At 36.4% G+C, this 126,473-nt stretch overlaps 3 protein-coding genes, 4 long non-coding RNA genes and 3 pseudogenes across 9 annotated transcripts; 8 read left to right on the top strand and 2 right to left on the bottom strand.

Annotated features, from left to right (window-relative positions):
• The first annotated feature begins 15,574 nt into the window (after positions 1-15,574).
• LOC147521849 (putative carboxylesterase 13 pseudogene) lies at positions 15,575-16,937 on the top strand (annotated as a pseudogene). The gene has a single exon (XR_015194594.1). The product of XR_015194594.1 is annotated as a putative carboxylesterase 13 pseudogene (transcript).
• Positions 16,938-22,167: 5,230 nt separating this feature from the next.
• On the top strand, positions 22,168-25,043 carry LOC147521848 (uncharacterized). Its single transcript, XR_015194591.1, has 7 exons — positions 22,168-22,621; positions 22,702-22,953; positions 23,170-23,388; positions 23,493-23,573; positions 24,090-24,167; positions 24,370-24,697; positions 24,778-25,043. It is a non-coding gene; the product is annotated as an uncharacterized LOC147521848 (long non-coding RNA).
• Positions 25,044-37,878: 12,835 nt separating this feature from the next.
• Positions 37,879-39,565, top strand: LOC147521847 (uncharacterized). The gene is made up of 3 exons (XM_086588902.1): positions 37,879-38,351; positions 38,472-38,554; positions 39,180-39,565. Exons 1-3 carry the CDS (start codon positions 38,057-38,059, stop codon positions 39,459-39,461), a joined length of 660 nt encoding a protein of 219 aa, XP_086445028.1. The 5' UTR covers positions 37,879-38,056; the 3' UTR covers positions 39,462-39,565.
• Positions 39,566-40,909: 1,344 nt separating this feature from the next.
• On the top strand, positions 40,910-76,668 carry LOC147521843 (nucleolar-like protein). Of its 2 annotated transcripts, none has more exons than XM_086588879.1 (15): positions 40,910-41,188; positions 41,256-41,390; positions 41,452-41,578; positions 42,648-42,721; positions 42,867-42,926; positions 43,018-43,233; positions 43,588-43,716; positions 43,994-44,686; positions 45,043-45,235; positions 45,331-45,524; positions 45,639-45,743; positions 45,911-46,050; positions 46,916-47,194; positions 47,309-47,628; positions 76,599-76,668. In XM_086588879.1, exons 1-14 carry the CDS (start codon positions 40,958-40,960, stop codon positions 47,571-47,573), a joined length of 2,841 nt encoding a protein of 946 aa, XP_086445005.1. In that variant the 5' UTR covers positions 40,910-40,957; the 3' UTR covers positions 47,574-47,628; positions 76,599-76,668. The 2 variants fall into 2 exon arrangements, with proteins under 2 accessions (XP_086445005.1, XP_086444999.1); XM_086588873.1 differs by lacking the exon at positions 76,599-76,668 and adding an exon at positions 48,063-48,496.
• On the top strand, positions 60,890-61,270 carry LOC147521846 (secreted RxLR effector protein 161 pseudogene; annotated as a pseudogene).
• On the bottom strand, positions 62,644-65,285 carry LOC147521845 (uncharacterized). The gene is made up of 2 exons (XR_015210979.1): positions 65,163-65,285; positions 62,644-62,857 (listed from the first exon to the last, which is right to left on the bottom strand). It is a non-coding gene; the product is annotated as an uncharacterized LOC147521845 (long non-coding RNA).
• LOC147521844 (transcription factor IIIA-like) lies at positions 67,736-70,272 on the top strand. The gene is made up of 6 exons (XM_086588885.1): positions 67,736-67,952; positions 68,051-68,188; positions 68,574-68,865; positions 69,018-69,262; positions 69,626-69,769; positions 69,875-70,272. Exons 1-6 carry the CDS (start codon positions 67,818-67,820, stop codon positions 70,052-70,054), a joined length of 1,134 nt encoding a protein of 377 aa, XP_086445011.1. The 5' UTR covers positions 67,736-67,817; the 3' UTR covers positions 70,055-70,272.
• Positions 76,669-77,867: 1,199 nt separating the features above from the next.
• Positions 77,868-84,397, bottom strand: LOC147521842 (zinc finger A20 and AN1 domain-containing stress-associated protein 10-like; annotated as a pseudogene).
• Positions 84,398-111,977: 27,580 nt separating this feature from the next.
• Positions 111,978-114,657, top strand: LOC147521841 (uncharacterized). Its single transcript, XR_015194587.1, has 6 exons — positions 111,978-112,401; positions 112,487-112,587; positions 112,909-112,976; positions 113,075-113,158; positions 114,316-114,444; positions 114,565-114,657. It is a non-coding gene; the product is annotated as an uncharacterized LOC147521841 (long non-coding RNA).
• A 560-nt stretch (positions 114,658-115,217) lies between these two features.
• On the top strand, positions 115,218-115,928 carry LOC147521840 (uncharacterized). The gene is made up of 2 exons (XR_015194583.1): positions 115,218-115,356; positions 115,453-115,928. It is a non-coding gene; the product is annotated as an uncharacterized LOC147521840 (long non-coding RNA).
• Positions 115,929-126,473: the final 10,545 nt, after the last annotated feature.

The raw sequence follows: 126,473 nt of genomic DNA, 5'->3' as shown, positions 1-126,473 counted from the left end.
TGGAAATAGCTTGAGTAAATCCCTTTCTCAAATAGATATTTTTATCCCTTGCAGAAAGATCTTTCTTTGGTGAAAAGTTTTCTATTTTTTTTTTAATGATCGGCCCTAGATTTGCTTGCTTGGATTCGATGGAGGGATTTGGCTTTTGTGGGCTAGTGGGTGGACATCCTTGTAGCGTTTAGTCAGGCTATGAATGCAATCGTTCGCTTGCACCCAAATAAAATATGGTGAGTGAGGGTATGTTTAACAGTCGTTTGGGCCTTTAACATTCATTCCTCGGAAAAAGAATATCCATACCTACTATGTTTAACAAATTCAAAAGAATATCCGGATACTAGTAACAAATAACGGATACAACTAACTCAATTTAATTGAAAGTTAAAAATTCACCAATAAAACTTAAATTTCACCCAGAATTTAGCTTCAATATAACTCAGTAACTCTATATGTTTCTCGCGTCGCCTGAATTCTTAGGTAATTGATTGGTTTCAAATGTGCTTGGGACGCCATAGAAATGTGGAAATCAACCATGTATACATCAATCGTTTGCTGAGCCAATCATGTGCCATTTTCGACGTCTCCCTTGTCAACTACACCTTAAATGTCCAAGCCATGAGTGTGGAAAAGCTCCCTTTTGTTCTCCCTGATGTATTTATTATAGCCCCAGGGTGGGTCGACAACCCTGAGAGCTACCAAACCCGTTTTATATTTCCTCTTCTCCCACCTTAAGCCTCCAGGGTGATATTTGGCACCAAGGTATAAAATTCAAAATTGAAGAATTTTAGTTCATTCGTTATTACTGCTTATTGAATGTTGCTAGTGGCTATAGTGATTCCATAACAAATGAATAAATGTAATTATGTTTTTTATTGTTAAGTCTCAATTTGAGTTGTCTTGCTTATGAATGCTTTTGTTCCCCCAATGATATGCCTTAAAGAAAATATCAAATGGAGTTTGGTCAAATAATGCAACTTGAGCATAAACTTGCAACAGGCAATGCAACGAAAACTACGTACTTGATTGGTAAGCACTTTTTTTATGTTCTTTTTTCATGTATTTATCTTTCTTCGTCTTGGGATTCCTTTGAATAGCTTCTTTCGTTTGACAAGGAAGGAAACGACACATACATTGGAATATGCTTCTGAATAGCTTATTTCAAATCGCCTCATGGTAATCTCTCTAATTTCATTTTCCTAACCAGTTTGATTTCTAAATGTCAGAGTTTTGTATTAGTTGTAAAATAAAATGTAATGTGGGGTGGAACCAATATCAATTTTTAAGTCTTTGTACTGATTTGGGGTGTCCCGATTTAGTCAAAAATAGTGACAATGATTAGATAGTTCTACTAAGTGAAAAAATCAAGTTGTATGCTAACTATTAGGAGGTAAAACATTAGTTTATGATTTTGAGTTCTAAATCTATGTCTTGGTGTTGAAGTAGGCTTCCGTGACTTTGTTTGAATAGATACTGATTACGGGATACTCAATTTTGATAAATCATGTTTAGTATTTAGTTCAGTTTTTAGGCTGGCAGAAGTCTAGCAAGCATTTCATCAACCATATAGGCTAAGTCCAATGGTGCGGCAAAACATCAAATATGACAGAAATTGTAATCCAATGGTACGTCAAAATGCTAACTCGCCAAAGCTATCGGTATAAGTTTACCTATCTATACCGCCAGTTTTAACGATATAGCGTATGGTCTGCACGCTAGTAGAAACGGTGGCTAGAAAATTTGTTTGAGCAAATTTATTTTTAAAATCTTTAGCTCTGGTAAATTATGTTTGTATCCTTATTATTTTATTTGTATACTTAAGAAAAAATGGCAAAATGGAAAAGAAGGAAAAAAAAAATCCATACGCCATTGGGAGTGGCGGTTAGAGTTTTTTTTTTTTTACACGCCATTGTCAAAGGCGGCTAGGGAGGTATTTTTGTTTTTTTTTTTTTTTGTAAAAACCATTGGGTCTTAAAACGCTATCCCACTAACGTTATGAACTATTCTATTGTGGTTTGGTGAGATGACGCCCCAAACAATTGGACTTAGCCTTAATACGAAGTTCCTTGATTAGTTGATGGAGATTGCATTGGTGGTATTACGATGTGCAAGTTGTTAAGGAATTTCAGTGTTTAGGAGATAGATTTACTATTAAGACAGAGAATTGGTGCATCTACATGGCCAGTTATGTGATTCTACTAGTTAGCATTGGATCGGAGTTCTCTAAAGCAACCTCATTGAATTTCAGTCTCCTTTACATGTTTTTGTTTTTTTTGTTTTTTTTATTGGCAAGCCTGTTTTAAATAAGATCAATAACTCTTTGATGCTGTCCCAGACCTCTGGTATCATCACCCAAAGGTTTTACCGACTTTGCTAGTCGGCACCTACATGTAATTGTTTCCTAAGTTTATGACGACCCATTATTTATGCTTAAATATCATATGGGTGGTATTACGATATGCAGTTGTTAAGGAAGTTCAATGTTTAGGAAATAGATTCATTGTTAGTGCTTCTACATGCCAAATATGTAATTCCATCAGTTAGCAGTCGAGTTCTCCGGCTAAAGCAACCTCATTCATAGGCAAACCTAAGAGAGGGCTAACAAGGGCTATATCTTATAACCCCCCCTAACTTCCCAACAAAAAAAAAAGGGGTTAACGAGTATTACCCCCTAACTTCCTAGCAAAAATAATAATAGGGTTAACGAGTATAAATAGGGTGAATTTATACTACGAAACTAAATATATTAATTTAACTTATACTTATTTAATTAAAGCAATTGAATATGACTTGAATAAAATATGGAGAAGAATAGAGAGAGATTGAAATCCACTTTAATTAATACTTAACATGCTAGCATAGAGTTTGTTGCGAAACCCTAATCTTTACATTCAAACACAAGGTTCAAACATAAAGATTAGACCTTTAATGATCCCTAATCAATTATGGTATCTCTAGTCACAACTAATTAGAATGATAGAAAGTTTGTTTTCCATTCTCATGGCAAAACTCACTATTCTCTAGTTTAGATTAAACTCTTCTTATTTCTAAGTCAAGAAAAACCTAAACTTGAAGTTCTAACCAACAATTATATACTAACAATCAAGTCCTCATAAAAGCTTCATTCAAACCCTCTCTAATGGAGGTTTAACTTTAATTCATGGAACTATTATAAATAAAAGAATGAGAAGAAGACATAATAGAAAGAGAAATAATTGAATTGAATAATAATAATAACTTGAAGGTATTTTAATGGAGGTTTTATAGAGGCTACAATTATAAACCCTAATTACTTAAACTATACTAAACTAAAGAAATGGAAGAGAGATAGCTAAATTATTCTAACTAATGGGAGGGAGAGAGAATAGAATTTTGCCTTAATCCTCTTTATATAGGAAATGGTTAGGTTTACAATTTCGTGCATGGGCTTTGGAGTTGTGTTTTGGGCCACTAAATCAAGCCCAAAACCTAATTATTTAAGTCCAAAAAGGGTTTTTTTTATGAAATTTACTGTAACACCCTTTTTGTCCACTTTTACTACTCTGATTGGGTTAAGGCTAAGACTATTAGAAAGCTCTTTTCGAGCCGGTCGTTTTTATATATAAGAGGCCCAATTCTGAGGTCTAAGTCCAAAGATACGGCCTGCGGAAGTTCTGTTGACTTTTTTATTCTTTTTCTGCCCGCGTTGACTTTGACTTTTGAGTTTTTACTAGACTTTTTCTCTTTGAAACTTGGGCTTTAACCATAGAACTTCTCTAGCAAGCAATTTGACTCTTTTTTCTTGCAAAAGTGAGGTATTTCTTCACATAATTGATTCCAAGACCTGAAATACACAAAAACACGTAAACATTACCAACTCTTATTTATTATAAACATAATTGTCCTAAATGTAATACTATTAAAAGGCTGAAACTACAGTTTTGGTTTTTTACCAGTTTCTCTCTTTTTTATCACCGTACAAGAATCACGTGGTGACTGCCACGTGCCAGTGTACTAGTATGCATTAAAGGCCTTCTTTATACCATGTAATATCGACATTCTCTTTTTGTAAAAAATAAGATAAGAAGTTTGTGATGTACATGATTCAAGCTAAACAAATCAAAATGTGTGTAGCAAGTCTATGATGTATCATCTAAGTAGTTAATATCAGTTTTCGAAACTAATCGGTTAGAGGGCAAGATGTGATTAATCGGTGATTTAATTGCTATTAATCATATGTATATAACTACATAATTATTTATATATTGATATAGCAAAAAACAATAGAGAATTTATTTACTTATTTTAAAAACTAATAAAAGAAATTGACTATGTCTTGAGCCCAATTCCTATAAGCTTGAGCCTATATGGTTAAGCCCATGATAGTTCTTCGAGGCATAATTTGATAAATTTAAGGGGTTTTTTTACTTAACACCCCAAAAGTAGAGCCCCTTTTGAGATAACCCCCCATTTTGAGAATCATTACTGATTGCCCCCCCACTCCATCTATTTTGTGAGTACGGGACGTTGGTATTTTCCATATTGACAATTTTTCCCCTACTTCAAATTTGTAAAATCCCCCTATTTTTAACATACGTCTTTGACTATTAACCAACCTTCTCATAAAATCAGAAAATTAGGAAAAAAAATCAAAAGTTGATGAATCCACCTGTTGCCAAAATGGATCTAGTTCGTGCCGCCATAACCCACCAGAGTTAACATTTGCAGCTCATCTCTCTTAAACCCAAAAAGCACCATTAAAGCACAAGAACAAAATCCAAATGTCCATCCTCTAACCAGCACCATTAACACCATTACAATCTCTCTTTTCCAATCTCTTTCTAACACCATTAAGAAGCCCAACCCCATTTCTCCATACCCCTCAAAATCCTTCCCCAACTTCAAAACAACCAAGAAAATTGACACTGCAATCATTACCAACAAGCCTGATATCCATAATTTGCTCATTCTTCTTCCTTTTCATCCTTCAAACCCACCGGCCTCTTCCTCTAAAATGTCTCTACAAATCAAAATTTTAAAAAGAAAAGGGAAAAAAAAATTGCAGCCCATCGACGCACTATTTATAGAATAGAAAGCCAAATTAATGTGCATACTGCAAAATTGAAAGAAATTAATGATCAATTAATGAAAGTGAATGAGAAATTGAAGATGGGTTTAAGTGAATTGGGTAAATTGGAAATGGTTACAAGTGCTTCAGTAGCTATGAATGTTTGGCAACCTGATATTGTTAGGGGTAAATAGAAAAGAGTAGTGGAACAATGGCGGCACGAACTGGATCCATGTTGGCAACAGGTGGATTCACCTACTTCCAATCTTGTAAAATATGTTCTAAGATTGTTTCCATTTGTTCAATTTTGGGGGTTTTACATAAAATCTGTTTTATGTTTTATGTTTTAATGTTGGGAGAAACCCAAAATATTCCCACTCTACAATAGGGGTAAAGTGGCAAATATGCAAAATAGCAACTGACGGTACTCACAAAACAAACGGAGTAGGGGGCAATCAATAATGATTCTCAAAATGGGGGGGTCTACTTTTGGGGTGTTAAGTAGAAAAACCCCTAAATTTAATGACACATGTAGTTCCTAATAAAATAGCTAAAATTGCTCTCTATTTTGTCCTTACTCATCTCTCTCTTGTAGAAATAACTAGAGACTTTTTGAACTTATTCCATCTGTTAGCTTGTCTTCATTCTTTAAAATAAGAATCATTCATTATTCTATTCCCAGTTTTCGACTTCTCTCCCCACTCTCTCATGATCTCACGGATCTCGGACCATTCCCTAGCCTATGAGGAAGAAGCTGCAAACAACAGAAAGAAGGGGGTTAATATAATATAAAGAAGCTGCAAACACAAATAGCATGTCAAAGATATCATCAAAAAATTGAAAAGGGACGGGTTCTAGGGACATATTTTATCTTGACACGTAAACAAATTCAAAATCGTTAGGGCGTTTATAAGTTTTGGATTAGGCTAATATTTTATAGATATGATCTCATAACTATTCTAAACATTGTCACAAATAATCAAAAAAATCAAAAATTTCTAAACTTGTCAAATATAGTATCAAAAATGGTGAAAATGAACGGTCTACAATTAGCCTAATTTTGTAAATTGTTAACTACATTTGGCAAGTTTGTAATTTTTTGATTTTTTTGATTATTTGTGACAATGTTTAGAATAGTTAGGAGATCATATCTACAAAATATTAGTCTAATCTGAAACTTATAACTGCCCTACTGAACTCGGTGATAATAGAGTCCAATGCACCGCTCTATGGGTTCAACGAAGATCGTACAGATGTCATTGGAGACGTAATCCTACCAGTCTCCATTGGCAAAAAAGAGGACATGGTCAAAACTTCAACACGCTTCAGTGTGATCGATGTCAGGTTGTCCTACCAGTCTCCATTGGCGAAAAAGAGGACATGGTCAAAACTTCAACACGCTTCAGTGTGATCGATGTCAGGTTGTCCTACACTGCCATTCTAGGACGCCGTTGGATTCACAAAATCCAAGCAATTCCATCAACCCTACATCAGGTCCTACGATATCCTGGTCCCAGAGGCATCATGGAGCTCAAAAGCAACCAACTAGAATCTCACCGATGCAATCAGGTTAGCACTACGACCTCACCCAAGCCTCAGGTCGTCGAAGCGAAGGACGTCCCAAAGAGGCAGGATCTTCAAACATCTAGCCCTCTAGCAACGGCATCAGAAAAGCTCAAAGAAAAACAGGCTCAAATAGAACCAGGAGAAAAAGTCAATTTGGGCACAACTGATGATCCAAAATTTGTTTATGTAGGGGTTGACTTAGATCCCAAGCTCAAGGAGCAGCTTGTCAAATTTCTATCTCTCAATAAAGATATTTTTGTTTGGTCGTATATCAATATGCCAGGAATTAACCCTCAGGTCGCTTGCCACAAGTTAAATGTAGATCCAACCATCAAGCCTATCAAACAACGACCTAGGAAGCTACCACTCAAGTTTCAGAAAAGCCATCAACGAAGAGATTGAAAAGCTCAAAAATGTGGGATTCATCAGAGAAGTCGAGTACCCGACCTGGTTTGCCAACATAGTAGCCGTTCCAAAGAAGAACAGTCAGGTACGACTCTGCATAGATTTCACCAACGTCAACAAACACTGCTCAAAAGACAGCTTCCCCCTACCAAGATTCGACATACTGGTAGACCAAACCTGCGGCTATGAGCTTTTGTCATTCATGGACGCATATAATGGGTACAACCAAATACCACTTGTAGAAGAAGATCAGGAAAAGACGTCCTTCATAACCGAGCAAGGTACGTTCTGCTATAACGTCCTACCTTTCGGCTTGAAGAACGCAGGAGTGACCTACCAAAGACTTGTCACCAAAATGTTCAAAGACTTGCTAGGAGACACTATGGAGGTTTACATAGACGAGATGGTGGTCAAAAGCGAAAAGGCGGGTGATCACATCTCCCACCTACAAGAAGCCTTTGAACGACTCCGCCAAAACAAGATGAAGCTCAACCCAGCCAAATGCGTATTTGGAGGAGCCTCAGGGAAATTCTTAGGTTACCTTGTCTCACAAAGACGCTATTGAGGCAAACCCAGAACAGATACGAGCTCTACTTAAAATGCCAGAACCAACCACAAAGCAACAAATCTATAAGTTATCTGGCATGGTTTCAGCCCTCAACAGGTTCATCTCAAGAGCATCTAACAAATGCAGACCATTCCTGCAAATACTAAAAAAGGGAGCAACTTTCACTTGGACAAACGAGTGCCACAAAGTCTTCACCGACCTAAAACCCTATTTATCAACTCCACCCGTCCTGTCCAAACCAGAAGAAGGAGAAACACTAGGGCTGTACCTTACAACTACCGACTTCGCAATCAGCTCAGTTCTCTTTCGCAAACACGATGGAATCGAAAAGCCGGTCTACTTCACCAGCAAGACGTTGGCAAATGCAGAAAAGCACTACTCTCCGATGGAGAAAACAATGCTTTCTTTACTCTACTCAGCTCGGAAGTTCCGACCTTACTTCCAATCTCACAGCATCAAGGTCATCACTGATGTACCCATCAAATAGGTATTAAGTTCAAACAACAAGACAACCCGCATGGCCAAATGGGCTGAAGAACTTGGAGAACATCACATCGAGTTCGTTCCCAGAATGTCTCACAAAGGCCAGGTCGTTGCTGATTTCTTGGCAGATTTCCCAGTCGAAGACGTCAACTGGGAACCCGAGCCAATCGCTTCACTCCATCAACAAGCCACCCCAGACACATGGCACCTCCACATAGATGGCGCATGCAATAGCAGTGGTAGTGGACTAGGGGTTGTATTAACTTCACCAGATCGAGGGAGCCCAGCTACAGAAATCAATCTAAATCGATTTCACAACGTCCAACAATGAAGCAGAATACGAAGCATTGATCACAGGCCTCCGAATGGCAAAACAACTACAAGTCTCAAAGCTTAAATCTTACAGCGATTCCTAGCTAATCGTCAAGCAGATCACCAAAGAATATATCACGAACGGAGCAAACTTGGCAAAGTATGCTCAAGTCGTTTATGACATAATCAGCTCGTTCAAAACATTCTCCTTAGACTATATTCCTCGAGAGGACAACAGACATGCAGACATCTTGGCTTTCCTAGCCTCCAAAACACAAGAGGCATGTCCGACCACAGTCTACATTGACATTCTGGAACGACCTACTTACCAAAAAGAAAATATCAATAGCCTCACAGATTTCCAACCCTCATCCGAAGAAGAGATCAATCAATCTTGGATGGGCCCATTCCTCAAGTTCATCTTACATGGTGAGATCCCATCAGAAATAAACCATGCTCGTGCAATACAACTCCGAGCCCTAAGATACACAGTGATCAAAGGAAGACTGTTATGCAAATCAGCAGGAGGACCCCTCTTAAGGTGCATAACTCCAAGGGAGGGACAACTCATTTTCGACAAAATCTACAAAGGCGAATGTGGCAACCACGCAGGAGCAAGATCACTGACACACAAAGCAATCGCCCAAGGGTATTATTGGCCAGGCATGCATATTGAGGCAAAAAGGTACGTTCTTAAATGCCTCCAATGTCAAACTTTTGGCCACAATCACCTAAATCCAGCAAGGGAATTGATCAACATAGCCAACCCATGGTCGTTCCACATGTGGGGGATAGACATCATGGCACCGTTCATCCCGCAAAAGAAATCAGGGCTCAAATATGTCCTAGCAGCTACAGATTACTTCACCGAGTGGGTTGAAGCAATCCCACTAATGCAAGTCAAGGAAGTCAATGTAATCAACTTCATCTGGACTAATATCATCACTAGATTTAGTTTACCACACACACTAGTCATGGACAATGGAACACAATTTTTTGGCACACAAGTCAAGGATTTTCTACAAAAATGGAGCATCACTCAAGCATTTTCTACACCTAGATATGCACAAAGCAATGGCCAAGTAGGGGCCACCAACAAGGCCATCAAAGAAAACCTCTAAAAGAAATTAGAGAGCAAGAAAAACCAATGGCCAGAGCAACTCGAAAACATTCTATGGGCATACAAAACAACAGCTAGATCCAGTACAAATGAATCTCTTTTCACACTTTGCTTCGGAACGGAAGCAGTGATACCATCAGAACTCACAATCACAACTACACGTTCTGACATTGTTGAATCAGGAGTCAATGACAACATCTTGGCAAAAGAAGTTGATCTCCTAGAATAACGTAGAGAAACTGCCGCAATATCCCTAGCTCGGTATCACCAAACAATCCAACGTTCTTACAATAAAAAGGTCGTCCCAAGATCTTTCCAAGCTGGCGACCTAGTCCTCAAAAATACTTTAGCACCAGCCAAGCTCGACCCAACATGGGAGGGCCCCTACATTGTTGATAAAGTTGTTGGAAAAGACGCATATTGGATCAAAACCCAGATCGGTGATAGGCTTCCCCGACCTTGGAATACAGCTCTCTCCAAGCGCTTTTATCAATAAGTTTTTCTCCAAATACATAAGTCAATATGAATGAAATCTCATCAATATTTTGAGTGCAGCTATCATTTTTGCATTACATGAGCACCTTGCATTTCACACTATGCAGCCCGACCTAAGACATCACAATGTCAGGTCGGATATCAAACTACGCAAATACATTAGGTCGTACTCAAACGCTCTACGACCTGTAACTTAAAGACGACCTAGCAAAGTCAAGCAGTTCATCAGGACTAGCACTATGCAGCACAGGTCGTCAAACAACAAATCAGTAGCAACAAAAGCAATCACATACATACTTCAAACCAACTTCAACAAGTAAGTAATTTAAATATTTCTACTTCAATACAAAACCGGTTAAAACTGAGGTCCCCAGGTTATCCCGGGAAAACGACCTCAGTATCCCTATAAAAAATAATATTGTATCAGTATCAAGAGCAAATAGCTGTTTAAATATTGTTCAACGACTTACCAAGATCAAACACAAGACATTCAAAGTCAATTCACACAAGGAAGATTCTTCACATTCAAAGGGTCCAGATCACTGCCCTCTACAACACCAGAACCGGCAACTTGATCAACAACAACTTCAGAAACATCCAAATCAGAAATAATAGAAGGAACAGCTGGAGCAACCAGTGGCACAACGACTTGGTTAGATGACAGATCAGATAGGCTACTAGCATCTACACCAGTATGTTCAGCAGACACTGTTGCTGCCCCACTTTCAATAGACATCTTAAGGCGATCATACTTATCCAATGCATCAACATAATCATCCAACAGCACGTACACATTGCCACTCTCCACCGTGTCCTCCAAGTCGTTATATGCAGTCTCAGCTCGTTCAGCAACAGAGCGCAACCTCTTGCACCCATCGACCCATTGCTGAACCTTCAGCTTTGCAGAATCTAGAGTGGGTTGCAACAGAGCCACTTTGCCACCAAGCTGTTGCACTTGATCCCTCAGTCCTGCAACCTCAGTTCTCTCCACTTGCTGTTCAGCCACCAGTCTTCTACAAGTTTGCTTGTTGACATCCAGCACCTTCTTGTAACGGTCGGAGATAGACGCCAATCCTTCAGATTCCGATACATCGCCAGAACCTAGCAAACAAGATAACAAATATAGACATTAAAATGGATCAAAATCAACAAGACCAAAAAGGAGCAAGCTCAGAACGGAAGAATACTCACAAAGCACAACAACTGTTCTATCTCCACAAAGTTCACGTCCAGACCCTTACCATCCAGCTTGTGTCTATCCCCGGCAAGCACAATACTCTCAAACAACGCCCCACCAACCAAAGGGGACTTGAAGCTACAGTCACCATTCATAACAAACTTCGGCAACAAACTGTAGGGGTCCTCATACGTAACCATTCTATCAAGGACATCACTCTCACTATTCTTACTTGGGTCCGTACTTTTTGACCCCTTGCCTCGCTTTCGGCCGTGCTCGGCCTCACCAACTTTCTTCTTTCCCGGGCCTCGGCCACCCCCCAGCCCGGATCAATCGGGTTCATCCTCTTGGAGGAACCCGACTGAAGACGAGCGACCTTCAACGATTACTAGGTCGGTCTTGGGCTTCGGTCTGCAGGCCTTCTTAGCCCCCTCGACTCAACCACCCGGAACGCCTTTTCAGATTTAGGCTTCGAGCGAAGTGGGAGCATCACCCTCCCCCACCAAAGCGCCACTGCAGCACCACTCAAAGACTTTCAAGAATCGCATCTCCGAGGAGGAGAAGCAATTGGATGCAGAACGATCTGCATCACTAGAGGAGAAGCGGTTGGATGCAGAGCGTGCCACATCCAAATTTCGAGCGTTGGGGCCTTAAGTGACTTGCGTCACCATTTCGAACGTTCGCGATGACAGCCGATTTGCGTCACCCAACTCAGGACGTCTAGAAGGCGCCACCCCTCCAACTGTCCTCACCACACCAGAACGGTGTTCAGCGACCCCACCAGACGTCCTAGCTCCACCAGAACAGCTTTCACCATCACCTTCACTCCTTTTCACTCTAGAAACAAGTGCTTTCTTGTGACTCTCTCTCTCCATGGCAGATTCCGAGCTAGAATCAGAAAGTTCAACCACTACCTTGTGAGCCCTAGCCTTTTGCTCCAGCCTCTTACGGTTGATTTTCTTCCCTCCACGCCTTTTAAAGTAATGCGCAACCTCCCCCAACAAAGCCTGCTTATTCTCCAAACTCAAACAAGCAAACCTTTCAATAACACCGTTCTTCGTACGATCATGGATTGTAACCTCTGCAAAAACAAGCCAAATAAATCAGATCGCCCAAATTACAATTTAAAACACACACATTACGACCTACAACCAACGACCTACCACGAGGTTGTACAACACGTTTATCAATCTCCAAACCAGGAGGACAATATCTACCCACAGCCAACAACGACCTACGACTCCAGTCCTTCTTGCTCACCCCCACAATAACAGAAGACTTCCCCTTATAAACATGAAAACTAAAGTTCACAGCACCCGACTTCCTCAAAACAAAGTGCTCCGTCACATCGTTTAAACAGATGTTGTAGCCCCTGTCATTCAACAAGTCCAACACATGGAGAATCTTCCAACTGTTCCATACGATCTGACAGGGGGCTTTCCCCAAAAAGTTCAACACCTCCACAGTAAGACGGGAAAGGGCAGCCTTATCCCAGCCTTCAACTGCCCATAACAAACAACTACTCCTCCACCCCAAGGAACGTAGTCGTTAGTATACAAATTCTTCTCCCCAGCCAGATCGTACATAACCAGGTCGGATTTCACCCAACCAAACTCCTTCCTCAAAACGGCATAACAATTCACCGACTTAGGCTTCCTCTCATCCAATCGTCTCCAGGAGGAAGGCGAAAGCCTCATCACCACTACTGAACCCCTCTCCTCACTTTCTTCACTTACAGTTCTCTCTCTCCATTCGTTAACTTCAACCTCACCACTCAAACTATCACTAGTCATAGACATTGCACAATCAAAGAAAGAAAGAAAGCTCAAATTTTTAAAAGTTGAAAGATGAACCTGATTTAAGAAGGACGAGAAGTTTTTTTTTTCTTCTTCTTCTTTCTTTCTCTTTTTCTTTTTTTCTTTCACTCTGGATTATTTTTCCTTTGGTTGGAAAGTGAACAAACAAAAAACTTCTACAAGTAAAAAAACCCCTTAACTGCCCAAACTCTTCGAGACAATCAAAACGTTTCGTGTTCCCAAAACTTAAATCATTATTCGCCCACAAATCGCCGTAACTCCGGGCCCACGAATCCAGCCCAACAGTTTCCGCACATTCTCCAAAACCTAAATTCAAAACAAACCAGCTGTCAGACACGTGCTTTCAAAATTTACTTTTTAAACCGTTCTTGTTCCACGCAACAGCTATCTAAATAACAAATAAAAAGTAAAGGGGGCTGTGTAAGTACCCTCCGTTCTACACTACAGAGCCCGTGTCCACAAGACAGGACGTCTTACTTCAGCTCGTCCCACAACATCAGATCGTACCAACGACCCAACACCCGTTACCGAAGCGATTCTGATCATTCATGGAAAGATATCAACTAGCGCAATCTTAGAGCTCAATCAACGCAACAATCAAGGAAACATTTACTTTGTAACATCAGAGTAATGACGAATCATCAAGATAACATATAAGGTGGATCTGCAATCCATAACGGTTTAGACACACATCTATAAATAGAGAGAGATGAATTACGTAAGGCTTTATTTAAGTTTATCCCGAAAAACTTGATACGTAGGCAACTCTTATCCCAAGAAGAGTGCAGCCATTTCCTATCTAACCAATCATCAGGTCGTAGTCCGAAAATAACTAACATCTACAGACGTCTAATATCTTAATCCTAAAACTTTTAGAGCAACTAGGTATTCTCCAATCCACAAAGGAATCTCCCCAGAAAGTGCATTCTCACCAAAGTCAAGAATGCCCAACAGTAGGCAGTTTCGCAAGGTTGAAGGAAGCATACGACGCCCTAGAGTAATTGACATGTACGTTCTACTCACTCAATTCTGATATACTCTTAGGCCTGTTTGAACAATCGTCACATTGCCAGTGAGTAATTATGTGGAACTGAAGAATTAAATATTTGACATGTTTTAAGAAAAATTATATATAAGCTGCTATTTCAGAATGAGGATCTGACCCGTGAGAGGGGTAGACCGTAGACCATTCCCCTTACCTGTTGACGTATTCTACATGTCTACGTATTTGAAGCCCTCCTCGTTTTTCTACGTATTTGTCTTTTCTTCTTCTACTATTTTTCTCCTCTCTCATCCAACCGCCACCACTGCCTGTTCTAGATATATTTCAACCCCAATTGAACCAATTCCCCTCTATCACCAGTTCACCACTTAACAATGTGGATATAATTATTATATTAAAAAATAAGTCCCAATAGTAACAGTTGTAACTATTTTAAATGTATGATATTAGATGGAGTCATGGAGAGAACCCAATGACAAAAAATCGAATATTAAATTTGCAGAAATTCGTTTTTACAAAAAGTGACATTTAGAGAACCAACGGATCTTAGACTATAATCAATGGGGTGGAGAAGTGGAAAATAATGAGTTATTTCCCGAGTTGTTAAAATGTTATTGTTAAAGACTTTACCTGTTCTACCATTCTGTGGTCGAATGTTCTTGTCTTTTAAGTTTTAACTCTCTCAAGTGTCAGGACACTAGCAATCTTTGAGAATATCAAAGGTGAAGTTATTTGACCAAAAGAAAGTGAATTCATGGATACAGGAAATAAGGTGTTTTAATCTCTGTTTCTTCTATCTACACATACGTACCAGATCAGGATGAAATTAAAAAATCAATAGTAATAGTTGATCATCCACACATTTAGGATAGGAAGGTTGTAGTATGTTCGCCCGATTTGCAATAGGAAGGTTAGCAATTTGCAGTTTGTAGCATATGTTAGTTGGAGATTTGCAATAGACGCCATTCACAAGCACTAATTAATTATGAAGCGATTTTTTTTTATCTGTCTACGAGCTACCTAGTACCAAGGTCATACTAATTTTTGGATTTATCAAGTTCATGAGGTCCATAGTACAGTCAGGCAAGTATTCAATTTAAAGTTGTATTCAAACTAGGAACCATTCTCACCGGTATTTTTTTTATAATGGAGTGTTTTATATCCCATCTTACCTGGTTCTTGAACAAAAAATTTCCAGTCTACGGTAAACGCTCAGGTGATAGTCTTCTGAATAATTTTTTATTCAATTAGACACCTGAGGACTGAGGTGCAGGAAGAATGACAAATCCTAGCTTTTAAAGGAGTAGCTGACCTGGAGATTTCAGAGTAGTGCCAAAGAGTATTCTGTCTTTATTTTTAGGTAAAGCGAAAAGTATTTTGTTAGAGATCAACAGGACGGCGGTGTTTGCATCTCTAGGAAGACTCGAGCAATCACAAGTGTGAGTTATGTTAACAAAAATGGATAACACGTGTGGAATAAAAATGAGCCATGTTGGACTATACGAAGGAGCCGGGCACATGCCCGGGTCCAAAATCCAAATTGCTAAGTTATTATGAATAATTCTACGGCGCTTTAGATTCTACGGTAGCTTAAGACATTGACATACAATTCCTATCCACTCACCTTAAAAAAAATTATATAAACCAAGATCCTCATAATATTTTTTCCTCACACCCTCTCAAGTCTCAACTCTGAAGTATCAACCAATTTATTTTCATCTTCTTCTACTACAATGGCTTCAACACCAGTTGATGTTCTATGGGAATATGATCCATTTATTCGAGTTTACAAAGATAACCGTAGACTAAGAATTAGACCCGATGTATTTGTTCGACCAACATGTGTTTCCTCAAAAGATGTTATAATCACACCAAAAACTAATGTTTATATAGAAAATGTCCAAGTATACAACCAAGAAAGTGTGCTATCAGCAAGATTGTATCTACCCAAAGGAGCAAACCCACACTCTAAACTACCCCTTCTCATTTACTTCCATGGTGGTGGTTTTTGTATAGAATCTGCTTTCTGTCCAACATACCACAATTATCTGAATTTACTAGTTGAAAAAGCTAATGTTATCGCAGTTTCAGTTAATTATAGAAGAGCATCAGAATACCCTTTACCTATTGCTTATGAAGATTCATGGGCTGCAGTTCAATGGGTATTTTCACAACAACCTAAAGAATTCTCTCCACCTCAAGAAGAATGGTTGAAAGACTACGCCAACTTCAACCAAGTATTCATGGCAGGTGATAGTGCAGGAGCTAATATCGCACATAATATGGGGATTCGAGCGGCAGATCCTAAATTCAATGGCAAGTTTAGTGGGATTGTTGTTGTCCATCCTTATTTCCTTGGTGTTCAGCCAATTGAATCTGAAGGAGACATGGAGGATTTAGGGAAGCTATGGTTTGCTATTCAAACTACGAAAAGCGAGCACGATGACCCAAGTCTCGATGACCCATATCTCAATCCGCTTAAAGATCCAAACTTTTCGCAGTTGGCATGCAAAAGGGTGTTGGTGTGTGTTGCTGAGAAAGATGCTTTGGTACACAGGGGGAAACTATACTATGAGAACCTAAAGAATAGTAAGTGGGCGCAAGAGGGTGGAGTGGTGGAAATTATGGAATCCAAAGGTGAGGGCCATGTGTTCCACACTTCTCGTCTTACTGGTGGAAAGTCTGATGAATTGATGAAAATGGTGGTTGCTTTCATAAACGCAAAAGAACCTGCAAAAGATTGAGCATTCTCCAGCATAATGTTGTCATATGAATAAAGTTATTAAGTGTTTTTTAAGAAAAATAAAGTAAAAAAAAAATATGGGTTTAGGAGGATTGGTTATGCTATTCAAAAGGGGCTTGCGTCACAATTTGTAGCATGTTTGACCTCAAAATTCTTTGTATAATTTATTTTAAATATCAAATAAAATACATTCTTTCTATGAAAAAATGTTGGTTTATGGCTTCAAAATAAAAACATGCCCTCTTAGGTTAAAATAATTTATCCCTATGATCCTCTAGATCTTGTACCTCTGAAAAAAATTATAAAAGAATGGGTAAATGATAGATTTAGTAAGTTCAATAAGTTTGCCAACCTGCCTTCAATTGAGACTATACTGGTGAGTTATCTTGCTTAACACATAAAGTTCAGCCCTCTCATAGATATATTTTGGCCGGACATTCTCTCTCCATCTAGCAGAAATCCCCTTCCCGATAGCGAAATAGACTAACTATGGATCCGTTCAATGCCCTTGCCTTCGAGCTTGGCACAGGACTTCTAATTCTATTAGAACAATGGAAACAGCTTGAGCAAATCCCTTTCTCAAATAGATATTTTTATCCCCCGCAGAAAGATCTTTCTTTGGTGAAAAGTTTTCTATTTTTTTTTAATGATCGGTCGTAGATCCGCTTGCTTGGATTCGATGGAGGGATTTGGCTTTTGTGGCCTAGTGGGTGGACATCCCTATAGCGTTTAGTCAGGCTATGAATGCAATCGTTCGCATGCATTGCACCCAAATAAAATATGGTGAGGGTATGTTTAACACTGCTTTAACATTCAAAAATAATATCCATACCTACTAGTAACTAATAACGAAGACAACTAACTCAATTTAATTGAAAGTTAAAAATTAACCAATAAAACATAAATTTCACACAGAATTCAGCTTCAATATAATTCAGTAACTCAATATGTTTCTCGCGTCGCCTGAATTCTTAGGTAATTGATTGGTTTTAGATGTGCTTGGAACGCCATAGAAATGTGGAAATCAACCATATATGCATCAATCATTTGCTGAGCCAATCATGTGCTATTTTCAACGTCTCTCCTGTTAACTGCACCTTAAATGTCCAAGCCATGAGTGTGGAAAAGCTCCCTTTTGTTCTCCCTGATGTATTTACTATAGCCCTAGGGTCGACAACCCTGAGTGCTACCAGACCCGTTTTATATTTCCTCTTCGATCTCCCACCTTAAGCCTCCAAGGTGATATTTGGCACCAAGGTATAAAATTCAAACTTGAAGAATTTCAGTTCATTCGTTATTACTGTTTATTGAATGTTGCTAGTGGCTATAGTGATTCCATAACAAATGAATAAATGTAATTAAGTTTTTGATTGTTAAATCTCAATTTGAGTTGTCTTGCTTATGAATGCTTTTGTTCCCCCAATGATATGCCTTAAAGAAAATATCAAATGGAGTTTGGTCAAATAATGCAGCTTGAGCATAAACTTGCAACAGACAATGCAACGAAAACTACTTGATTGGTAAGCACTTTTCTTTATGTTCTTTTTTCATGTATTTATCTTTCATCGTTTTGGGATTCCTCTAAATAGCTTCTTTCGTTTGACACGGAAGGAAACGACACATACATTGGAATATGCTTCCTCCGAATAGCTTATTTCAAATCGCCTTATGGTAATCTCTCTAATTTCATTTTCCTGGCCAATTTGATTTCTAAATGTCAGAGTCTTTTATTAGTTGTAAAATAAAATTTAATGTGGGGATGGGTGGAACCAATATCAATTTTTAAGTCTTTGTACTGATTTGGGGTGTCCCGATTTAGTCAAAAATAGTGACAATGATTAGATAGTTCGACTAAGTGAAAAATTCAAGTTGTGTACTAACTATTAGGAGGTAAAACATTAGTTTATGATTCTGAGTTCTAAATCTATGTCTTGGTGTTGAAGTAGGCTTCCATGACTTTGTTTGAATAGATACTGATTAGGGGATACTCAATTTTGATAAATCATGTTTAGTATTTAGTTCAGTTTTTAGGTTGGCAAAAGTCTAGCAAGCATTTCATCAACCATTTAGGCCAAGTCCAATGGTGTGGCAAAACATCAAATATGACAGAAATTGTAATCCAATTGTACGTCAAAACGCTAACCCGCCAACGCTATCGGTATAAGTTTACCTATCTATACCTCCAGTTTTAACGATATAATGTATGGTCTGCACACCAGTAGAAACGGCGGCTAGACAATTTGTTTGACCAAATTTATTTTTAAAATCTTTAGCTCTGGTAAATTACGTTTGTGTCCTTATTATTTTATTTGTATACTTAAGAAAAAAAGGGCAAAATGGGAAATAAGGAAAAAAAATTCCATACGCCATTGGGAGTGGAGGTTAGAGAGTTTTTTTTTTGGTTTGTTTACACGCCATTGTCAAAGGCGGCTAGGGAGGTGTGTTTGTTTTTTTTTTCTTTGTAAAAACCATTGGGTCTTAAAACGCTATCCTACTAACGTTATGAACTATTCTATTGTGGTTTGGTGCGATGGCGCCCCAAACCATTGGACTTGGCCTTAATACGAAGTTCCTTGATTGGTTGATGGACGTCGCATTGGTGGTATTACAATCGATGTGCAAGTTATTAAGGAATTTCAATGTTTAGGAGATAGATTTACTGTTAAGACAGAGAATTGGTGCATCTACATGGCTAGTTATGTGATTCCGCTAGTTAGCAATGGATCAGAGTTCTCTAAAGCAACCTCATTGAATTTCAATCTCCTTTACATGTAATTGTTTCCTAAGTTTATGACGACCCATTATTTATACTTAAATATTATATGGGTGGTATTACGATATGCAGTTGTTAAGGAAGTTCAATGTTCGGGAAATAGATTCTTTGTTAGTGATTCTACATGCCAATTATGTAATTCCATTAGTTAGCATTGGAGTTCTCCAAAACAACCTCATTCATAGGCGAATCTAAGAGAGGGCTAACAGGGGCTATAGCCTATAACGCCCCCTAACTTCCCAACCAAAAAACAAAAAACAAAAAGGTTAACGAGTAACACCCCCCCCCCCCTACCACTACAAGAAAATGGGCCTTTAGCCACGGATGACCCGAAATATTTGCCACGGCTCCAAGCTGTAGAATCATTGCCTACGGTTGGTAGCTGTTGGGATACTTATAATAGTTGTAGAATGGTGTGACACTATTTTGCTACCTTTCTATACGGTCATAGCCATTGGTATTCCCACGGTTTAGACCGTTGGATCATATCTTGATAGTATGTGATAGGTGTGGATTTTAACCCATGGAAATAATTTGATGGGATAGCTGGAAAATTGGTCCAAAATTTGGGCGTGGAGCTCCAAATTTTCCCATAAATATCAGATAAGGCAAAAAATAATAATAATGAGAAACTAAACAAACCTCTTCCACTGCCTTTCTCACCATCTCTCTTATCGGCTTCTCTAACAATTCGTCCACCAGCACCACCACCTCTCTAACAGCTCATCACCATCACCTCTCTCTCAATCTCTCTCTCATCAAAGGTAATGTTAAAAGTTTTATTTTTTAAGTTTTTGTTTTATTAAAGGTCGGTGCTTTTTTTGTTGTTTCAGAATTGTAGGAGTGAAGTTAGATCCCACAGTAGCTGAAGAGGTTAGTTCAGTTGCTAAAATAAAAGAGGTAAACTTTAACGTAACATATTGTTGTTCCTTTTTGGTATAGTGGACGGCATGCTCTAAGATCTGGACTCTTGGAGGTATTATTATTCTTATACTTTCTCCATTGACAATTTTTTAGGTTCCTTAATTTCTCCAATTTTGTGTTTTTTAATTTGTTTTCCAGCTTGGTTATGAATTAGATGGCAAGGATCTTGATGACGTCTTTTGGCGTTTCAAAGCAATGGCTGAGAAGAAAAAAGTGAGTAGATGTCTTGGCACTTGTGGGTTGGCACTACCGTTACTGGACATTACTATCCTAAGAAAAGTTTGTTTTTGCAGCATCTTTCTGATGGCGACATATGTAGGTATTCCACCATATCTGGAGCTAGGAATTCGGAGTTAATAATCTGGACCTAGCTATTTATAGCTAATAGCCTAGTAGTTTTCTTTTCTTGAGTGTTTTTTTTTTTTTTTTTTCTAGTTCATCATTTTAGAGTAGAATTTCTTTAGTTTAATCTGGAGTTGAAGATAAAATTTCGACTTTGAGGTTTTTCTAATGAAGTTCTTCGTGTTCTTCGTCTTTAGCCTATTTTTCCCCTCTTTCGATCTTGAGTAAAAATTTCTTTTCACCAAAAGTTGGTTTTTTTTCTCAAATCACCTGTTTTCAATCCAAAAATCACAGTTGTCAATTCCAGATCAAGTTTATCATCATCATTCATCAACAATCAATCAAGATCATCAATCAATCAATCTACAATCAAGTATGAGACAACATTCAAAACAAGGTGACATATTTCTTTTCTCTTTTATTTCATTTAGCATTGCATATTAGGTTTTTTTTTTGTTTTATTATAGCATATAGTTATTAGTTTTTAAATAATTTAGTGAAGATCATCCAACTTGTTAGATTAATTTTTCAAGCTTTCTTCGTTCGCCTATCTTTATACATTACACCTCAATAGAAGTAAGGCTGGTTTTACCAGGCGAGTGTGGGTGCCTAACACCTTCCCACATCGTACCTTGATATCAGATGAAATTTTCCAGCCACAGGGCCATTTGGTCTCTGGGTGATATGCAGGTATTCCACTTTGTTTTACTGTCTTTCTAGTTCCTGCTTCTTTCTAGATAGCCTTCGTAAGCTTTTTTACATCTAATACTCACGAGTCACAACACAGGTTACATGTGGGACTCTTGGTCTTTCTACAACAACTCTGAAACTTATTGGTATAGATGGAGTGGAGCATATTGCTTGTTCAGTTGGAACAGGTCCAGTCGATGCAGCTTACAAAGCCATAGATCAGATTGTCAAGGTTTGTGTAATTTTGAAAAAATAAAAGATTTCTTTTAATCCATTTTTATATTAGTCCAGAGTAGTTACTCATAGTAAATAACATTAATATATTAGTCGAGAGTAGTCACTCGTAGTAAATACAAGCAGGACAAGTCCACTGTGCATTCATATGAATATTATATCGAAGATGATAGAAAAAATACACGCACACACACAGAAAAGAGAAAAAGGAAACTGAAAATTGTATTAACTACTTCTCCAAAGCTTTTGACGAGTTTAGGGGACTCCATTTTCTGCATTTTTATATTAAATCTACTATGCTTTACAAACTTTTTCTTTACAAATAATATATACTACCATTAAAAAGCGAGTTTTTCATTTTCATTTGTTGTGCAAAAAGGATGTCGTTCTATCATATCCTTACGCTACCATTAATGCCAGCATATAACTGTCATTATGTTATACTAGATGGCTACCCTACACTAATGAAAAATTCTCAAATACTTGATCTGAAGCCTAGTCTAATACAATTACATTTAGCTTTGCCAGAGGCTATACTTGAAGAATTTTCTATTGCCTTAGTGAAGTTATTCATCAGGAATGGTTGTATTTGAAAAGTGAACACCCATTTAGATAGAGCATTTTCATGGGGTTAAGTTAGGGCTGTTGAGAACTTTTCTGTTTTAGTTGGTTTGTTCAGCCTTCTTGGCTCCTTTTCTTTTGGCAAATTTTATTTTGGCTCTTACCAGTTGTGTAGCTTGTCTGAATTTAGCAATCAAATACACGTTGTTCCCCTTGTAGGTATCGGTGTCTCTTCTGGAGTACCCCATGAACTCAGAGTCACGGAAGGCATTGATGCAATAGCCTCCACAAGAGTTGTAATTGTTGGAGAGAATAGCCATACATCTACTCATGCTATTACTGGACAAACCCTTAGTCGGACGTTCAGGTGCGGAATATTAATGTCTTTCTCTTTTTTTATTGTTTATGTTAAGGTAATAGCATTTTCCTCCCATTACAAAGGGGCAGGGGAAAGTATGTCACTCATGGCGATCTTCATTCTGGAAGAGGGTTTCCTCGAGGCGCTAGGGGATCTTGGGTCAGGCCAGCACCTCATAGCTTCCCTGGTCGTGGTTTAAGAGGCGTTGGTGGCCATTTGGCGCTTAACCATGGCCGTGGATTTAAGGGACCTTTTGGATTTAGAGAGATGTCCTATTATGGCTGTACCAGAGAGAGTCAGACCCATGCTGCCCCCTATGACGACTTACAGCAGGAAACCTGGTAAATCTTCGAGCCTAATAGTCTCCTTTAATATGATATTTATTTTTTTAAGGTGGTTTGTAGTTAATTCTACTCTTCCATTTGGGCAGTTCCTTCTTATCCTAGGGGTAGTACTTATTGTTGGTTTACATAATTGCCTACACTAAGGTTTAGAAGAGGAATTCCTTAACAATGTTTTGTATCTATCTGTCATTTAACTTCTTTTCATGGTTTCAGGTAGTATTGTGGATGAGGGTTGATTCATTACATACGGTCACTTCTTTTATTGACGAGTCTTCTAAACACCGAGTTGATGGGTAGTATTGCGGATGAGGGTTGATTAATTTCGGTTACTTCTTTTATTGAATCTCAATGTTTCTTAAGCTTGATCATTTACGCGAATTTGGCATTCATAGAAGTTGGAGATCTTGGAGTCGGAAAAAGGGGAAGCTATTGGTAAATTTGTTTAGCACTCTTTCTTGATATTTTTCTTCTGTTTTATGTCTAAATTATTTTTGGTGATGTGCACACTTTGGTCAAATTATATTTGGGGTGTCCAGATGAGATATTGAAGTTAAATCCAAGTTATAAGGCTCCACCTAATTACAAACTGCTGGCGAGAGGCCAAAGTTCCTGTTCCTGTAAGTCTATTGGCATTGTTTTCTCTTCTTTCCACATCAGAGCTTACTGTTTTTCTTATAATGTGAAATTGCAAATAGTTTTTCTGTATTTACTATGATACTCTCAGTGTTTTGTTATATCATATATCTCATCGGAAGGTTATTAATGTTTACGGCTTGAGTACAAGTGCAAAACTAGTGACTTACTTGAAGGGGTTTCCGAGGTACCCTTTATACTGTAACCTCTATGTCAATCATAGAAGTTCAACCGAAATATTATGAAGATAGGTAGAAGCTTAGCATTAAAATGTCTGTGTTTAAATTGAGTAGTGTATAGAAGCGAGGATGCTCTGTGATTGTAACATAAAAGCTTATCAGACGAAAAGCAAGTTACCAGTTTAGTTCACTACTTACTTTTTTTTTTCCCTCTCGTTCAGTGGATGAAAATTTTATTAAAAATCAAGATTGAATTGTTGTGGGGAACATGTCAAATCAATTATGCTACCTACGAAATTTTTATCCTCCTCTCTTTTGCAGGTTAAGCTTTATCTTGGATTGAACTTTGTTCGTCTAATATTGGAGCTTGAAAGCAATACTCAAAAATTTCTTGAAGTGGTAAGCTGGCTAAGAGTCATATGTTATTTGTTTTTGTATTTATTCTATTCTCAATGATTGCTCGAATCGATCTGTTTGGTATATTGTAACTGTTCTGCTATCGTTACCTTATCTCCTTAAAGTAATTGAGACTGGTCGCATGAAGGGTTTAGTGTAGAATATTTTCTCTTTATCCTGATTCCTTTAACTTCTCATGGCTTAGGAAACTAGAGCTAAAGTACGAATCCAAGGCACTAAAGTAGGTTCAACAGAGAGGTAGTAGTACTAATTTGTTGTTTAAGATATGAATTTTTATTATCCTCTTTACTTTTTGATGATCCTCTTGGTGCAGTAGTTAGCAGAGATGGTTTGGCCAAGACAATATACTCACACTTGTTTGACTAGTAAGGTTATGGTGTCATTGGGAAATGATTGGTTAGATCTCCTCTCCTTCCTCTTATATTGACATTTGTGAAAGTACTAAATTAAGGTGCACACATGATGTTAAGGTCAACAGCACAAAAGAGAAGCTTCAACAACACTTCAACCAGGTTTGTAAGAACATGCATCGCCTCTTGAACATTAGCTAGAATTCTACTCTAAAGCCTAACGTATGGATTATATTGTTCAGCATGTTGAAAGGAGATTCAGCTATGCACCGAGTAAAGAAGATACCGAGAATGCCATACTTGGAGACCATAGATATAGTCATAAGTCCTGACCCATTTTATTAAAGTTTCGGTGGATGCTCATGAAAAGGTTAAGGCTAGAGTTCTGAAAAGCTAGGACTTCAAATCATTTTCGAAAGTATTCGATTGCATGGCAATGATAAAATTTAACGGAGAAACATGCACGAGGTGAATTTTTTTTGGGAAATATTTGAAAATTTATATTTGTATTGAGTTTGGATAGTAAATGCTTTTTTTTTTTTTTTTAAAACTTGTATGAATATTAATCTCTTTATCTTCTGTGTTTTGGTAAAGGAATAGTGATTGAGAATATGTGCCTTCTTTATGGTATTGTTATTAGGATGGATGAATTATTAGTTGAATTGAAAGGCAAAAGTGGACCTAGGATAAAACAATAATTATATATAATTATATAATTTTTTTCTTTTTTTTAATCTAAAATGTTTTAGCCACAGCTCATGTCCGTCGCTATAGTACAAAAAAAGTTTGTTGCAAAACCACTTTTGCTACGGCTTTTCTCCCTCAAATTAAATGCTACAACTTTTGCCACGGTCATCCTCAGTGGGATGTTGCTACGGCTTGAGCTGTCGCGTGGACCGTCGCATTTACCCACGGACTTATGCTGTAGCGAAACTTTTAGCGACAGGTCAAAACCCCACGGTCTTGCGACAGTCGATATCCGTGGCTAAAGGCCTTTACCCACAGATTTAGGTCGTGGCTAAAAGTCTGCTTTCTTGTAGTGTACACACACACAAAACACGATCAACCCAATTTTACTTTTTTTTTTGTCTGTATTTGAGGGGGGAGGGGTGTAATACTCGGTAACCCAAAAAAAAATATATTGCTATATATGTAGTTCTAAACTTTGAAAATGTAGGTTTACATCCATATTAAGATGTTAGCCTGTAGCCCTGTACAAACCCAATCAAACATGCATCCTTGATCTAGTCATATAAGCCCACACTAGATATATTAATATATTTGTAAGTTATCATGTATTATGATTATTTTCAATATGCATGACCCTTTATTAATTATATTATATCAAGCTAGAATAATAATGCAACAAGACTTTAGTAGCGGATTCAACAAAAATATCATATCTAGCCATAAAAGTTTTCATTTGTCTTGATCAATACGTACTACTTGGGGTCAAAAATATCATATCAAAAACTACAACCAATTTTCTTAAATAAATACTTTTGGGTACATGCATCGGAACCTTCCTAACTTGCTATTGACAATTCTATAGAAAAATGTGTTACGTGTATGTAGTTATCCCAATGGTCGGGTTACTTATGAAGTGTGTATGTTGTGACCTCCATATCTTGAAAGTTAAAAATTTCCTTATACTGGTTGTTAACTCTAGCTGTTTCATATGGTAGGAGCTTCAGTGGTTATGTGATGATAATGTGTTGATGAAACTCAAAGGAACCTCAAGGTTCAAGGACCATTTCACAGAAGAAACACATAAAGAATATTAGAAACTTGCGGGAGTATAAGGTATTCCATAATTCATGTTATTGGCAATATTGGTTGGCTTGATACAGACATGATCGAACACCATTTGTGACAGGAAGAAACGACTCAAGGATTCATTCATTTAGATGTAATCTTTTAATTTTTCTTTTATTTTCTTATTTAAACAATCATGGTACCAATTGATAGAAATGCTGAACACGCTGGGGCAATCATTTTTGCATTCAAAAACAAATTGGCGTGAGATGCTACTTCTAAACTTTGGAAATTAAACATTTCGAACTTGAGATGGTTGTGTGCTGCTCATTTGAATGTACTTCTGTCAATTTACTAGGACATGAGGAGAACAGATTGTCCAATTAGACAAGATCGAGTTGGATCCTCTAAAGTTTACGAATTAGGTTTTCTACATTATATTGCATCTCTAAGCATTATCTTTTATATTTATATTAATACCTCTAATATCAATAGATTGAGTTCAGCCTCTTCACCATACAAGCATACTAATTTTAAAAGTCTTTTTAACTCGCTGTCTACAATAATTTATATGCCTCTTAATACATAAAAGTAGAGTTTCTTTATTTAAGTCCTGTGGTAGTGACTTTATCTTACTACCATAAAGAGAATGTTTTGGTGAACAGTAACTTTTTCCAATTGTACCTCCCTCTATATGGGTTCAATTATGGTCAAAAAGGTATTATATAATAACATAGGTGAGAGAGGGGTAAAATTGTCAATTTTTATAGTGAAATTCAGACGTTTCTCCCCCGATTTATCGCATTGTCTTCAATTTTACAAACAATTACGATATTGCCACTACCCGAAATTTGGCTTTTTGTGCTGCCCTGTCCAAACCACTAACCGCATTGCCCTCGATTTTACATACAATTGCGAGATTGCCACTAGGCTTTAGGTGTACGTGATTTTTGATATACGTAAAAACACAATATTATATTTCTCTAACTTATTCTTACGTTATCAATTATTTATTTTCTACTCCCACATATATATTCATGTAATATATAGAGTACGAAATCGTTCAACTCTTAACTCTCTAGACTTAAACGAATTCAACTAATCAAACACAATGAAACAGTGGTAAGAGCAATATTTATGGATGTGAATTTATACTACGAAACTAAATATATTAATTTAACTTATACTAATTTAATTAAAGCAATTGAATATGACTTGAATAAAATATAGAGAAGAATATAGAGATTGAAATCCATTTTAATTAATACTTAACATGCTAGCATAGAGTTTGTTGCGAAACCCTAATCTTTATATTTAAACACAAGGTTCAAACATAACGATTAGACATTTAATGATCCCTAATCAATTATGGTATCTCTAGTCATAACTAATTAGCATTATAAAAAGTTTGTTTTCCATTCTCATAGAAAAATTCACTATTCTCTAGTTTAGATTAAACTCTTCTTATTCCTAAGTCAAGAAAAAACTAAACTTGAAGTTCTAATCAACAATTTTATACTAACAAATCAAGTCCTCATCAAAGTTTCATTCAAACTCTCTCTAATGGAGGTTTAGCTTTGATTCATGAGACTATTATGAATAAAAGAATGAGAAAAAGACATAATAGAAAGATAAGCAATTGAATTGAATAATAATAATAATTTGAAGGTATTTTAATGGAGATTTTATAGAGGCTACAATTATAAACTCTAATTACTTAAACTATACTAAACTAAAGAAATGGGAGAGAGAGAGAGAGAGAGAGAGCTAAATTATTCTAACTAATGGGAGGGGGAGAAAATAGAATTTTACCTTAATCTTCTTTATATAAGAGAATATTAGGTTTACAATTTCATGCATGGGTTTTGGAGCTGTGTTTTGGACCACTAAATCAAGCCCAAAACCTAATTACTTGAGTCCAAAAAGGGTTTTCTTGATAGAATTTATTATAATACCTTTTTCATCTACTTTTACTACTCTGATTGGGTTAAATCTTATACTATTAGAAAGTTTTTTCCGAGCCAGTCGTTTTGACATATAAGAGGCCCAATTCCGAGGTCTAAGTCCAAAGATACGGCCTGCGGAAGTTCTGTTGACTTTTATGTTCTTTTTTCTGTTTGCGTTGACTTTGACTTTTCAGTTTTGATTAGGCTTTAAAATTTCTCTTTGAAACTTGGGCTTTAACCATAGAACTTCTCTAGCAAGCAATTTGACTCATTTATCTTGCAAAAGTGACGTATTTCTTCACATAATTGATTCCAACACTTGAAATACACAAAAACGCGTAAATATTACCAACTCTTATTTATTATAAACATAATTAGCCTAAATGTAATACTTTTAAGGGGTTCAAAATACAATTTTTGGCTCTTATAAGTTTACCTCTTTTTGTTCACCTTACAAAAATCACGTGGCGACTGCCACGTGCCAGCGTACTAGTATGCATTAAAGGCTTTCTTCATACCATGTGATATCGACATTCTCTTTTTGTAAAAAATAAGATAACAAGTTTGTGATGTACATGATTTAGGCTTAAACAAATCAAAATGTGTGTAACAAGCCTATGATGTATCATCTAAGCAGTTAATATCGATTTTCGAAACTAATCGGTCAAAGGGCGAGATGTGATTAATCGGCGATTTAATCGCTATTAATCATATATATATAACTACATAATTATTTTTATATTGATAGAGCAAAAAACAATAGAGAATTTATTTACTTATTTTAAAAACTAATAAAAGAAATTGACTATGTCTTGAGCCCAATTCATATAAGCTTTAGCCCATATGGTTAAGTCCAGGATAGCTCTTCGAGGCATAATTTGATAAATTTAATGACACATGTAGTTCTTAATAAAATAGCTAAAATTGCTCTCTATTTGTCCTTTAGAATTAACTAGAGACTTTTGAACTTATTCCATCGGTTGGCTTGTTTTCATTCTTTAAAATAAGAATCATTCATTCTATTTCCAGTTTTCGGCTTCCTCTCTCTCTCATGATCTCACGGATCTCGGACCATCCCTACTCCCTAGCCTATGAGGAAGAAGATGCAAACAACAGAAAGAAGGGGGCTAATATAATATAATGTTATCCGGTCGATCTATTTGACTCCGATGTTGTCACATCTTTCTCTTTAAAAAACAAATCTCATTTCTTTTTCTTTTTTCTTACGAAGCATATTGACGTAGGTGTAATTACAATGCTGCAATTTGATTATTTTAAGCAGAAAGATGATATGATAGTTGCAACTTGTTTTGAATATGTTTCCCAAATTTGTGAAAAATGCTCAAACAATTGTTAGGTTGTTGTTTTCTTTTCTTTTTTGTGTTTGGGCACTGATAATTTCGGCGATTAATTTTGAATGGTTAGGGTGAGAAAACGGTTGTCTCGGTCGAAATCACCGAATTAATCGGTTACTGAGAACAAGCCAAAATAATATGAAACTTTTTATCGCTCTAATCCTGATATGTGATTAATCGCCGATTTAATCCAATATTAATTGCTTAGTGCGTGTATCATCAACTATTAATATAGCGGACTTTTCTATGGAAATCAAATACGTGTATTATCTATGTTTTAAAATAAAAAAATTGTTGATCATTAACTATCAATGTAGCAGGCACGGCCATTGGCCGAGCTTAAAGGCTTGTGCATATAAGGCTTACGCGTGCAATGCTCCACGTTGATTGAGAGTGTGTGAACAAGAAACAAGAGAAAAAGTAATTAGGTGAACATCTGTGATACTCATGAGTCACGATTCTAACAATTATGATAAATGTATGGCATACTCATGCAGCATTACCCTCGATCACACTTTTTAATTTTCTCTTATCTATCTAACAAAACATAACAGTGTGGGGCCGAAAGGCCCCATCCGGCGGCTACAAATCTTCTTAAAAAATTATGACATGGTAGATCCCATGTATTCCAGGCTTTGAGTTGTTTACTCTTCATTGTGTGTGATCCACTCAATCAATTGTGGTGGGTCACTGTTATCTTAGTCAACAATAGTTGTTGGTCTATTGGCTGGGCTTTTAACTATTTAGGACCTCAAGTCACAACAAACAATGGACCAAGTGCGGCACCTACTAGGCTCTTAGTGTTATGTTGCGTTTACGGTAGCACCGAAGGCGCCGATGAGTTAATCAGTGTCGGACGTACGTTAAAATATCGAGCTTCGGGGTAGCATCGTCACAAGCGCAGGGCGTAGGTAGGCACGGGCATACCCTAGTTATTAACAAATGGGTTTTTTAGACATTGGTCCTAGTCTTACTATAGTAATTAGATTTTGGTCCAGAAATGCTGAAATATTAGGTTTTAGTTCTACTTCTGCTACTTGACCGTTAATCAACTCAGTTGATTGTGGTCATACTGCTTGCTCTTTTGAAATGGCAAGAATGCCCCTGAGCATGCGTCTCACGCGCTGACCAATGTATTCATGTGAAATGTTGATTTGCCACGTGTTGGTCCGTAATCAGATCAATGTGATCTAACAACAACTCAATTTTGTCCCAATAACAGGACCGTGAGATTGAGTCCATCTAACGGCTAATAGATTGTCTTCTCCAATTGCTTATTTGCTTCACGATACCACCCCGTACCATTACACTGTCGCCTATACACCACTACCGCTACTTCCACCAGACCACCGCCAATGCCTCCACCGCACACCCCAAACAGATTAACCCCTAGTCCCATACAAATTTCTTATTAGCTATTAAATTTAAGGATCCACTAGGCCATCTCTTTGATGAATTCTTGCGCCACCCATTTCACCTTTTTTTTTTTTTTTTATCAAATCTAGTTGCTATCCTCAGCTCATCCTCTTTCAAAAATTCCCACTTCCAAATACCCCCACGTCCCACCCAAACCACATAAATGTTAATTGTGATATTGAAAAAAAAAAGTTTATGAGAAATGAATTGGGTGGTTTCTTGGTGGGGTTTAACAATCGGGGTTGGAATCTATAAATGGATTGGGTTGTTGCATGTTGGGGTTTAATATTTGGGTTGAGAAATTAGTTAGAGTTAATAAACCCCCCTTCAATTTCGATGTTTGATGTTTGATGTTTGATGTTTGATCTTATGCTTTAGAAGTTAATTTCGATTGTTTTTAGAGTTGAATGAAGAAGACAATCTATTAGCCGTTAGATGGATTCAATCTCACGGTCAAGAAATTGAGTCAAACTTGAGTCAAAAGAACCTGAGTTTTGGGGGGTACGGGTCGGTGTTTGGTCTATTTTTCAAGTCGGTTTTGGGTTTTGGGTCCAAATGAACACTCCGTATTATCTAGTAAACGTGTGAGAGTCACGTGCAGGGGTGTTATGGACATATCAAAAAACCAAGCAGTATGACCGCAGTCAACTCATCTGACTGACAGTCAAGTAGCATAAATAGGACTAAAACCTAATATTTTAGCATTTCTAGACCAAAGTCTAATTACTATATTAAGACTAGAACCAATGTCTAAAAAACCCTTAACAAATTCATTCTTACTAAGCAAATAAATAAACAGTAAAAAAAATTAAAAAAAAAAAAAAAAACAACAAAACAAAACAATAATAAAATAGAATGAAATGAAGCAATTCTTTACTTGACTGGATTAGGTAGGCAACCGCAAGGTATAATCTCATCATTATCTCGATCGCTATTACGTTTCTCACTACTATTCTACATTATTAATCTTTTTCGCTATTATTTTGGGTTTTGATCATATTTGGTCATGGTTGAAACAGTAAACCAACGCTAATTCAACCGGCCACCTAATTAAAAGCAAGTACAAAGTACAAACCAAGATCCTCCTACTATATATAAGGACATAGGCATACCCTCAAAAACCAAAATAGTTCAATCTCTTTCTTTTTCTTCAATTAAATAATGTCTGGAATAACCTTCGAATATCCACATTTTATTCGAGTTTATGACAATGGTTGTAATTATAAACACTTAGAGACGATGTATTCGTTGCACCATCAGTTGATCCATCCGCTCGTGTTTCTTAGCTCAAAAAATATTAAAATCAAACCAGAAATTGGTGTTTCGTTTGAAGATGTTAAAACTCCCACCATAAGTGTATTATCCACAAGAATGTTAAACTCCTACTAGAAAGCTATAGGTCATTAGTCATTTCCGTATGTCATTTATGTATGTCGACGTAGCCTGCCTCTATATATTTCCATCTACAATGAATTGATCACGTGACCAACTGGCCACAGCCGTTGCCACTAGATCAATGGGGTGGGTTTTTTTTTCCCAGGGAATTAACAAAACACAACATTAAATATGTTTTCTTCTACTTACCATACTGTTGATTCAAGTTATGACCTTTCATGCTCATGTCACCGTTGAGACTTGAGATCCAGAAGGTAATGAGATATGCTAGATCGAACCAATATTATTGTGGTTGGGAGTTGGAACAACAACGTCGAATATGCAACTCGGATGAGTTACTAGAACTACTTGTCGTGCCTAAGAGCATCATCAACGCGTTGTTATTTTGCGTTGTGACACATCATCATTTTTGGGAGCGAAAAATTTCTAAAAGGAAGGGATGAAACAGTGCGGTTTGGGTAAATTTTGCTAAAAAAATTTGAACGGGTCAAGTTGTCCCGTGCAAATCCAAATTTTTTTAAAACGGGAGTAGTTGTCCCGTCCACCCTATTGACCCATTTTATTTAAAAACGCGCAGACAATGTTCCAGTAACATTTGCCCCGCAAGAACTCAGCAAACATAACTCAAAATCCAAACCTTCAATCACCCAATAAAAATTCGATTTTCAACCAAATTTGTTTCGGTTTTTTGCAATGGATCAACGTCGTCGAGCTGGACGTAAGAAGACTATTATGCGTGGCTCGGGGAGTTCAAATCCTCAGAAAAATGAGAGTGAACTCGTACCGGAAAATGATTTCAATTTTCCACGGAGATTGAGTATTGTTGATCATCTGACGTTGGCTCCCGATCCAGACAAGCATGTTTCATGTTTATATAACACTGACGGAGTAAGTATGAGTTTATGAACGTTATTCAATTGATTTTGATTGAAAATCGTGTTTAGAATTTAACGTATACTAACTGTTTGATTAAATGCCTCAACGTGTAGAAAATGAATTCGACGAGATGGAGATGTGCAATGCCGAGTATTAAAGACTTCTGGAGTCATCTAGTGGAAAGAGGGGAGGAAATGGAGCAAGTAAGAGCTCGAATTTTGGGAACACCTTTTGGTCCATTGATATCGTGTACGAGCATTCGGACTGATCGTCCACTGATATTTGCATTGGCGGAACGATGGTGGCACACCACGCACACTTTTCACCTTCCATGTGGTGAGATTGGTATCACACCACTTGACTTTACAATGCTAACGGGTTTAAGTGTGGGCAAGAAGAAGCTAGTTTTGTTTGATTCAAGTATCAAAGATGATTTTAAAAGGTTGAAGACTCTACTGCCTTTGTTGTTTGATTTTGAAGGTAGACTTGTTCCAGGGAATATGGATGGCAGATACATTTTGAACTTGCACATCAGAAAAAAATTCATGCACCGATTGGATATTGAATATTGTTTAAAACATGAAGTTGACGCCCTATATTTGGACCCAAACTCTGCAGAGGAGGATGAGTTTATCAGGATTTTTTTGTTATATTTTTTGGGCCAAGTTGGTTTTACAACAGGAAAATCTGGGGTTCGGGCTGGTTGGTTAGCGTATTTGGTAGACCTTGATAGCTTGGAAGATTTTGATTGGGGTGGTGCTTTCATGGCACATTTATATATAGGGCTTGATTTGTTTGTACAAACAAATCAAATGGGGAAGCAATGCAACGGAATTACTTGGATACTACAGATAATTCAACAGGATTTAACTTTTAAGATATAAGCTTTTTATTTTGTTAGTTAAATATTATATAATTTAAATTAATTAAGATACACTTTCATTTGATTATTTCAAGATCTTGGTGGTATGAGTATTTGGCTTGCTTAAACCCTATACTGAAAGAGGATTAGGATAAGGACTTATGGCCTCGCCCACAGGAATGGGCTATTTTTGGTCATGCTAGATTAAATGATGAGGTCCATAATGATCTTCAAGCTGCTAGGATCCAAATAGAGACGAAAAATATGAAATCTACTGTTTGGAGTCCGTGGCAAGGTTCTCAATTTGAGAATATGCATATCTGTCAGCATAGTACTCTAATGTCGTTAAAAAGATTCATATTGCAAGCCCCTGATATACGTGCTTGGTTCCTTGGAGATAGGGTGACTATGCAAACCATTGGATATATATATATTCCTGCTCCCCCACCCACATATATGCGTGCCATGGATGTTTCAAAGAATTTGATTGAACGGTATCGCGTTGAGAGTGTGTAGCCGTGTTTTACAGATTATGTTGATGTGAACTCCAGTCTTGATTATGAGACTTATTGGCAGAAAGTTTCTAAGGGAAGCCTATCTGCGGGTCCACTGTATAGAGGTGCAAACATGGATGTCGCGAACTAGTCGAGTTTTAGGCGAGGCGTCCAATTCCCAGAACCTGCAAGTTCCACAAGAACATCTGGAGTATATCATGGTTATACACCCCCACCTAGTGATCCATATGACCCATGGTCATACCGCGTTGTTAGTTCTCAGGGAATGGAGATCACATTGCACTTGGAGCGTTCGGTGCTTGTACTTGAGCGTCAACAGTTTAATGAGGTATATTTATATTTCATTATGTTAATTTAAACACACTATGTATATTTAACTTATATACAATATTGACACAATGCAGGAAACAGTGTATGCTCAATTATCAGATGAAAAGCAAATCAACCAGGGGTTTCGAGCTAGTTTAATTGAGCACACTCAACAGTATTATGACTATTTAGATGAAGAACAAACGCAAAGAGCAAACGGTGGGATGGGATGAATTTGAGATGACAAACGAATTGGAAGCCTTGGTAATTTTATTATATGTTTTATATTTTCATTTTTTTATATATATATTCAATTTTAGATTTTAATTGCATTGTGTTGATGTTTCAGAGAATTGCTACTGATATCATGCAACAAAACAGTGCTCCTAATAAGAGAGGGCGAAAACGAAGAGGGAGTGGCCAGAGTAGTCAGGGCAGTGCTCCATAGTGTTATATTGTACTATTTTGTAATAATTTAGTGATGTCATTGTTGTTGTTGTTGGTTGTTGGTTGTTGGTTGTTGTCGTTTTTTAGGGTTTGAACAGGTTTTTGAGAATCTTAACAGGTTTAGGTATATGAATTATGTTGATTAAACAAAGGAGGCTATGTCTAATTTTTTTTATGCATTAAATTAATTATTACATTACGTTAATTTAAATTCAAGACATTACGTTAATTATTACTTAGAATCTATACATGCTTTTTATTATGTAGACAAAGAAATTCTCATGTGAACAATCAAGCCCATGTGAACGTGACTAATAAGCCCATGGGCCTCAATTTATTATTCCTCCAATCAATTTATATCCGTTGGTATTATTCCTAAGGGGGATCAATTTATATCCGTTGGCATTATTCCCAAGGGGGATCAATTTATATCCGTTGGCATTATTCCCAAGGGGGGTCAATTTATATCCGTTGGCATTTATTCCCAACGGATATATTTCTATCCGTTGAAATTTATTTATAACGGATATATTTCTATCCGTTGGGCCTTTGCATATATATTCAAAGTCATTTTCATTCTCTAATCTTTCTCAACTTCAATTTCTATCTCAACTTCAACTACCAATATGGGGGGATCAAATATTGTCCATATTTTTACACCTGAGATTTGTTAGTGGTGTAAGGAAGTTGGTCATTACGCTACTTCATGTCCATACATTAACATCAAATGCACAAACCCTGAATGCAACGACATGATGATAGTGGTCATAGCTATCAATGATGATGGAACATTGGAAGACAAACTTCTAAAGTGTGATGTTGATGATTGTCCCTCAAATATCAACATCTATCATTCAAAAAAGGTTGACATACCTGTATGCCATTTTTGCAAGGAAGCAGTAGATTTCTGCCCTAAGTGTAGCTTGTGCGATCAATGCAATTCTTCAATGTGTGGTGGAGAAACAAGTCGTACATTTTATAATTTAAGTGTAGAATATGTAATATCTGTGTTTTGTTTAATTCCCTAGTGTATTGTCTTTAATTGTTTTGCATGTGTTTTTACTTCCGTAGAATTTTATAAGATGTTTTGTGTTTTTATTTCAAATTAAGTTGTAATGTTTTTCATTTCTAGTTGAATTGATTTGTTTTTAATTTCAACTTATAAACAAACACATTTTTTCAATAAAATATACTTTCATTAAAACAAAATACAATTTTATTTAAAGAAAAATATACACGTAAACAATGAAAACAGATTACAACATAAAATTTAAATAAATTAGTACGCTAAAACATAATCTAATACCACTCAAGTACATGTTCAGTCCCAACAGTACAAAAGCCCAACATTACAATTTTTGTAAATCTTCTAAAATCGTTGAGGCCCAACAGTGCAAAAGCCCAATGGTACAAAATCGAACCGTTTGAATTTTTTATTAAAAAAAACAAAACAATTCTGGACGGTTAAAGTAGTCCCGTCCCACTCTTGGACGGGTCAAATTGTCCCGTGCACACCATTTCTATTTTCTTAACCAATTTGGTTCAGTTTTGACAATTCTTATAATATAAACGATCATTTGAAAACGCGTTGGTGACGAAAATTGTTATAAATATTGTCAACTGTCACATTGAAAATAAAAAATAACAACACATTGATGATGCTCTAAGGTCTTGTTAAATTTTAATTTTTTCAATTTGAATTATTTGCCAATGTTTAATTTTTTCGACACCATATAACTTATCACATGGCATATGAAAATCATGAGGCGAGTTCTTTGTTACCTCCTAATCTATAGGACGGCTAAAGCTAACAAGATCGAATTAGTCAAAATTGTGCTCACAAGCAACCTAAATACCTAATTAAACTCCTAAACTACTTAATTGATTTCCCTTGGAGCCCAATTTGACATGATAACATTCACGTAACTTTAACTAGATCTGTGTATGTTGAGCACTTGAGCACCCTTGATTGGGAGTTGCTCGCAGTTCTGAGTTCTGGCTTCTGTCACCATTTTAGCTGATTAGCTCCCGCGGCTACTGATGTTTGACCTCGTTTTTTTATTATTATTATTATTATTATTTTATTTTTTTTTTTTGACCTCAATTAGAATCAGGTCACTAGAACTCAGAGAAGTCTGATTGGATACTGTGATGCGTAGTGATCAGTATAATAGAGTATATCGAGTTGCTATGCAAAATATGTGTTGAGACACTTGAATTTTATTTTTGATATTGTGTACAACAAGGTTTAGAATAGGGTCCCTTAGAATATTGTTATTAACTTTTATTCAAGTAGTTATCCATAATTCCACATCAATTTGTGAGATATGATAACCCAAGGTGACATTCGTGCACCATTGTTAGAAATATGGATAGCACGATGTGTCGATGTCCACGAGTTACAATTAGACTATAGTTGTACGGGCCTACAACTCTCATGGCCAACACGTTGTACAGCTCAAGAAGTACCTTGCAGTGGGAAATTGGGAGCAAAGAGAGAAGAAAAAAGACAAAATGCCAAAAAACATTCAAATAAGAAGTAGAAGTTGAGACCACGTTGATAAGAATATTAATTATGCGTGTCTACTTTTGTGTTCTTTTCTATAAATTTGGTTTCTCACTTACACACTCACCCATCTTAAGAGATGTGTCGAACTGGTTTGAGATCTCCAAGCATTAGACTACGTCGAGTTTCGAGTCACGTTCGAGTCCGGTTTCAGCCTGTGCAAGTTGAATCTACATTTGATTTCAGTAACATTATTGGTGATCAGACAAAGCAGCTTGATTATGGGGTGGAACCTGGGGAAGTTGTTGGAAGAAGAATTATGATTGTTGTTGATTCTAGCCTTGAAGCTAAATGTGCTCTACAGTGGGTTCTTTCTCATGGTGTGCAAAGCCAAGATACTATTATACTTCTCTATGTCATCAATTCCAAGCAAGGTAAGTGGTTCTTAGAAAATGTTCTAAGCTGAATTGAGATGATTCAGCCCAGATTCTACACAGCTTTGAAACGATCAGTTGAACGCATGTTCAATTATAAGGTTCTTATTTTGATTACAGGAAAGAAGTCTAGTCGGAACACAAGTCGACGCGTATATGAACTTCATTCAATGAAGAACACGTGTCTTATGAAAAGACCTGAGGTAAGCAACGCTCTGAGCTAACTAATTATAGCACTAATTCCGGCCTTCTTTCGCATTTTGCAATTGTAAGTACTTAGGCGTAAATTGTAATGCAAACTCGAATATCATATGGGCTAGCAAAGTCAACCGCCAGCTACAGAAACAAGTGTGGTTTTACTTAATCACATGAGGTCACATATAAACAGTTAGGTTTGAGATTATGATATATTATATGAACTCTAAAAAAACTCCACCTTGAAAAACAAAAAATTAGAAGCTGAATTTTGGTGGAAATGTTCTCTCCACAATACAAATCATTCTTATAAAAAATCAGCACATTTAAAAATGTTTACACGAATCAAAATTTGCTTATAATAAAATTATCCAACGGTCCATACTTTTCAAATTTTATCAAAATAACTTTTGACAAGGTTAAGCATTTTTGTTTAGATTGATTTTTTGTAGGGAGATTTTACATTATGAGAATACTATTTTCACCAAAAATCAGTCCTCAATTCATCTTATAAAGCCACTTTTGGTGGTGGAGTTTATTTAGAGTTTATACAACGGGCCTGTATACTATATTCTTAAAGCTGTTGTCAAAAAGTCATTGTCAAATGTGCTTATGCTCTGAGTTTGTTTATAGGTGCGAGTTGAAATTGCATTGGTGGAAGGGAAGGAGAAAGCACCAATTATAGTTGAAGAAGTAAATAAACAAGGAGCTTCGCTACTGGTTCTAGGACAAAGGAAGCGCTCAATAATGTGGCATGCAGTGATGATGTGGAGGAGAAACAGGACCGGCGCCAGTGTGGTTGAGTACTGTATAGAAAATGCTAATTGCATGACAGTTGCAGTGAGGGAAAAAAGTAGAACTGGAGGATATCTGATTACTACTAGGCATCATAAGGACTTTTGGCAATTGGCTTAAACAAAATTAGTAATTTTCCGGTCCATGTAATCATGAAAAACGTGAGCATAATGCAAGATTGGAATCTGATGTTATATAACGTTGTGGATTCAAGTTCAAAGTAATTTGTTCTCGAGCGCACGTGTGGTTCTTTTGCTTGTTTCCCTGTGCAGTACCATCTCTTCCACTAATAACATCTCCAATGGGATTGTATAAAACACTTTTGGTGTAAATTTATACAATTCTCACTAAAAAAAATCTCTACCAATGGAACTAGTAAACTGCGTGGCAGTGGGGAGTGAGCGGAGCTGCAGGGGAGAGAGAGAGATGGGTGAAGGAGAAAGGGTATTGGGGGCGTAGAAAAAATGAGAGAGAAATTGAAGACAGATAGACATAAACTAACCAAGTTGGTTTTGTCCGCATAGCCCCCCCCCCTTCTGCCAAGATCGCTCCGCTCACTCGATTATGTAAAATAATTTTTAACTTAAAAATGTTTAAATGATTGTTTAAAAATGAAAATAGTTTTATACATTTTTTAACTCAATTAGTTCTAATTACTCATTACTTCAAAAAATGGAACTCCACAAGTTTTGCATTCTCTTTATTTAAACTAATGGAAAGCCAATGCCACTTGTTTATGCACATTTTGCAAAAAAAAAAAAAATCATTAGTTCACTCTTGAATGTGTATTTTTAGGTACCCATTAGATTTATTGCGTAAATCTATATTAAAAATACATGTGGCTCCTATGTGGCTGTGTAAATTTACACAACCTATTGGTAATATTGGTAGAACATCACTAATGGGAATGTGTAAAACACTTTTAGTGTAAATTTACATAATTATCACTAAAAAATCTCTACCAATATATAATGAGAATGTATAAAATGACTTTTAACGTAAAAATGATTAAATGGCTATTTAAAATTGAAAATAGTTTTACACATTTGTAACCTCAATTAGTTATAATTACCCACTACTTAAAAAATAGGACTCTTTAAATTTTGCATTATCATTGTTTTAAACCAATAGAGAGCTAACACCACTTATGTTTTAAATATTTGTAAAAAAAGATTTCATTATTAAAAAACATTGTGTAAATCTCCTTTAAAAACGACCTAAAAACACATGTGGTTCTATGTGGAACCTATCTAGCTGTGTAAATTTAAGAGCAAATCCAACACATCACTGTTTTAGCACTTATAGCTAGTCTTACTGTCATTCCAATGCAAAATATAGTTTTGAAGTGGTAAAAGGATACGGCACATGGCACAATTTATGTTGTCTGTCTATTAGTATGTACACTTAATATGGAAATTTATGGCACAAACAACAAAATTTAACACACATAACTGCCATAAGACAGAAAGTGTGCTAGACAAAAGGCCCATTGGACTTTCTGGGCTCAAAATACGTAAAAGGCCCAACCGTCTACCATAACCTAATATTTAGCATACACTTCTTCGTCTTTTTTCTTGACAGAGCCTAAAACCTTAAACTCTCACTTCTTCATTCCAATGGCCAAGACAAAAACAGAATCAAACAAGAAAAAGAAAAACAAAAGAAGCAGTTCAAAGAAATTACTATCTGGTCCAAATGTGATGACTATGAAAACTAAATCTACTTCTAACGATAGTAATAATCCTTTTGAAACTATTTGGTCAAGAAGAAAGTTTGATATTATTGGTAAGAAACGTAAAGGTGAACAACAACGTACTGGCTTAGCTCGTTCTCGTGGCATTGAAAAGGTATGTTTGTGATTCTGAGCTGGATTTTGAGTGGGTGTAAATATAATGTTTTGGTTATATATGACAGAGGAAGGGGACATTATTGAAGGAATATGAACAGAGTGGGAAATCTTCTGTGTTTGTTGATAAACGAATTGGGGAACAAAATGAATCACTTGGGGAATTTGATAAAGCTATTTTACGTTCGCAGCGTCAACGACAGGTAAGTAAGTCTCTTTTTTTTTTTTTTTTTTTTTTTTGAAATTTTTGTTTTGTTGAAACAGAATAAGAAAAGTAAGTATAATTTGTCTGATGGAGAAGATGAGTATGATGAGATTGATGGTGTTGGCGGTGGCTTTTTTGAGAGGGATGATTACGAGGATGATGATGCAGATGCGGATGGGACAGAATGTACGTATTGAAAAGAGAGAGTACAGTAATTTTTTAGAATCTTATAATTGTTATATGTTAAATGGTTCTCAGTTTAGATATATATTACAATTGCACTATAGATTAAATGGTTTTAGGTGTTACTTTTTATAAGAGTGGACAGTTAATTCGGAAACTGGTTGGTAGTTGGTCTTGGAGTGACTAGGCCTAGTTGATGGTTATTAATCGGGTGATTCTCCCTTGAGATTTTCCCTCCCCTTTAAGTAACATCTGTATACGAGTTATTATTTATCAGTATACATCATACTATAACTTATAAGTTGACTGCAATACTTGGGGTGTTGTGTCTGGTTAGGGTTGTTTGCCCTCGGTTAGATATGTGATATTGAACCAAAAGAAAATAAGAATGTTTCTAAAATGAGTTAATATACTACTTTGTTTTGACTCAAATTGGCTAAATCGGCCGGTTTAGTTGAGGCAGTCAGCTCAGTCCAGGAGTGGCTACGAGGACTCAGCTATAGACGCCAATCTAACTGCTTAGTATATGTGTGGGACGGTAGGATGCTAAAGGATAGAGAGCTGTTAAGTCGACTATGACTTCAAACATAATAATGTAGACAATGTAGAGGGAGAGGGATAATGTATAGTTCCAGAACATTTACAGCGATTTGCATTTCACACTGATTGTATCTGATTTTGTAATGAAACTTAGCTGACTGCACTTCATTTCTCAACAATTGTTTTCTGTTGTTTGCCTGTCTATCAAAAACAACATATTAGTATCCCACATACTGTTTAGAGAGTCTCGTCAACTTGTTTGGTGGAATATATGGTGTCTATGCATTTGGCAAACTTTATCTTCAAGAATATGGATTCCGTCAGTAATTCAGTATTTGAAAATTCAATACCTTATCTTTCTCTCTCTATCCATCTGTCTATTTTTATTGTATATTTTTACTGTACTATAACATGGAGCCGTATACTGTATCTATATGCATGGTAATTTCATCTGTATGCCATCTGAATAGATGACATATTTCTCTTTGTATTTCTATTAAACTTACTGATTACTTATTTCCCTTCTTTGCAGATGAACAAGCACTTTTGAAGCGTGTTAATGATCGTAATATGCATGATCCACTGGAAACTGGTTTGGGTGAAGGGGTACATTATACATCCAACTTTTCTTTCTCTTTTAGGAAAAATGCTTTTTTGTTTCGATGTATCCAGTGTAGTTCTCTCTTTCACTGTATCATGTGATGGTTGAAATGGTTAATAAAATACTCTTATTTGAAATTTTACTTTGCAGAGGCATAAAAGTAAAAAAGAAGTTATGGAGGAACTTATACTGAAGAGCAAATATTTCAAGGTATACAGGTTTGCGTGCGTATGTTCTTGGCTTTTGCATTCTCTGTCATTTCAAATGACTTTAATTGGGTTATATATGATACTTATTTCAGGCCCAGAAGTCAAAGGATAAGGAAGAAAATGAAGAGTTGAAGGAACAACTGGACAAGGACTTCACGTCCTTGTTGCAGTCTGAAGCGTTGTTATCACTGACTCAACCAAGCAAAATGAATGCTTTGAACGCCCTCGTGAACAAAGGCGATTTGAAAGAGAATTTGATTAAGAAGGCTGAAATGAATCTTCCGCCATTAAATGAATCCTCTAAGCAGGTATTAATTAATCTTCATAGTAGTGTAATTATCATTATTGCTTATTTTCACAAGTGATTAGCGCACCTTTCTACTCTGACCTAGTTCTTTGCGTTGCACAGGGAAAATAAATTACTCTTTAATTTTGCTACCTAGCTGAAGTTATTCTTGCATTTATTATTGTGTAGGCTCATACTCCCCTCAGAAGCATTCTTTATAATTACACCCCAACCCCTTTTATTTCCCCTCTTTCCAATACTTTTATAGCTTCAGTCAACTTAATTACATAGCTTAAGATGTTCTAACTTCGATGAGATTAAGCGGTTCATATTGAAGCTTTTATCTAATTAGTATGCTTTTTCCTTCTTCTTTCAGGATAAACCCGATTCTTATGACAAGAATGTAAAACAGATGTCACTGGAAAAGCGTGCTCGTCCATCTGACAGGACAAAGACTCCTGAAGAGATAGCTCAGGAAGAGAGAGAGCGGCTTGAGCAATTGGAGGCATGTTTTAACCTGAAATCCATGATGGTTTAGATCATAACAGGAAACTGGATAATTTTAGCATCGCATAGAAAAATAAAGTATTGATGTTGATGACAAAAATAATGTTGATAACAATGATCGTAATGATAACAACAAAAATGATAATAATAATAATAATAAATTAATAATAACAACAATAATAATAACAAGAATGATGGTTATGAATAATAATGTCATTTCCATGATAAATACATGTATCTGTATGTTTATACCTTAACTCTTTGTGGTCGTTCAGGAGGAACGACAGAAAAGAATGCATGGCAATGATGACTCCAGCGATGAAGATGGTGATCCTGAAGATGTTAATAAAGTGTCAGCCAAGAAGTTAAGATCTATATCAGGGGATGATCTTGGAGACTCTTTTTCCTTCGATGAAAAATCAGAAATTAGAAAGGGTTGGGTCGATGAGATACTTCAGAGAGATGCTGACAACATTGATGATGAAGAGGATGGATCTTCTGAGGATTCAGAAAGTGATGGGGAGGCAAGCAATGATGAAGAAGGACTTGAAGATAATGATGAACCTGGGAAGACAATATCCTTGAAGGACTGGGAACAAAGCGATGATGAAAGGCTCAATACCGATTTGGAAGACGAAGAAGAAGACAGAGGAGAAGAAGAGGATGATGATGATGAAGATGAGAGGGGGATAAAGGGAAAAGATATGCAAGAGGCAAAAGAGATTTTGTCAAAAAAATTTAAGAATAGAAAAGCTGATCCTTTAAGTGCTGTTAAGCCAAAAGCAATTGGAAAAGAGGCACAAGGCCGAGATGACGCCCTCCCCTTTGTAATTGAAGTTCCAAACTGCCTATCAGAGTTATGCTCTTTGCTTGAAGGCAGATCAGATTCTGAAGTGCTTGAGGCAATAAATCGCATTCGGGTGTACCATGCAATCAGCCTTGCCGCAGAAAACAGGAAGAAAATGCAGGTATTTTACCTCCCGCTGGACCTAGGTTGTCAATAGATCCGATCTGAACTTTCCCATTCATGTAATTAATTACTTTTGAAGAACAAGTTCAGTGAGGACCTAGTTAGGGGCCATTTGGAGCTGGCTGCTTGACACAAGGGTGACTTTGTGAGAACACAGTTTCTGAAGTTTAACCATATTTTGGGCTGTGCTTGTGATGCTAAAATTCACCCTGATGTTCAACTAAGCTTAATTTTCAGTCTGGCATACCTGGATCTAAGTTAGAGTTGCACTCGAGTATGTGACAAGCTTGGCATTTAAAAAGAAAAGTCAAGTGTTCTTGAAATGATTTTTTTTTTTTTTTTTGTTTTTTCTAGGTGTTTTATGGTGTCCTATTGCAATATTTTGCTGTCGTTGCGAATAAGAAGCCTTTGAACTTCAAACTCTTGAACTTATTGGTTAAACCATTGATGGAGATGAGCATGGACACTCCGTACTTTGCAGCAATTTGTGCTCGGCAACGCATACATCATACCAGAGCTCGATTTTGTGAGGATATAAAAAATCCAGGTTTGCCAACTTACAACTGTAAAGAGTAATTTCCAGATCAAATAAAGCAACTTCCTTGTACTAGTTTTTTTCATTAATGCACAGACATCTTGCAGAGAAGAGTTCTTGGCCTTCTATGAAGACATTATTTCTTTTGAGGCTATGGTCCATGATATTCCCGTGCTCTGATTTCCGTCATGTTGTCATGACACCAGCGGTCTTATTGATGTGCGAGTATCTGATGCGTTGTCCAATAACATGTGGGCGTGACATTGCCATTGGATCTTTCTTGTGCTCCATGGTTCTCTCTGTATGTGTACTTCTTTCAAATGTCTTACTGTTTTGTTTGCAACCTCAGCACTTGTTTGATTGAGATGCTAAAGTTGCTGGCTATGAAAGGTGTTTGATCTACTTTGTTCTGCAGGTTGCCAGACAGTCCCAGAAGTTCTGCCCAGAAGTTGTCATATTTCTTCGAACTCTACTGATGTCAACATTGGAGGCAGAACCCAGATCACTTCAGCATTCCCAAGTACGATCTAACCCAAGCAAAATGAATTTTCTGCTTGCATTGAGAATACAAATTTACTAGGAGTTCACTCTTTGCTGCACATTTTAACAACTTACTGAACCCCCACCTTCTATGGGAAGTTTTATAGATGATTTAAAAGAAAATTACTAATTCTTATTGTCAAACAGTTCTACTATCTTTCAGAACTCAAGGTGCTTAAGCCGTGGCTGAGGTTACTTGGCCACGTATCTGACATTCAGTCACTTGATTTTCTGACGGTGATGAGCATGGATGAGGATTCTTCTTTTTTCAGCTCTGATAATTTCAGGTATGTAGTTCTTTGTGGGCTATTTATGTTTATTTATTTGCTCCGTTATATTGCTTGGTGTGGCACCTTGCAAGATTTATATGTTTGTGTGACTGACATTTTCTCGCTGAAGGGCTGCACCAGTCACGGGCCCAACTTGCTGAATTTATGGTCAATTCCAATTTATGCTTTTGGGGGGAAAAAGAAGGGGGAGTGGGTAGACCCTTTATTAATTTAGTTGTTAGTATAAATTTACCAATCTAAAGACCACTATGATTTTTTTGTGTGAGTAGCCTGAGTCATTCATGTTTCTGTCCAAGAAATTTGATTCTTCAATATGTCCTCCCATTGATTGGTATAATAGATAAAGATTTATGCATATTGGTGCAGACTTGGCTTCAATCCCTCTTGAGGCTCTGGCGTTGCTTGAAGTACTCTTACATTAATACCTCTAATACTAGCTCACTATACATGTATACTAGAAAATAGGCCCGTGCATACGCACCGGCTCTTTTAAAAACTTGCTCAACAATCATAACTATACATATACATATAGAAATTTTATAACAAGTCATGATTCCTGTTTTTGTTGTTTAATCAAATTGTTGTTTTCGTTGTTTTAATCAAATTTTATAACAAGTCATGATTCCTGTTTTCGTTGTTTTAATTTCTCAGCAAATTGTTTTTTAAAAACCTGTTTTTTAATTAGGGGAGGGATCCCGTTTTAATTTAGAAGTGTAATTCCAGCTCACTATCCCTCCCCATATATATATATATATTTCTTTGTGGCTGTCTGAAACTTTTTTTCTATTTTTCTGAAGGGTAAAAAAATGGATGTATTATTCCCTTGGCTGAACTGCGTGCTTAATGTATTCATTACCTGCAGGGCCGGCATGCTTATGTCTCTGATTGAGACACTACGAGGATTTGTTAGTGTATATGAAGGATACAATTCCTTCCCTGAAATATTTTTACCAATTTCTACTTTATTGGGTGAGGTGCTAAGACAGGATAACATTCCCGGTGCTTTACAAGACAATATAAGAGATGTTTCTGAACTAATAGAAAAAAAAGCTGGGGAGCACCACATGCTGCGACGGCCACTTCAAATGCGGAAGCAGAAGCCAGTGCCAATCAAATTACTAAATCCAAAATTCGAGGAGAAGTAATTTTACTGTTTTCTTAAAATCCTTTCCTTTTTTCTGATACTAATAGGCATATATGCATCTTGAAATGACGTTTTACAATCAGATAATTCATACTATATCCTATCCTGCAGCTTTGTAAAGGGTAGAGATTATGATCCAGACCGTGAGCGGTCCGAGAAGAAGAAGTTGCAGAAACAAATTAATCGGGAAGCTAAAGCGGCAGCTCGTGAACTTCGGAAAGATAATCAGTTCTTATTTGAGGTTAAAGAAAGGGATAGACGATTAATTGAAGAGGAAAGAACTGAAAAATATGGGAAGGCAAGGGCTTTCCTCCAAGAACAAGAGCATGCATTTAAGTCTGGGCAGCTGGGAAAAGGGAAAAAGAGAAGGAGATAGTGTTACTTCTCCTGCTCTCCTCGGTTCTTTTTCTTCCTTTCTTGCAAAGCTCAAGGTAAATACTATGGAGCGCCTCAATATATTTGTAATGGTAATTTGGACTTCATATTTTCCCATTGCATCATCTAATTTTTAATTTTCTGCCTGTGGTTTTATGACCAAGACTTAGCGTATACTTTGGGATTATCTGATTTGTTGACAGCATATGCTAACGGTCAGTCATGTACATATTACATTTTTCTGATTCATAGATATTCTCCCTGGCTTGGTTTGGGTATATTTCCTTTTCCTGAAGAATGCTGTAATTGAATATCAATATTCACAAACATACATAGCAGTGGAATATATGTAATTTGTAGAATTTAACAGATTGAATACTTTGGCTTAGTGCGCTACTGCACTCCAAGTATGACCTGGAAATAGCTCAGCTTATTTAGGTATTTAATTTTTTCATCCATTTTTCTCTAATATGGTTTTCACTGTTATCAGATACAGTGTCATCATCCTCTCTGTTTGGACTTTGGAGTGAGACCAAAAAATTTGTTAAAGTCCAGCTGTGAAGAGTTGAACATGTTGGCTCAAGTTTCTCAGTTAACGTGCTTCCGATGTTTATTCAGTGAAGGAAGACAAGAAAGCTGAAGTTGTACTTCCATGCAAGAGCCTGCTTCTATTACTAATTATTTCCTGAGTTGCATAAAGTTATACATTCTTAGACTTGGCAAGGCTATGAGGGTTATCTGCTTGGAAAGGTTATTTTTGTTGTTTGTTATGGTGCTTTGAAGCTCAACTTAATTCACTAAGTTTCCATGTTGTAAATTCAAACGTGCAAATATTATTATTAGCTTCATTTTCATGCTTTTCGTTTCCAAAGGTTCGGAAATATTCTTGTGATTTTTGAGTTTCAACGTTTGTTTTCAGCTTGAGCATTTGGGTGTTTATTTAACATTTTAATTTAGCAGTCTGATAGTTTGGGTGGTTATTTGATTCCCACCAATGTGGTTAGAGAGTTGTTTGAAATATATTTAAAATATCTTGATGAGAACAATTTTATTTCTCTTGATCTTCATATTAAAGACCATTAATACTTAGTAGTGGAAAATGCTTCCAGTGACTCTGACTAACACATCAGATTTTTTATAAAAAAGGGAATTCTATGCCATTTTTTGCCAATTTCAATTGTTCGGGGGTAATCCAAAATAGATAAAAACCTCTTTTCATATTTTCTTTTCAATTCTAAAAAAAAAAAAAAAAAAAAAAAAAAAAAAAATCATCTCTTCAAACTCTCTCTTTTATTCTTCTCTTCTTCCAAAATTAAATTAAGAAATTGTTCAGGATGATAGAGTGATATCAAAATTACAGAAGCTACTGTTCTCTGACAACACCTCTCAAATCCCTCTGTACTGAATTTCATTTTTGTTTTCTGATATTAGAACTCAGACTTCAAATTTATCTTCTTCTTATTCGGTGGCGTCATCATCTTTTTGGATTCATTTGAGATCTTTCAGGTATTGTTAACTAAACCAACTTCAAAATCCACATACAAGAAACAGCGCAAGGAACAAGACGCACCCCGGGGAACGAGAAGTGCATATCAGTTTTTCATTTCCAAGGAGTGTGAACGATTAAAGAAAAAACATGAGAAGGACCAGAAAGTTCGACATATGGTGTCAAATGCGTGGAAAGCTCCACTTGAGCGGGATCGACTGGTAACTATTTTCATATTATTCTATTCTTCATAGTTAGTATGTTTGTTCTTATTATTCCTGTGTTGCAAAGATGATTCAATTTTTTTTTAATCTTTTGCCCAAGTTGTGAAGCACGTATATTAGACAATGAATCTGAAATTGATTTTTATACCATAGGATGATGGTAAGATGTTCAAGTTTTTTAGACAGTTAGAAGGCATCAACCGAGTAAAATTTGATTTTAGTGTCCTGACGCATCAAAATTATGAAATCCCATCTCCTTCCCCTTTTGAACAATTAATCATGTTTTAAGAGGTACATATAACCATACACTAGCAAAACTGATATGTTTATAGCCCATTTTTTCTCTTTAGATGGACACATAAGCTTTTCCAATAATTCGGCGGAAAAAAAAAAACAAACTCACCCCCAGTTTTGGGAACTGTTCGTGCAAATAAAACAAAAAGATCAAAAAACCTGTCGTCAAAACTCAAGGTGGTAAATTCTAGGATGCATTTTTGGACATTTCTGGAATATATAAACAGTATTCCAAACCTTTCGTCACTTAACCAAATTGCCTAATAAATATTTGATGTGACCGAAAAGAAATGGCCTTAGAACTAAAGATAATATAGTCATGGAGGGAAACAAAATATGAAAACTGAACTTGACTTGCTTATTCTAATGTATCAAAAAATTCAAACTAGAAATGGCTTTAGAAAATAAGTAATATGTTGTTTTATACAATAGGATGATTGGCAGATCAATTGTGGTTGACGGTGATTGTAGTAATGGATTTATTCTACTCGAACGACTTCTTTGTTTAGTTATTTTGGTGTGGAATGATAAGCTCAAGAATCGGAAAGGTTGTATGTTAAGTTGTTTCCAGCAAATTCGACACATTTTTGTTATGATGTGTTCACTCTGGAATTTTATTGTAGCACCTTCGTCTTCATGTTTTTCTGAGTAATTTTACTTATCAGGTAGTGGTGTAACTCCTTTCTTTTTTACTGAATGTGCTCATTTTTTCCTAACAATTATTGTTTTTGGTGTCAGTCCATTTACACTTATTGTTGTAAATATTTTAGCTACTTATTGTTTTTGGGCATTTGGTCGATTTACACTGCATATGCATCTTGGATGAATTCATTTTGTTCCTTATGTAGGACAGCCCACTTACACTTGCGCAGGCTTACGAAACACGAGCAAAGCTCATTGCTTTGCATTCAGAATTGGATTGTAATAATAAAAACAACTGGTGACAAAATCTTAGATCAACCCCTTGCAGATATAGGTGGTAAAGGACTTTTTACGAAAGAAATAGATGAGGCACTTTTAAATAGTGATATTGATATTGTTGTTCACTCCATGAAAGATGTACCTACATATTTACCAAATGGTACTATTTTGCCTTGCAACCTTCCCCGGGAGGATGTTCGAGATGCATTCATTTCCTTGAGTGCAACTTCTTTAGCAGAGCTTCCACCTGGGAGTATTGTTGGTAGTGCTTCACTCATGAGACAATCACAAATACTCTATAGATATCCGGCATTCAAGGTTAGTGGTTTCATATATATTATGTTTTGTTGGCGTTAATTAGGTTCCATCTACTCTAGAGGTAGCAAATCCTTTTAACAAGATCACAGACATGATCTTGAATTACGAGTTGGTAATTTATGGGCCAAGATTTTTTGTTTTGTGAAGAGTGTCACAAAAATAAAAATTTGTCTGTCATCATCTGTTATCCATTCTACTGATTCTAACAGAGGAGCCATACTCGATTCATATCTTGATGGGCAGTACATCCATGTCCTCTAGGAAAACATTTTTCACTAAAACCATGCATAAACTTTCTCCGAAAACCGCCCAAGTGTTTTTGTTACAGCCCATTACTTGTTTCTTGAATTATTAAGTTGTCCCATTTTATCTTCTACACCTTACACTTTCTTTTAATATTCAGGATGCATAGGCAGCCGGAGCATGTCATGATTTTTTTGCTAGCTGAAATGGAACAAGTGGATCTCTTGATGGTCAACAGCGACTATAAATCAAATATAATATTTATGGGAACAGAATTTAAAAAAATATCATTTTATTTTGTTCAAGGGATTGGTGTTTTAGCGGATGCTATGTTATTTTGATTGTGTTTGGTTTACCAATCAAATATTTATATCAAAGATTAGAATACTAGAATAAATAATGCAGACACGGTGAGGGGCAAAGTTTGTAGTTAATATAGTCTTCATTATCAGTTAATCCATTACTATATCATTGTAACCAGCTCTGTTTGTGCACTTGCTCCACATTTGTCCAAAATGACTAAGAGTTGAACCATGGTTCACACAGGTTATGTGCAACAATCTTTTAATCATTACTTTTGTTGAAATTAGTAAGGAGTTTTGAGTTGGAATACCATACTTGCGTAACACTGAAGAAAAATGTCTAATACATAACACGAAAGCCTTATGTGTGTCGGCTGCTTAAGTGCTTTTAATGCATTGTTTTAGGACTTGGGATTTGTTTGATTGTTGTTGGGGATTTTTAGGTTTCAAGTTGAAGTTAGATGGCCCATTGAATGCCTTTCAACTGTTTTCGAAACCAACTGATTCAATTGAGAATAGGAGTGGAAGCATCGAGTCAAGCACATCTAATGTGAATTCTGTTGTTTCTGAGATGACCCCAGTTTATGCTTCTGAGATCAGAATTGATATTAGTGCTTCAGGTATACAAACTTCTATATCTACGAAGATCCACACCGAACATCACTACACAAGTAGGATAGCAAGTGTATGGGCCAAATTAATTATGTCGAATTGAGAGTTAGATTACGAAATTGTGGACAACAATTTATTGTAACAACAAGATTGGAGAAGTGAATCCCAAAATGGACATTCTGTCTTTTACTTGGTTGGATTCTTTAATAGTCTCGTTGTTGAGAATATTACTGGTATAAAATTTGTGGTTACTTTGTGATGCTTGCCAGAGGGTATTATTATTTACCCAAACTGTCACTGTTATTTATTTTTATTTTTTACTTTTTTTCTAATGAAAGAAAAAGTAAAGGTGTATAAAGTATTTGCATTCCATTATGTTAGAGTAGCACTGAACATTAATTCTCGTTTGTGTTTGCATTGATCACCATTTAGCTTAGAAGCCAAATTGTCTTCCAGTCATTCCCATGGGCATCTAGCATGTGGACAGTCGCACAAAATATGTTTAAGAGCATATGTTGTATCACACCTTTTGTAACACTTAGATGCCAGAATCCTCTCTTTTGTGGCTGCCAAATTTCCATGTTGTACCTGTAATTTTTGGACATCCATGCGCCAAAACATTCTCTCTTTTCTTGATTAATAATTAGAATTGTACATCTGTTGTAGGTTTTCAAACGAGATATGAAGGAACTGGAAGAGCTCCTCTCCAAATTGAACCCTATGGCTGAAAAGTTTGTTCCTCCTTCCCTCGCAAACAACAACCCATGTATATGCTGGAGCCTTTTATGCTAACAATTTTCTCATGTTTAACCTTCTGAGATGTGGATCATGGTTTGACAGTTGAAGAGAAGAATTACTTTGTGCATACGAGAAAGACTTGACATCAATTGGATATTATTAGGATAATCAAATGCAAACAACAATTAAATTGTATTATATGGCCTATGAGCCTTCAAGTAGTTTATTCATATTTATCGTATTGGCATGCATGTAGTACATAATGTAGTACGTCTTATTTTTCTTGAGAGCCTACCTCTAGGTGAGCTCTATTTGACTATTGTACTCTTTTGAAATTGAAATTGAATGATTATGTGTTTATCACCTTACAATTATAATGATGGTTATTCTTCCAAAATCTTTCTGTATGGGCTTGAGCAGCAGGGCAATAACATCCCCTCAAGGTCACTGGCGAGGCAGTATCAGATCAAATTTCCAACCCATCCTACCAAATGTCATTCATGTTCAGATAAAAATAGCATAATACTGTACCATTTGGAGTAACCTCAGTCAATGTAATTATGCACTTGACATGTATTTTAGTTTATGAAGGAATCGTGTAATTTATTATGATACACAAAAAAATTGATCAATTTCTTTATACTATTTGTCCCTAGGTTCTGATTGCGGATACATGAATTCCACCTACAACTCATTTACTCATTCCACTTCTTAGCCACGCACAATTGGTTTTTAATAATCTCTTTCAACAATATATCATCTGGAATATTATCTTTTTTATATATATAAAAATATCTGGAATATTATCCATGCTTTTTAATGTTTAATATAATATCCATTTCTACTTAATCATATAATAATAATAATAATAATAATAATAATAAACTTAAAAATATAGTTAGCCTAAAGTCAATTTTAAAAAATTGCAAGTCCGGCCATATAGGCTAGGCCAAATAGTTAGTCTTTAGCAGTTCCTTTTCTTGACCTCTGAGGCTGTCCACATCAGCAAATTTTAAGTACCCAAAATTAGTCACGAGAAAATAGGAGAAATAAAATTTTAACTACCCACCAGAATCAGGATAAAAAAAATGAAACAATGAATCGGCAAAAAAAAAAAACAGGAAACAACATCTAACAGAGATTATTATTTTTTTTTAATTTTTTTTTTTATTTTTTTGAGAATTCACAGCAAACAAAACACTATCTAAAACCCACTGCACCTCTTTCCAAAACCCAAACAACACTTCATCTTCCCATCTCATCCCCGTGACAGTTGATAAGCGTAACTTTTGTGGGATTATTAAAAAGATAAACATATCATTTTAAGGCATGTATTCTTCTTGAATACTCAATCAAGTAGTAGTATTGTTATAAAACTTAGATCTTTGCATTGTTAGGTTCTAAATTGTTTGCTCTAATGATAAAATATACATTGTTTGTTTTTAGTATAGTATTGTCAAGTATTTAGTTAAGTTCTCATTGATTGAACTATCTGAGAGATTATGATTAATCGGCTTAAATTAGTTGTGGTACGTCAAAAAACATATTTCTACCATAATTTGTCCTAACTTAGTTTAGGCCTTGGAATGAAGGCAACGGTTTTACACTTTTATTGTTTTTGTGCTTGGTATATATTGATGTCTCCTTTGATACTGCAAGTCGAGACCTCACCAAGTGCAATGTTGGCTTGACCTTTTCGAATGCGTCTTAATTGCTACTCTGACTGTGAAGTGTAATTATATTGATTTTTATTTGTGGAGTGCTGATTGATGTTACAATCGGCAAGTTAGCTGTCCAAATACTTCGTCAAGCAGCTGAGAAAGCTAAGGTAGGACTCTCATCTAGATTTGAAATTGACATCGATTTGTCTTTCGCTACTGCTGATGCATCAGCCAGAAAAGATGTACGCATTACACTTACTAGATCAAAGTTTGAGAACTTGCAATCTCCTTAAAAAAAAAAAAAAAAAACATAAACCCCTCAAACAAAGTATGCAATGAATCATTAGCTATCAATATACATATATTATTTATTCAAGTGGACTTTAGGCTTTTGAGTCATTAGCTATCTATGTAGCAAGTCCGGCCATAGGCCGGGCCAAATGGCTAGTTTCACATAACTACGCAGTAGTTACAACTTCAACGTTGATACTTTTGACGGTTTGATGGGATGAAAGCTTCTTCATCCAGATAAAATGTGAAACTAAAGCTGTGGTTGTATAACTATAGATTTGATCCATTTCGCAAGTTAGGTTTGATATAATTTGCAGTGTGCTAGCGAGTGGTGAATATTTGGGAAAACCTATTTTTTAACCTAGTAGAGCCACCAGAGGTCACAATCACACAGCACTGGGCATTAAAAAGGAAATTTCTTTGTACCGAACTAGGGAAAACCATTACAAGGTTCTTACAACGAAAGGAAATTTCTTTAACATTAGTACCGAACTAGGAAAACCATTACAAGGTTCTTATAAAGAGAAACCTGAAATATTCTCGGCCATGAAAAATAAGAACTTTTCCATGTATTTGCGATTACCTTCCAAATTCTTTAGGTGAGCAGTCTTCTTCCCCTTTTCAAAGCCATTCTTTAAGCAAAATACAAGTACATCAAAAGTAACAACTGAAACAACCAGTAATTATTGGAAATAGTCTTCTTTGTGTCCAGAGTAATAGGAATAATGACCGAGTCTTTAGGGTCAGTTAGTTTAGCTTTTGTATTGTTGCTGTTAGTCGCACCCACTAAGATACAGTAGGTGCTTTAGTGGGTAGTTATTCAGTTATGCTGGTAAGGCTTTATATAGCCAAGTATTTGCTTTAATGAGATTCAAATCATTCAATCCAATTGTTGTGTTCTTGATCTAAACTTGATCTTAACAATTGGTATCGGAGCCATTACTAGGCTTGGAGAAAGAAGCAGCAGTCTTCGAGTGATCAAACATTGTGAGAATGAGTGAAGACAAAACCCTAACAAAAATCCCTCACTTCGACGGGCATTATGATCACTGGAGTGAGTTGATGGAGAATTTGCTTAGGGCAAAGGGTCTTTGGAGTTGTGTGGAGAACGGTTTTGAGGAGCGGAATAATAGAGCAACGCTGACCGATACACAATTAGCACAACTTGAGGATGCAAGAACCAAGGATCATAAGGTGAAGCACTATCTCTTCCAGGCTATCGATTGATCTGTTTTCCAACAAATCTTGGATCGTCGCACCACCAAGATTGTCTGGGACTCCATGAAGCTGAAGTTCGGAGGCAATACCAAAGTAACACTACACCAAATTGGCCAAAGAACAACACCCACATGAGGTGATAAACGATGGTTAATAGCTGTTGTAATATAACAACGGCCAATGGCTGTCATGGTGTAACTCAAAGGCTGTCGTAGTGTGTATCTAAGAAATTCGGCCCATTTGCGCTCAAGACTTAAGTGAAATATTGAGTTGTCCCGCTCAATTTTTCGAGGGCATCAGAAAATTATGGTGAAAACTTCTCAAAATTTCAGTTCTCTCTCTTCACCTCGCATCAAGAGCTAGGGTTTTAAGTTCTCTCTCTTCTCCTTCAACATCAAGAACTAGGATTTCAGGTAAGTAATTTCGCGTTCTCTTTGTCTCAAGAACTTGGGTTTTAGGTAATTTATCATTCTCCTCTCTTTTTATGCTTTCAGTTCTTCACTTGGATTCTGGCTCTAGCGGATTTCTCTTTATAATAGTGCGTCCAATTAATAGGTAATTTTCGTCTTATTATTTTATTAATGGTTGTTATTAGTCAAATAATTAATTTTTGTTATTGTTATGTTTTACTCCGTTGCATGGTTTTTTCAAAAAGGTTGAATTTTTCCTAAAAGCTGATAAATTTGATGTTAGATTCATTGTTAATTGTATCAGAAGTTTCACAAACAAAATTTTTAGCTTGGTCATAAAACCACGTACATTAGTGTGTTTTAGCTTGAAAAGTATTTTGCACCATAAAATTCTATATAATAGATTTTGATTTCATGTGCTTTATTGTTGTTAGGTTGCATATACATGATTAGTATATTTAGTTTTATTTATCAGCTGAAGGCTATTTGGTGGCTTGTTTTTTGTTCACTGGTTTTTTGTTGGATCAGTTTGTGTGATGTTTGTGGCTTGAATTTCACTGTTGTTTATCTATTCCTATGTAGTCTATTGCAAGTGATAAGTTTTATATTGGCTCAATTGGTAGTTCGGTTTCATACATTTGTGTATTAATTCACTTTAACATGCTATTGAATGACATGCTATCCATATAAATTAACTTTAGACCTCCTCACTATGAAGTTAAGTAGACCACAACTAGATTTCATCATCTTGGATCAGTATGTAATTTTGTTGGGACTGATTATGAGTATCGAAATTTAGAAAATCCTTAAGTGTTTGTGTTGATATGGGTTATAGCTATTACCACCTAGTTGTGCACTTGTGCATTATTCGATGAATGGGTCATGTTAGTTAAAATATTTAATTTTATTGCTGCTAGTAAGACTTATTATCGGTTTTTGTAGGTTCATACAAGTCCATTGTACAAGTCCGTTGAAGAAGAACCACACGCGACAGGTACGCCGGATCAACTGGGGTAGCAGAAATACGGGTAAGTATGGCGCATTTATTTATGTGAATCTTTGAATATTAACACATGGACTTGTGCTCTTTTTGTTGTTAGGTAATGCATAGACTTAGTGTGTGCATATGCTAAAATTGTTTATAGATTCTATTGGTCATGTATATTGAAGTTGTGATGGTTTTGAACTCTCTTGTAGATGTTTGTTTTGTTAAGAGTCCATGTGTTGTTGATACTGAGGGACATGTCAAGTCTTGAATTCTCACTAAGAGTAATTTGGTAAATTACGCTCGAAACCGGACACATTCATAATTAGCAAGTCGGGTTAATGTTTTAACCTTATGTAACTTAAATAAACTTAACACCAACTTAGAAGCTAAGTTAGTTGAGCAACTCACTGACGGAAATTTTAATTTACATATCATTGGTTCCTTAGAATTAATAATTGTCACATGTGAAATAAATATATAAATGAATAAATAAGTCTTTGGTCTTTATGCCTTTAGAAATTGGCCTTACAAAAAACAAGTGCCAATGACCGTTGTTTAATAAACAAGTGTTAAAAGCCGTCGTTTTTTTATTTGAAAGACAAGTGTCCCGGGCTGTCGTTTTTCAAAAACTACAGCTCTTTTTATGACGGCCCTAACAACAGATGGAAGCACATGTTTTCATCTTAAAATGACAGATAATGGCTATCGTTTATTGGCTGTTTTTTTGTAGTGTAAAGAAGTCTCTTCTTAACTCTTTGAGAAGAGAATTTGAGATTCTGGCCATGAAGAATGCTGAGACATTCACAGAATACTTTGCAAGAGTTATGACTATCGCCAACTAGATGAGGCGCAATGGAGAAGTCATGGCAGATTCAAAGATTGTGGAAAAGATTTTACAAACCCTAACTGAGAGGTTCACCTATGTTGTTGTGTCCATAGAAGAATCAAAGGATACCGACACCATGACTGTTGATGAACTACAAAGTACACTGGTAGTTCATGAGCAGAAGTTTCGGAGGATAAGCAGTGAAGGTGAAGATCAAGCTCTGAAGATAGAGGATCGGGGTGGAGCTAGAGGCAGAGGAAGAGGATTGGTTCTTAGAGGCAGGGGATGTGGACGTGGCAACACCCATCTAAACAAAGCAACCGTGGAATGCTACAAGTGTCACAATTTAGGACATTTTCAATATGAGTGCCCTACATGGCATAAGGAGGCTAACTATGCTGAGTTAGAGGAGGAGGATGAGCTTTTGTTGATGGCGTATGTGGAGCTACATGAAACAAAGAGGAAAGATGTCTAGTTTGTCGACTCGGGTTGCTCAAATCACATGTATGGAAATCCTAGTATGTTTACAAGTTTGGATACTAGCTTCTCTCATTCTATAAAACTTGGAAATAATACTAGGATAATGGTCATTATTGGAAAGGGAGTAGTGAAATTGGTGTTAGATGGGATTAATTACTCCATTGGTAATGTGTATTGTGTACCTGAGTTGAAGAACAACCTGCTAAGTGTAGGGCAGCTTCAAGAAAAGGGAGTAGCTATGTTGTTTCAGGACGGAGTGTGCAGTTTGTTTCATCCACAGAAGGGAAAAATGGCGGAATCTGTTATGAGTGCAAATAGGATGTTTATCTTGCTAGCTGAACCATCAGTCTCGACTGTAGAAGGAAATTGTCTCCAAGCTAGCACCATGGACCAGTCCAAGCTGTGGCATCATCGCTATGGACACCTTAGTTACAAAGGCTTGAGCACTCTGCATTCCAAAAATATGGTGGTAGGTTTGCCACTGATTACTCTGTCGAGTGATCTCTGTGATGCATGCATGAAGGGCAAACAACATAGGACTCCTATTCCTAAAGTGAGTTGTTGGAAAGCAACAGAAAGACTACAGTTGGTTCACGCTGATCTCTGTGGCCCCATTAATCCAATTTCAAGCGGCAAGAAGAGGTATCTGCTGTGCTTCATAGATGATCTCTCTAGAAAGGCATGGGTTTATTTTTTGATAGAAAAGTCAGAAGTATTTTATCACTTTAAATGTTTCAAGATACTTGTGGAAAAAGAAATTGGGTTGCCTATCAAATGCCTGAGAACAGATAGAGGAGGAGAGTTTAACTCTATAGAATTTGATGATTTCTGTATGTAACATGGAGTGAAAAGACAACTGACCACGGCTTACACCACAACAAAACGGAGTGGCTGAACGTAAGAATTGAACTGTGATGAACATGGTAAGAGCAATGCTTTCAGAAAAGAAGGTTCCTAAGTCATTCTGGCCGGAAGCAACTCGTTGGTGCATTCATGTCTTAAATCGCTCACCTACACTAGCGGTAAAGAACATGACTCCAGAGGAAGCCTGGAGTGGGAAAAAGCCATCAGTCGATCATTTTAGAGTGTTTGGATGTGTGGGCTATGTACACATTCCAGATGCTAGGAGGATTAAACTGGACGACAAGAGTGTGAGCTGTGTGCTGCTTGGTTACAATGAGCGGTCTAAAGGATACCAAATGTATGATCTAGTTGGTGATAAAGTCATCATTAGTTGTGATGTGGTTTTTGAAGAGGATCGTATGTGTGATTGGAATACAAACTATGAGAAGGAGCAATTGATGGAGCTTGAATGGGGAGATATTGATGAACAAGAAACAGTGCAAGTAGAAGGAGAAGGAGTGATGGGAGAAGTCGATGAAGCTGAGGATGTTGCACCTGCTAGATAGGAGAATTTGGTAGTAAGGGAGGGCAGGATTTGTATAGCTCCCATATGGAATGTTGATTATGTTTCAGGCAAAGGATTATCAGAAGAAGAGGAAGCAAATATGGTGCTAATGATCACAGCATATCCAACAATTTTTGAAGAGGCAGTTCAGAGTTCAAAGTGGATACAAGCCATGAATGAAGGGATTGAGTCTATAGAGAGAAACCAGACCTAGAATTTGGTGGAATTACCTTCTGGAGCTAAGAAGATTGGGGTAAAGTGGGTCTACAAAACAAAACTTAATGAGTTGGGGGAGGTCAGTAAATACAAAGCTAGACTCGTGGTGAAGGGGTACTCAACAAAGAAGGAATTGACTACACAGAAGTGTATGCACCTGTGGCTAGAATGGACACGGTTAGGATGATAATAGCTCTAACAGCTCAAAGGGGCTGGAAACTCCATCAATTGGATGTCAAATCGGCATTTTTGTATAGGGAGTTGAAGGAAGATGTGTATGTAGAACAGCCAAAAGTGCGAGAAGAAAGGGAGTGAGCGAGAAAGTGTATAAGCTTCAAAAAGGCTCTATACGGGCTAAAACAAGCACCTAAAGCATGGTTTAGTCGAATAGAGTCCTACTTTCTCAAGGAAGGTTTCAAGTGTAGTCCTAGTGAACAAACACTCTTCGTCAAAAGGAAGGGAGGTAAAATTCTTATTGTGAGTGTTTATGTTGATGATTTATTATTTACAAGCAATGATGATGAGATGTTGAATGAGTTCAAGAGATCTATGAAGAGGGAGTTTGAGATGACTGATTTGGGGAAGTTGAAGTTCTTTCTGGGCATAGAAGTTTTGCAAAAATCCGATGTTATTTTTATATGCTAAAGGAAGTATGCAACTGAGGTTTTGAAGCGGTTTAAGATGGCAGAGAGCAATTCTGTTAGAAATCCTATTGTTCCAGGGCAGAATATTTGCAGTGATGAAGATGGTGCCAAGGTGGATGCTACACTGTTTAAGCAAATGGTGGGAAGTTTGATGTATCTCACAGCAACTCGGCCTGATCTTATGTTTGTGGTGTGCCTCATTAGTCACTACATGGGAAGTCCTACACAACTACATTTTACAACTGCCAAAAGAATCTTACGGTATCTGCAAGGGACAGTGAACTATGGTGTTTTCTACAAAAGGAATGGTGCTAGTGATTTAGTTGGCTTCACTGACAGTGATTATGTAGGAGATATCGAAGATAGTAAGAGTACTTTGGGGTATGTGTTTATGATGAGTGGATCGGAGGCGCAGTAGCCTGGTCATCAAGAAAGCAGCCTATTGTAACCATTGTCACCAAATACGGCGTTTTTTTTGAAAAAAACGCGTTTAAAACCCGAGATATTGCCAAGGCATCTGGTTCCAGTTTAAAACCCGTTTTAAACTTAAAAAACGTTTAAAACCCAAAATTTTGAAAATCTCCCGTTTAAAACTATTTTTTTTTTTTAAACGCTAGAAAAGAAAAGGGTTTTGGAGTTTACCTTTTTGAAGAGTGGGCGTTAGATTGACTTATTGAGACCGTTCTATTTTGCTTTGGACTATTAATAATTAATTGAAAATTTTAAAGTTATTAACTTATTTGTAGTACTTAATTATGTCATTATGGTTGGTAATTAGTAGTATCTTATTTTGCGTAGTGTTTTGGCACTGAATCTAAAACTTCTAGTATTTGGATGAGTAATGATAATTTGATACTTTCATGTATTTGAATTTTCTTTCATTTGTATTATTATTATTTTTATTTTATGTGTCTATTTTTTTTTCCACTTTTATAGAAAATCAAACTCCTTATCTATTATATTATTTATCATCGGTTTTTACTGTTTCTTTTACGTATTATACGTTTTAAACCCGCTTTTACCGTTTTTTTTTTTTTTTTTTTTATGCCCCACGTTTTTTTACGCTTTTTTTTTTCCTTTTTTTTTCCCGAGACGTTTCGTTTAAAACACGAACTAAGTTTTTTTCAAGTATACCGTTTTAAACCCGTACCGTACTTGGTGACAATGAGTCTGAATCTAAAACTTCTAGTATTTGGATGAGTAATGATAATTTGATACTTTCATGTATTTGAATTTTCTTTTATTTGTATTATTATTATTTTTATTTTATGTGTCTATTTTTTTTCCCACTTTTATAGAAAATCAAACTCCTTATCTATTATATTATTTATCATCGGTTTTTACCGTTTCTTTTATGTATTATACGTTTTAAACCCGTTTTTTATTCCCCACTTTTTTTACGCTTTTTTTTCCGTTTTTTTTCCGAGACGTTCCGTTTAAAACACGAACTAAGTTTTTTTCAAGTACACCGTTTTAAACCCGTACCGTACTTGGTGACAATGATTGTAACATTGTCATCTACTGAGGCAGAGTTTGTTGCAGCTGTAGCATGCGCTTGTCAGGCAGTTTGGATGAGAAAAGTTTTTAAGGAAATCGATCAGTCATTATCAGGAAGGATGTCACAGCTCGAATTCCTAAACAATAACAAAGTGAATATTTGAAATATAAAAATCTCAAACATCACTAGGTTCACTTGTTTAAAAACCCAGACTATGACGGAGGATACTACACATACAAACCCTAATAGCCATGTCATAAAAGAAACAACTTAAAATAACATAATCTCGATAATTATCCGCAACTTCTTTATTAAGATAACATCCATCCAAATAAAATATCAATCAAACTCTCAGAATAAAATTTCCTCACTACCATGTTCTCATGCCATGAAAAAGATAAACTACGTTATTACATTCTTCCAATAAAGAATCAGACCTAAAAGAAAACTAACGAACTGCTCCAGGCACGGATCCCAATCACACGCCGCGGTTCCACTGCCTTCCACCTATGTTCCCAAGAACACACCCACGTTGCCAAAACAAAGCAAACATGGGTCAGCAAAAATGGAATTTGCTGGTATGAGTAGACTAACTACATATAAACATTTCAAAACCTTACTTATCCCACTAACACTTTAAATCTATCATAACCTAATCATTCTCAGCTTGGAAGACAAGTAGTTCCGTCATCTCAAACGGCATAGTTTCTTCCCAAGCAAAACTTCCATTTTATTAACTCCCATCTTACTACTCATTCTAGTAACTCCTTTTTATATCTAAATAATTGAATTACACTTACCGATATCTGCCGCTGTATAAGGGTAGGACCGCGTCCCTGCACAAAATATTATTAAGTCCTACCCTCCTGTAAAAGAAAGTTAGACTTTGTATATAACAGATGTAGATATCCTCTATGTATTCAAAAGTAAGCCCAAACACACCCGCATAATCAAATAAATTTCTCTTATCACTTAATCAATTACTTTTCTTATACACCCACCCTTTAGTACCTACTCCACACATTTGCCAAATCACACATTCATGTGTGCCTCTCTCCCACCGAATACCACAATATCATAGCCATCTCTGGGCTTTCATACACATATTTATTTCACAGCCTCTTTGGGCACAAAACTCAGGTTATTCATGGCACATTCAATGAATACCTTAGGTCATTCCCGCCACATTCAAGGAATACCTATCATATCACTAACGGGCCATTCATGGCACATTCAATGAATGCCCTGGGTCATTCCTGCCACATTCAAGGAATACCCAATCCTACATTCCCGTACACTCAAGAAATACACCTAAACAAGGCGAATACCTTAGTTCCTCTTTTAGGGCGATCACCAACTACAATCACGGTCATTCATGGCACATTCAATGAATACCCGGGTCATTCATGGCACATTCAATGAATACCCTTATATAACACTAACGGGCCATTTATGGCACATTCAATAAATGCCCACCTACATATGACATCATCAGTCATAAAACTCAATTCCAAAACTTGAGGCGTGGAGAGTTCTAAAAGGGTGCGGTAAGTTTTGTTTACGCATTATTGTACTTTATTGTATATATTATTTCAGAGAACGTAGGAATATCTTAATTCAATTATTTTTGGTGTACGCGTTATTAATTTCATGAATGTAGAACGGTCATAACGTTGTTTATCGGAAAAGACTGAAAAATCACAAAGCAGTAAATACACGTACACAAGTATATTTATAAAGGTCCTAGCCTAAGTCAAACATGCTAGTAGTCCTAGACTTATCCGAATAAACCTAATCATAATTTTAGGAAAAAGTCAACTTTTCGGGTCAACTGGTCAAAGTCAACCCTGATCAAAGTCAACAGTCAAAGTCAAAGTCCACTCTGGTCAACAGTCTATATTGGTCAACCTAACCTAAACTCCAAACACCCAAAAGCCCAAAGCACTAGGGCCCATAGTCTAACTTAAGGTCAAATTTTTAAAATCCAAAATAAAAAGATATTAACCCACGATTTTGGCCCAAGCCCAAAATCATTTTTGGCTACTGTTTATCTCCCTCCTTCATTCTCCAGCCACCACCGACCACCACAACAGCCACCACCGGCCACCTATAATTAAAACAAACCCAGCGGTTTGGTTCAGGGAGAAAAACCCTAGCTACCTATATCAACAATTTACCATTCTGTTATACTGAAGAAAATGCGATCTACGCCATTAATGGTTTATTCAAGCTTCACTCACCCTCTCCAGCACCCAATCAACCACCAACAATCCCCCTCAACCCAACAACATAACCTCACAACAAAATCTAAACAAAAACGATTCCAAACAAAACCAACCCAAACAATCAAAAACGCAGGACGGTTTGGTCACCATTGAAGCTCTTCCGGAGCTTCAACAGCACACCCAATCCTCATCCCAACAGCACCCTATCCAACACAAATCGACCAAACCTCAACCCTATCATAGTTTAACAGTTCCACACATATACAAACACAACTTAAAAGAGTTCAGTAAACATTGATACAGGACCGACTTCAATGAAAAACAAGAAAAGGGCGTTTTGGGTGGGTTCAAGGTTTTGACAACCTCCGAACCCACAACTCTCCGTCCAACCAATTCCTGAATACGTAAATCGTCCAGTTTGTTCATGGCCAGCAAACTAACGAACAGTATGTAGAATGAACAGTACGTAGAATAACATTGACGAATAATTGAACAGAAAGAAATTTACAGATTTGCAGATATCAGACATTAAAGTTTTTAACCAGACTTAAAAACATTGGTTCAGTGGAAGATAAAAATCTACTCACCGTTATAAACCGATCAGCTTTCCGTACGCAGAAAACCTCCAAAGACTGAAGTCGACGACGATCTTTCTTGTTCAAACCCCCTTTTTTTTTCCTCTCTGTAAAACTCTCCCTTTTTGTTTTTCCATAAAAACTCTACGTGAGAAACCTTTATTTTCTAGTTTTTTTAAAACCTCCCCGTAAAACAAGGGTTTTAAACCTATCTACTTACTTACGGGCTTTTTTTTCCGAACTACTGAATATCCTATTTTTGTTTTAACTGTTTACCTTCTTATTATTATTATTACTATTAATATTATTATAGGAAAAGCAATTAAAAGACGGGGTGTTATAAAGGAGGTACGATGATAATGTGTGACAACACTTCAGCCATAAAACTGTCCAAGAATGCAGTTTTTCATGGCCGTACCAAACACATTAGGGTCCGTTATCACTTCCTTCGAGATCTTACTAAGGGCATCTCCAATGGGGGGTGTAAATCGTATAGAGTGGAAATTTTACACTCCAAATATAAAAAAACTCTCTCCAATGGGGGTGTTATACCGTAGGTAATAGTGTATTAGCTAATAGAGAGGGTGGGGAATTCCCCCTCTCGCTATTAGTTAATAAAAAAACCCGGGCGACACTCGAACTGACGTCTGAGTGAAATAATTTTCGGACGTCACTTGGAGTAACATCCCTTTCTAATTCTAAAGTAATTTTTTAACTCGGACGTCACTTGGAATTAAAGAGGGACGTCACTTGGAGTGACGTCCGAGTTTAAAATCTATTTTTTTTACACTCTTCCATTGGAGAGTATAGAGTGTGGATATTTATAAACTATACAATACTATACAATTAGAGGTGTAAAATCCTAATGGCACCTACGTGGAGCCTAGGTGGAGGTGTAATTTTATACCCTCTATTGGAGATGCCCTAAGGAGTGTGTTGTTCAGCTGTTATTTTGTGGTTCACAAGATCAGCTTGCAGATTTAATGACAAAGCCTCTTAAGTTCGGAGCTTTCAAGAAACTTCGTGAAGAATTGGGAATGTGTGTTGCTCCAGAAGTGAACTAATTGCTTGTCATGGCAATAAGTTCAAGGGAGGGATTGTTGGAAATAGTCTTGTTTGTGTCCAGAGTAATAGGAATAATGACAAATAGTTGCAAATGGCATGTGATTGTATTGCATCTGATTGCATTGCATCCAACTTACTTGTGTTTGGTAAACCCAAGGCAAAAGGATGTAAAGTTGGTTACATTATCCCACTACTTTTTTTCACATCTTATAAAGTTGGTTACATAATCCCACTACTTTTTTTCACATCTTATATAAGAGAAACCACCTCTCTTGTGTTTGCATCTATTTACACAATTTTTTTGGCTGTAAGTGGATGTCATGGAAACTACTTATATAGTGCATATAATTGCAACTTGTTGCATCAACCGCCTATTTGCATTTTGCTACCAAACACTGTTTTGTGGGTGGTTACATGGAAATAGGTGCAATTGCATGTAAATACATCGAACCAAACATAACATATATATAGGGTCATCAGTTAGTTTAGCTTTTGTATTGTTGCTGTTAGTCGCACCTACTAAGATGCTTAGGTGCTTTAGTGGGTAGTTATTCAGTTATGCTGTAAGACTTTATATAGCCAAATATTTGCTTTAATGAGATTCAGATCATTCAATCCAATTGTTTTGTGTTCTTGATCTAAACTTGATCCAAACAGTAATGGTTCTTGAGTTACCTTTTGCAACAACACAGGGAATCCAACAATAGCATCGAACATATCCTTCCACTTCTCAAATTCAGCATTAATGGACTTAATCATCCTTCTGCATTTTGCTCCCAAGTAAGCCAAGATGGACATGAAGAAGTCCTTCACCTCCTCGGCTTTAGAAAAAACCCACTTCTTAAACTTCCTAAACTCTTCTTTGGTTCGCTCCCATGCAGAACAGAAAAAGTCCCTCATCCACTGAATAATCTCTTTGATGTTTTCGAGAATTGCATTGGGAAGTTTCTTCAGGTATTCGTAACCCTCGTCAACCTTCTCACAACAAGATGCAAGTGCGCTTTCAACTTTCTTCAACAAGTTGTCTTTCAAGAACAGTTCAATCTGATTATGCAAGCGAGACATACATGGTTGAATAACGTTCTCCCAAACTTTTTTTACCTGATGCCAAGTTTGAGAAAGCAACTTTGGCAGATATTGAAAGAAACCGTCTGTATTATCAGTAGAAGCCATTGCTATGCTTTCTCCCAACAAACTCGAGTACTATCTTATAGGATGCATGGAATGGTACGCGTGCATGTTGGGAATCTCAAAAGTTATTCCATTAATTTGAACTGGCAATTGGCATGGTGAATGTTGAAGATATCAAAGGTTGTTCATTGACTCAAGTCTCCAAACTAGCAATTGGTAGGCATTGGAGTTCGAAGTTATTAATATTTCTAGGTGGTGCAGTTATGGACTTATGGCATTCGAACAATGGGCCTTTATTAAGGGCTTGTGGCCCAATCGCTTGTTCAATATTAACACATCTAAACCCATGGGTCCTATATACGACAAACCCACCAAGGTTGCAAAATGGAATTTCACGGAAACAAGATACGATAAAAAAAAAAAGTGAAATCGTTGAAGGCAAAGAGCTGAAAAACCCTAGCAGCAGCAGCAATGGAAAACGAAGTAAAGAAAACTCGGTCAACGCCAGTAATATTCAGAGACATAAGACGGTATTACTGTGACTACTGTGGCGTTTCCAGATCGAAAAAGTGTCTCCTAACTTCTCACCTTCTCTCCAATCACAAGGTCAATCCTCATTTCTCTCTCTCTTTTAACTTAATTATTCTGTATTCCTCCTCATTAGTTGGCTGAGTTTGTTTTTTTTTATTATAATAATAATTCAGGAAGAGATGGAGAGGGCAAAATTGGAATGTGGGGAAGAGGAAAAGGAAGGAACAAAGTCGATTACATGTGAAGAGTGTGGTGCTAGTTTTCGCAAACCTGCTTATTTGAAGGAACATATGAGAAGCCACTCGAATGAGGTATATTTATATAGTAACTATTGTTTCAAAATCTCAAAGACTAATTTTTTGGTACTAGCTATGTATATCAGTATAAATAAGTATGTATATTTGTCTATGGGTTTTGAATGAGAATGATATTGCAGATATATGGGTTTTCAAAATTTGAAAACTGTTTTTTATGGCGTGAAGCATTGGATCCCATGTAAAGAACTCCAAAATGCGAAGAGGTGGTATGATTATCCTTGATTGGACTAGTAACAGGTTGGGGGACCTCCTGTGAAGCTCCTTCAAGGCAGCCTCTTTCACGTGCTGTCCATCACTGTGAGTTTTGTGGTTCGGTTTCTGTTCGTTTCAGGGTTTTCATATCCTTAGACTCTGTGTCTTATTATGCAAAATCTTTCAGAAATCATTTGCATGCCCTATTAACGATTGCAAGTCAAGCTATAGACGGAAAGATCACCTCACAAGACACTTGTTAAAGCACGAAGGGAAACTTTTCTCTTGTCCTATTGAAGGATGCAACCATAGATTTGCTTATCAGGGTAATATTAAGAGGCATGTGGCAGAACTCCATGACGAAGCAGAATCTACCTCTTGTGACATTGGTTGTTCGAAACAGTATGTTTGCCAGGAAATTGGCTGTGGAAAGGCGTTTAGACATCCATCGAGGTTGAAAAAACATGAAGAGACCCATGGTAAATTTTTATATTCCTTTTTATGATCTAGTTTTTCTATTATCCCGCAAACTGAAAGTTATGAAGAGTGCAAGAAATACGCATAAGTATGTGTGTATTTCAGGGCTTGGTTAGAATATGACAATTTTTTAACTGGAGTTCATTATTTGTAGATAAACTGGATTCGGTTGAAGCAATCTGTTCCGAGCCTGGGTGTATGAAATCGTTCTCAAATGTTGATTGCCTCAAGGCCCACCTCCAATCCTGCCATCGGCATATTCAGTGTGGGGTTTGTGGGACTCAGCAGCTTAGAAAAAATATCAAGCGGCATATGAGGACACATGAAGCTGGAACTGCTGGATGTACATTGGAGCAATTCAAGTGCCATATTGATGATTGTTGTCACACATTTACTAGTGTAAGGATCACTTTGTTCAACTTGTGTTTACTTTTGATGGAACTTGGTCTTACTTTCCTAAATTCCAACTACTTGAGTAGATCACTAGGAAAATCAAATTGAATGTATTTTATATTCTTAATTGGAGGTGGCATGATAAACTTAATTCCAAGCAAGGCAGTCTTGTTATTTGGTAATATTGAAATTTCAAGCAATGCAGTTGCAATAGTAGCTTTTCTTTGATTCAATATGTTTGGTTTTTTTAAGTTTGATGACATATTTCATTGTCATTAGGTATAGTAATATTATATGATCCCATAGGTCGACATATCATATGTCTTTTGTTATGGGTTGCATCTAACTGTGTATTATTTATTCTTGCAGAAATCAAATCTCAATCAGCACATCAAGGCTGTGCACCTCGAGCTGCGCCCATATACCTGTCGTTTTACTAGGTGTGGAAAGAAATTCCCATTTAAGCACGTCAGGGACAATCATGAGAAAACTGGGGAGCATGTTTATATCCAAGTAAGTTATTACATGATCATAATAATGTCAATAACATCCAATGTATAAAAAGACACTCGATCTGCTTCTACTTCTGGAAACAAAACTGATCTCTTGGCTCTTCAGGGTGATTTCGAAGAAGCTGATGAGCAATTCCGGTCAAGGCCAAGGGGTGGACGGAAAAGAAAATGCCCGACAGTAGAAACATTGCTTAGGAAGAGGGTCAGACCACCTGGTCAGGAAGATTCTGCTTTGAGTCACGGATCCGAGTATCTTGCTTGGCTGCTTTCTGCAGCTGATGAGTAATAGTATTGTATATAGGTTTCATAGTAATGTGTGTTCGTTGTAGTCATGATGTAAAACAAACTTTTCAATGTATATTAGCTGCAGAAAAGAGCTTGTTCGGCTCTGCATATATAGGCAACAGGTCCACAAAATGTTGTAAGAAGCAAGTCTCAAGGTCTTGAAATTAGTAAGAAGCTGTATAATGAAGTATACGATGAGATGCTTTTTTTCTTTGTGGCTGTCTGAAGTTTTTTGTCTATTTTTCTGAAGGGTAAAAAAACAGATGTATTATTCCCTTGGCTGAACTGCTGCATGCTTAATGTATTCATTACGACATTACCTGTAGGGCCGACATGCTTATGTCTCTGATCGAGACACTACGAGGATTTGTTAATGTATATGAAGGATACAATTCCTTCCCTGAAATATTTTTACCAATTTCTACTTTATTGGGTGAGGTGGTGAGACAGGATAACATTCCCGGTGCTTTACAAGACAATATAAGAGATGTTTATGATTGGAATATGGAATGTTCGAGGTATGAATGATTTTATTAAAGCTAAAGAAGTAATTTAAAAACTTCTAATGATTTTTGTCTTATAGGACTTTTGGAAACCAAAGTTAGATTGGAAAAGTATGATGCTATAAGAAAACTAGCTTGTCCCAGCTAGGGGTGTGCATGGGTACCCAATTACCCGAATCGGAACTGGAACCATTTATAGCGGGTTTGGGTCTTAAAATGTTAGACCCATTTAAAGTGGGTTTTCAAGAACCGACCCGATAAAGAATCGAAACCGTTAGAACCGAATAGTAAAAACCCGATAGGTACCCGAACTGAAATCGGAACCGATTAGTTTGATTTTGATATAGAATTTAGTATTATATTACACTAAATAAAAACAAACCCAAACATTATTATTATATATAGTCTATATTTGTTTGGTGTAAAATTATATTAAATATATATAACATTTAGCATAATACTGAATGTGTGTTATTAAATGCATCTTTTATAATATTATATTAAATATGTGTATTATAAATATTAATAATAATGTTTACGTGTCTACGTCTATACGTATAGTCGTATACTATGAATTAACTTATGCACTGTCTATATTAACTAATGCATGAACGTGTACGTGTTTGATATATTACATGTATATATATTAGATAACGAATATGTGCAATGCTAACTAACAATTGTGGTACATGTGATATTTATTCTATATATGACGCATTACGTATAGTATAATATACATATGTTCGATTTAAAATATACACATACATATAATGTATGAGAATGTATTTAAAATTTTTAGATAACTTTCAAATATTATTATTGAATTTAGGATCATTACTTCTTATGAGAGGACAAAAATATCGATGACAAGTGTTATAGTCGCCGTAAACCAACTTTTATATCGGTTATATAACTAAAAATAATAATTTCAGCAATAAAAATGTATAACCCGATAAGGAACCGAAACTGAAACCGGAACCGGAACCGACTTAATTAATGGGTATGGGTCCGGGTTTTCAAAATATAAGAAAAAACCTGAAAAAACCGAACCCGATAGGAACTGCTAAAAATAGACCCAGAATCGAAACCGGTAAGAACCGACCCAGAACTGACCCATGAACACCCCTAGACTCCCAGCTGGTCTTTTTGTGATAATTATAATAGTGACCCCACTGGAAGGGTATGGATATGCTGGGACTCAAAATTCATTAGAGCTGAGAAACTTTCTGAAACTCGCCAATGTATACATACAAGAGTGATAAGTCTTGCTAATGGTACAAAGTTTTTTCTGACCGTAGTATATGCCATCAATGATAGAAATGAAAGAACTTCGTTATGGAACTTTCTCAAGGATCAAAGTATTTGCTTTTTAGAACCATGGTGTGTTACAGGCGATTTCAATAATGTTCTTTTTTCTCATGAATGTGTTAGATGTGCTGCAGTTCACCCAAGGGAAACAAAGGGTTTTATGGATTGCTTGAGTTCCACTAGTCTTACAAATTTAAAATTCTCGGGTAGTTTTTTCACTTGGTCGAATAATATTGATGGTAATCTCCGAAAAATGTCAAAGATTGATAGATGTCTGGTTAACTCTGCATGGACCAGTCTATTCCTATCTGAAGCTGTTTTCAATCCTCCAGGGTTATCTGACCACTCTTATATTTCTATTAAGTGGTATAACTCAAGAAAATTGGCAATCCAGTTTATATCCTTAATGTCAAGCTCAGAATCCTTAAGAAAGCTATAAGAGGGTGGTTTAGAGGCAAGTTTTCTAACTTTGCAGCTAGAGTCCTAGCTGCAAAAGAGCATCTATACAGAGTTCAAAATCTTTTACAACTCTCCCATACAGATGCTACTCTATCTCAGCAAGAATATCTAGCCATAACCACTTATATTCAACTTGCAAAGATGGAACAAGCTGATCTTAGGCAGAAGGCTGATTGCGACTGGCTACAATTTAATGAGAAGTGTAATGCTTATTTTTTTTCAATGCTATCAAGGAGAAAAGAGGAAGAAATCTCATCTGGTCAATTGAAAATGATGGTGGTAGCTTATTAAATGATCCTGATCTAGTATCTTCTGAATTTGTGAGGTTCTACCACTCTATGCTGGGTTTGGATTCTGCTATCTCTTGTGTTCTTGGATTCTTCAGCAGCTTACATATCTCAGGTACTATATTCTCCTTTGATGCTGATGAACTTGAGAAATTAGTTACCTCTAATGAGATACAAGAAACTCTTTTTAGTATGGAGGATAACAAAGCCCCGGGTCCTTATGGGTATAATGTTTTTTTCTTCAAGAAATGTTGGAATATAGTAGGTGATGACTTTGTGAATTATGTCATGTACATGCTACAACATAATTATATTCCACAAAGCATAAATTCTACTTTCATTACATTAGTACCTAAGATTCAAAATCCCATTAAAGTGGGTGATTTTAGGCCCATTGCATGTACTAATGTTCTATACAAGTGTGTAGCCAGGCTTCTTACTCAAAGATTACAGCCTTTTATGGATAAGCTCATTGCTCCTAGCCAGTTAGCTTTCATACCAGGGAGATCCATTCAAGAGAATATTCTACTATCTCATGAACTTCTAAGAAGCTACACTAGGAAACATGGCTCCCCCAGATGTGCAGTCAAGGTTGACCTCCAAAAAGCATATGACACTGTCTCTTGGAGCTCTATTTCTTACATGCTGGATGCTTATTGCTTTCCTCCAAAGTTCAAGAGTTGGTTAACCAGTTGCTTCTCAACTCCTTTCTTCTCAGTCATTGTCAATTAATAGTGGCCCACATGGTTATTTCCAAGGCAAGAGGGGCCTAAGACAGGGTGACCCCTTGTCTCCATATATTTTTGTGATCATTATGGAAATCTTGAATTCTTTCCTGGTGCAAAGCTTTCTTAATAAGACTATTATGGCCCACCCTAAATGCTTGAACTCAAAGATTACTCACTTATGCTTTGCAGATGATGTTCTCTTATTCACTAAAGGGAATATGGATTCTATTATAGCCATAAAAGATTTGCTATCATCTTTTACTGCAGCTACTGGGATTCATATTAATTTTAATAAATCTTCTATGCTCACTGGAAATATTTCTTCTGATGATGGTATAGCCCTTGCCGATATACTAGGAGTTCAAGTTACTAGTCCTCCTCTTAAATACTTGGGCCTTCCACTGGTTTCATCCAGGCTAAGTATCAAGGATTGTCTCCCTCTTATTGAGAAAGTCACTGGCAGAATCACAAACTGGAAATCTATTCACTTGAGCCATGCAGGAAGACTTCAACTCATACAGTCAGTACTCTCCTCTTTTCACTCATACTAGACTAGAACTTTCCTTCTACCAAAGAGTGTACTGCTTAAGGTTTCTCAGATATGCATTAAATTTCTTTGGAGTGGTCCTCTAATGGAAAAAAAGATGCATCGGACTTGTAAAGAGAATTTACTGTATAGTAAGCAAGAAGGTGGACTAGGCATAGAAGTGCTTTATGTGGACTCATTTACAAGATAGCAAGAAGAGAGAATAATCTATGGAATCGTTGGATTTGGAAGGAACAAATTAAATCCAAATACTTTTGGACTATGGCAATCCCTAGAGACTGTTCTTGGTCGTGGATGTCCATTTTAAAGAATAGGAAGCATGCTCAGAGATTCATCGATCAGATATATCATTGCAAAAGGTTCTCAGACATTCCTATGGCATGACATATGGTGTATGGGGTCGCCTCTAATATTGAAGCTAGAGCTCTTATCTCCTTACCAGAAGGTGCAAAAGCTAGTGAATTGATGGAACAAGGCCAATGGAATTCTATAGTCCTTAATCTTCCAGATGGTACACTCAAATCCAATATCTTGAGCACTGACATCTTTCATGAGCTTCACAAGAACCAGATAGTTTGGACTGAGTCTGCAACAGGTGACTTCACAGTTAAATTTGCATACCAGAGCTTAAGAAGGACTAGACAAAAAGTGAAGTGGTTTGGATTGGTCTAGGGAAAATTGGTGATTCCCAAATATTCTTTTAATGTTTGGCAACTCTTCTCTGGTAGTTTACCTACTCAAGATAGACTTATCCATAAGAAAGTCCTAAACTCTTCCTCTTGCTGCTTATGTAACAATAGTAAGGAAAATACCAAGCACATGTTCTTTGATTATCCCTATTCTAAAACAGTTTAGGCTGCAGTTAAACAGGAACTAGAATTAGGCAATCGGGTGCATCATTCAAACAAGGAATGGTGTTATATTCTCAATCTTGTGCGAGGTAAGTCTACAACTGTAGAGCTCTATAAAGTGTTTGTCTGTGTCGTGATTGGATATATATGGAAGGAGCGCAACAACAAAAGGTTTGAAGGGGCTTCTATGGATGCTAGGGATGTCAGCAGGATGATAATGACTAATATGAAGTACTATTTGGAAGTAAAGGTCGATGAAATAACTGATTCTATCAAGCTTCGAGTGGTTGCAGAGAGACTTGGATTAACTTTCAAGTACAAGCAAAGGCAGATTCAACAGTGTAGATAGCTCAAACCTCCACCAGGGTATATAAAATTGAATGGAGATGGTTTCTTGAATTCTCATGGAGCAAGCTATGGAGGTATAGCCAGAGATGAAAATGGAGAGGTTGCTTTTGCCTACTCAGGTGGTGGTTATACCAAGTCAGTCTTATTTCAAGAGCTGAAAGCGATTGAGGTGGGATTGAGTGAGTGTGTTAGCAAGAGCTTTAGCAAAGTTATGGTGTCATCTGACTCTATGAGAGCTATTCAAATTTTGAAAAGTGTGGAGACTGCACCATGGTATTGCTTAAATGTGGTTGATGCCATCAGGAGATATTCTACAAGTCTTTCTGACATTTCATTCACCCATGTGTACAAAGAGGTTTACAGAGCTGCTGTCTTTTAGCTAAGCTCTTCCTCTTGTCTCAAGATTACATTTGTTTCATTCCTCCCTTTGTAATGCTCTAAGTACTGTTGTAAAGGAAGATGTAACTTCAATTTATTTGAGGCTTTAATACAGGTGGGAGTCTGCCCAACTCTAGCATCATTCCAAAAAAAGAAAAATAGTAAAAAAAACCTAGGGAGCACCACATGTTGCGACGGCCACTTCAAATGCGGAAGTAGAAGCCAGTGCCAATCAAATTACTAAATCCAAAATTCGAGGAGAAGTAATTTTACTGTTTTCTTAAAATCCTTTTCCTTTTTCTGATACAGGCTTATATGCATCTTGAAATGATGTTTTATAATCAGATATTTCATACTATACCCTATTCTGCAGCTTTGTAAAGGGTAGAGATTATGATCCAGACCGTGAGCGGTCCGAGAAGAAGAAGTTGCATAAACAAATTAAAAGTGAAGCTAAAGGGGCAGCTCATGAACTTCGGAAAGATAATCAGTTCTTATTTGAGGTTAAAGAAAGGGTTAGGCGATTAATTGAAGAGGAAAGAACTGAAAAATATGGGAAGGCAAGGGCTTTCCTCCAAGAACAAGAGCATGCATTTAAGTCTGGGCAGTTGGGAAAAGGGAAAAAGAGAAGGAGATAGTGTTACTTTTTTTTTTTTTTTTTTTTTTTTTTTTTTGTCAGTAAGCGAAGTTTTTAGAGAGGTCCCCTACCCCTTTTAATTAAAAAGGAAATTATTATGTCATATGAAGATGCAAAGGAGATGTGATAGTGTTACTTCTCCTGCTTTCTTTGGTTTTTTTTCTTCCTTTCTTGCAAAGCTCAGTAATCGTAGTTTGGACTTCATATTTTTCCATTGCATCATCTAATTTTTAATTTTCTGCCTTTGTGGTTTTATGATCTGCCTGGCTTGGTTTGGGTATATTTCCTTTTCCTGGAGAATGCTGTAATTGAATATCAATATTCACAAACATACATAGCAATGGAATATATGTAATTTGTAGAATTTAACAGATTGAATACTTTGGCTTAGTACGGTGCGCTACTACACTCCAAGTATATGACCGGGAAATAGCTCAACTTATTTAGGTATTTAATTTTTTCATCCATTTTTCTCTAATATGGTTTTCACTGTTATCAGATACAGTGTGTCATCATCCTCCCTGTTTGGACTTTGGAGTGAGACCAAATTTTTTGTTAAAGTCCAGCTATCAATACCCCCCCTACAAGGACTGAAGAACATCAAAATTTCACCAATTGTTTGCCCTCGATGAGTGGATTGGCCTTTGCAATCAGATTTTGGGTTTAATCTCTTTGGTTGATACATACCCGGTATAAAAACCCCCTCATTACGTACTAACCCATAAAAACCCGCTATTTTTCTAAAATACTCAAACTGACTAAAATATCCCCCACACATAAAACCCTAGATCTCAAATTTATCTTCTCTCTTTCTTCTCGCCGCATCCTCTTTTCTTGTAAACCCTAGATATTCTGCAAAACCAAATTAACATAGAAGATAAGATGACAAAACAACCAAAATTCTTCCTTTCTGACTTTCTCTCATTCTTTCATTTTTCTCAAATACGAAACTCTTCTTTTCTTTCTCTCAATCAATTTCTCTTGAAATTTGTTGTTCTCCAACCAAACAAATTAGATTTGAGAAACAATATTAAGATTTGGAAATTTTGTTTCTTCCACTCAAAATCGGATCTGAGAATTGTCTACTTTTTCAATTCAAAGATGAAATCTCTTTGAATATTTTGAATATGAAAGTCAAGTTTTTTTCAATTCAAAAATGAAATTTTTTTGGGTTGTTGTTCATTTCAAATAATTTTGCATAAGTTATGATCGACCTGTTTTCTCTATGAAAATTTAATTTTTCATAGGTCAAGTTACTGTGTAAATTTAAATTTACATAGATCAAGTTACTATGTAAATATTAGTTTTCATAGCTCCAGTGACTATGTAAATATAGTTTTACATATATATGACTATGTAAAAATATATTTACATATATTTTGTCAGGTGTCGAAAAAATTTCAATTCCAAAAGTTACTATGTAAATTTAAATTTTCATAGCTCCAATGACTATATAAATATAGTTTTACATATATATGATTATGTAAAAATATATTTACATATATTATATCAGGTGTCAGGAGAAATTTTTAATCCCAAAAGTTACTATGTAAATTTAAGTTTTTATCGCTCCAATGACTATGCAAATATAGTTATATATATATATATATGACTATGTAAAAATACATTTACATATAGTCGGGAAATTTTCAATCCCAAAAGGGTAAAAAAAGAAATAAAATAAAATAGGAAATAAAAACAGACCAGATTTTATCTCTTTTTTTAGAAAACAGAGAGGTTATTTAACAAAACCTAAATAATAGGGAGGTTATGTGATATGGGTCGATGGGAAGGAGTTTATACTCAACCGAGTTATAAACAAGGGGCTGAGCCTCATTTCTTGCTTTGCAATTGCCTCACGTCCCACTGTCTTGTAATCGAAGCAACAACTATGTTTTTCAGGATACTAATGACTTGCGCAAAACATTGATCCACACTTGCAGTTGAAACCTGTTAATCCAACTGTCTTATTACAACTCATGCACCTTTTCTTCTTCACACCCAAACTCGTCGCTTCCAAACTGTAGAAATTTAAATAAAGAGAAATTATTCATTGATAGTTGAATCTTTTCTCAAGTAACCAAGAATGATATGCATACAAAATCCCCATACTAATCTAAAACTAGACTATTCCAATCCAATAGATATTATGCACATATTGCATAATATATTCCAATACAAACTAACCAATGCTTCAGAAGTAGTTGATGTTGTATGCAGATAAAAGAAACTTATAGAAGACAAGGACAGAATAACAGGTAATAACCAAGGCGCGGATTAGGTCGTTCTAAGGAAAGATTTCCCTTCCAATGGTGCGTAAAGGCAACAAGTGGGCGTCTTCCTCACAGGATTCAATGGTTAACAGCAGTCTAACTTTGCACTAGAATAGACTACCCTCTAGAACAGCAATATAACTCTCTCTGGCGGCTGACAGGAAGAAGAGAATAAAGAAAGCAATGAAAGACTTATCCGTTTCTCGATTAGGTGTATGGTGAGATGAAGGGATAGTATGCACAAGTTACGTTTCGTTTTATTTGGTTCGTAGTAGCGGTTAAAGACAAGTTCTATATCTCTCTGCCCTCTCTCTTTTTCGTTTCGTGATTAATCCTCTAATGAACACAGCTGTGTTTATATAGAGGTATGATCGAATCATAGATGGAGAAGGACACCTCTCTAATTCGGTCTCTCAAGCTGATACAGAATCCAACTGTTAGTGGAACTCCAGCCAGTTTAGGCTATTGATGATCCACTACCCACTAGTCTAACAGCCCAAGCCCACGACACGCCACGAGGGCGGGCGGGTGTGGTTTTGGGTGAGTCCTCCCTCCTAACACAAAAGCCTTTGTACCCTAAGGGCACGCCCTTATGCTAGAGGTTCACCTCAAATACCTCACTTGCTAGTGGTGGTTCATCAATGTGGGACTAAACAACACACAAGTATTTGAAATACACATGAAGATTCCAACAATCCCCCACTATTTCAAAATACTTATAGTCCCCCACTATTTTGGAATAGGATATTACAAAAGAAATGGGTTAACGAAATGCCGAGAGAATCGAAAAAACAATGCATAAGATCTTGGTGCTTTTTAGGGCTTGAACCGGTCATAGGGGTAACATGTCTTATAATGCACGCGGAAAGTGGTGGATTAAAAATCTTTGAACCAACATTCCCTTGTAGTAAAATAGAGGACATGCACCCACATTGCTCCTTCATTATATGCCGTTTCGCGGTGTTGCACTTTTTTGCCCTTTGGCTTTTTGTGTTAAGTGAATGCTCCAGTATTTGCACGAATACCCATAAGAACCGACCAGTTCTACATTCACGTAGGTGGATATCCATCAAGTGTACATAGCAGTTAAAATACACTATCTCATAAAAATAATGGACTATGGATTCCATTAAGAGTAAAATAACTCATCCTTTTTCTCATTGCTATTCAAGTTATACAAAGTATACAAAAATGCTATCTAGTCATAGGGTGGGACGTCTCAAATAAAGACAATAGCATACCAGAGCGACGAGGTGACTTGTTTTTCCCTTTGAACCTACTTCATGGGATCTCCAATCACATAGGTGGGGTTGCCGTCAGTGTCGCCCTCTATCTAAGGCAAAAGTCCCATCCCCCTCGACGTATCAACCACTTGTCTCCTGTTAAGTGGCTTTGTCAGAGGATCGGCCAAATTTAACTCTGACCTCACATAATCTAGAGCCACAACTCCAGATTCCAGCAGCTGCTTTATAGACTGTAGTCTCAGACGAATATGCCTGCTTTTCCCATTATACAATTTGCTCTTTGCCTTTGCTATTGCGGCCTGACAGTCACAATGCATAGGTACAGCTGGAGGCGGTTTTGTACCAATAGGAAGATCTGCCAAGAGGTTTCTAAGCCACTCAAACCAAGACTTTGCTTTATCTAAAGCAATAAGCTCGGACTCCATGGTTGAACGAGCTATCAAGGTCTGCTTAGAAGATTTCCAAGCGACTGCACCTCCACCTAGGGTGAAAATATAACCACTAGTGGACTTGATATCATGAGAATCAGATATCCAGTTTGCATCACAATAACCCTCTATCACAGGTGGAGTTTGTCTAAACCTTATGCCGTAATTCATTGTTCCTCTCAAGTACTTGGCTAATCTCTCTAACGCACTCCAATGTTCCTGACTAGGACAATGAGTGTATCCGCTAGCTTCGCTAACCGCATAAGCAATGTCGTCTAGTGCAATTCATCAAGTACATGAGACTACCAATAATTTGGGCATATCTAGATCGAAGTACACCATGTTGAGCATTTTTCTGAAGTTCACTATTTGCCTCATAAGGTGTCGCATTACCACAGCTTACTATCATAAAAGTTAAACTTCTTCAAAAACTTCTCAACATAATGCTCTTGTTAAAGCAGTATAGCCATCATCATTTTTCGATGATTTTGATTCCAAGAATCACATCGCCTTCTCCCAAATCCTTCATTTCAAATTGGGAGGATAAAACATCTTGGTGTTTCTCACAACATCAAGGCTAGGACTCATGATTAACATGTCATCCACATATAGACAGATAATCACATATGTATTCACATCAAAAGATTTAAAGTAAATACATTTATCAAAGATCATTTATGTGATATCCATTAGACATCATGACACATGTCAAACTTTTCATGCCATTGTTTTGGCTTTGTTTCAACCCATATAAAGACTTAACTAACTTGCATACCTTATGCTCATCATTCCCCCGTACTATCAGATTGCCCTCTCAGTCGCATCATATATATTTCTTCATCAAGATCACCATTCAAAAATGCAGTTTTACATCTATTTGATGAATAAATAAATTATGAATAGCGACTAGAGCCATTAGAACTCTTATAGAAGAAATCCCTAGTTACAGGAGCATAAGTATCAAAATAGTCAATGCCTTTTTGGGAGAATCCCTTGACTACAAGTCTAGCCTTGTATTTCTCAATGGAACCATCTAGTTTCAATTTCTTTTTTGAAGATCCACTTGTAACATTATAGGTTTAGCCCGTGAGGTAGATCAACTATCTCCCATGTGTGATTAGCTATAATCGAATCTAGCTCGAGTGTATAGCATCCTTCCGAAAGGTGCATCTCGAGAACCGATTGCCTCATTATCGTCCGGGATCATCATCAAGAAGAAATGTGTAAAAGTCATCACCAAAATTGGTGGATTTCTGTCTCTTTTACTCTTCCGAATTTCTTGTTCAGAAAATTCAGGATCTGTTGATTGTTGTTCACTAGGATCTACCAACCTCTCAATGCCAATTTTCAAAGGAAACAAATTCTCAAAAAAAATCAGCATTTTTACTCTCTATAATAGTGTTAGCATCGACAAGGTTATTATCAGATTTTACTACTAAAAATCTATATGCAAAGCACTATTATGAGCATAACCAATGAACATACAATCAACAGTTCTAGGTCCCAATTTTCTCTTTTTAGGTTCGTTCACAAGAACCTTAGCAAGACACCCCCACATTTTTAAATATGTCAGGTTAGGTACATGACCTTTCCATAACTCATATGGTGTCTTATTCCCTGTTTTCTTGTTGGGTATCCTATTCTGTATATGGCAAGCAGATAGGATTGCTTCCCCCCACAAGTTCAGGGAAGCTCCAGAACTTACAAGCATAGCATTCATCATCTCTTTAAGTGTTCTGTTTTTCCTTTCGGCTACTCCATTAGACTCAGGAGAGTATGGTGGAGTAGTCTCATGAATAATGCCACTCTTGTCACAAAAGTCCTGGAAGGGGTTAGACTCATATTCTCCACCCCTATCGGACCAAGTCTCTTAATCTTACTGTTAATTTGGTTTTCAACTTCACTTTGTACTTGAGAAACATCTCACCGCCTCATGCTTCAGGTCTAAGTAAATATACCATGGTGTACCTAGAGAAGTCATCTATGAATGTAATATAATAAAACTTCCCCCTCTAGACATGGTACTTACGAATTCACCCAAACCATTATGAATAAGAGTTAGTAATTCGGTTTTATCTCTAGACACAGCTTCTCTGTGGTTTTTCTTCGCTTTTTAGTCTCAAAGACATATTTCACATTTATCATTAGAAAAATCAGAAATATTAGACAATAAACCACATGCTTTCATCCTTTTCATATATCTTGAACATTCACATGTCCTAGTCTACCATGCCATATATTAAAAGAGTCAAGCAAATAAGCGTATGCGATTCATTCTTATTAATAATAATGTTGTCAAGTACATTCAACATGAAAAGACCATGTTATTACAATAACCTTTACCAACAAAACCCTCATTCTTTGTCGAACAAACTTGTCACTCTCAAAAGTCACCTTGGCCTTGACTTTTCCCAAGTAGGGGACAGAAATCAGATTTCGGCCGAATCTCGTGAACATGAAGAACATTACTAAGTGAAAGGGTTTTCCCCGAAGTTAACTTCAGAAGAACCTTGCCTGTTCCCTCAACAGAACGGACCTAGAGTCACCCATATAGACCTTTTCATCTTTCACTAGTATGTAATCGAGAAGGTTTCAACATCACCAGGGCGACGCGGGTGGCACCGAATCTAGTACCCGGTTCCTCTTCCCGGTGGCTATGAACACTTGTGACACGACAAAGAAACAACAATATCATCTCCCTCAACTAGATTAGCATTGGGAGGATCATCGGTGTCTTTCTTGTATCCAGACCGAAAAGCCCTATGTCGGGTTTACCACAAACATAACAATTTCCATTGCCAAGTACCACTCCGTTTAAAAGAAGTGCCTTTGACCTTGAAATTTTATTTTTGTTGGACTTCGCTTCTTAGAGGTTTTGTTAGATTTCTTTGGGATTACCTTCAACGATATTGGCTTTAGAATGAAATTCCTTAGACAACACCTCATCCCGAAGTCTTGTTCTTTTCCTCTATGTGAATGTGAATGATCACATCCTCAAGAGAGTCACCGCTACGCTTATGCTTCATACTATTTTTATAGTGTTTCCAAGACTTCGGGGAGTTTCTCAATCAAACATCCAAAGAACAAAGGATTCGTGTAAATTAATACCCTCGGTTTTCAAATCATTAATCAACAGACATGAAAATCATGGATTTGAGGCGTTACATCTCTATCCTCTCTCATATGGAACTTTAGAAAATTCCCAATAGCATATTTCGAAAGTACCAAAGATCCTCTATTATGTATTTTTTGTTCAAACTTTCCCATATATCATGTGCATTCTTATTTGAACAATAAATATCAAATATCTCATTGGACAAGGTACTTTCAAAATAGCATGACGACATACCTTATTCCCATTGAGCTAAGCGCCTTGATTTCTTTTCGAAATCATTAGAACCCTCCATGGGTGTCTTTGTGATCGATGAGATACTTTGCATAGTTGAGTACATCTAGAGGGCTGTGAACACCCTTTCTCTCTATCTCTTGAAGTGTGAACCGTTGAAGGATTCAATCTTAGACACATTAGGTAAATTCGCGAGCATTGGTAGAGGGCAAAGATCTCTCATAGACGAAGTTACTTCCATGACTCCAGAATTAGTTTCTTTGACCGGCGTGGTGTCAACCGGTGTAGACATCTAAATCTTTCCTTAAGATTGTTGTATGCAGATAAAAGAAACTTATAGAAGACAAGGACAGAATAACAGGTAATAACCAAAGGCGCGGATTAGGATTCTAAGGAAAGATTTCGCCCTTCCAATGGTGCGAAAAGGCTAACTTTGCAGGATTCAATGGTTAATAGCCTAACTTTGCACTAGAATAGACTACCCCTCTAACAAAAAGAATATAACTCTCTCTCGGGCGGCCGATTGGGGAAGAAGAGAATAAAGAAAGTATGATCGATACAGAATCCAACTGTTAGTGGAACTAGTCTATTGATGATCCACTACCCACTAGTCTAACAGCCCAAGCCCACGACGCGGCTCGGTGCGGGGCGGGCGGGCGCGCGTGTGGTTTTGGGTGAGTCCTCCCTCCTAACACAAAAGCCTTTGTACCCTAAGGGCACGCCCTTATGCTAGAGGTTCACCTCAAATACCTCACTTGCTAGTGGTGGTTCATCAATGTGGGACTAAACAACACACAAGTATTTGAAATACACATGAAGATTCCAACAGTTGAAACCAATGTCTCTTGTTTCGTCGATCCAGCATACGAGCAAATGCTTAAAGACCGCGCTTCTTTTAATACATGCTCTCTATAACACTTCGAACACATATTCATATTTGCTTCCGTGCCAAACAAACCACAACCACTTTTGCATAGCATGTGCGCCTGTTGCTCTTGATAATTCATCTTCTTCTCTTGTTGTTTTCACTCTGTTTTTTTTGTTAATCAATGAACTGGTTTGCTTAATAACTTCTTTGAATATATTTATAAGGACCCTGGACCCGTATATTTAGTTTCCTAAAATCCTAAATGAACTCAGATTGCCAATTCCGAAACAGAAGTTCTTCGACTTGGGCCACCGTATCTGCATATTGCTCTCGTTTGAAAAACCACAACTTTCACGGATTAGAAAGGGCGAAACAATGGGCGTCCGCCTCCTTGGCAAATGCTTTTGTATGCTCAGAACTATTTTCCTATGCTTCATGGTTTATGCACGTCTTTACCCGAAGAACATTACAACAAGTATTAGAAGAAGGGGAAAAAGAAGGACCCATTCACTGCAAACATAGCACATCATGTGCGTAGCAAGTAGCAACATGACTAGGCAACTGAATTCTTTAGGAGTGGTAATCTACATGTTATAGGGATTATTTCAATATTCAATATTAATGGAAATTGAAAAATAACAATAATTCGATCTAACAATTATGTAACGGGTTTTTTATGATGCTTTGTTGCTTCATCCATCCCCTCATTAGTCCTGCACCATGCTTAATTGCAGAAAATAGACAAAAGATCAAGAACAACAATACATTGACTTTATTACCGAAAATATAATATACATATTGATATACAAGACTCCCAAACCATTTTGTTTCAAATTTATTTTTAACCATCACCACACTTTAACAAAGATAGGAGAGACTGTATCGACTAGCACTCATCATCTAACCCAGTTTACCACTCTTTCCTCTCAAACCCCGAAAGTAAGACCTGGGATCCTTCTCAAAATCACCTCTCTGCATCTTATAATCTCTTCCAGGGGCCTTCATTATCTTGTTGCGATGAGACCTACATCTATACTTCCACAAAATGAAAACAACAATCAACCCAGACAAGTAAGGGTGTTGTTTGATCTTATCAACAGCGTAACCCCCATATTTTTTCACATAGGGAAGAGTTGCATTTACACCATCCTCCATAAAACCTACTATTTTCATTGCAAAAGGAGATTCCTTCACCCTGTCCATAGCAGAACTCACAAGATCACTTGCTTTTTTTGACAGATGAACATCCATACACTCTCTAAAGGAGGTAGAGAGTCTTTGAATGTTTTTGAGAGATGTTTTACATTAGCAATTGCCATTTTTCTCATAAGTCACAGTGTGACTGTTTACTACTTTTGACTCATCAATTGCCTTTAAAAAAAAATGGAAAAGAAAAGAAAAGGAGCGAGTACACTTGAAAGAAAGTGTTGTGAATATATAAAGTGCGGAAACAACGTTATCTACAACAAACGGATCAATCCTACACAAAGATCGATCCTTCACACTAGACAAGACTTCAACACCCTCCAAGCAATATCCCAACACTTCTTAATATCAAATAACAAGCATATAAAGTAAAACAATTAATGTAAAGGAAGAAGAAACCACAAGACGAGATATATCGTGGTTCGGCAATTTGCCTACTGCCACACTGCGAGTTCCAAGTTTTACTGGATGTCCTGAGTAACAGATTACAAGTCTCTCAATTCACTCACAAAGAATGAACACTCAACTCACAAAGAATTGCTCTCTTATAATCTCTCTCTTTCTTGGTTTTGGAAAAAGTTAGGTTTTCCAAAAAACTGATTTTGTTTTTATACCAAAACCAAAATCGCGATTCTTTCAGAAAGCGAAGCCCACAAAAAAGGACTCGAGCACGGGCGCTTCTTTCCGACGGCCTTGGTCGCACCAAAACATCTTGGACCATGAGCGGTCGCGCTCTGGCTCGAAAGCAGCGCCGCCTCGAACGTGAAAAACAAAAAAAAAAACTCTTTTTTCTCTACATTCTCTACCTCGGTGAGATTTTAACATATAAAACCAAGTTTAACACATCCAAAGAAGATCACATCCAAAAGAGGAACACCTCCAAAGAAGGAAGACTTCATGAATTAATCCGCCCGAAGGGGCTATGCCCCCATACACGGGGCTCTTTCAAACATGTAGGATTTGGAGCAAGTCCAAACGGTGTTGGAACTTAACTTCGGTGACAACTTTTCGTCACAAGATATCAAGCGGGATTGTCATGGGTGTCTACTTTCTCAAGTGCTACATCACCATCCTCAACGACATCAGGTATAAAGTGATAACGGACATCAATATGCTTGGTCCGACCATGATGAACTTGGTTCTTCGCCAAATGAATAGCACTCGACTATCACAATACAAAGCAACACCGCTCGCTTCAATACCCAAATCATCTAGAAGACCTCGAAGCCATAGTGCCTCTTTTCTTCGCCTCGCCTTTGCCATCGCCATATACCGCCTCGGTAGTAGATAGAGCAATCAGACTGTAGCATAGACCTCCAACTAACCGTGCACCATGCATCATAAACACATAACCGATGAGTCGATCGTCGTCTATCTAGATCACCGCATAATCGAGAATCCACAAACCCACCGACATAACAAGTGCCTCCACCATAAGCTAATTCACATCCAAGGTACCCTTCAAGTACCTTTAGTACCCATTTCATCGCCTCCCAATGCCGCTTCCTTCGTGATTTGCCATATACCGCCGACAACACTAATCGCTCGTGGAAATGTCCGGGCAGTGCACACCATAGCATACATCAAACCGCCCACGGCACTTGCATAAGGAACATTCGCCATATGCTTTTGTTCCCTCCACCGAACTAGGAGAGAACTTAGTCGAAAGCCTAAAATGCTTGACTAAAGGTGTAGAAACCGACTTTGCATTCTCCATACCAAATCGAAATTACTTTTTGAATGTATTTCTTCGAGATACAACTATCCGCCGCTTCTTCCTATCTCTCACAATCTCCATGCCCAAGATCTTTGGCTCCACCTAAGTCTTTCATCTCAAACTTCGAGCTAAGTTGAGATTTCAACTTGTCTATCTCCACCATGCTTTTGGAAGCAATAAGCATGTCATCCACATAAAGTAGGAGATAGATGAAGTCATTACCACGAAGCCTTCTAAAGTAGACACGGTGGTCATACTTACAGGGTGTACTCATGTTGCATCATGAATGTGTCAAAGCGCTTGTACCATTGCTTGGCGATTGCTTTAACCCCGTCAAAGGACCGATTCAATTTGCATACATAATCTTCTTTTCAAGAACGACAAACCCTTCAAAGTTGTCTCATATAGATCTCTTCTTCCAAGTCCTCATGCAAAGCGGTTTTCACATCAAGTTGCTCTAACTCCAAGTTGAAGTGAGCAACTAAACTTAATAATAACACGAATGGACGTATGTTTGACCACCGGGGAAAATACCTCATTCAGAGTCAACTCCTTCCTTTCGTGAAAAACCTTTTGCTACCACTCTTGCCTTGTACCCAAGATCTATCGGTTCGGGAAGGACCTCTTCTTTCTTCACGAACACCCATTTATCGCCGATAGTCCTTTTGCCCTTTGGCAATAAAACTAGGTCCCATGTGTGATTTTTATCAAGAGATTTCATCTCGCTTGCATAGCTACCAACCAATCTACAGAATGAGCATCTCTAACGGCTTCCTTGAAGCTATCCGCTCATCATCTTCGATATTCGGTCGCATATGCCACTAAATCCACGACCATAGTGTTTCACCGGCTTACCGTGCCCATACTTGTGCACTTCTTTAACTTGTCTGTGGCCTAGGGTCAGCCACTACAAGTTCGCGGATGCTCTTGCTCTTCTTCCCGTTCTTTGTGTGGTTCCATGATTTGGTACCTCATCATGATCTAACCGGTCATCTGGCGATCGCATAACTCAAGCTCATTAGCTTGAACTTCTATAGACTCACCATTATTCGCCCGCCTACTTCCGGCCATCAAAGATAATAACGGAAGTCTCATCAAAGGTAACATCTCTGGCGACCGGGGAACTTGTGGTCTTCTAGACACCACAATCTATATCCCTTTACCCCATTTGCGAAGCCTAAGAATATGGCCTTCTTAGCTCTAGGATCTAGCTTGTTGTCCTCACATGGTAGTAAGTCGTCGATCCAAACACTTTCGCAAAATACTATAATCGGTGGGTTACGACCACACCTCATAAGGTGTCCCGCAATCTATAGCTGGTAATCGGGCTTGGTGACCTATCAGACGGGTAACACGCCATGGACACTGCGATCCGCCCAATACTCTTTGCCTGGGGACCGGCATTAGACAATAAACATCTTGCTCTTTCAAGCAAAGTTCTATTCTATTCATCTCTCGCCATTCCATTCTCATTGTGGCGTGCCCCGACCGGTTCAGTCCGATTAATGCGGCAATTCCACATTAGCGCCTTAACTCTTGGAAAGGTCCATAGGTATACTCAGTACCATTGTCAGACCGTAATGTCTTTACCTTCCTATCTGTGCGATTCTCAACCCTTGCCTTCCACTTCTTAAATGTCTCAAACACTTCATCTTTCGATTTTATCATATACACGCACACATAGCGAGTATGCTCATCAATGAATGAGACATAATAGCGGTTACCTCCCTTGGAAGCCACCCTGGAGGGTCCCCAAACATCCGTATGCACATAATCAAGGATGCCTGTTGTCGTGTGCTTGCTTGACTTGAACTTGACTCAGATCGCTTCCCATAGACGCAATGCTCCACAGAACCCCATACTTGGCTTCTTCAAGTTCTTCAAGAACCCTCGCCAGACAACTCGGACAAACCCTTTTCACTCATATACCCTAAAGCGATATGCCATATCTTAGTGCACTTTCGGAATCATTACTACATGCACCCACCGCTACATCGCTTTATCACCGCATTACTATCTATCGAGTATACAAGGTTCCATATTTTTTACCCTTTATAACAACTAAAGAGCCATTAACAATATTTAGGACTCCACCTTCGCCCACAAACTTGTGGCCTTTGGAATCCAAGGTACCAAGAGAAATAAGACTTTTCTTTAGCTCAGGAATATGTCACACATCGGTTAAAGTCCTCACTACACCATCATACATCTTGACCCGTATAGTTCCAATTCCTACCGTCTTACAAGCAACGTCATTACCCATTAAAACGGAACCACCATCAATGCTCTCATAAGAAGTAAACCACTTTCTATTCGGGCACATATGATAGGAACATCCGGAATCAAGAATCCACTTTTCGGTCATATAGTCTTGTGTGGACACACGAGTGAACTCATCCTCTTGAACCCTCGAAGCATAATATGCCTCAATTTTTGCCTTACCTTTCTCCCGACCCATCTCTCTTGTTCTCTTTCTTGGTGAGGACAATTACTTGCATAATGTCCCTTTTCATTGCAATTGTAGCCTTTGCGTACATATTTTAAAGGCTTCTTTGACTTGGACCTAGAATTCTCATTACTTGAATAATTACGTTCGTACAAATTTCCTCTTGCCACTAGCCCCCGACTGCATCAATGTTATTCTCTACGCGTGTCTTCTTCATCAACTCATAAGAAAGAAGTGCACTTTGAACTTCGTCAAGATCGGCGACTTCTCCGTTCATGAATGTAGTAATTAGATGCTCATAGCTTTCTCGCAAAAGAAGAATTAAATATGCCGCTTGATCCTCATCATCCATCTTCATACCAACATTCAAATAATCCGCTAGGCGCCGACGGAACTCACTAATGTGCTCTTGCATCGTTGAACCATCGACCATCATGTACCGATAAAGACGCTTCTTAAGGTACATCTTGTTCGTCATGCTCTTGGTCATATACATAGACTCTAGTTTGAGCCAAAATCTTTGGCGGTATTTTCTCCCATCACACTATACATAACCTCATTAGCAAGACATAACCGGATTGATGAACAACCTTGAAGATCGAACTCTTCCCAATCATCATTACTCATACTCGCCGCCTTAGATTTAATCCCATTTAAAGCCTTGTGCAAACCTTGTTGGATGAGGATGTCCTTCACTTAGACTTGCCAAATCCCAAAGTTATTCTTCCCATTAAACTTCTCTACTTCAAACCTTGCGTTTGACATCTTGGGAGCCATCTTTCAAGTTACACACAATAACCCAAAAGAAACAGTTTCACCTCGAATTTAATCGAACACCTTGTTCTACACAAATTTTGAGCACTAAACTCAAAATCCTGGGTCGTATACCTACGCCTCGATACCAATTGTTGTGAATATATAAGTGCGGAAACAACGTTACCCACAACAAACGGATCAATCCTACACAAAGATCGATCCTTCACACTATACAAGACTTCAACACCCTCCAAGCAATATATCCCAACACTTCTCAATATCAAATAACAAAGATATATAAAGTAAAACAATTAATGTAAAGGAAGAAGAAACCACAAGACGAGATATATCGTGGTTCTAAGAATTTGCCTACTTCCACATCTGCGAGTTCCAAGCTTTCTTGGATGTCCCGAGTAGCATTACAAGTCTCTCAATTCACTCACAAAAATGAACACTCAACTCACAAAGAATTGCTCTCTCTTTATAATCTCTCTTTCTTGGTTTTGGAAAAGTTAGGTTTTAAAAAAACCGATTTTGTTTTTATACAAAACCAAAATCGCGATTCTTGAGCGAAGCCCACAAAAAGGACTGGCCGGGTTGGGGTTGCCAAAACACTGGACCATGAGCGGGTCACCCACTCAACAACGGTAGCGCTCGAGCGTGAAAAAAAAAAAAACTCTTTTTTCTCTACAGAAAGTCTTCAAAAGCAGATGAATTATTAATGCACATCAAAGTCTGGAATCTAGGATTATTGGTTTATCGTACCACTTTTGACTCATTTTGCCAAAAACAAAGTTGCCTTCAAAAAAAGAAAAAGAAAATAAAAAGAGGAAGCAGATAGCTTAGCTTGAAAGAAAGTCTTTAGAACAATCAAACGGTTGTTATTCAACCTTATGCGAAGAGTTTCACTATAAATTCTCGTGTATAGTCCACATTATTTGTGTAGTCATATTCACTTGTAATTCCATTCTCTTTTTCACTAGTTTGGATTTGAAAACATACAACATGAAGGAGATTGTTATTGCAACAGTTGCTGCGGGTGCTTTATTTGCATGGAGTGTTGTTATTAGTTTATTTTCATCAGGTTCTGAAGATGATGACAAAATGATGAAGGCACCTGGTAGAGATGCAAAAATTAAAAGGAGAGACTTTGAGAACAACCCCAGGGGATATTTTCGTGATTTGCGTGGGAAGTAAATTAAATGGCTGAAAAGTTATTGTGAAGACATCTATGTTAAACTTAGTAGTAAGTAGGCTAAGTATTGTGTTTTGTTTTGGTTGGCATGCAGGATGTCAGGATGTGTAGTGATCGCTTGTGTGGTTCTTCTTGTGTTTTTCTTAGTTCAATGATGTGAATGTTGGTTTTGGATCTTAAATTTACTGATGTTATCATTGAATAACTGTTGAACGAATTGTTTGATTATATTGCAAGTGAAGAACAGAATCTCCCCTAAGTTATTCCCACTTGAAAAACTCTGACAAAAACATTGCTGCATACCAAATTATATATTATACCCCGAGATCAAAAGTAATCTCGTACCAAATGATAAGCCTTTGTTGGTCCCTTAAAAGAGTTGATTGTTCCAGTTTTATGGTATCTGGCCTTGGACTCAAGGTTTTCATCTTAAGGCGTAAGATCACAATCTTGCATTGATCGGTAATGAAAGTATGCAGCCCCTCATGTTTGGAACGTGGGCAATAAAATATTTTGAAGAAAATATTCCAATGCATTCATTTTAAGTCGAGCGGCACCCAAGCCATATACTTGTCGATTTTGCTGGGTGTGGCAATAAATTCCCATTCAAGCATGTGACGGACATTCATGAGAAAACCGAGGAGCAAATTTTTTTTCAAGTAAGTTGGTACATGATCCATACTAATGTCGAGAACATCCGATGTTTAAAAAGACACTCGCCCTACTTCTACTCCAGGAAATTGATCTCTTGGATCTTCATTGTTCTTCAGGGTGGAAGGAAAAAAAAATACCCAACGGTATAAAGATTGCTTGGGAAGAGGGTCAGACCACCTGAACAGGATTACAGGAAGATTCTGCTTGGAGTCATGGTTCATATCCGTTCATGGTTGTTTTCTGCAGCAGATGAGGCCGGAATAGGAGTGTATTTAGATTTCATAGTATGTAATGTATGTTCATTCGTTGTAGTCATGATGTGTACCGAAACCTTTCAATGTATATTAGCTGCAGAAAAGAGCTTTGTTCAGCAACTAAAATTATTAGGAGCTATGTGTGGAGGTCGATCTACGTGATTCTTCCAATATCCTATCCAACAGAAAGCCATTGATAATGTGAATTCAGTTAAACTGTATGGGTTACCAACTAGCCATTGAAGCAACCCAGTTAGTAGTAATTAAACAGATGGAACCAATATTTTTTTTTTTGGCTAAACAATGGAACCAAAATCTCATTGTACATGTCTTTCACCAAAATCCAAATAAAATTAATCAAGCTATCAATTATGTGTTTCTCCAAATAAAATAAATGAAACTTTATAAAGTAGAAAACAGAAATAATCCAATTACAATTTTTTATTCTTGCAAGTACCCTCTGTTCTACATTCATATCACTACAACACACGTGTCATCAACCCAGGTCGTATCTCCATCACCATTATCACGTGAGCAAAGACGCCTAAACGACCTGATTTCGTGTCGTCCCAAATCACGATTCTGACCATATATGGTAGCAAATCATCTAGCGTAATCTTGGAGCTCAGTCAACGCACCAATCAAGGAGTCATTTACTTTGTAACAACAGGAATAATGACGAATCATCAATATAGCATACAAGGTAGATTTACACCTGATAAATTGCCTGAAACAAATAAGGAAAGTCTGCTCAAACATCTATAAATAGAGAGAGATGAACTACGTAAGACTTGATTCAAGTTGACCCCGAGAAACTTGATACGTAGCAACTCTTATCCCAAGAAGAGTGCAGCTCTTCCCAATCAAACATAAAGTCAGGTCGTTCATCCCAAAACAACTAACATCTACAATTCTCATATATATACATTCTCCGAACGTCTAAAACCCACTACAGTAACTAAAGTACTTCAGATTACCACTACAAGAAGAACTGAAGTACTTCAAAATTTCTCCAAGTTTTCGCACTTGATAAGCGGATTGGCCCTTGCAAGTGCCTCACGTCCCATTGTCTTGAAATCGAAGCAACAAGTCAACAACTACGTTTTTCAGGATACCGATGACTTGTGCTAAACATTGATCCACACTTGGAATTGAAACCTGTTAAATTAAACCACAACCACTTTTGCACAACATTTGCGCCTATTGCTCTTGATAATTCATCTTCATGTCTTCTTGTTTGCCACTCAAAAATTGCTTTGCTGCATAAAAACAGAAAACTACTTTTTCCACAAGTTGAATAGGGGTCAAACAGAGTGATTTTTTGCTCCCAGCGGGATTTGCTCCAAGAGCTCCAAGGGAAACAGGAACCAACCAAGTGTCCACTGAAAAGGGGTCAACAGTTATCAAATTTCCACCTTAATATATGTTTCCTAATTTACCCCCAACCTTAAAAAAATAAAAGAAAGAAACTTACCAGTTACAAAATCTAGTTTTTGGTCTTAATTGTTGGGAAAAAAAATGAATAAAAAACTTGAAGTGCTGAACTAGTGACACTTCTTTCAAACTAAAAAAGATAAAAAAAATCTTTAGCTAATGATGGGAAGAACTCCTATATATTTTACAATAAGATTTTTTAAGGGTGATCTTGGACATACCCAACAAAACACTCCCGTACCCCATAACTAACATAAATTTTTGCCATACCCCAATAACTGACTAAATCCAATAATATCTCTCATATATTTTTGGGGTATTTTCTATAAGGGCAAAAAGATTAAAAAAAATAACGACCACCTCTTTTTGGTACCCGCCTGTTTTGAGTGAAAATTTCTTTTCACACTCTTCTTCTTCATAAACCCAGAGTTCCTCTGAAGCTAGACTATAAAAGAACTCGTGGATGATTTTGTAGAAGAAATACATTCCTTGTTTCAACAATATTCCTTTCTAAGTTCTATGTAAACATCTTTCCAATTTTTCCCAACAAGTCATTTTGTGGTGTTTTGATATAACTACATGATAACTACAAAACTAGGCTATTCATGATAACTACAAAACTAGGCTGGTTCTTCATACCAGGGATTCCAAACTGGATATTATACTTGCTGCATTTGCAGGTACTTTTTGTTCTTCCCCTGTCAATTATGATAACTGTTTTTATGCAATCTGGAAAATAAAACCAATATTCTACTATGGTCTAAAGAGCACCTTCGGTTGAAAAATCCTCTTATTTCAAATGTTTATGGTACCAAAGCAGTAGGTATTCTCATATTTCTAGATCTTTTTGGCAGAAATACTTCCTAGTTAAATTTTCATTATGTTGTAGCATATGTAATTTTGAAAAAAGAGAATCAGGCTTTAGCTTGTTTCTTCTTCATTCGTTATTGTCTGTTCATTACCAAATAAAGTGTGGAGACCTTATAGGCAGGACTTAGTAACAATAACACTAGAAACAGACTCACAATTCAACAGGACAACATCACTTCTCAAGTTGACCAGTTTCAACCTTACACAGTAGAAACAAGGAGAGGAAGAGATAATTAAGTGAATCCTTGGACTTACGCAAGATACTAAAGAAAGAAATTTGATGAACTCTGCCTTCTCAAGTTCTCATAATGCGTTTTTAGTGTGTTATTCATTCATTTTGCCACTAAAAGTTAAATCCATTAGATGATTATGAAATTAGGAAAGAACCATATATTTTACAGCCTGAAATGATCTAGCTAGAAGCGTGGCTTGTGCCATTCATCCTTGACGATATTCAGGGGAGCTGACTGTGACTAGTCCATTCTTTATTAGCAAAATGAAAAATAGCTCGTTTTCCGTAAGGACCTGACTTAAATTTGGGTAACTCTTCGAAAGTTTCCACTCATAATTTTTCATTTTGATTTACCGTGGAAAATGTCAACCAAAACACTCAATCCTAATTGTTTTGTCATGAGTTTCAGTCTATTTTTGTTTCTTATTCATTTAAAGCTTGATGTTCTGAATTGAATCGAAGACAAATCCAAGAAGTATCAATTCAAACTAGCGGGGATACAACAAATCAATGTTTAAAACATACATCTTAGCCTCAAGGCTGTCTGTCTCTGTGAGGCTCAGAGGCGCGCTTGAGGCTTACGCCTTTGTCAAGAAATGCTTACTTTGTCCGTCTGTCTGTCTGTCTGTCTGTCCCTCCCTTTGTCAAGAAATTGGACAAACTTTCATATAAAAAAGGGTATCGTACGTATTTTATCCTTTAAAGTTTGAACAAAGATTGAGGGCGGTTGTGAGGGAAAAAATTAAGATGGGAAAAACTAAGTTTTTAGAATCTTGGATTACTCTGTGCCACTGATCAGTACAGTGATACCCAAAAAGGCTCAAGGCCAGCCTTAAGGGGTAAGCCTCAGTGCGGTTCTTTAAAACACTGCTGCAGTGCTACAGATGCAAGATAGTTTAAAATTTCAAAGTGGATCTTAGCAAAATTTTAAAGAGAAATCTGAAAGAGTGTACACAACAGAAATATGATATATATGAGGAACTCAGAGTAGAAATTAATAGAATTAAATAGTAAAGACGAAAGAAGATGTTTCACCACAAGAAGAACAAGAAGACAAAGAAGACCAAGAAGAAGAAGCTCTTTACGAACAAAAACACGGAGAGATTTGTTGTTTCCACCTTTGTATAATTTCTTGTGCATATTTAATAGTATGTTCTTAACAAAAAAAATCTAGGGAGAATGATACTTTGGGATTTTAAGATGCCACATCAACACGATTCTCAGGGGAGAATCTTTATGACAAATAATATAAGGAAGCAAAAAATGAAGATTTTATTTAGTACTCTTAACGAATATTTTAGTAGACAATATGAGCTGATTTTGTTGGTCAGATGGTCTCCATGGGGAGGAGGGCATCTCCATAAATATATCTCTGCCATTTATTTGTTGTGTAGGTCAACTTGGATAGGCGTTTCAGTTTTATTTTTTTTCATTCACCAAGGGAGCAGAGTACTAGGGCATTTTTCTCTTTTCTTCTTAACAATCAAAACATTATAGTTTAATGCTTGATGTCACTTCCTTCGCGGTGTTAATGTTACAACAATGGATCTCTTAGAAAGTTCGAAAGTGCAAGCGATCATAGGGCCTCAAAAGTCTGAACATACTGAGTTTATCGCCGATCTGGGTTACAAGGTTCATATACCAATAATATCATTCTCTGCAACTATTCCTTCAATTTATTCACGAAGTCCTTATTTTGTTTGAACTGCTCCTGATGAACAAAGTCAAGTAAAAGCTATTGCATCCATCACCCGGGCCTTTGAATGGATACCAGATTTGATCAATGCCTTCCAAGATATAAACACTCGTATCATTTATAGAAGCTTCATTTCTCCTTTTGCAACAGAAGATCAAATCGTTGAAGAGTTGCAGAAGTTGATGATAATGCAAACTAGTGTTTTCATAGTACATATGTCAGCACCTTTTGGTGTCAAATCTTCAAAAGATTTGGGAATGATGAATGAAGGGTATGTATGGATACTCACAAGCGGGCTAATGAACGTCTTAGATATATTGGAACCTACTGTACTTGATTCTATGCAAGGTGCATTGGGAGTAGTCCCATACATTGCAAGATCAGAAAAGCTTGACAACTTCAATACAAGATGGAAAAGAGAGTCATTCATCGGAAAAGAAATGATCAATTTTGGGCTATGGGCATATGACACTATATGGGCACTCGCAATGGCAGCTGAGAGAGTGGGAGATATGAAACCCAACTCCCTATCAGGCTGGAATCAGATGGAAACTTTACTGATGTCCTTGGTATGGGAGTCTCCCAGACAGGACCAAATTAAAGCTACTTGAAGAGATCTTAAAGATAAAATTTGAAGGACTGACTGGAGAATTCCATCTTGTCAATGGACAGTTACAACCCTCAGCCTTTCGAATACTCAATGTTGTTGGTAAAGGTGGGAGAGATGTGGGCTTCTGGACATCAAAACATGGAATTTCGAGGGACCTAATGAACTTAAATAGTGAAGGACCATACTCAACTTCAGCCGAGCATTTCCAAGTTATTATTTGGCCAGGAGAATCAACAACTGTACCAAAGGGTTGGGCGATCCCAATGAATGGGAAGAAACTCAGAATTGGTGTTCCTGTGCCAGAAGGCTTCAGTGAGTTGGTGAACGTGGAAAAGGACCCTTATACCAACTCCACGAGAGTCAGTGGGTATTGTATAGACGTGTTCAAATCTGCCATAGAGTCACTGCCATATACTCTTCCTTATGAGTTTGTGCCCTTTCAAAGAGAGGATGGGAAAAGTGCTGGCAGTTACAATGATCTTATATACCAAGTCCACCTTAAAGGTAAATTTTCTTAATATTTACTATATCGACATAGCATACAGCTCCATAGATTGTTCTCATTTGCTTCATTTTTCGAGGTGGGAATGATCAGAACTATGACGCTGTGGTGGGAGATATAACAATAACAGCCAACTGGTCGATATATGTTTGTATTTGTTCATTGTAGTAATCCAAAGTATAATAGTCTTCTGCGTTCTCATATTCGTCAAAATTTGATTTTGAATTTTTTTCTTCATCCTCATTCGGTTGGTATTCATCCTCATTACTTTGGTATGATTGATTCAAATTAAAAGTGGGTGTTTGCATGTTTATTGATGAGATAAAAGAATAAAAGGTTATTGGAGAAGAAGGAAAAAAAAAAAAAAAACTCCGTCTTTTTCTTCTGAATCACGTAGAGTAAATAAATGACTTGTTTTAGTCAATAAATATTTTGGGTACGTCTAATAAAAAGGAAGGGTAATTTAGGAAGTTAAATCTGTCTAAAATCATTTTTTTTTTTTTATTTTAAAATTGGGGTAAGGGAGTGTTTTGTTGGGTATGTCCAAGATCACCCTTTTTTAATTTTTTTAATTTTTTTTTTATTTCTATTTTTAGTGGGGGCAAATCAGGAAGTTTGTTCTAAGTAAGGAATTTGATAACTGTCCATCTCTTTTTAGTGGACACGTGGTTGGTTCCTATTTCGCTTGAAGCTCTTGGAGCAAATCCCGCTGGGAGCAAAAAATCACTCAGTCAAACATTCTATTCTAATTCTAATCCGCGTATCAGCCAGGGCCATCCCTGAGTTTTCAATGGGCCTGTGCAAACGGCGAAATGTGGCCCTCTTCCAATTTTCCATCAAGACAACATGGATCATTGAAATATTTCCCTTCTCGCATTTTTGGCTGCAAAATCATTTTCAATAGATCTAAATGGGATTGTTCTCATTTAGACTTTCTTGTGACATAGGTGATCTAAAATATGATTTCAATAATTTTAATTTTAATACACGACAGTAATGGGAACTATCAACAAAATTCTATAAGCTATATATGCATGCATTAGGAAAACAATCATGTCGTTTCAAGAAATCAAGTTAGGTGAATAATATTATACTAGATTACTTTGGAATTAAATTGAGTAATTGAAATAATATTTAAGAAAGAAAAAATTTATTTTAATCTCTAACTTACTTGAAGAATAATCAGAATTTAGGTGAATAAGTAATTGAGATTGATTGAAGTGAAAACTAATACAAATCCACAATTGTAAATAAATAAATTATTGAGTAATTGAGGACGATTCAAACAATTAATTGGAGTGATTTTTCAAAAGAAAGCGTTATTAATTAGGAAGAGAGAGATCTAGTTGTTGAGAAGATCTCCTCATCTATATTATATCTATAATTATTTCACCTTTTTTTTTTTTATTATTATTATGATGAAAAGAATTAATGAGGAAAGAGAATATGTGAGAATATTTGGGTTTTTTGGGGGTTTTCGTCGGTTTGGGCTTTTGATTTGCGAAATAAGCCTTTTCCACTAAAACTATTTTTTGGGGCTGATCAACAAATTCAAAAGGAAAACAAAATTAACACACTTATGGTTCAACAACAACTGAAATTGCCGGCTCCAAAACAATGTCAGATCTTAAACCTTAAAAAACCTCAAACAGATCAAATTTTCAACTAAACCCGAAATTACCCTTGAAATGCAGAATCCCATATCAATTGCACAACCAGAAGCAATACTAGAATGGTTACAAAAAGAAATGGGGTACAGACCACAAGTTCAATTTTCATCTACATCATCAAACAACAACAACAACAACATTGCCTTCAATTGAAACATTAAGAAAAATATGTCGTATTATCTCAATTAGTAAAGTATACTATAATTAACATAGACATTTAAATTGAACCAGCCTTTTTTCTACCATCAAATAACCTTAATAAAATATTAAAATCAATTATTCAATGCCTTTAAGAAGGACTACTTTGTCATTTCAAAATTTAATACCATCTATACTCTTAAAATTACATAGTCACTTAAGGACGTATGTGTAAATTCAGGTCGGAAATCAACTATACGCATTTATTCAATTGTTCGCGGCTTACCTTCAGTAATTGCCAAATAAATACCTTTTATTCCGAAATTAAATACAAGCAAACCAACCGTCTCTTTTCTTCTTCTCTCTCCCAAATCTCCCCTACTTTTATTCACAATCAGGCCTTAGTTCATCAAAGATACAGTGAGACTTTTCAATAGGAGCAAAACTAAAAGTCTCAAAAACAGCCAAGCTAGAACTCTCCCTCAACATACACTGATATACTTCCTCTTTTTCTTTCAGTCCTTGGTGAATTATTATAGCCAAACTGCAAATGGGGTTGTCTCGGATTTTCAGATACAAAAATCATGAGGCCATATTTCTGCATTATTATCATTGATTAAATGGAGTCGTTTAAAGAAGTTTTGGGGGAATACTTTTTTTTTTGGGTGAATAAGTTGTTATTAGACAAGAAATAAGGGGGAACAGTTTCAAAAGGACTTCAGCTATGTTTCAACTATTTGATTTTTAATCTGCACAGAACGGTATGTCAAGAAAAAGGGACCATTTCTTTAAGTCTACTTCTAATATGAATTATTTTTTGCTTTTGATTTTTCCTCTTTCAACTAGCAGCAAAATTTTAATGTGTTTGTCCATTGAAGTGCTTTGCAAAAGCTTACAGTTTGGACACCTCTAATAGTTTAAGTACAATTCCAATGCTTAAACATACAGAAGTATGTTTCTAGGAAATTTTTCAGATTGACTGAACGTCCTCAGAGCCTCTGTGGTAGACCGCCTTCTCATCATAACTAACATACACAAGGTTCGGATGGAGAAGTTTTGTCACCTTTTTTCATCTCCTGGGGGGCAGACTGACCAATCTAATGTAGATATGATTTGTTTGCATACTGCCGTACAAGCTCGAAGATATCAGCTTTTTCGGCACCTACAGATGATGACAACAAATTGTCTTTGATTGAAAATCCCTTTATACCGGGTCAATTTCCAAGTCGGTGGCACGTAGTTAGGCAATTCTTACGAGAATAGAAATGAAGCAACACATTGATCTTTGTAAAGAATAACTCCCATGATCACGACGAATCGATCCAGTCGAGTTCATTTAGTGTAGGCTATCTTATTTAGAAGAAAAATGGTATCCCTCATGTAATTATATCGATTACTTTAGACGACTGAATAGATTTTCTTTTAGATTTTGACATGATGAGGGAAAGATTTCGAAGCCGCTGTTGTTGGGTGAAGACATGTCCGGAAGTCGGGTTAATCCGCGGCGCCAGCTTGCAGTTTATGGACTCTTCTTTCTCCGAAAGCTTAGGTTTCAGGCTACTACTTCTGTTTGCTTAAAGAATCTACTCATCTGACTGATAGTTCCCCATCTCCTATTCGAACTTAACATTTTTTTTTTCTCTTTTTGAATTGCTTCCAGATTGCGAAGAAGTGGATTTTTTGCTAATGATAGTATTGCAGCTAGATTAAAAGCCTTTGATGGTGTTCTCCAGTCAAATATTTTATCGAAAATCTCAATCTTTTTGGGAATCACATCGGATATGAAGAGCTAAGGTTAGATGAAGGCTGTATACTTTCAATTAGAGTAAATATTGTACTTGGAACAAATGCAAAATACCATGTCAACAAGTTTTCATATGTTGCCCTCCTCCATATGTGTATCGAGTGCCTGGGGTGTCTGCACAGCAGTTGCAGTTTATGAACTCTTCTTTCTCACTGAAAGCTTAGGTTTAAGGTTACTACTTCTGTTTGCTTAAAGAATCTACTCATCTGACTGATAGTTCCCCCATCGCCTATTCTGAACTTAGCATTTTTTTTTCTCTTTTTTGAATTGCTTCAGATTGCAAAAGAAGTGGATTTTTTTGCTAATGATAGTACTGTAGCTAGATTAAAAGCCTTTGATGATGTTCTTCAGTCAAATATTTTATCGAAAATCTCAATCTTTTTGGGAATCACATCGGATACCTACTTTATTTTGGTACCAGACATCGTTTCTAATATCACCTGTCTCTCCAAATGTCACTCCCTCTCCCTCGCAAGAAGAAAAAACTATCTACTTGAACTTTCTCACTATTTTGATTTCAAGAACTTGGTAAGTTTAACAGTGATCGCCTCTTTTATTTATTTTCTATGATTTTCTTGAATGGATTGTCGTTATTGTTCAATTCTATACATGTTTTGTTGTTGTTCTCGATGTTACAATAGGTTTGTGTATTTCTGTTGGTTTTTAGTTTTGTTTTTGTTTTTGTTGTTTAAATTATTGGGGGTGCTCTAAATTGGTTTCTCATATCAGTTTCTGTAATCGGTTTAGTTTTGTTTGTCTCAGAAAATGACTTCTTCTTGGGACACATTGGTAGAGAAAGCAGTATCTAAACTAGATACACTGAATCTACTTCGTTCACTCTGACCCATTTCAGTCTCAACAACAACTACATATGAAAAAAAATTCAAGACTTTCGATGGCAATCATGGGACTGTTCTTCAGTTGAAATTCAACTCTCATAATTCACTTTCCAGGAATGGGTTCATAATGTTCCTAGCTCTGGTAAGTAACCATTCATTCTTTTTTAGATAGTTAGAGTAAATTTTGGGTTGAAAGACAGTGGCTCTTGTGATTTTTATAGGAGGTAATGGAAATATGAAACCACCCGGGTCGTTGCGAAAACTTATTCTCTTTTCAGGAAATGATTATCTAGGCTTGAGTTCTCGTCCGTAGGGCGGCTGCAAAGGTATGCTTTTCTTTGTAATATGTCATTTGTTTAGACATTGTTAACCTTTGTATTCAGGCAGCACTACAACATGGGATGGGTCCAAAGAGGTTCTGCATCAGATATTCATGGAGCTTTCACACCTTTTTTTCAATGGAGCTCCAGAACTACACTTAGCAAATTTCCTCCACATGATTACAACCATGGCAGAGTCAGACTCCACGGAGGAGCATACAGAGTTCTTCATTGTAAATAGTCAAAAAAATTCAAAGCTTCGGATGAAGAACCTGTTTTGGTTCATTTCGTCTTTATTATCTCGAAGATAGATGATGGTAATTACCAGCCCACTTTTGTTTAGATCCACAACCGATAACCAAAACTAGTTAAAGTCTAAGAAGAAACCAAGTGTCAATACTAATTGGCCTCCTGCTGATTGAAAGACGCACCCATTTAACTTTTTTCTCGAGAAAACTGTTTTAGGAAAAAAACCGCGGTCCCGCCACCAAGTGATAGGTTAGAGATAAAGAATCAAGCCGAAGGCATCACTTGCACGTAAGATCACGGTGTGCTGTTGGAGCTGGTGTTGATTGGATCATTTAAGATGACTCTGTAGATACTACCACTACTTTAACTTTACAGGATTTGGGAGAAAGAGAAGACAAACCGCTATCTCGGGGTTCCGTAACTCTTGAATATTTTCCCCGCTCACTCACGCCAAGGTGTTGCATGGTTTCTTTGTGTATTACTCTCTATATCCCCATTCCAGCCTATAACTCCCTGATTTGGCTGAAAGGTGAAACTTTTCAATTTGTTTGGAGTTCGTCACTTATGAGTTATGTATTTTTTTATGAAATATTCTGAAATTGAGGTTTGGATTGCTTTGATGAAACAGAAATGGCATGTCAAGAATTCAAGAGAATTGGGGTGTGGTTAGGCTGGCTGGAGCAACCTCATGTCAACACGAGTCAAGAAAATTAAGCACGAGAAGGGTTATGCGGATCGGAAATTGCACTCCTTGGCAATCAAAAGAGCTCTTGATCTTCTTGATCTTCTTGATCTTCAAAGCAAAACTGCAAAACAGGTGTGTTAAATTAATTGTTGATGTCTAACTATATTTTTCTTCTTCTTTTATCAAATATGGACTTGATTTAATAGAAACAACTAATATCTAATGATGTTTGTTTCTGTGTAAGTCTTCATCGAGAATAGAGATCCTTTAAGTAAAGGAAGACCAATGAGCCGAAAATGGAAGGATTGGCGATTGAAGCTGCCATTTGTGTCACACCCCGAATTTCGACAGAATTCGGAAAAAACATTATTTGTTCCCCGACTCTTCGATCTCCGAGGTGTGACTCACTCTCCACTTCCAAAAGCCCATAAACAGTTTAAAATATGCGGATAATTAAAACCAATAAAAATTTTAACTTAAACAAAGTCCTCTTCATTATAAAACAATTTACAAATGAAAATGCAAATAATATTATCTCAACTGAAAATCTATATCACCTCAAGGGAAAACAAAACACAACCTGAGATGCAATGCTAACGCAAACCACAAGCAGCAACCGATCTTCTTCAACACTAAACCTGTCAAGACTTATCAACTATGTTCATTTAATGAACACACCCGATAAGCAAACATGCAAATCGGGAAGATTATATAAACAATCTTTGGTGTGAGTAGCCCTAAAATACAAATATACTTATACATATATATACACAATCCACAAGGCGGTTAGTTCCTCCACCACCGAGCTTTTAACTTTCAACGACTAATATAACATACTCAAGTACAATAATTAAAGGCGGTAGTTCCTCCATCGAGGCCTTTAACTTCTCACTAACCATACAACAAACTATACGGATCATAAATAAGGCATGTAGTTCCTCCATCGAGGTTTTAGGTTCTAACTAAACAAATAACCAACCAAACATATTACCATAATTAGATTATTTCGGGCTTTCTTTGCGTGTCCCTAAAATCACGTCGTATCTATGTCTTACCTAGTTTCCCCGGCTACCACAATCGCGAACCCAACGCCGAACATGTACATCCACATGCCTCCCTTACATAATGAGCCACTCCGTATGCGTAACCACCCTGGCGGGATGATGCCGACATGTAAATCCTCACACGGAAGCCAAATCTATGTAAGCACCGCCACTATTCGGCATAAAATATTTGCGCATCATCGTTCTATTTTGCGAACGGAATAATCAAGCCACTATTACTCGCCGGGAGGGCCATTCGGCTTTTTGAACGCCGGAAGGGCGCCAGAAGGCCATTCAGATTAACGAAACGCCGGAAGGGCGCCGAAGGCCATTCAGATTAATCGAAACGCCGGAGAGGCCAATCACATGAGTTGTGGTAGTCGGGTTCTAGGATTTTCGTTATGTAATTTATTCAGTGTCATAAATGCGTTAATGACTCATAAACATTCCACTATATCGCGTGCGGTCAATTACCTTATTGCACTAAGCCATAATATTTAGAAACATCTCAATTATATCTCATAACCACTTTCATTCTTTTCGCGCCAATATATTATTGCACTACGCCACAATCCGTGGGCAAATATTCACCGATACTATATTAGCATCTCACATATAAAATAATGGAGTGTATATACATTTTCCAAGATATTGCATTAATATAACTATCCCAAAGATATTATATCATGTCACAATGCTTCAACGATCGCATACATCTTTATTATAGCGTATTAGGAATATAATGTCTCCTAACATCTCAAATATCGTCCACGTGTCAAAATACACAACATCAATGTCAAATCTTTTCTTAGATAATGACAACCAAATATATACTAGCTTCCACAACATTTTATTATTATATGTGTCCATATAATATACACATAAAACGTAGCACAAATAAACAGTCAACAGTCCACAATCAAAGCCCAATATAAATATGCTTTACACACTACTCACGTCAAATCTAAATTAGATAATGACCAACCAAGTTATATAATATCGATAATATTTTATTACTATATTTATCCATATAATCAAATATGTGAAAAATTGGAAAAGTCAACATTCACAGTCAAAGGTCAACAGTCAAAGTCAACGGTCAACGGTCAAAGATCAACACATCATGGTCAAGGTCAAACTCAACATGTCATGGTCAAAGTCAAACTGTCATTGTCAAAGTCAAAGGTGAAAGTCAACCGTCCATGGTCAAAAGTCAAAGTCAACCGTCAAAGTCAACGGTCGATGGTCAAAGTCAAACTATCGTTTCCATGTTCGACAGGTTCATGGTCATAGCCATGGTTCATGGCTAAGGTCAAAGGTGCATGACTCATGGGCTCATAACCACGGTCATGGTTCGGACCCAACTGGCCAAGCCCAAACCTTAAAACCCGAACGTCTAAAAGTCCACTTATTTATTCTGCGACCCATTGGATCTATTTTAAGTCCCATGGGTGGCCTCGCATAATATTAGAAGCGGGCCCAAAACTTATCTTGAAGGCCCGCCCAAACGGTTAAGTGGTTGGTCCAAAAATAAAACAAAGAGAATCGCCCAACATAACTAATGTGGTCCGAAAATTTAAACTGAAATTTCGCCCAACTACCATGAAATTCGGCCAAGCCAATAAAACATTTCGGTCCAACAACTTAAAATGAAATGGCCCAACCACTAAACAAACTAGGCCCAAACAAAACCAAAACGTGGTCGGCCCAACCAAAACCAAAGACTTTGGCCCAAGGCCCAACCACTTAAATTAGATTTCGGCCCACCTAAAACAAAAACTGAAATTTCGGCCAAAACCCTATTGAAATTTCGGCCAAGCCACTAAAGAATTTGGCCCAAACCAAACACTTAAATTTCGGCCCACACAACTTAAAATAGAAATGGGCCCAACACAAAACAACCATGGCCCAAAGACTGAAACCGACCCAGGCCCAAGCCCAAGCCGTCAACAGTTCACCTTCTTCACCCATTCTCCTCCTCCTCCACCAAATCCGGCCACCCAAAACCTTCACACACCACCCCAAACAAACACATCGAAAATGGTGTGGGTGAAAAACCCCACAACTTTAATTAACCAAGACACTCCAAATTTCCAGTTCGAAATCACCCCCAAAATTTCGGATCCGACCGCCATTAATGGCTTCTCTCCGAGCTTTGGCAGCCCACACCTCACTACACCACCCAAACATCAACCCAACAACCTTCCCACACCACCAAAAAGTTCAAACAACGAAAAAATTACAATTTAACAACCAAAAACAGCTCAAGTCAATTTACTGGAGGATGGGCGTGCCGCCATTGATGGAGCTTCGAGCTTCAATCGACAGCCCCCAACCTCAACCAAATCCACATAGAATCCATACACACAACAACAGTATAGCAGTTAATCAACACCACCCCAGAAAAGTTCCACCAAAATGTAGGACGTTTTCTTGGTGTTGGACTCGCGACTCCTTCCGAGTTCCAACAGCTTACTCCAGAGTTTCAAGGATTTAGTAAATAATCCTACTACTATCTAACCGAACCAGTCCAATAAAAAAATTGATGGTATGAGTAAAATAACGACATAGGAAAATGCAGAAAACTAAACTGAGCGAGAACCAAAAACTCTGACAGTGGTGAAATCGATTTAAGAAAAATAATAATATAATTACTCACAAAAACAGTTTACATGAACAGAAAATTCATAAATTCAAAGCGGATGAAAATCATAGTTCTAGTAGTGGTGAGAGTTAACTCTACTCACCGGTCTTAATGACTCCACAATTTCTCCGAGTCCGAGAGCCGTCGCGATCCACTCTCCGAAATCCAAACTTTCATCTCGCTGCCTCCATTTTTTAATATTCTATTCTCCGGGAACCCTATTTTTCTAGAAAAAGTGTTTATATACGGGATTAAAACCCAAGCTTGACACCGACTCGGGCCAAAAACCAGGCCCACGTATCCAGAGTCCAATTAAATTAATTTTGAAAATAAATAATTTAATTAATTAATAAATAAAAAATCGTATTTAAAAATCTGGCGTTACAATTTGAATCGATTGAAAATGGTGACACTATACGGAATACTAATCAATCAACCTAAATTGTAGCAATAGTTAGACAGAGTAAGAGTTGCCATGCAATAACATGTACCAACATTTTGGGTTTCGATTACAAGTGTACAACTCAAGTGACAGAGTTTTGGCTTTAGAATTACACTAGATTTTGGACCCGGGCATACTCTCGGGATCTATTAAATATTTTGTGTGCTGAAAAAGCTTTACAAAATGTCTCACACAAATTTTCGAATCAGAATATATTTTTATTAAAAATAAATAGAAATACGTTAATGACCAGCGATTATGGTGCATAAGTACTTGGAAACTAAGGGATCAAATTGAGATAGCCTCTTCACTTTGTGGTTTAGGATATTAATCCGTAATTTTCAAATATAATTATCTTAAACTCTATTTAGCTTGTATAATAATTTTCTTAGATTTATGGTGATTTAGCGGCACATTTTCGAATAAGAATATATTTTTATTGAAAATAAACCGAAATACGTTAGTGAGCAACGATTATAGTGCATAAGTACTTGGAAACTAAGGGATCAAATTGAGATAGCCTCTTCACATTATGGTTTAGAATATTAATCCGTAATTTTTAAATAAAATTATTTTAAACTCGATCTAGCTTGTATAATAGTTTTATTAGATTTATGGTGATTTAGCGGTAAATCATCACCATTCGGCTTACGTAATGTGTACAAATCACTAAAACAGATTGATTGTTTCCATATCCTCAAAGAATGCACTACTCCCACTTGAAAATATTTTTCACATGAACGTGTCCTACGAACGGGTGTCATTATATTAAATTATTCTAAAAAATATTAGCAACTATGGATAGCTATGAGATATGAAAATTATACTAATTACTCATTTAAATTTCTTGACCACTCTCTATAAAAAGGAAGTACCAAGCCTTGATAAAACTTATCGACTTCTTTTTATTGTTAGGTTTAATAATAGAAGTTTGATTGAAGCTTTGTGAGAATGTCCAATATGACGAAGATAATATTGAAGCTACTTGAATAGCAAGACATTCCCAATTACAATAAAAGAATTATAATAAACACTATTTAAAATGCAAAACTATATTTATTGAGACATTTATTCTCCTACATATAATACAAATATGTTTTAGGATTATTAGTTCAATGCATTTGCATCAAGTTTTTTTATTTTCCATTAATTATTCTTTGAGGTTAGTTTAATGTAGTACGTTGCATCCAGTTTCCAATTTCTCATTAATTATTCTTTGAGGTTAGTTCAATGCAATTGCATCAAGTTTCCAATTTCCCGTTAATTATTATTTGAGGTTAGTTTAGTGCAATTGCATCTACTTATTTATGATTTCCCGTTAGTTATCCATTAAGGTTAATTCAGTACAGTTGCATCAAGTTTTCGATGTTTCATTAATTAGTATTTGAGATTAGTTCATTGCATTTGCATCCAGGTTCCAATATCCCGTTAATTACTCTTTGAGGTTAGTTCAATACATCTGCATCCAGTTTCTGATTTCCCGTTAATTGCTTTTCTAGGTTAGTTCGATAGTTTATAATTTGTTTGCATACATGAGGTTAGTTCGATACAATTATATTCGGTTTCTGATTTCCCGCTAACTATTCTTTAAAGTTATTTCAATGCATTTGCATTTAGTTTCGATTTCCACCAATTATTCTATGAGGTTAGTTCAATGCGATTTTGCATTCTGTTTTGATTTTATGTTAATTATTTTTTGAATTAAGTTCAATACATTTGCATCAAATTTTCGGTTTCCCATTAATTATTATTTGAGGTTTTTTTTATGTATTTGCATACCGTTTCCGATTTTCCGTTAAATATTTTTCAAATATTTGCATCCAATTTATAATTTCCCGTTAGTTATTCTCTGTTATTAGTTTAATGCAATTTGCATAAAGTTTCCGATTTCCCATTAATTACTCATTAAGCTCAGTTATGTATTTGAATCCAGTTTTCGATTTTTTTATAATTATCCAATGTGGTGTGTAATACAAACTTCTACTGATCCATCTGAAGTGTCCTTGCAAATATGACATAAAAAATAAATTATGTTTAATTTACTATGTGGGATCATCGAAGATTATCCAGTTCCCGATTTCCAGTTAATTATTCTTTAAATTATGCATGACTCATTATGTGAAATCTTCAAAGATTATCTACGAACGGGTGCTGTTATATTAATTATTCTGAAAAATATTTGCAAATATATAAAACTATTATATATTGATATTATATTGATCACTCAACCAAATTTTTTATAACGTGAAAATCTCACTCTCCATTAAAAAAAACATAACTCGCCTTTGATAAAACCCTTCAACTTCATTTTGTTGTTTAATAATAGAAGTTTGATTGAAGTTTTATGAGATTGTCTAATAAGAAAAAAGTTAATATATATTGAAGCTACTTTCGAATAGCAAGGAGTTCTCAATCATACGGAAAGACATAATATAAACATCATTTTAAATGCAAAACTATACTTATCGAGATATTCCCATAACATATAACCCAACTATATTTTGAGGTTAGTTCAATGCATTTGCATCTTTTCGATTTTCTATTATTTATATTTTGAGGTTAGTTCAATGCATTTGCATACAGTTTCGATTTTCCATTATTTATATTTTTTGAGGTTAGTTCAATGCGGTTGCATCCAATTTTCTATTCCGTTATTTATTTTTTTGAGATCGGAGTTCAATACAATTGTATCCGGTTTCTGATTTTCGTTAATTATTCTTTTCGGTTAGTTCAATACATTTGCTTCCAATTTCCTATTAATTGTTCTTTGAGGTTAGTTCAATGCATTTTGCATCCAGTTTCTGATTTTTCGTTAATTATTCTGTGAGATTAGTTTAATGCATTTGCATCCAGTTTCCAACTTTTCATTTATTATTTTGATAAAGTTGCATTTGCATATAGTTTCTAATTTTCTGTTAATTATTGTTTGAGGTTAGTTCAATGAATTTGCAACCAGTTTCCGATTTCCCGTTAATTATTTCTTGAGGTTTTGCATCTAGTGTATTTTTTGAGATTAGTTCAATGCAATTGCATCCGGTTTTCGATTTCTCGATAATTATTTTTTAAGATTAGTTCCACACACTTGCATTATGTTTCCAATTTATAATTAATTTTTCTTTGAGGTTAGTTTAATGCAGTTGCATCTAGTTTCCGATTTCTCGTTAATTTAATCTTTGAGGGTTAGCTCAATGCATTTGCATCCAGTTTTCGATTTTCCGACAATTATTTTTTGATGTTAGTTTGATGTATTTGCATCCAAGTTTTGATTTTCCATTAATTATTATTTGAGGTTAGTTTAATGCAATTGTATCAATATTTAGATTTTCTATTAATTACTTTTTAAGATTTGTTTAATGATTGCATTTACATTCAGTTTCCGATTTTTCGTTAAATATTATTTGAGGTTAGTTCGATATATTTGCATCCAGTTTTCGGTTCCCCATTAATTGTTTTTTGACGTTAGTTTTATTCATTATTATACATATTTTAAAATATTTGTCATTATTGTTTTGCGTTATTATTATTATTATTTTTTTATTTTCTATTATATATTTTGTGATGTTATTTTTTGTATAATTGTTTTTAACTATGTTTTGATGCTGTGTTAAGGATATATTTGAAATAAGTCAGTGCTTTATCATAGACACTAAAATTGTATGATTTGTAATAGAGAATTAGTTTTTACAAATCACCTATTTTTTAGTAATTTTTTTTATTTGATCAAATATATAAGAATTGGAACACTAAAAGTGTTTGATTCGTAATAGGAAATTATTTTCTACAAATTATTTATTTTTTAGCATTTTTTTTATTTGATAAAATATATAAAAATTGGAAATACACTCAAACTCTCCAAATATAAGAATTAGAAATACACTCAAACTCTCCAAAGAGGTTCCATGTACGTGGAATTATAGGCTATTAGAAAATACTATATTTCATATTGCCATATATGATAGAGAAAAGGCTAACTCTCATATTAGAGTGCCACATAGGAGAGAGAAAATCCTCTTTTAAAGGTCTCTGCTTTAGTATATAGATAGTAGAAGATTCAGGCATTTTGCAGAAGTCTGATCATCTTCCCAGGCACAGAGTTATGAAGTTTACTTGTTGAGGGGAAAACACTTCTTCTTTTACCAATGCTGTGAATTCTTGAATGTGAATTCTTCTACAGAGTTATGAAGTTATGGCATTTGGAATTTTTGAATGTGAATTCTTACTCGAAGACACGTTGTTTTCATTTCTCAGTCCATTTTTGTTTCGACTCTTTAGCAATAGGGTGTGAGAGATGGTCGATTGTCGATCGTGTGTTAGTTTGGTACGTTTGTTGGTTCGATACTTGGATTAATATCACCCAAACTCTTCTACTCCCCCTAATTACCCAAGCAATTACAGTAGTGCTGAAAATAACCCAGATAGCAAAGCGAACAGTGAGTGTACACTGTATACTAAATTTACTTGGCATTAATTCAAGTTCTAAATTTTTACTTTAAATTACAGTTCTACATCACCCAAACATCCGAGCAATGTAGATGAAGGTTTCCCATTTTTTAACACCTGAAAATAATATAATAATATAAATTTGATCATTCCAATAGATATATAGACACCCACGATCTCTCTCTCTTCTCTTTATATCTTTCTTCCCAAACAGTCATCATTTCTCTCTATCTAGCAGCTGTAGACTCCCTTCTACTTCTTCAAACTCCAAAGCTTCTTTACTCCCTTCAACTACAGGTACATATATTAATTTATTAACAACCCCATTGTTTAGTTTCGAATGAGAAGAATGTGTGACCCCTTTTGTTGAATTTGTTTGTAGGGAAGAAGTTTTATGGAGGGATTGGAATTCTTCCCAGTAAGAAGGGGAGGTCTCATTTCCATGTTGATAATGTACCTACTGAAGCAACTCCCACTGAAAAGGTTCGATTTATTTAGATTATTGTTTTTTTTTTGTTAGTGCTCATTTTAACTTTAAGTGTATTTTCTTTCGTTAATGTTGCATGTGTGAAAAGTTTGGTATCTTTTGTTATCTAATCCAACATTGTTCTCTAGAGTTTCACATTTAAGTAAAAAAGAAAAGAAAATATTACTGTTCTTAAATATATTTCGTTAGATCGTTTAAATCATATCAGTAGGCAGCTGCCAAGGTTATATCAGTAGTGTTCTTTTTGGTATATCAGTAGTGTTCTTTTTGGTTAAATCATATTAGTTATAATTTTTTTTGGATTCGTTGTATCACAGGCCGTGTTGGAGACAGTTGTCAAAGTTACTCATGAGAAGCCAAAAAAGGACGATACTCTAGAGAAAAAGTATGAGAACCCTTGGAACTCGATTTGTGGTTAAGAAATATATTGATTGTATGAAGTTATACAAACTAGAAACTGTTCTTTCTTGATGATTGTCACAGTAATGTGTTTCTTGCAGTGGCACAAGACCATTTCAATTCCAGGATGTAGCTAATGTAGCTACTGAAGCCACTCCCACTGAAAAGGTTCGATTTATTTAGTTTTTTTTTTTTTTTTTTTTGTTAGTGCTCATTTTAACTTTAAGTGTATTTTCTACATTTAGAATTGAAGTATAGTTAACTTACTACTATAATCTTATCTGCGAGTCCGTCATTGCACATTCTGATTAACTAGCGAAAAACACAAATGCCCATTAGTGTGTGGTTGATTTTTTTGAGTTTAAGTATGAACATCCATTCATTTCTAGATCACGCTGGTACGTTCATATACTTGGGTACATGATAACCACTATTGAATATATTGATGGTAATAACTGTTGAGGGTGGATTTGGAGGAGGGTGTAGCAACTGGTGCAATAGCAAAACTACGGAGTGTGTGGTTAGATATATATTTTCTTTTACGTATTTCTAATTTGCTTAATCAAACACAATGATAGTTTTCTTAGCTTTTGTTGGTGAGACGAGGAATGAAATCTCTAATTCTTCTTCTTATGATTATATTTTTGGTTTCAATATTGGTTTTCTACTTTTCTTGGTTTCATTTTTCGTGCTGCCACCACCAAACGCAAGTTACCAAAGGAAGAACCCATAACTGCTGAGTTTCACATTCCCGATACGACAACTTAAGAACAAGATGGCCTTCTTATTGCTCAATCTTTCATGGTAAAGCCAATTGCATGTGCAATTTATCTTTCCATACCCCGCCACGCACACACACACACTTAGCCACCACCACTAACAAGTTTTGCCAGTTCTGACATGTCCGCCCATTTCTCTGTAAATTAGACATTAGCTCCAAAAAACGAAGACCCAACTGCCATGAGAACTTCATGTCAGGTGTGGAACTGTATTGTGTTAATCTCTCATTTCATTTTTCCGGTGTTTGTTTGATTATTTTAGTTTATTAATTAATCACTATTTATCTGCATTTCTCTTCAAACTTTTCTATTTTTAAGTTTTTGTAGTATTGAGATATGATTTTTTTCAAATGAATTACATTTAGTCAAATTCTATAGTTCAAATACTATTTTCTCTTATTAAGGTATCACCCATTGACATTTTAAAATTTAACCCTTTAAACAAATTAACACACTCATTAGTTGTATGGGATTCATATAAGTATATAATTGATGATAGCAAAAATGACGAAATACTAAAGAAGTTGTTTTCTGAATGACATACAGTAACATCCTGCTTGGTATGTGCCGCAAAGCCCGCAATATGGGAGGCATTAGATAGTCCCTTTGTTTCTAAGGTGTGGAGAAGTTATGGGCAAAGCAAGGTCTATGATTGTTTCTCATGGGAAGAGCTAGGTATCTTTGTTTTGTTGAGGCACATACCTATTAATAAACTAAGTATTTGATCATTGCACAGTAACTATTGGTTTATCCATAGCTGAAATTTTCTAAACTTACTTATAATGTCACCTCAAGCATGAGCTCAGATCAGTTCGAGAATGTGCCAAACTGAAATCAACTCAAATTTCTACATTATGCCGGCTCAAACAAACTGAAAGTCAACTCTGGTAACTCCCATTATAGTTGTAGCCCTTGAAAAGAAAGATCCGCTTTGGAAGATTACGCTATGGTGTTAGTTGCTACTCTTGACTATTATATATGGTCATTCATTTTCGGTCTTATAATGCGGTAATGTCTGTTGAGTTGGGTATTGTTATGAGATCTTTATGGAAAAACACAAATGAAGCTAAACTCCAAGATGTAATCAATGAGGTAGATGCTAATAGCCTATCACCTTGCTTGCCGTCTTTTTAATTCAGGTTACTGGCGATTAGAAAAAATTGAACATTTTAACGAACTTTTTGACTTTCAATGTGATGTTAGTGCTCTCTTCTAGCTATTAGTAAAAAAAAATTCTTCTAAGACGGACCGATCCAACTTGCGAAAATGTGTGAATGGAATGTGCTCCAAACAGTTGCTTATTTGTAGACTGGTAGTGGCGTCGCTATCCTCGTGGACGGTGTTGCGTGGGGTCGGGAAGATGTGATCGTGACTATGGCCATTACTACAACTTGCTTTGTAATTCTTTTGCGATCATTTGCATTACACCATATGCAGTGGATATGCGACAAACTTACAATCTTATGCTCCTCCACCCGATTACACGCATTAAATGTACAAGTTTACGCCCTTCCACCAATACCTGCAGCAAATGTACAAGCTTACACAGTTACACTCCTCCAGTAATATCTGCAGAAAATTTGAGCTGTATTATCTTGCCCCTTGAATATATATTACCTGGATTTTTTAGATTGTTTTACTCTTAATGCATTATTACTTATGCTTGATTGGGTATATTTGCAGACCCGCCACCAAGTTGCAACATGTGTAAAGTTCCTGTGTGGGGTCACGACTATAAACTGTTTATCTGTGGCCATATCTTCCACCCGTGGTGTATTACTGCCAATTATGGTGATATTCTTCATTGCCCATGTGGTAATTGGACAGATTACGGAAACCCTCAGTGAACATTGTGGAGGTTAAGAAAAGTCAAATGGTAATTGATGATCCATCTACTCTTTTCCCAATTTGAGGCCTACGACAAAGTTTGAATGATGAGATAATGGAGGTTGCAGTTGGGCAATTCGGATTCCTGTGCACATGTACCAAACCTGATATATGAACATGTCGATAATTTTCTCCTCAAAATTGAAACAGCATAGGAGAAATTATTCATAATGTAGCCAATGTTTTTTACCATTATTGATCCTGAAGGAGAATCTCATTGCATGAATCCCTTCTTCAAGCTAACTAATAAAATCATTAACGATTCTATTTCAGTTTCATGTATTTGGAATAATGCAGCATTGCAGCTGCTCTTGGTCCCCACATCATTTTATTATTCTTTCTATGCCTCTATCCATCATCTACAGGTACATGTTCATCTTTTTTGTTTCACGTACACTTGATGGAAAATGAGTTAGACCGTGAAATTTTTTTTAAAAAAAATGTTATATACACATCACCCCTCAGTTGGCCAAAGTAATGGATGTAATGGTAGATATTTCGATGAAATTTTTATGCATGTATGTATCGAGTGGAGTGAAACTATAAGTCTATAATATGGTTGGTCGAAATTTTGTATATTGCAAAATTAGCAAATTAAAGACTCTTTAAGAAAAAAATTGGGTAATTTCCCAATTAGTAACCAATAATGTCAATGTGTTCCCAAGTAGTAATCCACTTCCAATTTTGACTTTTCAACGCGGCTTTTGACAATTTTGCCCTTCAAATAAAAACAAAACACTTTTATCTCTCCTTTTACAATCTCTCACCTCTTACACTTTTCTCTCATTGTCCCCATGATGTTGACGTATTTGAGTTTGTTTTTAACAAAACAGTACTCTCTCTCCTTTTACACTTTTCTCTCTCCTCTTACACTCAATCATTGATTTTTGAGTGTTTTTTTATTTATTTCTTAACTAATTAAAATGACTAAAAATATAATAGATAAAAATAAATAATAAATAATAAAACAATAAATTTAACACAATCCATCTTCATTCATATAACAAAATTCATATTCCTTGCAAAATAATAAAAGTTACCTCATAATAAAATTAGCAAAATATATATTCCATTAAAATGATAAAATTTATATTCTTTTCAAATTTATTACATCAATCCAACAAAATCGAAATTCTAAGTCATGAAGTAGTTTCATCAGTAGATGGGATAATTATTAGTCAATGTACAACGACATCAATGATAAAAGTTCGATATACAATGCACATGAGTTTGTCAGTCCCTCACTTATAAGATGAAAATAAACAGATGAATTTGATGGGAAAACTATTAAGCGGGAATAATTGAGTGGGAAAACTGTTAGCGAAAAAACAAATAACAGTAGTAAAGTTGTTGATATACAGTGCATATGAGTTTGTCAGTCTCTCACTTGTAGGACAATAATGTCATCATAAACCCAAACCCACTGTTCTTTTCCTTTTAATGGCGTCCACTTCTTCCAATATGTATCCATCATCGTTTCCTTTGTGTACCAATGCATGCAAAAGTCATATGCACATATCTTACCGTCATCGATTGCCTTCATAGCATGGCTACAAGGAAGACCAAGCTGCTGAAAGAAACTGTAAATGCAAGTCTTCTCCAAAAGGTCTACGGTGTCGAGACGATCCGATCGATCGATACCTGAGTAAAGCGTGCTCACTTGCCCTTACCATCTTTGTGAAAGGTCTACTCATTATATCTCGACGAGATGAGCACATCCTCTACTGATTTGGTCGGGCTTTTTTTGTCTTCAACTTTGGCCGCCATAGCATGCGTGATTTTAAAAATACGTTTTTATCTATTTAATTAATTAATTTAATTATTTATTTTCAAAATTTCTTTGGACCGATTTGAGACCGTGGGCTGGTTTTACGGGCCCGAAGTCGGTGTTGGGCTTGGGTTTGGACCCAAGTATATAAAACACATTGTTACGGAAAATAGGGTTCGAGAGAATAATAAAATAATGAAAATGGAGGCGCGAGCTTGAAGCTCGTTCTTTGGAGAGGTGGGGAGCTTGACGAATCGGGCTAGGAGGATTCGTCGAGCTGTTCATACAGGTGAGTAGCTATTTTGCTATTTCACCGGATTTGTAGTTTAGATATATCGGCGTATACTGTTTCGTTTTTTATATACTGTTCATTATCCTGTTGTATTGGACTTCGTGCCATTTGTTTTATTAAATTTTGTTAAATTTCGGATTTGTAATTAAACTGTTGGGACTGAGGTCGTTAATGGCGACGAGCCCTCGCGCCCAAACAAAACAGTGGTCCTGTATATGTTTTGGAAGTGTTTGTATTTCATTTTTCGGTTATACTGTTGTTTCTTTCAGTGGTGACTGATGTTGGAATCGAGATGGGTAGTATAGTATAGTGTGGGTTTTGGTTGGGGATCAAAACCCAACTGTTTTGAAGGGTGCTAATGAATGACGTGAAGCTCCCCAAATGGCGTCAATGGCGCCGAGAAATCGCCGATTTAAATTAAACTTGGTGTTTGGGTTTTGGTTGGAAACTTGTTGTTGGGGATTGATTGTTTGTTGTGTAGTGTCTTTGTTGAAGCTTGCGCAGGTCGCGATAATGGGGAATTGAGGTTGATACGGTGATACTAAGGGTTTGGAATTTTATTTGTAATTTTCGGTGTTGTGAGCTGTTTTGGTTGTGGTTGTAGTTGGATTTTGAATGGTGGTAGTGGGGTAGTGTAGTAGAGTGAGGGGGGGGCAGCTGTTAAAGCTTGAGGCACCATTAATGGTGGCCGAAATTTAGTCTCAGATCTAGTTTTGGTCGAGATGTAAATTCAAGAATTGAGGCTTTGGCGTTAATTAATGTTAGAGGGTTTTGTTTGTGAGTCCAACCGACTTGTCGAAATGGGAGTGGGTGGTAGGAAAATTTTTGGTGGTGGCTTTGGTGGTGGTAGCTAGGGAAGAAGATGAACAGTACCAAGCCGATTTGGGCTTTGGGCCTTGGGCCAAAACCTTTTGGTTTTGTTTGGGCCCGGATTCTATTTTAAGTTGTTGGGCCGAAATGTTTAAGTGTTTTGTCTTGGGCCGATTTCTTTTAGTGGCTAGGCGAAATTTCAATGGTGGTTGGGCGAAATTTGAGTTTTAGTTTTAGGGTCGGTTTTGGTTCAATTTTTGGACCCGAACCACTTAAGCTATTTTGGGCGGTTTCTAATATTGATTGGGGCGATCCATTGGACTTAAAATAGATCTACATGGGTCTTTCAACTTTTAGACTTTCGGGTTAAGGTTTGGGTTTGGCGGTTAGGTCCAGAACCATTACCTTAGCTATGAGCCATGCACCTTTGCCCTTAGCCATGAACCATGGCTATGACCAACTGACTTTGTTGAACACGAAACGGCAGTTTGACTTTTGACCGAGGACATGTTGACCTTTGACCATTGACGGTTGACTTTGACTTTGACCATGACATGTTGACTTTGACCTTTGACCGTTGACTATGAAATGTTGACTTTTCCAGTTTTTCACCTATTTGATTTGTATGGACAAATATAGTAATAAAATATTGTCGATATTATATAACTTGGTTGGTCATTATCTAATTTAGATTTGACGTGAGTAGTGTGTAAAGCATATATATATTGGGCTTTGATTGTGGACTGTGGACTGTCTAATTGTGTTACGTTTTATGTTGTATATTATATGGACACATATAGTAATAAAATGATGTGGAAGCTTGTATAAATTTGGTTGTCATTATCTAAAAAAGATTTGACATTGATGTTGTGTATTTTTTACACGTGACGATATTGAGATGTTAGGAGACATTATATTCCTAATACGTTATAATAAAAATGTATGCGATTACGTTGAAGCATTATGACATGATATCATATGTTGGGATATATATATTAATGTAATATCTTGGAGAAATTTATATAAAGCGCTCCATTATTATATATGTGAGATGCTTCTTATGAGGTAGCATAGTATTAGTGAATATTTGCCCACGGGAGTGTGGTGTAGTGCAATAATATATTGGCACGTGAAAGTATGAAAATGGTTATGAGATATATTGAGATATTTCTATATATTGTGGCTTAGTGCAATAAGACAATTGACACCGACGTGATATAGTGGATTTATTATGAGTCATTAATGTATGACACTTGAATAAATTACGTAACGAAAATCCTAGAACCTAGCTACCACAACTCATGTGATTGGCCCTTACGGCATTTCGGTTAATCGAATGAATGGCCGGGCTGATACGGCGGGCGCTTTAATCTGAATGACCTTCGGGTAAGTAATATGATTGGCCCTCCCGGCGTTTTGATAAAATTTGAATAGCCCTCGGCGAAAATAGCCGAATAGTGGCTATTATTCCGTTCGCAAAATAGAGCGATGATGCATAATATTTTATGCGAATAGTGGCGATTTTACATAGATTTGGCTTCCGTGTGAGGATTTACCTGGTGTGCGGCATCACGCTCAGGGTAGTTACGCACGGAGTGGCTCATTATGTAAGGGAGGCGTGTGGATGTACATGTTCGGCGTTGGGTAGCGATTGTGGTAGCCAGGGAAACTAGGTAAGACATAGATACGACGTGATTTTAGGGACACGCAAAGAAAGTCTGAAATAATCTTATTATGGTAATATGCTTGGTTGATTAGTGGGAAGTTAAGGCGCCTCAGTGGAGGAACTACCTGCCTTTATTATTGTGCTTAAGGATGCTGTATTAGTCGTTGAAAGTTAAGGCGCCTCGGTGGAGGAACTAACTGCCTTGTGGATTGTGTATATATATGTATATTATATGTTGTATTTTAGGGCTACTCACACCAACATTGTTTATAATGCTGACCCGATTTGCATGTTTGTTTATCGGGTGTGTTCATTAAATGAACATAGTTGATAAGTCTTGACAAGTTTAGTGATGAAGAAGATTGGTTGCTGCTTGTGGTTTGCGTTAGCATTGCATCTCAGGTTGTGTTTTGTTTTCCCTTGATGTGATATAGATTTTCAGTCTAGACGATGTTTTATGTATTTTCATTTGTAAATTTTTGTAATGAAGAGGACATTTGTATAATGGAACTTTTATTTGGTTTTTTAATTATCCGCATATTTAAACTGTTGATGGGTTTTTGGGAGTGGAGAGTGCGTCACACCTCGGAGATCGAAGAGTCGGGGACAAATAATGTTTTTTCCGAATTCTGTCGAAATTCGGGGTGTGACACCATCACCCGGTAGTCATAGAAATGTTTCATTATGTTCAACCTGATACCATTGACAAAATGAGATGTCACTTGCATAGCTCTCTCTGGAAGTATCATCTTATTCCAGCTCTATGTGATTTGTGTAACAAATGCCATGCCTTCTCCTTTTAGCAAAAGCACAACACCACGACTCTTTTGGAATCTTAACAATCTTTGCATAACATTTGTTGTCGCAACAATACATTTGGCTCATTAGTCTTACAAATTCTGCTGTTAAGTAAGCCCGGTTTGCTCTTTTCACCTTCCCTTTTGTCTATTGCTTAGTCACACAATTTGAAATGTGTTGTGCACAAAAGCAATGAACCTTTAGGCACGACCTGAAGAATGCTTGCATGCCTATCAGAGAGAAGAATAAAGTTTAGCTTAGTCCCAACAACAAGGTCTCTCAACTTTTCTAGAAACCAATCCCAGTGGTCATAGTTTTCCTTCGGGACTATAGCAAATGCAATTGGAAGCACGTGGCTATCACCATCCGCCGCGATAGCAGTTAGTATGACTGACTTGTACCTACCTGTCATGAAAGTGCCATCAATCATAATCCATGGACGAAGATATCTTTTGTAAGCTCGGACGGTGACGCCAGATAGCTAACAAACAAACGCGTTCAAACTTGTGGTCATGGGCGGACGGCGTTAATAGCTTCGGTGAAACAATTTGAATGCACTCTTTTAAGTTCTTTACAATAATTTGGCAACATTTGGTACGACTCTTTGAAGCATTCCCTTATCGCAAGCAAAAAGGCAAAGCGAACATAGGTTAGTAGTTGCTATTGTTTGCGTTCATCACTTGATGATATAGCTAAGGCTGTTTACCTTACGTATGTTTGAGCCATATCAATATTGTCCCTAAGTTTCGATTTCACAACTTCAAACCCATTTTGTAATTGCTTGATGTTGTGAACATATTCCTTAGTATGTAGTTAAGCTCACGGTTTAACAAATTACAACGTTAGAGAAACTTAAAAATAAAATAAAATAAGAATAATAAAATTAAGCGAGTTCGGTTCAAAACCATAAAAGTTCTTGACATATGTTTTAAAAGTAACTACGGATACATACAATAGATCCAAGAGATACTTGACCCAAATTGTACTTAAGAACCACGAGTTCAACATTCAACCAATATCACTGATTACAGGTAAATAAATTACAACTTAGAGAAACTTAATAAAAAAGAATAATAACAAAATAATCATAGATATCACTATTTTAGTACCTAAAATATTAAAAATTCTTGATGGATGCTTTGAAAGTAACTACCTAAATATGTACATTAGATCCAAGAGATACTTAGCACAAAATGTACTAAAAGAAACACGAGTTCTGCCTTTAACCAATATCATCGATCACAGGTCAATAAATTACAACTTAGAGAAACTTACTTGAAAAATATAAATTGCTGATAGATGTTTCAAAAGTAACTACTAAATATGTGCATTATATCTAAGAGATACTTAGCTCAAAATGTACTAAAAAAACACAAGTTCAGCATTCAACCAATATCATCAATCACAAATCAATAAATTAAAATTTGTAGAAACTTAATTGAAAAAAAAATATAAAATAAAATAATCACCACCATTTCAGTATCCAAAATAATAAAGTTGTTGAAAGATATTTCGAAAGTAACTACTAAATATGTGCACTAAATCCAAAAAGATACATACCCCATTTTGACCTAAAATGTACTAAAAAAAACACGAGTTCAACATTCAACCGGTATCATTTAGAGAAACTTAATAAAGAAAAAAAATAATATAAAATAAAATAATAAACACCATTTCAAGTACCCAAAATCATAAAAGTTCTTTGAGATATGTTTCAAAAGTAACTATCATATATATACATAAGGTCCAAAATATACTTAGCCCAAAATGTACTTAAATAACACGAGTTCAACATTCAACTAGTATTTTCTATATGTGACAAATATATTTATCGGTTTATAACTTCGATCACAAATCAATAAATTAAAACTTCGAGAGATATTTATGCTAAAAAACAAGCATTTTAAAAATGTATATATTTGGTATGTAAGAAATAATATTTATAAATGACAAACAGATTCGGTCATTATGTAGCTGATATATTGTTTGAAAGTAACTACCAAATTAGGTACATTATAGGCAAGAAATTTTTTTACACAAAATGTATTGAAAAAAAAACACAAGTTAGTTTTAGGGTTCTTCTAAAACACACGCTCCACAATCAAATATCCAACACTCATTGTCAATTCAACTTATCACATTGGAATTTTTTCTCCATTAGATAATTTACCTTTCAATTTTGAACGTCTTCAAACTACTAAATGAAAAAAGATAGATTGGGAGTACCTTTTGACAAAGTTGTTACTTGACAACTTACCTTTCTTACGTCTTGGAACTATGATAAGGTTTTAGCGTATCCAAACACACAAAGGTAAAACCTTTTTCATTTGTTGTACAACTTTTAAGTGTAGCTAAACTAAATGATGAGTTTTACATCTTGTTGAACTGATTTTTTCATATCTCTAACAAAAATGGATTTTTGTTAGAGATATGAAAAAGGGAAAAAATCAGTTCAACAAGTTGATATTTGTTTATTCCGTGTGAATTATATATGAACAAAAACTTTAAAATGGATAATATAATTGGTTGTGAGAGATAAATGTAGGATAATGAAAATGGTAAATGGGGAAAAGTTAATAACAAGAGAATTGAAGGATTAAGAAAAAAAAAGTTGAAAAAAAATAAAAGAAATTATGTGGAAATAAGCTGAGTAATAATAAATGTAAGAAGAAAATGAGATATCTTGCTGTTTTCCCGCCTAACTATTTTCCCGCCCAATTATTCCTTACCAACTATTTTCCGCCCAATTTATTATGTCTTTTGTCACCTTACAAGTGAGAGTGACAAACTCACATGCACGTATATCGGCAACTTTACTAGTGTTAATTGTTTTATCGCTAATATTTTTCCCACTCAATTATTTCCCCGCCCTAACATGATTTCCGCCAAATTCATTTTGTCTATTTTCATCTTATAAGTGAGGGATCGACAAACTCATGTGCATTGTATATCAACAACTTTACTGTTATACATTGACTAATTATTATTTCATCTACTGATGAAACTACTTCATGATTTAGAATTTCGGTTTTGTTGGATTTTGATGTAATAAATTTGAAAAGAATATGAATTTTATCATTTTAATGGAATATATCTTTTGTTCATTTTATTATGAGACATCTTTTATTATTTTGCAAAGAATATGAATTTTGTTATTTGAATGAAGATGGATTGTGTTAAATTTATTGTTTTATTATTTATTAATTATTTTTATATATTATATTTTTAGTTATTTTAATTACTTAAGAAATAAATAAAAAAAATACTCAAAAATCAATGATTGAGTGTAAGAAGAGAGAGAAAAGTGTAAGAGGAGAGAGAGTACTGTTTTGTTTAAAAACAAAACTCAAATACGTCAACATCATGGGACAAAGAGAGAGAAAAGTGTAAGAGGTGAGAGAAAAGTGTTTTGTTTTTATTTGAAGGGCAAAATTGTCAAAAACCGTGTTGAAAAGTCAAAATTGGAAGTGGGTTACTACTTGGGAACACATTGACATTATGGGTTACTAATTGGGAAATTACCCAAAAAAATTTAAAGGACTAAAGGGTATACAAGTCAGCATCAACCACAAAATGCCTATAGGCTAAAGGGATGACAAGAAACTGTAAGACTGCCCTTTATTGCCTTATTATTGGGTGTTCTTTGTTTCGATTTGATCAAATCAGTCTATCTATCAGTGATCTTTCAAGGCTCTAAAAATGAAATATTCCAATATTATTAGAGTTAACGACCTAAAAATGAAACATACTTTCATTTTGTTCCAAAAATCTTCCAAAAATACAATCAAGTTTCAAAAGGAATGCCAGTCAAATTATTTGGACGACTGTGTGTATTGTACAGTTAAATTCTTCACCAATATATTTTCTGCCAACGTGGACAAAAAAAACCAAAAATTAAAACAAACACAAGTTAAAACCTAAATTACATGTGACATCATAGGGACCATTAAGATTTGACTAAATCAATGGCACATATTAATTAGCACCTTCATCTTCTTGGTCTTCTTCCTAACCACCATACCATTGTACCACCACCTCAAAACCTAAAAAATTTAACAAGACACCCAAAAACACCTTAAATTAACCTCACTTTGTACTCCACAGTGTAATTCCAATCCCATTTTCTCTCTCAAACTAGACTTGGGGATTTAGGGATTTAAGGTGGCGGTGGGTGGAAGCAGAAAGAATGAAACAAACAGAAAAAACGAGGGAAATACATTGCTGATGAAATATATTAGTGATCGCGTGCAAAACATGTGCAAAATGATTTCATATTTCAGCATGCAAAAGTTAACTAGAATGCGAAATCTAAGTATCTAACTGATTTGTTAGCTGGAAATAGCCTGGAATGCGACATTGCTCATTAACTACTTGCTTAATGAGTTGCTTAATAATAATAAGAACAAGCAAAACTCTTAAATTTCTATTGGTCTTTTCTGTTTGTATGTACACGACTGTGTATCATATTTTTATGGGAATTACCATCCCAGTGAGCTCCAATTCGACTTTGTATCTTTCTCCTTTTATTAATGAAATCTTATTTCTCTAAAGAGAATATTGTCTTAAACTAATTTTGGATGTGTCCATGACTCCATGCACGACAAAGTGATTATTCAATGTATTAGATCATGACCAAACAATAATGTCCCACTTTGTTTGTACTTTCTATTAAGCAGTACCAAATGGATTTGCATAGACCGATTTGTTTAGAAATGTCAAAAGAATAGAAGGCACTATTGTCCTATGTTAAATATGATCGAAGTATCTAATGTTAGTTTTAGTGATAGATTTGGGCGAACTTTAAAATGTTATGCTGATTCAAGAAATTTGAGAAATCTTGAAATTAGAGACACTAATCACATTTCAGAGATTTGGCAAGCTGATTACGGCTACAACTTTGTTGGCTCTTGCAGTTTGAAGACAAGATACATGTCACACCCCGAATTTCGACAGAATTCGGAAAAACATTATTTGTTCCCGACTCTTCGATTTCCGAGGTGTGACGCACTCTCTACTCCCAAAAACCTAGAAACAGTTTAAATATGCGGATAATTAAAAACCAATAAAATTTTTAACTTAAACAAAAGTCCTCTTCATTACAAAAATTTACAAATGAAAATGCAAATAACTTTATCTCAACTGAAAATCTATATCACCTCAAAGGAAAACAAAGCCTATCTTGAAATGCGACGCTTACGCAAAACCACAACAAGCAACCAATCTTCTTCAACACTAAACTGTCAAGACTTATCAACTATGTTCATTTAATGAACACACCCGATAAGCAAACATGCAAATCGGTTGACATTATAAAAATCTTTGGTGTGAGTAGCTCTAAAATACAACATATACTTATACATATATTTACATAATCTATAAGGAAGTTAGTTCCTTCCTCGGCGCTTTAACTCCCAACAACTAATACAACATTCTTAACTACAATAGGTAAAGGCGGGTAGTTCCTCCACCGAGGCTTTTAACTT

The sequence above is a fragment of the Coptis chinensis genome, chromosome 1 (genome assembly GCF_015680905.1).
Source record: "Coptis chinensis isolate HL-2020 chromosome 1, ASM1568090v1, whole genome shotgun sequence".
NCBI lineage: Eukaryota > Viridiplantae > Streptophyta > Magnoliopsida > Ranunculales > Ranunculaceae > Coptis > Coptis chinensis.
This window is presented reverse-complemented; position numbering and strand designations above follow the sequence as displayed.

Coding starts and splice junctions, on each gene's coding strand:
- LOC147521847 (XM_086588902.1), top strand. CDS start 38,057: ATGTGTCGAACTGGTTTGAGATCTCCAAGCATTAGACTACGTCGAGTT. Junction 38,352..38,471: donor TGTCATCAATTCCAAGCAAG/GTAAGTGGTTCT, acceptor TTTTGATTACAG/GAAAGAAGTCTAGTCGGAAC. Junction 38,555..39,179: donor GTCTTATGAAAAGACCTGAG/GTAAGCAACGCT, acceptor GTTTGTTTATAG/GTGCGAGTTGAAATTGCATT.
- LOC147521844 (XM_086588885.1), top strand. CDS start 67,818: ATGGAAAACGAAGTAAAGAAAACTCGGTCAACGCCAGTAATATTCAGA. Junction 68,189..68,573: donor TGAGAAGCCACTCGAATGAG/GTATATTTATAT, acceptor AAAATCTTTCAG/AAATCATTTGCATGCCCTAT. Junction 69,770..69,874: donor GGGAGCATGTTTATATCCAA/GTAAGTTATTAC, acceptor TTGGCTCTTCAG/GGTGATTTCGAAGAAGCTGA.
- LOC147521843 (XM_086588879.1), top strand. CDS start 40,958: ATGGCCAAGACAAAAACAGAATCAAACAAGAAAAAGAAAAACAAAAGA. Junction 45,236..45,330: donor TGAGGATATAAAAAATCCAG/GTTTGCCAACTT, acceptor GACATCTTGCAG/AGAAGAGTTCTTGGCCTTCT. Junction 46,051..46,915: donor TTCAGCTCTGATAATTTCAG/GTATGTAGTTCT, acceptor CATTACCTGCAG/GGCCGGCATGCTTATGTCTC.